General features: G+C 41.5%; 1 protein-coding gene across 1 annotated transcript; it reads left to right on the top strand.

Moving 5' to 3' along the window:
* The first annotated feature begins 47,618 nt into the window (after positions 1–47,618).
* dmxl1 (Dmx like 1) lies at positions 47,619–124,850 on the top strand. The gene is made up of 51 exons (XM_083784947.1): positions 47,619–47,919; positions 49,859–50,094; positions 53,126–53,251; positions 54,764–54,841; positions 55,512–55,590; positions 55,976–56,123; positions 56,561–56,627; positions 57,526–57,725; positions 62,432–62,636; positions 66,469–66,649; positions 67,089–67,262; positions 67,629–67,870; positions 73,106–73,835; positions 74,087–74,208; positions 74,712–74,801; positions 76,687–76,789; positions 77,705–77,824; positions 78,248–78,457; positions 78,798–80,065; positions 80,334–80,586; positions 80,916–81,028; positions 82,482–82,668; positions 83,373–83,483; positions 84,784–84,953; positions 86,398–86,495; positions 86,689–86,854; positions 88,061–88,189; positions 88,498–88,636; positions 90,192–90,982; positions 91,237–91,335; positions 91,985–92,152; positions 97,437–97,631; positions 99,878–99,954; positions 102,573–102,694; positions 105,109–105,366; positions 105,755–105,972; positions 106,323–106,468; positions 106,774–106,859; positions 107,246–107,447; positions 108,617–108,734; positions 109,376–109,438; positions 111,195–111,281; positions 113,008–113,129; positions 113,564–113,711; positions 115,443–115,503; positions 116,376–116,503; positions 117,334–117,411; positions 117,705–117,796; positions 118,602–118,654; positions 119,214–119,431; positions 121,452–124,850. The coding sequence occupies exons 2-51, from the start codon at positions 50,011–50,013 to the stop codon at positions 121,680–121,682; spliced, it is 9,354 nt and encodes a 3,117-aa protein (XP_083641073.1). The 5' UTR covers positions 47,619–47,919; positions 49,859–50,010; the 3' UTR covers positions 121,683–124,850.
* The last annotated feature ends 19,329 nt before the right edge of the window (positions 124,851–144,179 follow it).

Genomic DNA, 144,179 nt, shown 5'->3' with positions numbered 1-144,179 from the left:
ACCTAGATTTTGACCTTGAATTTTGGTATTTATTTGTATCTGGACAATATTCTCAGATAATGTTTTGGATTGACTCCGAGGTACGAGGCACGTCAAAGACAAATTATTCATAGCTTCCTCTTTATTGTTTCTCACTTAGGTTATAGCATGCTGTTTTAGCCACAGCTTTACGTTGAAAACAATTGAATGAACTACAAGCAGGGAAACGGTGTCATTGGAGAATTGGTGCCCTTATGATCAAGCCCTTCACGTTCCTTTGCAGACAGACCTTGGCTTTGAACTGTTAAATGATTGATGGGTAAGATGAGAGAGAATGTAGGTCACCGTGGGTGAGGGTCGACTGCAGCAGCATAAATCAGACAGGGATAATATCCAGATATCATGGAGGATAATGGACCAACCGGCCATATTACAGGTGTATTCTGCAGCTCTAACTCGACAATCTGTCTCCATAGTTGCTTAATGCTGGGGTCAGCATTTCACTGATCGTTTCTCACTAAGACACATTATAGGGAAATGTGCCTGGCTCTTCTTATACAGGTACTTATAGATGTGATTTATGGTTGTAGGTGAATCAGAGCATTGTTTACATCAATGTTTTTAACCCATTTAGACCGTATAGGACGTGTGGAAACATCATAACTAGTCGACGGATTGCTAGCGCATTTTCATTGATATCACACAAGAGAAAAATATTCTGATTCTCCTTCTGCATCATACTCCTTGCTCGAAGTATTCGCTCATGCGCGTTGTCGTTCACTTCCCTGTATACGGCTCAGAAAGAATGCCTCGTATCTCCTAATCTAAGGAGCTCTCCGTGGTTTTGACCAGATGGATATACTAAGCTCATCATTTCTGACTTCAACATGCCTCTCGTTCAAGATATGAAGTGAGGGATTATTCAGCGACTTTTTCGTAATGATAACGAGGTAAGCAAGCAAAAACATTTCTCCCGGTTTTTGTCCGGAACGGACAAATGGCTTACAGAGTAAAAGCTGCCATATCTGCGCGGCACCCCGAGCTGTTATTTTGAAAGAAATCCCGGCACTGATTGTGTTAAGGAGAGGGAAATGGAACAACAAAACTATCCTTATATTAAAATTGGCTACTGGGAGGGCTGGCCAGGAGACGAAGACCATGCATGTCACCCTGACTCAGACATAACCATAAACAAACCCGATATGCCCATATAATGATAAGATGATCAGGTGATTATATATTTAGCAGCTGGAATTTGTACAGAGGCCTTGTAGGTTGCAACCAGAAGGTGTATTTATTCACCATAGAATGTAGGGAAGGGACAGAACCTGTATATCTTCACCCTCAACACAGACTCTCAATCAATCAACTGGCAAGTGGCAGCGTTTTATGCTCAGCTGAGCTAATGAGCGATGAGCCATTATGGACCACTATACCACTGAAGGGGTGTATTCTAAATATGGATAGAGCATACAATAAATACATAAATAAACATATAATACATATACATAAATAAACACACAATAAATATTTAAATACCTGTAACCCCAACAAGTATATTAAAAGTATACAAATGTACTCTTTCCTCACTGCTAACAAACCATAAGCAACTCTAAAACATATCACAACCCCCTTTGCCATCCTGATGTGGTCCAGCCCAATTATACTGGGACAAAATAGCACAACTTGAACAGCAATTGAGACGAATAACCATATAAGTCCATAATTTATTCTGACTCCTCTCCGAAAAGGCCTATCTGCCCTGACCCCTTATACATGATTTATACATAAAGGATAATTATAGTATGGACTTTTATGGTTATTATTCGTCTCAACTGCTCTTCCAATCGTCACTCAACATTATCATACCAATTTCTTAAGCATATTACACGTGGTCTCTATTGCACTCATACACATTGCACTTGCCCATCATGCTTATATCATCACCAAACATTTCTGTGTCCAGAGGTGGAACCAGGCCTGGCACCATGGGGGTGCTAGAGGAGCCCTAGCACCTGGGTCAGCGACATTATTCCAACGGCGCATTATTCCGCATTGGTGCGACTCACCCCAAAACTAAAAATGTGATACAGCTCTGTGAAACCTGGCAATTAAGTTACTGATGAGAGAGTTTCCCTTTCATTTTTTAATTGGGGAACTTACAGTAAGACTATTCAACCAAGGTTTTCAAACAATATATTTTTTATATTTTTTGTTATAAAGATTTCAAATGTACACCTTTATTCCTAACTTAACCCAATACATATACAATACATTATTCTATCAGTACACTGGTGCGTATCATGAAATATGGATGATCACATTACATCTATTTTGCATTGCCACTTGCCCCAGATTTCAGCAGGGTCTTTGACACGTACATCACAGATAGAGTACGAATCTAATACTCACACTAATACAACACACTAAATGTTTTTAGTGTGTTGTAGTTGGTTTAATTCATCTCCCTGCATCCATGAAAGCCGCCTATATGTATGGTATCTCAATTGCAATCTGAAGATCAGCTGTAGTGCAGACTTAACGAAAGGCCTGAAAAAGAAACAGGGGCGCCTGAGTTCTTCTCTGTGTCTAAGTTTCCAGATAAGAGTGGGGGACGTGTGTATGGTTCAGGCAAATGAGCAAAAAGCGGCACAAATGAAAGCGAGCTAGCAGGAGAGACAGAGAATGGGGCGACAGATTTGACCAAAAAAATAAAACAGAGATACAGAGAGACAGAAGGGGAGAAAGCGAGGGAGGAGGTCACAAGAAGACTGTGGAGTGAAGGGTGAACGGAGAGAGAAGGGAAAGTTCTGTTGTCAGCACGGACGACAGGTGATGGAAGGATAATGACAGAGGGAGGGGCCAACTTGACCCCTGTTGACCTCTTCCTTGACGTGGCTGCTGGGAAGGCTTTGAGGAAGTGGGGCTGGGCGCAGCAGCAGCGGCGGCCATAATGTGATGGGATATCCTGCCGCCTGCCTGCTAACCCCTCTTCCTCATACTGTAATTGCTGTTCCCACAGTTCTACAGTCAGTCACCTCTGCAGGATGAGACTGCACGGTGAACACAAACACGCAGAGATGGATGGCACAGACGCATTGACGCATCAGACGACGATGACGCATGTGTGTGTGCACGCACGCACGCCGCAAGCACGCACGCACATACATACATACTGTACATACATACATACTGTACATACATACATACATACATACATACATACATACATACATACATACATACATACATACATACATACATACATACATACATACATACATACATACATACATACATACATACATACATACATACATACACAAACACACACACTTCTCCAGGTGACTCAACAATGTCCACAGCCAAGGACGCTTTCACTCAGGACAGTGCAGCCTACAGAAAGCAAGGACAGTGTTAAAATCACAGCAGAGGACAGAGAGCGGAGATGGATTACAAACATGAAGTCTGCCAGAGATCGCAAGAACAAAGCAATATTATCATACAAGTGCAGTGCAGCTGGTTTGGCTTCACTGAATACAAACAAATCCTGTTATCCCACTTAAGTGCAGTTTCACACTTTTATAGCAGGACAGTACAGTTCGATGAGTGTTTAAAGACATAATTATTCTGAGGTGAGATCATTCAACATCATTGTGCGATCACTGAAGCCAAATAGCAATTGGTATTTTCTCGTCAAAAAAGTTGTTTCGTCATTATGTGTCATTATGGTTTGGTATTCATCCCTGCATGTCTGTCAGAAGGAGGTCACTTCTTTGAGGGTGTTCTTGCTTGTGGAAAAGAGAGAACAACCCCCCAAAACATCAAAGAGCGGCCACACTGGAACTTCAAGACCATTTTGGCATTGCCTTTACCTCCAGACCCAGTAATTATAGCTCACACAAGACAGCAACATTATTACTACTCCTCAAGCCGCAGACAAATTTGGGGGAGGCAGGGACGGATTAACCCCCAAGAGGGCCCCTGGGCTGGCAATTCGTGCACATTTATTGTGTTTTTATCGTCCCAGGAGCGTCCCAGGAGCATTTTTCAGGGCCTCAAGCCCAGTGAATTGAAAATGGTGGGCCCGGCCCAGGCCGTAGCGTAACGGTCTGGGCACCGGACTGGTGATCCAGTCGCGGTGTGCCGCGGGTTCGACTCCCGGACCCGACACGGCCTTTACCGCATGTCATCCCCCCATCTCTCTCCCGTTTCCTGTCAGCCTACTTTCTATCCCTTAAAAAATCAATAAAGGCATAAGCCGCAAAAAAATATCTTAAAAAAAAAAAAAAATGGTGGGCCCTATTGTAAACAAGTGTAATGCTTTATGGTGTCGTCCACTCACAGCTAACAGTTATTGTATTGAGTTGTACTTGAAATGTACTGTAATTCTGCAAACTGTTAATAAATCAATCAATCAATCAAGTACTGCGAGGTCCAATTTCCCCGAAGGGTCCCTGAGAGCCAAGGGCCCCCATGGGCCCCACTGGCCCAATGGCTAATTTTGCCAGGGGAGGGGGGTGAGGGGGTGGGGGCTAAGAAGTCAACCTGCCAGGCTATTGGAGCTATGAAACAATCTATTTGGGATAGAGGTCCAAACTTGTAATGTAAATCAACATTTTATGTTTGTATTTATATGAATTTAAATTTATCTTTTCCCCCCAGTCCCCCCAATCAGTGGTTATATGACTTTGAATTTATCTTTTTTTTCCAGTCATCAATCAGTGGCCATTGAGTAAACTCTTGAATAGATTATCTTGAGCTGGCACTGGCAGTGTTGCAGGAGTAAGTCAGTGGTGTAGAATTGTAGTCTGAATACTTTTTTTCATGTGTCAATGCTGCCCTCTTGTGGTCTGTGTATATTGTGTGCACTGTATTGTGCTGTAAAGCCTCATTTTGTGTGTGGGGGTATAGCTCAGCGGTAGAGCATTTGACTGCAGATCAAGGGGTCCCCAGTTCAACTCTGGGTGCCCCCTGTCCAACTTGTTGTGAAATCCATGTTTATCTCTATAGTCTGTTTTAAATCTTAACACTAAAATTGAGTTCATGTAAAAGATAGTTTGTACTCTACAGGCTCAAGTTGTGTGGGGGTATAGCTCAGCGGTAGAGCATTTGACTGCAGATCAAGAGGTCCCCAGTTCAACTCTCGGTGCCCCCTGTCCAACATGTTGAGAAATCCATGTTTATCTCTATAGCCAATTTTAAAACTTAACACTAAAATCGAGTTCATGTAAAAGATAGTTTGTACTCTACAGGCTCAAGTTGTGTGGGGGTATAGCTCAGCGGTAGAGCATTTGACTGCAGATCAAGAGGTCCCCAGTTCAACTCTGGGTGCCCCCTGTCCAACATGTTGTGAAATCCATGTTTATCTCTATAGCCAGTTTTAAAACTTAACACTAAAATTAAGTTCATGTAAAAGATAGTTTGTTCTGTACAGGCTCAAGTTGTGTGGGGGTATAGCTCAGCGGTAGAGCATTTGACTGCAGATCAAGAGGTCCCCAGTTCAACTCTGGGTGCCCCCTGTCCAACATGTTGTGAAATCCATGTTTATCTCTATAGCCAGTTTTAAAACTTAACACTAAAATTGAGTTCATGTAAAAGATAGTTTGTACTGTACAGTCTCAAGTTGTGTGGAGGTATAGCTCAGCGGTAGAGCATTTGACTGCAGATCAAGAGGTCCCCAGTTCAACTCTGGGTGCCCCCTGTCCAACATGTTGTGAAATCCATGTTTATCTCTATAGCCAATTTTAAAACTTAACACTAAAATTGAGTTCATGTAAAAGATAGTTTGTACTCTACAGGTCCAAGTTGTGTGGGGGTATAGCTCAGCGGTAGAGCATTTGACTGCAGATCAAGAGGTCCCCAGTTCAACTCTGGGTGCCCCCTGTCCAACATGTTGTGAAATCCATGTTTATCTCTATAGTCTGTTTTAAATCTTAACACTAAAATTGAGTTCATGTAAAAGATAGTTTGTACTCTACAGGCTCAAGTTGTGTGGGGGTATAGCTCAGCGGTAGAGCATTTGACTGCAGATCAAGAGGTCCCCAGTTCAACTCTCGGTGCCCCCTGTCCAACATGTTGAGAAATCCATGTTTATCTCTATAGCCAATTTTAAAACTTAACACTAAAATCGAGTTCATGTAAAAGATAGTTTGTACTCTACAGGCTCAAGTTGTGTGGGGGTATAGCTCAGCGGTAGAGCATTTGACTGCAGATCAAGAGGTCCCCAGTTCAACTCTGGGTGCCCCCTGTCCAACATGTTGTGAAATCCATGTTTATCTCTATAGCCAGTTTTAAAACTTAACACTAAAATTAAGTTCATGTAAAAGATAGTTTGTACTGTACAGGCTCAAGTTGTGTGGGGGTATAGCTCAGCGGTAGAGCATTTGACTGCAGATCAAGAGGTCCCCAGTTCAACTCTGGGTGCCCCCTGTCCAACATGTTGTGAAATCCATGTTTATCTCTATAGCCAGTTTTAAAACTTAACACTAAAATTGAGTTCATGTAAAAGATTGTTTGTACTCTACAGGCTCAAGTTGTGTGGGGGTATAGCTCAGCGGTAGAGCATTTGACTGCAGATCAAGAGGTCCCCAGTTCAACTCTGGGTGCCCCCTGTCCAACATGTTGTGAAATCCATGTTTATCTCTATAGCCAGTTTTAAAACTTAACACTAAAATTAAGTTCATGTAAAAGATAGTTTGTACTGTACAGGCTCAAGTTGTGTGGGGGTATAGCTCAGCGGTAGAGCATTTGACTGCAGATCAAGAGGTCCCCAGTTCAACTCTGGGTGCCCCCTGTCCAACATGTTGTGAAATCCATGTTTATCTCTATAGCCAGTTTTAAAACTTAACACTAAAATTGAGTTCATGTAAAAGATAGTTTGTACTGTACAGTCTCAAGTTGTGTGGAGGTATAGCTCAGCGGTAGAGCATTTGACTGCAGATCAAGAGGTCCCCAGTTCAACTCTGGGTGCCCCCTGTCCAACATGTTGTGAAATCCATGTTTATCTCTATAGCCAATTTTAAAACTTAACACTAAAATTGAGTTCATGTAAAAGATAGTTTGTACTCTACAGGTCCAAGTTGTGTGGGGGTATAGCTCAGCGGTAGAGCATTTGACTGCAGATCAAGAGGTCCCCAGTTCAACTCTGGGTGCCCCCTGCCCAACATGTTGTGAAATCCATGTTTATCTCTATAGTCTGTTTTAAATCTTAACACTAAAATTGAGTTCATGTAAAAGATAGTTTGTACTCTACAGGCTCAAGTTGTGTGGGGGTATAGCTCAGCGGTAGAGCATTTGACTGCAGATCAAGAGGTCCCCAGTTCAACTCTCGGTGCCCCCTGTCCAACATGTTGAGAAATCCATGTTTATCTCTATAGCCAATTTTAAAACTTAACACTAAAATCGAGTTCATGTAAAAGATAGTTTGTACTCTACAGGCTCAAGTTGTGTGGGGGTATAGCTCAGCGGTAGAGCATTTGACTGCAGATCAAGAGGTCCCCAGTTCAACTCTGGGTGCCCCCTGTCCAACATGTTGTGAAATCCATGTTTATCTCTATAGCCAGTTTTAAAACTTAACACTAAAATTAAGTTCATGTAAAAGATAGTTTGTACTGTACAGGCTCAAGTTGTGTGGGGGTATAGCTCAGCGGTAGAGCATTTGACTGCAGATCAAGAGGTCCCCAGTTCAACTCTGGGTGCCCCCTGTCCAACATGTTGTGAAATCCATGTTTATCTCTATAGCCAGTTTTAAAACTTAACACTAAAATTGAGTTCATGTAAAAGATTGTTTGTACTCTACAGGCTCAAGTTGTGTGGGGGTATAGCTCAGCGGTAGAGCATTTGACTGCAGATCAAGAGGTCCCCAGTTCAACTCTGGGTGCCCCCTGTCCAACATGTTGTGAAATCCATGTTTATCTCTATAGCCAGTTTTAAAACTTAACACTAAAATTAAGTTCATGTAAAAGATAGTTTGTACTGTACAGGCTCAAGTTGTGTGGGGGTATAGCTCAGCGGTAGAGCATTTGACTGCAGATCAAGAGGTCCCCAGTTCAACTCTGGGTGCCCCCTGTCCAACATGTTGTGAAATCCATGTTTATCTCTATAGCCAGTTTTAAAACTTAACACTAAAATTGAGTTCATGTAAAAGATTGTTTGTACTCTACAGGCTCAAGTTGTGTGGGGGTATAGCTCAGCGGTAGAGCATTTGACTGCAGATCAAGAGGTCCCCAGTTCAACTCTGGGTGCCCCCTGTCCAACATGTTGTGAAATCCATGTTTATCTCTATAGCCAATTTTAAAACTTAACACTAAAATCGAGTTCATGTAAAAGATAGTTTGTACTCTACAGGCTCAAGTTGTGTGGGGGTATAGCTCAGCGGTAGAGCATTTGACTGCAGATCAAGAGGTCCCCAGTTCAACTCTGGGTGCCCCCTGTCCAACATGTTGTGAAATCCATGTTTATCTCTATAGCCAGTTTTAAAACTTAACACTAAAATTAAGTTCATGTAAAAGATAGTTTGTTCTGTACAGGCTCAAGTTGTGTGGGGGTATAGCTCAGCGGTAGAGCATTTGACTGCAGATCAAGAGGTCCCCAGTTCAACTCTGGGTGCCCCCTGTCCAACATGTTGTGAAATCCATGTTTATCTCTATAGCCAGTTTTAAAACTTAACACTAAAATTAAGTTCATGTAAAAGATAGTTTGTACTGTACAGGCTCAAGTTGTGTGGGGGTATAGCTCAGCGGTAGAGCATTTGACTGCAGATCAAGAGGTCCCCAGTTCAACTCTGGGTGCCCCCTGTCCAACATGTTGTGAAATCCATGTTTATCTCTATAGCCAGTTTTAAAACTTAACACTAAAATTGAGTTCATGTAAAAGATTGTTTGTACTCTACAGGCTCAAGTTGTGTGGGGGTATAGCTCAGCGGTAGAGCATTTGACTGCAGATCAAGAGGTCCCCAGTTCAACTCTGGGTGCCCCCTGTCCAACATGTTGTGAAATCCATGTTTATCTCTATAGCCAATTTTAAAACGTAACACTAAAATCGAGTTCATGTAAAAGATAGTTTGTACTCTACAGGCTCAAGTTGTGTGGGGGTATAGCTCAGCGGTAGAGCATTTGACTGCAGATCAAGAGGTCCCCAGTTCAACTCTGGGTGCCCCCTGTCCAACATGTTGTGAAATCCATGTTTATCTCTATAGCCAGTTTTAAAACTTAACACTAAAATTAAGTTCATGTAAAAGATAGTTTGTTCTGTACAGGCTCAAGTTGTGTGGGGGTATAGCTCAGCGGTAGAGCATTTGACTGCAGATCAAGAGGTCCCCAGTTCAACTCTGGGTGCCCCCTGTCCAACATGTTGTGAAATCCATGTTTATCTCTATAGCCAGTTTTAAAACTTAACACTAAAATTGAGTTCATGTAAAAGATAGTTTGTACTGTACAGTCTCAAGTTGTGTGGAGGTATAGCTCAGCGGTAGAGCATTTGACTGCAGATCAAGAGGTCCCCAGTTCAACTCTGGGTGCCCCCTGTCCAACATGTTGTGAAATCCATGTTTATCTCTATAGCCAATTTTAAAACTTAACACTAAAATTGAGTTCATGTAAAAGATAGTTTGTACTCTACAGGTTCAAGTTGTGTGGGGGTATAGCTCAGCGGTAGAGCATTTGACTGCAGATCAAGAGGTCCCCAGTTCAACTCTGGGTGCCCCCTGTCCAACATGTTGTGAAATCCATGTTTATCTCTATAGTCTGTTTTAAATCTTAACACTAAAATTGAGTTCATGTAAAAGATAGTTTGTACTGTACAGGCTCAAGTTGTGTGGGGGTATAGCTCAGCGGTAGAGCATTTGACTGCAGATCAAGAGGTCCCCAGTTCAACTCTCGGTGCCCCCTGTCCAACATGTTGAGAAATCCATGTTTATCTCTATAGCCAATTTTAAAACTTAACACTAAAATCGAGTTCATGTAAAAGATAGTTTGTACTCTACAGGCTCAAGTTGTGTGGGGGTATAGCTCAGCGGTAGAGCATTTGACTGCAGATCAAGAGGTCCCCAGTTCAACTCTGGGTGCCCCCTGTCCAACATGTTGTGAAATCCATGTTTATCTCTATAGCCAGTTTTAAAACTTAACACTAAAATTAAGTTCATGTAAAAGATAGTTTGTACTGTACAGGCTCAAGTTGTGTGGGGGTATAGCTCAGCGGTAGAGCATTTGACTGCAGATCAAGAGGTCCCCAGTTCAACTCTGGGTGCCCCCTGTCCAACATGTTGTGAAATCCATGTTTATCTCTATAGCCAGTTTTAAAACTTAACACTAAAATTGAGTTCATGTAAAAGATTGTTTGTACTCTACAGGCTCAAGTTGTGTGGGGGTATAGCTCAGCGGTAGAGCATTTGACTGCAGATCAAGAGGTCCCCAGTTCAACTCTGGGTGCCCCCTGTCCAACATGTTGTGAAATCCATGTTTATCTCTATAGCCAGTTTTAAAACTTAACACTAAAATTAAGTTCATGTAAAAGATAGTTTGTTCTGTGCAGGCTCAAGTTGTGTGGGGGTATAGCTCAGCGGTAGAGCATTTGACTGCAGATCAAGAGGTCCCCAGTTCAACTCTGGGTGCCCCCTGTCCAACATGTTGTGAAATCCATGTTTATCTCTATAGCCAGTTTTAAAACTTAACACTAAAATTGAGTTCATGTAAAAGATAGTTTGTACTGTACAGTCTCAAGTTGTGTGGAGGTATAGCTCAGCGGTAGAGCATTTGACTGCAGATCAAGAGGTCCCCAGTTCAACTCTGGGTGCCCCCTGTCCAACATGTTGTGAAATCCATGTTTATCTCTATAGCCAATTTTAAAACTTAACACTAAAATTGAGTTCATGTAAAAGATAGTTTGTACTCTACAGGTTCAAGTTGTGTGGGGGTATAGCTCAGCGGTAGAGCATTTGACTGCAGATCAAGAGGTCCCCAGTTCAACTCTAGGTGCCCCCTGTCCAACATGTTGTGAAATCCATGTTTATCTCTATAGTCTGTTTTAAATCTTAACACTAAAATTGAGTTCATGTAAAAGATAGTTTGTACTCTACAGGCTCAAGTTGTGTGGGGGTATAGCTCAGCGGTAGAGCATTTGACTGCAGATCAAGAGGTCCCCAGTTCAACTCTCGGTGCCCCCTGTCCAACATGTTGAGAAATCCATGTTTATCTCTATAGCCAATTTTAAAACTTAACACTAAAATCGAGTTCATGTAAAAGATAGTTTGTACTCTACAGGCTCAAGTTGTGTGGGGGTATAGCTCAGCGGTAGAGCATTTGACTGCAGATCAAGAGGTCCCCAGTTCAACTCTGGGTGCCCCCTGTCCAACATGTTGTGAAATCCATGTTTATCTCTATAGCCAGTTTTAAAACTTAACACTAAAATTAAGTTCATGTAAAAGATAGTTTGTACTGTACAGGCTCAAGTTGTGTGGGGGTATAGCTCAGCGGTAGAGCATTTGACTGCAGATCAAGAGGTCCCCAGTTCAACTCTGGGTGCCCCCTGTCCAACATGTTGTGAAATCCATGTTTATCTCTATAGCCAGTTTTAAAACTTAACACTAAAATTGAGTTCATGTAAAAGATTGTTTGTACTCTACAGGCTCAAGTTGTGTGGGGGTATAGCTCAGCGGTAGAGCATTTGACTGCAGATCAAGAGGTCCCCAGTTCAACTCTGGGTGCCCCCTGTCCAACATGTTGTGAAATCCATGTTTATCTCTATAGCCAGTTTTAAAACTTAACACTAAAATTAAGTTCATGTAAAAGATAGTTTGTTCTGTACAGGCTCAAGTTGTGTGGGGGTATAGCTCAGCGGTAGAGCATTTGACTGCAGATCAAGAGGTCCCCAGTTCAACTCTGGGTGCCCCCTGTCCAACATGTTGTGAAATCCATGTTTATCTCTATAGCCAGTTTTAAAACTTAACACTAAAATTGAGTTCATGTAAAAGATAGTTTGTACTGTACAGTCTCAAGTTGTGTGGAGGTATAGCTCAGCGGTAGAGCATTTGACTGCAGATCAAGAGGTCCCCAGTTCAACTCTGGGTGCCCCCTGTCCAACATGTTGTGAAATCCATGTTTATCTCTATAGCCAATTTTAAAACTTAACACTAAAATTGAGTTCATGTAAAAGATAGTTTGTACTCTACAGGTTCAAGTTGTGTGGGGGTATAGCTCAGCGGTAGAGCATTTGACTGCAGATCAAGAGGTCCCCAGTTCAACTCTGGGTGCCCCCTGTCCAACATGTTGTGAAATCCATGTTTATCTCTATAGTCTGTTTTAAATCTTAACACTAAAATTGAGTTTATGTAAAAGATAGTTTGTACTCTACAGGCTCAAGTTGTGTGGGGGTATAGCTCAGCGGTAGAGCATTTGACTGCAGATCAAGAGGTCCCCAGTTCAACTCTCGGTGCCCCCTGTCCAACATGTTGAGAAATCCATGTTTATCTCTATAGCCAATTTTAAAACTTAACACTAAAATCGAGTTCATGTAAAAGATAGTTTGTACTCTACAGGCTCAAGTTGTGTGGGGGTATAGCTCAGCGGTAGAGCATTTGACTGCAGATCAAGAGGTCCCCACTTCAACTCTGGGTGCCCCCTGTCCAACATGTTGTGAAATCCATGTTTATCTCTATAGCCAGTTTTAAAACTTAACACTAAAATTGAGTTCATGTAAAAGATAGTTTGTACTGTACAGTCTCAAGTTGTGTGGAGGTATAGCTCAGCGGTAGAGCATTTGACTGCAGATCAAGAGGTCCCCAGTTCAACTCTGGGTGCCCCCTGTCCAACATGTTGTGAAATCCATGTTTATCTCTATAGCCAATTTTAAAACTTAACACTAAAATTGAGTTCATGTAAAAGATAGTTTGTACTCTACAGGCTCAAGTTGTGTGGGGGTATAGCTCAGCGGTAGAGCATTTGACTGCAGATCAAGAGGTCCCCAGTTCAACTCTCGGTGCACCCTGTCCAACATGTTGTGAAATCCATGTTTATCTCTACAGTCTGTTTTAAATATTAACACTAAAATTGAGTTAATGTAAAATATATAGTTTGTAGTGTACAGGCTCAAGTTGTGTGGGGGTATAGCTCAGCGGTAGAGCATTTGACTGCAGATCAAGAGGTCCCCAGTTCAACTCTGGGTGCCCCCTGTCCAACATGTTGTGAAATCCATGTTTATCTCTATAGCCAGTTTTAAAACTTAACACTAAAATTGAGTTCATGTAAAAGATTGTTTGTACTCTACAGGCTCAAGTTGTGTGGGGGTATAGCTCAGCGGTAGAGCATTTGACTGCAGATCAAGAGGTCCCCAGTTCAACTCTGGGTGCCCCCTGTCCAACATGTTGTGAAATCCATGTTTATCTCTATAGCCAATTTTAAAACTTAACACTAAAATCGAGTTCATGTAAAAGATAGTTTGTACTCTACAGGCTCAAGTTGTGTGGGGGTATAGCTCAGCGGTAGAGCATTTGACTGCAGATCAAGAGGTCCCCAGTTCAACTCTGGATGCCCCCTGTCCAACATGTTGTGAAATCCATGTTTATCTCTATAGCCAGTTTTAAAACTTAACACTAAAATTAAGTTCATGTAAAAGATAGTTTGTACTGTACAGGCTCAAGTTGTGTGGGGGTATAGCTCAGCGGTAGAGCATTTGACTGCAGATCAAGAGGTCCCCACTTCAACTCTGGGTGCCCCCTGTCCAACATGTTGTGAAATCCATGTTTATCTCTATAGCCAGTTTTAAAACTTAACACTAAAATTGAGTTCATGTAAAAGATAGTTTGTACTGTACAGTCTCAAGTTGTGTGGAGGTATAGCTCAGCGGTAGAGCATTTGACTGCAGATCAAGAGGTCCCCAGTTCAACTCTGGGTGCCCCCTGTCCAACATGTTGTGAAATCCATGTTTATCTCTATAGCCAATTTTAAAACTTAACACTAAAATTGAGTTCATGTAAAAGATAGTTTGTACTCTACAGGCTCAAGTTGTGTGGGGGTATAGCTCAGCGGTAGAGCATTTGACTGCAGATCAAGAGGTCCCCAGTTCAACTCTGGGTGCCCCCTGTCCAACATGTTGTGAAATCCATGTTTATCTCTATAGCCAGTTTTAAAACTTAACACTAAAATTAAGTTCATGTAAAAGATAGTTTGTACTGTACAGGCTCAAGTTGTGTGGGGGTATAGCTCAGCGGTAGAGCATTTGACTGCAGATCAAGAGGTCCCCAGTTCAACTCTGGGTGCCCCCTGTCCAACATGTTGTGAAATCCATGTTTATCTCTATAGCCAGTTTTAAAACTTAACACTAAAATTAAGTTCATGTAAAAGATAGTTTGTACTGTACAGGCTCAAGTTGTGTGGGGGTATAGCTCAGCGGTAGAGCATTTGACTGCAGATCAAGAGGTCCCCAGTTCAACTCTGGGTGCCCCCTGTCCAACATGTTGTGAAATCCATGTTTATCTCTATAGCCAATTTTAAAACTTAACACTAAAATTGAGTTAATGTAAAAGATAGTTTGTACTCTACAGGCTCAAGTTGTGTGGGGGTATAGCTCAGCGGTAGAGCATTTGACTGCAGATCAAGAGGTCCCCAGTTCAACTCTGGGTGCCCCCTGTCCAACATGTTGTGAAATCCATGTTTATCTCTATAGTCTGTTTTAAATCTTAACACTAAAATTGAGTTCATGTAAAAGATTGTTTGTACTCTACAGGCTCAAGTTGTGTGGGGGTATAGCTCAGCGGTAGAGCATTTGACTGCAGATCAAGAGGTCCCCAGTTCAACTCTGGGTGCCCCCTGTCCAACATGTTGTGAAATCCATGTTTATCTCTATAGCCAATTTTAAAACTTAACACTAAAATCGAGTTCATGTAAAAGATAGTTTGTACTCTACAGGCTCAAGTTGTGTGGGGGTATAGCTCAGCGGTAGAGCATTTGACTGCAGATCAAGAGGTCCCCAGTTCAACTCTGGGTGCCCCCTGTCCAACATGTTGTGAAATCCATGTTTATCTCTATAGCCAGTTTTAAAACTTAACACTAAAATTAAGTTCATGTAAAAGATAGTTTGTACTGTACAGGCTCAAGTTGTGTGGGGGTATAGCTCAGCGGTAGAGCATTTGACTGCAGATCAAGAGGTCCCCAGTTCAACTCTGGGTGCCCCCTGTCCAACATGTTGTGAAATCCATGTTTATCTCTATAGCCAGTTTTAAAACTTAACACTAAAATTGAGTTCATGTAAAAGATAGTTTGTACTGTACAGTCTCAAGTTGTGTGGAGGTATAGCTCAGCGGTAGAGCATTTGACTGCAGATCAAGAGGTCCCCAGTTCAACTCTGGGTGCCCCCTGTCCAACATGTTGTGAAATCCATGTTTATCTCTATAGCCAATTTTAAAACTTAACACTAAAATTGAGTTCATGTAAAAGATAGTTTGTACTCTACAGGCTCAAGTTGTGTGGGGGTATAGCTCAGCGGTAGAGCATTTGACTGCAGATCAAGAGGTCCCCAGTTCAACTCTGGGTGCCCCCTGTCCAACATGTTGTGAAATCCATGTTTATCTCTATAGTCTGTTTTAAATCTTAACACTAAAATTTAGTTCATGTAAAAGATAGTTTGTACTCTACAGACTCAAGTTGTGTGGGGGTATAGCTCAGCGGTAGAGCATTTGACTGCAGATCAAGAGGTCCCCAGTTCAACTCTCGGTGCCCCCTGTCCAACATGTTGAGAAATCCATGTTTATCTCTATAGCCAATTTTAAAACTTAACACTAAAATCGAGTTCATGTAAAAGATAGTTTGTACTCAACAGGCTCAAGTTGTGTGGGGGTATAGCTCAGCGGTAGAGCATTTGACTGCAGATCAAGAGGTCCCCAGTTCAACTCTGGGTGCCCCCTGTCCAACATGTTGTGAAATCCATGTTTATCTCTATAGCCAGTTTTAAAACTTAACACTAAAATTGAGTTCATGTAAAAGATAGTTTGTACTCTACAGGCTCAAGTTGTGTGGGGGTATAGCTCAGCGGTAGAGCATTTGACTGCATATCAAGAGGTCCCCAGTTCAACTCTGGGTGCCCCCTGTCCAACATGTTGTGAAATCCATGTTTATCTCTATAGCTAGTTTTAAAACTTAACACTAAAATTAAGTTCATGTAAAAGATAGTTTGTACTGTACAGGCTCAAGTTGTGTGGGGGTATAGCTCAGCGGTAGAGCATTTGACTGCAGATCAAGAGGTCCCCAGTTCAACTCTGGGTGCCCCCTGTCCAACATGTTGTGAAATCCATGTTTATCTCTATAGCCAGTTTGAAAACTTAACACTAAAATTTAGTTCATGTAAAAGATAGTTTGTGCTCTAAAGGCTCAAGTTGTGTGGGGGTATAGCTCAGCGGTAGAGCATTTGACTGCAGATCAAGAGGTCCCCAGTTCAACTCTGGGTGCCCCCTTTCCAACATGTTGTGAAATCCATGTTTATCTCTATAGCCAGTTTTAAAACTTAACACTAAAATTGAGTTCATGTAAAAGAACGTTTGTACTGTACAGGCTCAAGTTGTGTGGGGGTATAGCTCAGCGGTAGAGCATTTGACTGCAGATCAAGAGGTCCCCAGTTCAACTCTGGGTGCCCCCTGTCCAACATGTTGTGAAATCCATGTTTATCTCTATAGCCAGTTTGAAAACTTAACACTAAAATTTAGTTCATGTAAAAGATAGTTTGTGCTCTAAAGGCTCAAGTTGTGTGGGGGTATAGCTCAGCGGTAGAGCATTTGACTGCAGATCAAGAGGTCCCCAGTTCAACTCTGGGTGCCCCCTGTCCAACATGTTGTGAAATCCATGTTTATCTCTATAGCCAATTTTAAAACTTAACACTAAAATTGAGTTCATGTAAAAGATAGTTTGTACTCTACAGGCTCAAGTTGTGTGGGGGTATAGCTCAGCGGTAGAGCATTTGACTGCAGATCAAGAGGTCCCCAGTTCAACTCTCGGTGCACCCTGTCCAACATGTTGTGAAATCCATGTTTATCTCTACAGTCTGTTTTAAATATTAACACTAAAATTGAGTTCATGTAAAATATATAGTTTGTAGTGTACAGGCTCAAGTTGTGTGGGGGTATAGCTCAGCGGTAGAGCATTTGACTGCAGATCAAGAGGTCCCCAGTTCAACTCTGGGTGCCCCCTGTCCAACATGTTGTGAAATCCATGTTTATCTCTATAGCCAGTTTTAAAACTTAACACTAAAATTGAGTTCATTTAAAAGATAGTTTGTACTCTACATGCTCAAGTTGTGTTGGGGTATAGCTCAGCGGTAGATATTTGACTGCAGATCAAGAGGTCCCCAGTTCAACTCTGGGTGCCCCCTGTCCAACATGTTGTGAAATCCATGTTTATCTCTACAGTCTGTTTTAAATATTAACACTAAAATTGAGTTAATGTAAAATATATAGTTTGTAGTGTACAGGCTCAAGTTGTGTGGTGGTATAGCTCAGCGGTAGAGCATTTGACTGCAGATCAAGAGGTCCCCAGTTCAACTCTGGGTGCCCCCTGTCCAACATGTTGTGAAATCCATGTTTATATCTATAGCCAGTTTTAAAACTTAACACTAAAATTGAGTTCATGTAAAAGATAGTTTGTACTGTACATGCTCAAGTTGTGTGGGGGTATAGCTCAGCGGTAGAGCATTTGACTGCAGATCAAGAGGTCCCCAGTTCAACCTTGGGTGCCCCCTGTCCAACATGTTGTGAAATCCATGTTTATCTCTAAAGTCTGTTTTAAATCTTAACACTAAAATTGAGTTCATGTAAAAGATAGTTTGTACTGTACAGGCTCAAGTTGTGTGGGGCTATAGCTCAGCGGTAGAGCATTTGACTGCAGCTCAAGAGGTCCCCAGTTCAACTCTGGGTGCCCCCTGTCCAACATGTTGTGAAATCCATGTTTATCTCTATAGCCAGTTTTAAAACTTAACACTAAAATTGAGTTCATGTAGAAGATAGTTTGTACTCTACAGGCTCAAGTTGTGTTGGGGTATAGCTCAGCGGTAGACATTTGACTGCAGATCAAGAGGTCCCCAGTTCAACTCTGGGTGCCCCCTTTCCAACATGTTGTGAAATCCATGTTTATCTCTATAGTCTGTTTTAAATCTTAACACTAAAGGTTCATGTAAAAGATATAGTTTGTACTGTACAGGCTCAAGTTGTGTGGGGGTATAGCTCAGCGGTAGAGCATTTGACTGCAGATCAAGAGGTCCCCAGTTCAACTCTGGGTGCCCCCTGTCCAACATGTTGTGAAATCCATGTTTATCTCTACAGTCTGTTTTAAATATTAACACTAAAATTGAGTTCATGTAAAATATATAGTTTGTAGTGTACAGGCTCAACTTGTGTGGGGGTATAGCTCAGCGGTAGAGCATTTGACTGCAGATCAAGAGGTCCCCAGTTCAACTCTGTGTGCCCCCTGTCCAACATGTTGTGAAATCCATGTTTATCTCTATAGTCTGTTTTAAATCTTAACACTAAAATTGAGTTCATGTAAAAGATAGTTTGTACTCTACAGGCTCAAGTTGTGTGGGGGTATAGCTCAGCGGTAGAGCATTTGACTGCAGATCAAGAGGTCCCCAGTTCAACTCTGGGTGCCCCCTGTCCAACATGTTGTGAAATCCATGTTTATCTTTATAGCCAATTTTAAAACTTAACACTAAAATTGAGTTCATGTAAAAGATAGTTTGTACTCTACAGGCTCAAGTTGTGTGGGGGTATAGCTCAGCGGTAGAGCATTTGACTGCAGATCAAGAGGTCCCTAGTTCAACTCTGGGTGCCCCCTGTCCAACATGTTGTGAAATCCATGTTTATCTCTATAGCCACTTTTAAAACTTAACACTAAAATTGAGTTCATGTAAAAGATAGTTTGTGCTCTATAGGCTCAAGTTGTGTGGGGGTATAGCTCAGCGGTAGAGCATTTGACTGCAGATCAAGAGGTCCCCAGTTCAACTCTGGGTGCCCCCTGTCCAACATGTTGTGAAACCCATGTTTATCTCTATAGCCAGTTTTAAAACTTAACACTAAAATTAAGTTCATGTAAAAGATAGTTTGTACTGTACAGGCTCAAGTTGTGTGGGGGTATAGCTCAGCGGTAGAGCATTTGACTGCAGATCAAGAGGTCCCCAGTTCAACTCTGGGTGCCCCCTGTCCAACATGTTGTGAAATCCATGTTTATCTCTATAGCCACTTTTAAAACTTAACACTAAAATTGAGTTCATGTAAAAGATAGTTTGTGCTCTAAAGGCTCAAGTTGTGTGGGGGTATAGCTCAGCGGTAGAGCATTTGACTGCAGATCAAGAGGTCCCCAGTTCAACTCTGTGTGCCCCCTGTCCAACATGTTGTGAAACCCATGTTTATCTCTATAGCCAGTTTTAAAACGTAACACTAAAATTTATTTCATGTAAAAGATAGTTTGTACTGTACAGGCTCAAGTTGTGTGGGGGTATAGCTCAGCGGTAGAGCATTTGACTGCAGATCAAGAGGTCCCCAGTTCAACTCTGGGTGCCCCCTGTCCAACATGTTGTGAAATCCATGTTTATCTCTATAGCCAGTTTTAAAACTTAACACTAAAATTAAGTTCACGTAAAATATTGTTTGTACTGTACAGGCTCAAGTTGTGTGGGGGTATAGCTCACCGGTAGAGCATTTGACTGCAGATCAAGAGGTCCCCAGTTCAACTCTGGGTGCCCCCTGTCCAACATGTTGTGAAATCCATGTTTATCTCTATAGCCAGTTTTAAAACTTAACACTAAAATTGAGTTCATGTAAAAGATAGTTTGTGCTCTAAAGGCTCAAGTTGTGTGGGGGTATAGCTCAGCGGTAGAGCATTTGACTGCAGATCAAGAGGTCCCCAGTTCAACTCTGGGTGCCCCCTGTCCAACATGTTGTGAAATCCATGTTTATCTCTATAGTCTGTTTTAAATCTTAACACTAAAATTGAGTTCATGTAAAAGATTGTTTGTACTGTACAGGCTCAAGTTGTGTGGGGGTATAGCTCAGCGGTAGAGCATTTGACTGCAGATCAAGAGGTCCCCAGTTCAACTCTGGGTGCCCCCTGTCCAACATGTTGTGAAATCCATGTTTATCTCTACAGTCTGTTTTAAATATTAACACTAAAATTGAGTTCATGTAAAATATATAGTTTGTAGTGTACAGGCTCAAGTTGTGTGGGGGTATAGCTCAGCGGTAGAGCATTTGACTTCAGATCAAGAGGTCCCCAGTTCAACTCTGGGTGCCCCCTGTCCAACATGTTGTGAAATCCATGTTTATCTCTATAGCCAATTTTAAAACTTAACACTAAAATTGAGTTAATGTAAAAGATAGTTTGTACTCTACAGGCTCAAGTTGTGTTGGGGTATAGCTCAGCGGTAGATATTTGACTGCAGATCAAGAGGTCCCCAGTTCAACTCTGGGTGCCCCCTGTCCAACATGTTGTGAAATCCATGTTTATCTCTATAGTCTGTTTTAAATCTTAACACTAAAAGTTCATGTAAAATATATAGTTTGTACTGTACAGGCTCAAGTTGTGTGGGGGTATAGCTCAGCAGTAGAGCATTTGACTGCAGATCAAGAGGTCCCCAGTACTACTCTGGGTGCCCCCTGTCCAACATGTTGTGAAATCCATGTTTATCTCTACAGTCTGTTTTAAATATTAACACTAAAATTGAGTTCATGTAAAATATATAGTTTGTAGTGTACAGGCTCAAGTTGTGTGGGGGTATAGCTCAGCGGTAGAGCATTTGACTGCAGATCAAGAGGTCCCCAGTTCAACTCTGGGTGCCCCCTGTCCAACATGTTGTGAAATCCATGTTTATCTCTATAGCCAATTTCAAAACTTAACACTAAAATTGAGTTCATGTAAAAGATAGTTTGTACTCTACAGGCTCAAGTTGTGTGGGGGTATAGCTCAGCGGTAGAGCATTTGACTGCAGATCAAGAGGTCCCCAGTTCAACTCTGGGTGCCCCCTGTCCAACATGTTGTGAAATCCATGTTTATCTCTATTCAGTATTTTAGCTGTGACGTGAGCGCCCCCTCCTGAGATACTTCCGGGTCCTACTTTTGTGTCGCTTTTGTGTCCCCATGGAGTTATACTGTGACGCTCCGTCAGACTAAATCTGAGACGAAAACAACCACGAAAGTCTCATTTTACCGCTTTCCTCGCAACAACAAAGCTGCGCTTCTCTCCAAAATCTGGCTGTGACAGGCCGTCTGCCCCACATGGAATACTATCGCCATTTTATTTGATTGTGTCAACTAAATCCTCATTAATGCAAATATAGATTCAACATACTCAAGCCTGCACACATTGTAAATATCCCCCGAAATATTTTACCGAGCAAATGGACTGTTGCCACCTTCAATAATAATGATAATAATAGTCTTTATTGTCTCCACATCATATATTTTTGTTGTCATGGACACTTGTACAAAACATTAATAATTCTACTCGAGTTGGAAGCATTAAGACCCATTTTAACCCTCTATGGCTTCCTTTCTGAAAAATAACGTCAATTTAAAAAGATTCACGCGTTTAGATATTCTATTTACAATGGGATGCGGACGGGAGCTGGTGCCACTTGGACCCGGACGTAACGTAGCACTACAAAATGACGTCGGACTTAAATACTGAATAGCCAGTTTTAAAACTTAACACTAAAATTAAGTTCATGTAAAAGATAGTTTGTACTGTACAGGCTCAAGTTGTTTGGGGGTATAGCTCAGTGGTAGAGCATTTGACTGCAGATCAAGAGGTCCCCAGTTCAACTCTGGGTGCCCCCTGTCCAACATGTTGTGAAATCCATGTTTATCTCTATAGCCAGTTTTAAAACTTAACACTAAAATTGAGTTCATGTAAAAGATAGTTTGTGCTCTAAAGGCTCAAGTTGTGTGGGGGTATAGCTCAGCGGTAGAGCATTTGACTTCAGATCAAGAGGTCCCCAGTTCAACTCTGGGTGCCCCCTGTCCAACATGTTGTGAAATCCATGTTTATCTCTATAGCCAATTTTAAAACTTAACACTAAAATTGAGTTAATGTAAAAGATAGTTTGTACTCTACAGGCTCAAGTTGTGTGGGGGTATAGCTCAGCGGTAGAGCATTTGACTGCAGATCAAGAGGTCCCCAGTTCAACTCTGGGTGCCCCCTGTCCAACATGTTGTGAAATCCATGTTTATCTCTATAGTCTGTTTTAAATCTTAACACTAAAATTGAGTTCATGTAAAAGATAGTTTGTACTCTACAGACTCAAGTTGTGTGGGGGTATAGCTCAGCGGTAGAGCATTTGACTGCAGATCAAGAGGTCCCCAGTTCAACTCTGGGTGCCCCCTGTCCAACATGTTGTGAAATCCATGTTTATCTCTATAGTCAGTTTTAAAACTTAACACTAAAATTGAGTTCATGTAAAAGATAGTTTGTACTCTACATGCTCAAGTTGTGTTGGGGTATAGCTCAGCGGTAGATATTTGACTGCAGATCAAGAGGTCCCCAGTTCAACTCTGGGTGCCCCCTGTCCAACATGTTGTGAAATCCATGTTTATCTCTATAGTCTGTTTTAAATCTTAACACTAAAAGTTCATGTAAAATATATAGTTTGTACTGTACAGGCTCAAGTTGTGTGGGGGTATAGCTCAGCGGTAGAGCATTTGACTGCAGATCAAGAGGTCCCCAGTTCAACTCTGGGTGCCCCCTGTCCAACATGTTGTGAAATCCATGTTTATCTCTATAGCCAATTTCAAAACTTAACACTAAAATTGAGTTCATGTAAAAGATAGTTTGTACTCTACAGGCTCAAGTTGTGTGGGGGTATAGCTCAGCGGTAGAGCATTTGACTGCAGATCAAGAGGTCCCCAGTTCAACTCTGGGTGCCCCCTGTCCAACATGTTGTGAAATCCATGTTTATCTCTATTCAGTATTTTAGCTGTGACGTGAGCGCCCCCTCCTGAGATACTTCCGGGTCCTACTTTTGTGTCGCTTTTGTGTCCCCATGGAGTTATACTGTGACGCTCCGTCAGACTAAATCTGAGACGAAAACAACCACGAAAGTCTCATTTTACCGCTTTCCTCGCAACAACAAAGCTGCGCTTCTCTCCAAAATCTGGCTGTGACAGGCCGTCTGCCCCACATGGAATACTATCGCCATTTTATTTGATTGTGTCAACTAAATCCTCATTAATGCAAATATAGATTCAACATACTCAAGCCTGCACACATTGTAAATATCCCCCGAAATATTTTACCGAGCAAATGGACTGTTGCCACCTTCAATAATAATGATAATAATAGTCTTTATTGTCTCCACATCATATATTTTTGTTGTCATGGACACTTGTACAAAACATTAATAATTCTACTCGAGTTGGAAGCATTAAGACCCATTTTAACCCTCTATGGCTTCCTTTCTGAAAAATAACGTCAATTTAAAAAGATTCACGCGTTTAGATATTCTATTTACAATGGGATGCGGACGGGAGCTGGTGCCACTTGGACCCGGACGTAACGTAGCACTACAAAATGACGTCGGACTTAAATACTGAATAGCCAGTTTTAAAACTTAACACTAAAATTAAGTTCGTGTAAAAGATAGTTTGTACTGTACAGGCTCAAGTTGTTTGGGGGTATAGCTCAGTGGTAGAGCATTTGACTGCAGATCAAGAGGTCCCCAGTTCAACTCTGGGTGCCCCCTGTCCAACATGTTGTGAAATCCATGTTTATCTCTATAGCCAGTTTTAAAACTTAACACTAAAATTGAGTTCATGTAAAAGATAGTTTGTGCTCTAAAGGCTCAAGTTGTGTGGGGGTATAGCTCAGCGGTAGAGCATTTGACTGCAGATCAAGAGGTCTCCAGTTCAACTCTGGGTGCCCCCTGTCCAACATGTTGTGAAATCCATGTTTATCTCTATTCAGTATTTTAGCTGTGACGTGAGCGCCCCCTCCTGAGATACTTCCGGGTCCTACTTTTGTGTCGCTTTTGTGTCCCCATGGAGTTATACTGTGACGCTCCGTCAGACTAAATCTGAGACGAAAACAACCACGAAAGTCTCATTTTACCGCTTTCCTCGCAACAACAAAGCTGCGCTTCTCTCCAAAATCTGGCTGTGACAGGCCGTCTGCCCCACATGGAATACTATCGCCATTTTATTTGATTGTGTCAACTAAATCCTCATTAATGCAAATATAGATTCAACATACTCAAGCCTGCACACATTGTAAATATCCCCCGAAATATTTTACCGAGCAAATGGACTGTTGCCACCTTCAATAATAATGATAATAATAGTCTTTATTGTCTCCACATCATATATTTTTGTTGTCATGGACACTTGTACAAAACATTAATAATTCTACTCGAGTTGGAAGCATTAAGACCCATTTTAACCCTCTATGGCTTCCTTTCTGAAAAATAACGTCAATTTAAAAAGATTCACGCGTTTAGATATTCTATTTACAATGGGATGCGTACGGGAGCTGGTGCCACTTGGACCCGGACGTAACGTAGCACTACAAAATGACGTCGGACTTAAATACTGAATAGCCAGTTTTAAAACTTAACACTAAAATTAAGTTCATGTAAAAGATAGTTTGTACTGTACAGGCTCAAGTTGTTTGGGGGTATAGCTCAGTGGTAGAGCATTTGACTGCAGATCAAGAGGTCCCCAGTTCAACTCTGGGTGCCCCCTGTCCAACATGTTGTGAAATCCATGTTTATCTCTATAGCCAGTTTTAAAACTTAACACTAAAATTGAGTTCATGTAAAAGATAGTTTGTGCTCTAAAGGCTCAAGTTGTGTGGGGGTATAGCTCAGCGGTAGAGCATTTGACTGCAGATCAAGAGGTCTCCAGTTCAACTCTGGGTGCCCCCTGTCCAACATGTTGTGAAATCCATGTTTATCTCTATAGCCAGTTTTAAAACTTAACACTAAAATTGAGTTCATGTAAAAGATAGTTTGTACTGTACAGTCTCAAGTTGTGTGGAGGTATAGCTCACGGGTAGAGCATTTGACAGCAGATCAAGAGGTCCCCAGTTCAACTCTGGGTGCCCCCTGTCCAACATGTTGTGAAATCCATGTTTATCTCTACAGTCTGTTTTAAATATTAACACTAAAATTGAGTTCATGTAAAATATATAGTTTGTAGTGTACAGGCTCAAGTTGTGTGGTGGTATAGCTCAGCGGTAGAGCATTTGACTGCAGATCAAGAGGTCCCCAGTTCAACTCTGGGTGCCCCCTGTCCAACATGTTGTGAAATCCATGTTTATCTCTATAGCCAGTTTTAAAACTTAACACTAAAATTGAGTTCATGTAAAAGATAGTTTGTACTGTACATGCTCAAGTTGTGTGGGGGTATAGCTCAGCGGTAGAGCATTTGACTGCTGATCAAGAGGTCCCCAGTTCAACTCTGGGTGCCCCCTGTCCAACATGTTGTGAAATCCATGTTTATCTCTACAGTCTGTTTTAAATATTAACACTAAAATTGAGTTCATGTAAAATATATAGTTTGTAGTGTACAGGCTCAACTTGTGTGGGGGTATAGCTCAGCGGTAGAGCATTTGACTGCAGATCAAGAGGTCCCCAGTTCAACTCTGGGTGCCCCCTGTCCAACATGTTGTGAAATCCATGTTTATCTCTATAGCCAATTTTAAAACTTAACACTAAAATTGAGTTAATGTAAAAGATAGTTTGTACTCTACAGGCTCAAGTTGTGTGGGGGTATAGCTCAGCGGTAGAGCATTTGACTGCAGATCAATAGGTCCCCAGTTCAACTCTGGGGGCCCCCTGTCCAACATGTTGTGAAATCCATGTTTATCTCTATAGCCAATTTAAAACTTAACACTAAAATTGAGTTAATGTAAAAGATAGTTTGTAGTGTACAGGCTCAAGTTGTGTGGTGGTATAGCTCAGCGGTAGAGCATTTGACTGCAGATCAAGAGGTCCCCAGTTCAACTCTGGGTGCCCCCTGTCCAACATGTTGTGAAATCCATGTTTATCTCTATAGCCAGTTTTAAAACTTAACACTAAAATTGAGTTCATGTAAAAGATAGTTTGTACTGTACATGCTCAAGTTGTGTGGGGGTATAGCTCAGCGGTAGAGCATTTGACTGCAGATCAAGAGGTCCCCAGTTCAACTCTGGGTGCCCCCTGTCCAACATGTTGTGAAATCCATGTTTATCTCTACAGTCTGTTTTAAATATTAACACTAAAATTGAGTTCATGTAAAATATATAGTTTGTAGTGTACAGGCTCAACTTGTGTGGGGTATAGCTCAGCGGTAGAGCATTTGACTGCAGATCAAGAGGTCCCCAGTTCAACTCTGGGTGCCCCCTGTCCAACATGTTGTGAAATCCATGTTTATCTCTATAGCCAATTTTAAAACTTAACACTAAAATTGAGTTAATGTAAAAGATAGTTTGTACTCTACAGGCTCAAGTTGTGTGGGGGTATAGCTCAGCGGTAGAGCATTTGACTGCAGATCAAGAGGTCCCCAGTTCAACTCTGGGTGCCCCCTGTCCAACATGTTGTGAAATCCATGTTTATCTCTACAGCCAATTTTAAAACTTAACACTAAAATTGAGTTAATGTAAAAGATAGTTTGTACTCTACAGGCTCAAGTTGTGTGGGGGTATAGCTCAGCGGTAGAGCATTTGACTGCAGATCAAGACGTCCCCAGTTCAACTCTGGGTGCCCCCTGTCCAACATGTTGTGAAATCCATGTTTATCTCTATAGTCTGTTTTAAATCTTAACACTAAAATTGAGTTCATGTAAAAGATAGTTTGTACTCTACAGGCTCAAGTTGTGTGGGGGTATAGCTCAGCGGTAGAGCATTTGACTGCAGATCAAGAGGTCCCCAGTTCAACTCTGGGTGCCCCCTGTCCAACATGTTGTGAAATCCATGTTTATCTCTATAGCCAGTTTTAAAACTTAACACTAAAATTGAGTTCATGTAAAAGATAGTTTGTGCTCTAAAGGCTCAAGTTGTGTGGGGGTATAGCTCAGCGGTAGAGCATTTGACTGCAGATCAAGAGGTCTCCAGTTCAACTCTGGGTGCCCCCTGTCCAACATGTTGTGAAATCCATGTTTACCTCTATAGCCAGTTTTAAAACTTAACACTAAAATTGAGTTCATGTAAAATATATAGTTTGTAGTGTACAGGCTCAAGTTGTGTGGTGGTATAGCTCAGCGGTAGAGCATTTGACTGCAGATCAAGAGGTCCCCAGTTCAACTCTGGGTGCCCCCTGTCCAACATGTTGTGAAATCCATGTTTATCTCTATAGCCAGTTTTAAAACTTAACACTAAAATTGAGTTCATGTAAAAGATAGTTTGTACTGTACATGCTCAAGTTGTCTGGGGGTATAGCTCAGCGGTAGAGCATTTGACTGCAGATCAAGAGGTCCCCAGTTCAACTCTGGGTGCCCCCTGTCCAACATGTTGTGAAATCCATGTTTATCTCTACAGTCTGTTTTAAATATTAACACTAAAATTGAGTTCATGTAAAATATATAGTTTGTAGTGTACAGGCTCAACTTGTGTGGGGGTATAGCTCAGCGGTAGAGCATTTGACTGCAGATCAAGAGGTCCCCAGTTCAACTCTGGGTGCCCCCTGTCCAACATGTTGTGAAATCCATGTTTATCTCTATAGCCAATTTTAAAACTTAACACTAAAATTGAGTTAATGTAAAAGATAGTTTGTACTCTACAGGCTCAAGTTGTGTGGGGGTATAGCTCAGCGGTAGAGCATTTGACTGCAGATCAATAGGTCCCCAGTTCAACTCTGGGGGCCCCCTGTCCAACATGTTGTGAAATCCATGTTTATCTCTATAGCCAATTTAAAACTTAACACTAAAATTGAGTTAATGTAAAAGATAGTTTGTAGTGTACAGGCTCAAGTTGTGTGGTGGTATAGCTCAGCGGTAGAGCATTTGACTGCAGATCAAGAGGTCCCCAGTTCAACTCTGGGTGCCCCCTGTCCAACATGTTGTGAAATCCATGTTTATCTCTATAGCCAGTTTTAAAACTTAACACTAAAATTGAGTTCATGTAAAAGATAGTTTGTACTGTACATGCTCAAGTTGTGTGGGGGTATAGCTCAGCGGTAGAGCATTTGACTGCAGATCAAGAGGTCCCCAGTTCAACTCTGGGTGCCCCCTGTCCAACATGTTGTGAAATCCATGTTTATCTCTACAGTCTGTTTTAAATATTAACACTAAAATTGAGTTCATGTAAAATATATAGTTTGTAGTGTACAGGCTCAACTTGTGTGGGGTATAGCTCAGCGGTAGAGCATTTGACTGCAGATCAAGAGGTCCCCAGTTCAACTCTGGGTGCCCCCTGTCCAACATGTTGTGAAATCCATGTTTATCTCTATAGCCAATTTTAAAACTTAACACTAAAATTGAGTTAATGTAAAAGATAGTTTGTACTCTACAGGCTCAAGTTGTGTGGGGGTATAGCTCAGCGGTAGAGCATTTGACTGCAGATCAAGAGGTCCCCAGTTCAACTCTGGGTGCCCCCTGTCCAACATGTTGTGAAATCCATGTTTATCTCTACAGCCAATTTTAAAACTTAACACTAAAATTGAGTTAATGTAAAAGATAGTTTGTACTCTACAGGCTCAAGTTGTGTGGGGGTATAGCTCAGCGGTAGAGCATTTGACTGCAGATCAAGACGTCCCCAGTTCAACTCTGGGTGCCCCCTGTCCAACATGTTGTGAAATCCATGTTTATCTCTATAGTCTGTTTTAAATCTTAACACTAAAATTGAGTTCATGTAAAAGATAGTTTGTACTCTACAGGCTCAAGTTGTGTGGGGGTATAGCTCAGCGGTAGAGCATTTGACTGCAGATCAAGAGGTCCCCAGTTCAACTCTGGGTGCCCCCTGTCCAACATGTTGTGAAATCCATGTTTATCTCTATAGCCAGTTTTAAAACTTAACACTAAAATTGAGTTCATGTAAAAGATAGTTTGTGCTCTAAAGGCTCAAGTTGTGTGGGGGTATAGCTCAGCGGTAGAGCATTTGACTGCAGATCAAGAGGTCTCCAGTTCAACTCTGGGTGCCCCCTGTCCAACATGTTGTGAAATCCATGTTTACCTCTATAGCCAGTTTTAAAACTTAACACTAAAATTGAGTTCATGTAAAATATATAGTTTGTAGTGTACAGGCTCAAGTTGTGTGGTGGTATAGCTCAGCGGTAGAGCATTTGACTGCAGATCAAGAGGTCCCCAGTTCAACTCTGGGTGCCCCCTGTCCAACATGTTGTGAAATCCATGTTTATCTCTATAGCCAGTTTTAAAACTTAACACTAAAATTGAGTTCATGTAAAAGATAGTTTGTACTGTACATGCTCAAGTTGTCTGGGGGTATAGCTCAGCGGTAGAGCATTTGACTGCAGATCAAGAGGTCCCCAGTTCAACTCTGGGTGCCCCCTGTCCAACATGTTGTGAAATCCATGTTTATCTCTACAGTCTGTTTTAAATATTAACACTAAAATTGAGTTCATGTAAAATATATAGTTTGTAGTGTACAGGCTCAACTTGTGTGGGGGTATAGCTCAGCGGTAGAGCATTTGACTGCAGATCAAGAGGTCCCCAGTTCAACTCTGGGTGCCCCCTGTCCAACATGTTGTGAAATCCATGTTTATCTCTATAGCCAATTTTAAAACTTAACACTAAAATTGAGTTAATGTAAAAGATAGTTTGTACTCTACAGGCTCAAGTTGTGTGGGGGTATAGCTCAGCGGTAGAGCATTTGACTGCAGATCAAGAGGTCCCCAGTTCAACTCTGGGTGCCCCCTGTCCAACATGTTGTGAAATCCATGTTTATCTCTATAGCCAGTTTTAAAACTTAACACTAAAATTGAGTTCATGTAAAAGATAGTTTGTGCTCTAAAGGCTCAAGTTGTGTGGGGGTATAGCTCAGCGGTAGAGCATTTGACTGCAGATCAAGAGGTCCCCAGTTCAACTCTGGGTGCCCCCTGTCCAACATGTTGTGAAATCCATGTTTATCTCTATAGCCAGTTTTAAAACTTAACACTAAAATTGAGTTCATGTAAAAGATAGTTTGTGCTCTAAAGGCTCAAGTTGTGTGGGGGTATAGCTCAGCGGTAGAGCATTTGACTGCAGATCAAGAGGTCTCCAGTTCAACTCTGGGTGCCCCCTGTCCAACATGTTGTGAAATCCATGTTTACCTCTATAGCCAGTTTTAAAACTTAACACTAAAATTGAGTTCATGTAAAATATATAGTTTGTAGTGTACAGGCTCAAGTTGTGTGGTGGTATAGCTCAGCGGTAGAGCATTTGACTGCAGATCAAGAGGTCCCCAGTTCAACTCTGGGTGCCCCCTGTCCAACATGTTGTGAAATCCATGTTTATCTCTATAGCCAGTTTTAAAACTTAACACTAAAATTGAGTTCATGTAAAAGATAGTTTGTACTGTACATGCTCAAGTTGTCTGGGGGTATAGCTCAGCGGTAGAGCATTTGACTGCAGATCAAGAGGTCCCCAGTTCAACTCTGGGTGCCCCCTGTCCAACATGTTGTGAAATCCATGTTTATCTCTACAGTCTGTTTTAAATATTAACACTAAAATTGAGTTCATGTAAAATATATAGTTTGTAGTGTACAGGCTCAACTTGTGTGGGGGTATAGCTCAGCGGTAGAGCATTTGACTGCAGATCAAGAGGTCCCCAGTTCAACTCTGGGTGCCCCCTGTCCAACATGTTGTGAAATCCATGTTTATCTCTATAGCCAATTTTAAAACTTAACACTAAAATTGAGTTAATGTAAAAGATAGTTTGTACTCTACAGGCTCAAGTTGTGTGGGGGTATAGCTCAGCGGTAGAGCATTTGACTGCAGATCAATAGGTCCCCAGTTCAACTCTGGGGGCCCCCTGTCCAACATGTTGTGAAATCCATGTTTATCTCTATAGCCAATTTAAAACTTAACACTAAAATTGAGTTAATGTAAAAGATAGTTTGTAGTGTACAGGCTCAAGTTGTGTGGTGGTATAGCTCAGCGGTAGAGCATTTGACTGCAGATCAAGAGGTCCCCAGTTCAACTCTGGGTGCCCCCTGTCCAACATGTTGTGAAATCCATGTTTATCTCTATAGCCAGTTTTAAAACTTAACACTAAAATTGAGTTCATGTAAAAGATAGTTTGTACTGTACATGCTCAAGTTGTGTGGGGGTATAGCTCAGCGGTAGAGCATTTGACTGCAGATCAAGAGGTCCCCAGTTCAACTCTGGGTGCCCCCTGTCCAACATGTTGTGAAATCCATGTTTATCTCTACAGTCTGTTTTAAATATTAACACTAAAATTGAGTTCATGTAAAATATATAGTTTGTAGTGTACAGGCTCAACTTGTGTGGGGTATAGCTCAGCGGTAGAGCATTTGACTGCAGATCAAGAGGTCCCCAGTTCAACTCTGGGTGCCCCCTGTCCAACATGTTGTGAAATCCATGTTTATCTCTATAGCCAATTTTAAAACTTAACACTAAAATTGAGTTAATGTAAAAGATAGTTTGTACTCTACAGGCTCAAGTTGTGTGGGGGTATAGCTCAGCGGTAGAGCATTTGACTGCAGATCAAGAGGTCCCCAGTTCAACTCTGGGTGCCCCCTGTCCAACATGTTGTGAAATCCATGTTTATCTCTACAGCCAATTTTAAAACTTAACACTAAAATTGAGTTAATGTAAAAGATAGTTTGTACTCTACAGGCTCAAGTTGTGTGGGGGTATAGCTCAGCGGTAGAGCATTTGACTGCAGATCAAGACGTCCCCAGTTCAACTCTGGGTGCCCCCTGTCCAACATGTTGTGAAATCCATGTTTATCTCTATAGTCTGTTTTAAATCTTAACACTAAAATTGAGTTCATGTAAAAGATAGTTTGTACTCTACAGGCTCAAGTTGTGTGGGGGTATAGCTCAGCGGTAGAGCATTTGACTGCAGATCAAGAGGTCCCCAGTTCAACTCTGGGTGCCCCCTGTCCAACATGTTGTGAAATCCATGTTTATCTCTATAGCCAGTTTTAAAACTTAACACTAAAATTGAGTTCATGTAAAAGATAGTTTGTGCTCTAAAGGCTCAAGTTGTGTGGGGGTATAGCTCAGCGGTAGAGCATTTGACTGCAGATCAAGAGGTCTCCAGTTCAACTCTGGGTGCCCCCTGTCCAACATGTTGTGAAATCCATGTTTACCTCTATAGCCAGTTTTAAAACTTAACACTAAAATTGAGTTCATGTAAAATATATAGTTTGTAGTGTACAGGCTCAAGTTGTGTGGTGGTATAGCTCAGCGGTAGAGCATTTGACTGCAGATCAAGAGGTCCCCAGTTCAACTCTGGGTGCCCCCTGTCCAACATGTTGTGAAATCCATGTTTATCTCTATAGCCAGTTTTAAAACTTAACACTAAAATTGAGTTCATGTAAAAGATAGTTTGTACTGTACATGCTCAAGTTGTCTGGGGGTATAGCTCAGCGGTAGAGCATTTGACTGCAGATCAAGAGGTCCCCAGTTCAACTCTGGGTGCCCCCTGTCCAACATGTTGTGAAATCCATGTTTATCTCTACAGTCTGTTTTAAATATTAACACTAAAATTGAGTTCATGTAAAATATATAGTTTGTAGTGTACAGGCTCAACTTGTGTGGGGGTATAGCTCAGCGGTAGAGCATTTGACTGCAGATCAAGAGGTCCCCAGTTCAACTCTGGGTGCCCCCTGTCCAACATGTTGTGAAATCCATGTTTATCTCTATAGCCAATTTTAAAACTTAACACTAAAATTGAGTTAATGTAAAAGATAGTTTGTACTCTACAGGCTCAAGTTGTGTGGGGGTATAGCTCAGCGGTAGAGCATTTGACTGCAGATCAAGAGGTCCCCAGTTCAACTCTGGGTGCCCCCTGTCCAACATGTTGTGAAATCCATGTTTATCTCTATAGCCAATTTTAAAACTTAACACTAAAATTGAGTTCATGTAAAAGATAGTTTGTACTCTACAGGCTCAAGTTGTGTGGGGGTATAGCTCAGCGGTAGAGCATTTGACTGCAGATCAAGAGGTCCCCAGTTCAACTCTGGGTGCCCCCTGTCCAACATGTTGTGAAATCCATGTTTATCTCTATAGTCTGTTTTAAATCTTAACACTAAAATTGAGTTCATGTAAAAGATAGTTTGTACTCTACAGGCTCAAGTTGTGTGGGGGTATAGCTCAGCGGTAGAGCATTTGACTGCAGATCAAGAGGTCCCCAGTTCAACTCTGGGTGCCCCCTGTCCAACATGTTGTGAAATCCATGTTTATCTCTATAGCCAATTTTAAAACTTAACACTAAAATTGAGTTCATGTAAAAGATAGTTTGTACTCTACAGGCTCAAGTTGTGTGGGGGTATAGCTCAGCGGTAGAGCATTTGACTGCAGATCAAGAGGTCCCCAGTTCAACTCTGGGTGCCCCCTGTCCAACATGTTGTGAAATCCATGTTTATCTCTATAGCCAGTTTTAAAACTTAACACTATAATTAAGTTCATGTAAAAGATAGTTTGTACTGTACAGGCTCAAGTTGTGTGGGGGTATAGCTCAGCGGTAGAGCATTTGACTGCAGATCCAGAGGTCCCTAGTTCAACTCTGGGTGCCCCCTGTCCAACATGTTGTGAAATCCATGTTTATCTCTATAGCCACTTTTAAAACTTAACACTAAAATTGAGTTCATGTAAAAGATAGTTTGTGCTCTAAAGGCTCAAGTTGTGTGGGGGTATAGCTCAGCGGTAGAGCATTTGACTGCAGATCAAGAGGTCCCCAGTTCAACTCTGGGTGCCCCCTGTCCAACATGTTGTGAAATCCATGTTTATCTCTATAGCCAGTTTTAAAACTTAACACTAAATTTGAGTTAATGTAAAAGATAGTTTGTACTCTACAGGCTCAAGTTGTGTTGGGGTATAGCTCAGCGGTAGAGCATTTGACTGCAGATCAAGAGGTCCCCAGTTCAACTCTGGGTGCCCCCTGTCCAACATGTTGTGAAATCCATGTTTATCTCTATAGCCAGTTTTAAAACTTAACACTAAAATTAAGTTCATGTAAAAGATAGTTTGTACTGTACAGGCTCAAGTTGTGTGGGGGTATAGCTCAGCGGTAGAGCATTTGACTGCAGATCAAGAGGTCCCCAGTTCAACTCTGGGTGCCCCCTGTCCAACATGTTGTGAAATCCATGTTTATCTCTATAGCCAGTTTTAAAACTTAACACTAAAATTAAGTTCACGTAAAATATTGTTTGTACTGTACAGGCTCAAGTTGTGTGGGGGTATAGCTCAGCGGTAGAGCATTTGACTGCAGATCAAGAGGTCCCAAGTTCAACTCTGGGTGCCCCCTGTCCAACATGTTGTGAAATCCATGTTTATCTCTATAGCCACTTTTAAAACTTAACACTAAAATTGAGTTCATGTAAAAGATAGTTTGTGCTCTAAAGGCTCAAGTTGTGTGGGGGTATAGCTCAGCGGTAGAGCATTTGACTGCAGATCAAGAGGTCCCCAGTTCAACTCTGGGTGCCCCCTGTCCAACATGTTGTGAAATCCATGTTTATCTCTATAGCCAGTTTTAAAACTTAACACTAAAATTGAGTTCATGTAAAAGATAGTTTGTACTCTACAGGCTCAAGTTGTGTTGGGGTATAGCTCAGCGGTAGACATTTGACTGCAGATCAAGAGGTCCCCAGTTCAACTCTGGGTGCCCCCTGTCCAACATGTTGTGAAATCCATGTTTATCTCTATAGCCAGTTTTAAAACTTAACACTAAAATTGATTTCATGTAAAAGATAGTTTGTACTTTACAGACTCAAGTTGTGTGGGGGTATAGCTCAGCGGTAGAGCATTTGACTGCAGATCAAGAGGTCCCCAGTTCAACTCTCGGTGCCCCCTGTCCAACATGTTGTGAAACCCATGTTTATCTCTATAGCCAATTTTAAAATTTAACACTAAAATTGAGTTCTTGTAAAAGATAGTTTGTACTCTACAGGCTCTAGTTGTGTGGGGGTATAGCTCATCGGTAGAGCATTTGACTGCAGATCAAGAGGTCCCCAGTTCAACTCTGCGTGCCCCCTGTCCAACATGTTGTGAAATCCATGTTTATCTCTATAGCCTGCATTTAATCTTTACACTCAAATTGAGTTAATGTAAAAGATAGTTTGTACTGTACAGTCTCAAGTTGTGTGGGGGTATAGCTCAGCGGTAGAGCATTTGACTGCAGATCAAGAGGTCCCCAGTTCAACTCTGTGTGCCCCCTGTCCAACATGTTGTGAAATCCATGTTTATCTCGCCAGTTTTAAAACGTAATACTAAAATTGAGTTCATGTAAAAGATAGTTTGTACTTTACAGGCTCAAGTTGTGTGGGGGTATAGCTCAGCGGTAGAGCAATTAACTGCAGATCAAGAGGTCCCCAGTTCAACTCTGGGTGCCCCCTGTCCAACATGTTGTGAAATCCATGTTTATCTCTATAGCCTGCATTGAATCTTTACACTCAAATTGAGTTAATGTAAAAGATAGTTTGTACTGTACAGGTTCAAATTGTGTGGGGGTATAGCTCAGTGGTAGAGCATTTGACTGCAGATCAAGAGGTCCCCAGTTCAACTCTGGGTGCCCCCTGTCCAACATGTGAAATCCATGTTTATCTCTATAGCCTGCATTGAATCTTTACACTCAAATTGAGTTTATGTAAAAGATAGTTTGTACTGTACAGGCTCAAGTTCTGTGGGGGTATAGCTCAGCGGTAGAGCACTTGACTGCAGATCAAGACGTCCCCAGTTCAACTCTGGGTGCCCCCTGTCCAACATGTTGTGAAATCCATGTTTATCTCTACAGCCAGTTTTAAAACTTAACACTAAAATTGAGTTCACATAAAAGATAGTTTGTACTCTACAGGCTCAACTTGTGTGGGGGTATAGCTCAGCGGTAGATCATTTGACTGCAGCTCAAGAGGTCCCCAGTTCAACTCTGGGTGCCCCCTATCCAACACGTTGTGAAATCCATGTTTATCTCTATAGCCTCCATTGAATCTTAATACTCAAATTGAGTGTATGTAAAAGATAGTTTGTACTGTACAGGCTCAAGTTGTGTGGGGGTATAGCTCAGCGGTAGAGCATTTGACTGCAGATCAAGAGGTTCCCAGTTCAACTCTGGGTGCCCCCTGTCCAACATGTTGTGAAATCCATGTTTATCTCTATAGCCTGGATTGAATCTTTACACTCAAATTTAGTTCATGTAAAAGATAGTTTGTACTGTACAGGCTCAAGTTGTGTGGGGGTATAGCTCAGCGGTAGAGCATTTGACCGCAGATCAAGATGTCCCCAGTTCAACTCTGGGTGCCCCCTGTCCAACATGTTGTGAAATACATGTTTATTGCGAATGCACTGAGCACTAACTATGAGACCCTGCAGATCATGTCTGTGTGTGTCTGTCCCGCTGTTACACCACCCGCCCGCCACCAGAGGGCGCAGCTGTATCACACAAAACACACACGCACGCACACACACACACACACAACTTAACTTAAAAAAAAACTTAACTTAAAATGAAAAAGAAAAAACTTAACTTAATTTTTTTTAAACACTTAACTTCAAAAAACTTAACTTAAAAATAAAATCTTAAAAAAACACAAAAAAGAGAACTTTAAATGAAAACCTTAAAAAAAGTATGTAATTTATTCTAATTGTTGTTATTGCCATTTACGAGCTGCGGTTGCTTCCCGCGTTTGCACGTCTTACTTGTCTCTATACATTGACATAACAACGCGTCATCAGAGCGGAGGGAGGGGCGTCAGCTGCGACTCCGCGGCTCCGCCCACCCCCCGGGGTAAGATTTGTGATTTGTGATTTGCTCTCGTTCACTGCAATGCAATTTGCGGCATTTTCAAAACAATATTGCGCAGAGTAGCGATTATCTAACGTATTTGCAATGCCATACGTTGAAAGATCTGTTGCCCGCGGACAAGGCACGTTACCTCCGCAAGTTAGATATTATCGGCATAGGTGTTTGCCGTATGTGATTAAGGATTGGAAAAAGTTGCATTGGCAGCCATAGAAAATTCTGCCCGGGGTAAAACACCGGATGTGATGTTTTTGGGCGTTCCTGTCTTGTTAAAAAACCGGCTGTGACGTTTTTGGGCGTTCCTGTCTTGTTTCGTGTCAGTGTATAGTCTGTTTTAAAACTTAACACTAAAATTGAGTTCATGTAAAAGATATAGTTTGTACTGTACAGGCTCAAGTTGTGTGGGGGTATAGCTCAGCGGTAGAGCATTTGACTGCAGATCAAGAGGTCCCCAGTTCAACTCTGGGTGCCCCCTGTCCAACATGTTGTGAAATCCATGTTTATCTCTATAGCCTGCATTGAATCTTTACACTCAAATTGAGTTCATGTAAAAGATAGTTTGTACTGTACAGTCTCAAGTTGTGTGAGGGTATAGCTCAGGGGTAGAGCATTTCACTGCAGATCAAGAGGTCCCCAGTTCAACTCTGGGTGCCCCCTGTCGAACATGTTGTGAAAACCTTGTTTATATAGCCTGCATTGAATCTTAACACTCAAATTGAGTTTATGTAAAAGATAGTTTGTACTGTACAGGCTCAAGCTGTTTGGTGGTATAGCTATATTTGATCCTATGTGTGGAAACAAGTCAATGGTGTCGGTATAGTCACACCATGAAACACAAACTCTTCTGTGGAGACTGACAAATGCAGAATAGCGTATTAATCTTTTCATTTGTAAATCTCGAGCAAATAACTGAGTACACTGTGCAGAGCATAAAACAGCACCACCTGCTGTTGTCTAGCAGGCAGTGCAACATGTCAACTTGTGACTGTGATATATAGTCACACCATGTGAAACAAACTCTTGCCATTGCAATCAATGAAAATATCCACAGGGAAATTGGAAATACAAGGACAAATCATGTCCATGTCCAAGTCATGTTTGTAATATGCCATTATCAAATGATATAGAGAGATGGTAGGGTAGTGCCCAAGCCCCGTTAGCCATGCAGCCTATATGATCTGTGGTGCGCTTGCTCGGCGTACACTCTCAATTAGGGATTTTCCCAGAGGTTAATTTCACTGATGTGTACAACCTTTATTCAAATTGTTTCATTTGTATTGGAGTGTGAAGCTTGAACAATAGGTTAATTGCGGACCGCTACAGATAAACTGTGGATATTAAACTACCAATAAGGACCCAGGCCAAATGCCATTGCACTGTAGCCCCAACAAGTCTATGCGTGGTGTGTGCATAGCCGCATGTGAAACTACATCCTTCTTAGTACTTCTTAGGCTTTTTATTTACCTTGAAAGTGCAGTGCGAGTCACAAATAAATAATACTGGCCAAAACAACATTCCAATAAAACAAAACAAACACGTGAAAAACTATATACAATCAAGAGACAAGCAGGAACTGGTACAGGCTTTTCCCTGGCTGGCAGTTCTCCCCTGTTGTCTCTTACCTAGCCTCAAGTGAGACTGAACTGCCTCCACCTGCAGCAATCCTGCTCTTAAACAGGTAAGGCAAACCATCCTCTAATTAAGTAAGTTGTCATTAGTTAACTCGCCACACAACTATATGAGTAATTCTTCCACATTACTATATACAGTACATTAAAGGAATACAAGATATACAAACACTCAACTATTTCAAAGGTCCAATTAATTTAGAGAACCTAACATAAACAAGACCAAATATAATACAGACAGGAACAAACACCCCTGACCCCTCCTTCTCTACGTGCCAGCACTGCAGAGGGGAGACAGGTGACAGACATACCAATGCGACTTCAGTGTCAATAAATACAAATAAACATTTAAAACTCTTTCAACCATTGTGTTCATTACAAAAAATGTCATGTGTACAATATATATAAAACCGTTACTTCCAGTCCATGCTGTTTGTCAATTGATCAAGTTGACTTAACTGTGTGGTCTATTTGCAAGGTCCTTGATATTGTCTAAGGGCACGGGATGCCCCGTGACAGATCCCATCTCTCACACGTTACAATTCTGGAAATTCCTGGAATAGTGGAATACAACAGGAAAAAAGGTTTCAGCACCACGGAGAGCGCTCTCCACACTGACAAGGTGCAGCTGTATAAAGCGGACAGATAGACTGATGATCCACAAAAAACAAAACAAAATGTTAGAACTCCTCTACAGTACGTGCCACCCTCCAATCTAATTTCAGTATGTTTAGTACAAGTGGGCTTATACTGTAGCTGTCATGAAGAGACACCATTATAACTCTTACACATACATACAATTGTGTGATATTTAACACAAATCTCCATTATACTGTATATATAAGTCCATGATGTGATTGGGTATAGCTCAGTGGTAGAGCATTTGACTGCAGATCAAGAGGTCCCCAGTTCAACTCTGGGTGCCCCCTTAAATACAGAGTGTAAATCCTGGGAATTATCTGAATTCAATCCTACTCTAATCAAAGACTTTACATGAAACATACAATTAGTACAAGCGTGGTTATAGCTGTCACGAAGAGACACCATTATAACTCTTACACGTACATACAAGTGTGTGATATTTAACACAAATCTCCATTTTACTGTATTATATAGGACCATGTTGTGTGGGGGTATAGCTCAGTGGTAGATCATTTGACAGCAGATCAAGAGGTCCCCAGTTCATTGAGGGTTGTTGCGGTGATGCCATAGATAGAGGATGCTATTATAGTCCAGTCGGGATGAAATGAAGGCATGAATGAGGGGTTCAGCACCTGAGGGTGTCAGGGAGGGGCTGAGACGAGCGATGTTACTGTACTGTAAGTATTCCAAGAAGGTATTTCTTGGTGTAGCGAAGATTTTCAAGATTTGAAGTTTGTTTGATTTTGTTACCTGAACTTTTTGAAATTGTCCTCCTGCTTCCTCCAGACGTGGTCCTAACACTATTCAATGATGTTTTCTGTGACACATACTATACAGTACACACACAAAAAATCCCGCCCAGAAATTCCAGAATGGGTTAAGGAATAGTGTGTGTGTGTGTGTGTGTGTGTGTGTGTGTGTGTGTGTGTGTGTGTGTGTGTGTGTGTGTGTGTGTGTGTGTGTGTGTGCGTGTGTGCGTGCGTGCGTGCGTGCATGCGTGCGTGCATGCGTGCGTGCGTGCGTGCGCGTGCGAGAGAGAGAGAGAATATATGTAATATTTAACAGTAGTTATATTGTGAAGCATGCTATGTGAACTGCATCTTTAATAACGTTGTGTGACCTACTTCTTCATGAGGGAAGTTCACCATAAGTACCACCACTCAAATGCCATGGATAAGAATGTCCCCAACCTTCCTTAATGTCAATGACATGTCAGGCGTTTTAATTATTCATGGGGAGACTGTCTGCCCCATTTTCTCTCTCAGCTCTTTAACACATAATTTGCTAAGTAAGTATCTATACGTCATTTGTCAGCCGTCGTTTGCGGATGACGCAAATATAACTTTTTTTTTTAATACTTTAGTTTATCTTTCTATGCGCCCGGACTATATAATAAAGTAGGAATATATAAAGTAGCCCCGATCACATCTTCAAAGATCCGGTTAGGTGATCCGGAAAAAAGAGGGGAAACCCCCCCCCCCCCTCCTGAAAAGAGGCGGCGGTCTATGGGCGGGCCGCTTCCTTTACATGTAGAGTGGGGGCATCTAAAATGGACGCGCCCATGATCTAGTGTGTGTGAATAGAAGAGTCACATTTCACCCAACACCACAACACTCGATTCCCCCCTCCCCTCCTGTTTCTACATGGTTTCTCCCGAGGAGGTGGACCTTGCGAGATGGGGGGGGGGGGGGGGGGGGGGTCTGTCTCTCTCTCGTTCTCGGAAAATTATGAATTGAACTGCCTAAGAAGTAAGCATCGACTTGCCCGCAGCCCGTATATGCCAACCGCCCTAAAACCCCACACTGCCCACAGTGAATAAGAATAATCTGCACCGGATCGGCATTGCATAACGTCTGCAACACAGATGGACAGATGCATGTGTCCTTCTTCATATTATGAACTAACAAACGAATCGCATTATCGAGGGACCGCCATGAAAACAGTAGCCGCTGGCTGGGTTACATGTCTTCCGTTGGGGAGCACGATCACGGATCACCATATAGCCGTCTTCACCAGCGATCACTATAGCTCGGTCGTGTGATTGTAACACTTTTTTATTCATTATAATTGCAGTGACTCCTACAGGGGAGAGATGAAAAGTTCTTCGAAGAGGGTGTCGAGATAGAGGCATGCCCAGACATGTATAGCTTGCAAACAACACACATTGCGCGTCTCCCTCACCGTAGCCTCGATACCCAGGCTTTCATTTTAACACCGTAACACTATAGTTCTGAACCGAACGGTTTTTATAGCCTTACGTATCAAGACTGGTACTGCGATCGAGACAATGAAAACAGAGATAGATTAGGCGAGGCGCGCATCATCCTCATGAAAGCAGAGTTATGAAGGTTTAAAGTCACAGACATTGACAGTCAGATATAAAAATGAACACAAATAAATACTACATACTATACACCGAATGAAAGCCCTGAATGTCTACTTTTAGGAGGAAAACAGTACACATTGATCCCATGTACAGTTTGTCAGTAATTGGTTATTGAATGCAGCTTGCGCCCACCAGAGAGAACTTTAGAGAAGGCATGGACCTGAACAACTAAATATTCACAAAATAAGGTTTCATAAGAAAAAAACTAATACAGTAATAATAATAAAAATCACACCCCTGTGAAGTGAGCAGTGCAACAGTTGCACCGCAACAATCTCAGAAATATATAGACATAAAGACAGTGTCCAATATGGTGCGTTGTCTGCTTCAAATAACTTTACTGACATTGTCATCCAACAGGTGTCCTACTGCACGGCTCAACATTTCTCAACACAAGAGGAGACCACCTTGAACCACCTTGAACTACTGCAGATGTGTTATAGTTATATTGTTTTAACATATACCGATCAGGTGTCTTAAAATGAATGTGGTTCTCTAAACTAAATTCAAAATTGTTATATAGTTTATATACTTATATATTAAAATCTATTGCACAATACACCTCTGACAGGGTGATGCAACATCACCTCACCATATTGTACAGAACATATGATATGACCCTGAAAGGTTTATTATTCCATATGGTTAGTTGGTTACATATACTTTACTAATGAAATAACTTAATTTGACACAAAATATAACAATGTAAAAATATTTGATTGACCGTGTATTATCTCAAGGCTATGATTACTGTAATAAGAAAAGCTGGTAACACTTGCAGATAAGATTCATGAAATAATGATTAACTAATGATTAACTAATACATTAGTTAATCATTATTTCAGAACCTTATCTGCAAGTGTTACCGAAAAGCTTGTTTGCGCACTCACATAGGCAGCACAATTATTCAGAAAGATAGTGACACACACACACGCACACGCACGCACGCACACACACACACACACACACACACACACACACACACACACACACACACACACACACACACACACACACACACACACACACACACACACACACACACACACACACACAGATGGTTTACCCGCGGTTTCCTATGGCCTGGCCCGGCTCAATGCAAACTGGACCTATAGGGACATCTTGTGGCCATTTCATCCATTCATTTTCCGTGAGTATGAGGATGCCGTCATACAACGAATGCTAAATGAGGAGAACAGCTGGGTTATGCTGAATAACCCAGCTGTGTGTGACGGAATGACGGCACCCTGGGACCCAGAGTTGAACTGGGGTGGGGACCTCTTGATCTGCAGTCAAATGCTCTACTGAAATCATGATTTTTCTTACACATTACATTAAAAAATACACATTAAAAATACAGATTTAGATCTTTATTTTGATAGTTTATTTTAGCCAATGACAGCTCGTTTTTCTGGGTGAAAATCCACCATCTCTATTTTCATGATTGGTTGTTGGTACAAAGGAAGGGTAACAAGACTACTCGCCCCTTTTCTGTTTTCCTCCCAGAATTTTCCCCAGTGAGGGGTGGGAGAGGCTGGACAGCAGACGGCTGGACTTTGAATTTCTCTAACTATAAACTTTCATGACAGCAGAACAGCCTAAGTACAAATATAATTTATGAAAAGCTACTACAGTGAAGTCTGTTCACAGAAGTTGTTGTAGGATATGGGGGACCATTTGAGGGGGCAAAACCTTACATATACCAAATAATACTAAATTGTTTATAGGTTCAATATAAGTCAAATAATATAGCCTTTCCACAGGAGTATCTTTTTATATTTTTCCAAAAAGAATACAAACAGCCAATAACATATTACAAAATTATCCCCCTCACTGGGGAAAATTCCGGGAGGAAAAACGGGCAAGCACCGGGGCGAGTAGTCCAGTATTCAAAGGAAGTGACCATATTTGGATCAGACCACAGTCAGCTGGAGGTCCAGACCTTTCCAATGATATATGCCATTATATGTTGTTGCCAAGGTTTGGATGAGATATTTGTCTCCAAATAGTGGCTTCAAATAAAACGTTTTGGAATTTTACAATACAAATCTTTAAAGGCCGTTTTCTCAAAATAAGTTTTCCTCATACCTGGGACAAAGAATCTCCACTTCAGTTGAACTCACATACACCAAACGTTCCAGTCTCATTCATAACTATATTCCGCAGACATTTACACATGGATTTGTTGATATATCATTCACAGCCTGATTTACATCACATTTTATACCTAAAAACATGCCGAAAATGGGTTTTTTATGCCTGTTGACACTATTTTCTGATTTGTGGAGTGATAATTAGAGATATCAAAAATCCCATGTGTAATTTTCTTTGTCTCTAATGTGTCAACAAAATGAAATGATAATTTTGAACCTGGTTTTATCCGATCTTCAGATTTATCGTCCCGAAATGTATGCAAATTAGCGCATATAATGCCTAATTTGCATATTTAAACATATAATTTCAGAAAATTTGTAATACAAAAAATCTTATTTTTTATATAAGTAATCAACTGGAGAAGTTTCATTGTGATAGCTATTATTTAACTTTCTTTCCCTATTCACCTGGGGTGTCTCGCCTTAACTGACCTCTATCAAAGTCCACCGTAACAGTTTGACGTTGTGAATTCGTTTGAAATGTACCCATATTTCTGTGATTCTGCAAACTGTTAATACAATTTTCAATTAATCAAACAAACAAACCAATACCCCCCTATTTCCCATAAACTAGAGTTTGCCTGCTGTATCTAGAATATTATCCGGTAACACTTACAAAAATTGTACTGCAGTTGTCAAGGTCAAGGTCAAGTGACTGTCCCAGGTAGACAAAAGAGGAAAGGGCGCACACCAGTAGGCTATTGGTGAGGTGCTGGCCTAAGGCAGTAAACGAGTAAAAATGAGAAAAAGGCTGCACACTCGTAGCCACGATGCTGTATATTTATTGACAAGAATCCAACCTAGGAGGTCTTCTTCAGGGAATAATAATATTGTCCCAAACATGTCAATTAATTCTACAGCAGATAATAACTCTAAAAACACAGTAAACAAGTGCAACTACAACCATTAGTGCAACCAAAGTGCAAATATTATACTTTGTATCATTTGGTTAAACATTTATTTTATTAAAGCTAAATCTCTACTTTTGTCTGAGAGTTTAGGACAGCTATCTGGAGTGTTTCAATCAGTTAGCAATTTGAGGATTAAAACAAATAAAATGTATTATTGCGACTGCAGGTCACAGTTAACTATGGAATCTATCATTTCCCGTCAGTGTGTGTGTTGGTTGGTTGGTCACCCCAGGTCATTGTGACATCACGTGACATCAGCCACCATATACGGTGCCCAGGTCATCGTGACATCACGTGACATCATTAATTTACAATTTACAATTTAGGCATTTAGCAGACGCTCTTAATCCAGAGCGACTTACATTAAGCAAGAACAAAAAGCATGGGAATACATCACAAAAAAGCATTTATCATGAAACATGCGTATTGCGTAAGCTAAGAAAGTAACAGTGGAATATCTATATTATGAGACTATACATATAAACTATATATCTATACTACTATGCTATACATATGTACTATGGCGTGCTATGACTATATACAATGCAATTATAGTGCTGTCTACATAACATGCTATAAGTCTGTATCAAATGCTATCTAAGTCTACAGAAATGCTATCTAAGGGGGTAGGATAAGTGCTATGGGCCATGATGGGCCATGATGGTGGGTTTTCCGACTACGGCGGAAGATTGGGAGTGATGCTGCAGTTCTGACTGCAATGGGAAGTGCATTCCACAGTTTTGGAGCCAGAAGGGAGAAGAGTTTGGGACGTGTGGAGCGTTGTCCCGGCGTTTTTAGTGAGGGTTCAATCATACTTGCAAGATAAGGGGGAGCCATACCTTTGGTTGCTTTGAATGCCAGCATCAGAGTTTTGTATTCTGTGCGGGCAGCGACCAGGAGCCAGTGGAGGGAGCGGAGCAGGGGGGAGACATGTGAGAATTTTGGCTGGTTGAAGACCAAGCGAGCTGCGGCATTTTGGATCAGCTGGAGAGGCTTAAGTGCACATGCTGGTAGGCCAGTAAGGAGGGAGTTACAATAGTCGAGTTTTGACAAGACTGTTGTCTGGATTAGGAGCTGGGCTGATTCCTGGGTGAGGAACGGTCTAATTCGTCGTATGTTATAGAGTGTGAACCTACTGGATCGAGTGACACCTGTGATGTGAGCTTTGAACGAGAGCTGACTGTCCAGGACAACACCGAGATTCCTGGCTGTTGGGACAGACGTTACCAGGGCGTTGTCTACGGAGATAGTTAGCTCCCGCATAGGGCAGGACTTAGCTGGGAAGAAGAGAAGCTCAGTCTTGTCTGGGTTCAGCTTGAGGAGATTGGAGGACATCCACTGTGAGATGTCAGCCAGGCATGCAGTGATGCACTCTTCCATCTGCGTGGCAGAGGGGGGGAAGGATAGAAACAGTTGTGTGTCATCGGCGTAGCAGTGATAGGATATATTGTGAGCAGAGATGATAGTGCCAAGGGATTTAGTGTACAGTGAGAAAAGGAGGGGACCAAGTACAGATCCCTGTGGGACCCCAGTTTGGAGGGTTCGGGGGGATGATAACAGACCTTTCCAGGAAACCTGGTAGGTCCGGTCGGTGAGGTAGGAGGAGAACCACTTTAGTGCCGTTCCACCGATGCCTAGATCCGCTAGGGTGTCTAGGAGCAGCTGGTGGTTCACTGTGTCAAATGCTGCCGATAGGTCTAGGAGAATCAGTACTGCAGAGTGGGAAGCAGCTTGGGCAGCATGTAGTGCTTCTGTGACTGCCAGCAGGGCAGTTTCTGTGGAGTGGGCCTTCTTGAATCCGGACTGGTTGGGATCCAGCAAATTGTTCTGTGAGAGATGGAGAGAGAGCTGGTTGGAGACAACACGTTCAATGGTTTTAGAAATAAATGAAAGGAGTGATACCGGTCTGTAGTTCTTGACATCTGAGGGGTCAAGGGTTGGATTCTTGAGGAGTGGTGTTACTCTGGTTACTCTGGCAGATGGGACGCAGCCTGAGGTTATTAAGGTGTTGATGATGGAGGTGATGAAGGGGAGCAGATCAGGTGCGATGGTCTGGAAGATTGGAGACGGGACAGGGTCAAGAGGACAAGTGGTAGGTCTAGAGGATGTTACTAGTTGTAGAACCTCGTCTGGGGAAAGAGGAGAGAACTTCAAGGATGGATATCCCTGATGTCATAGTAAATGCGACCTGCTGTCGCAGTTAAGCCCGTATATGGAGATCCCACCCTGATGTCATCAATATTGGCCATAGTAAATGCGACCTGCTGTCGCAATTAAGCCCATATGGAGATCCCTGTCATCAATATTGACCAGCAACTCTATATTTGACCTCAAACCCCTAGATCTCCATATATGGATATATGTCATAATAAGCCTATATATGGAGATTCCTGATGTCACCAATATTAATATATGGATATACAGTATGTCAGACACATAGTTGATCGTTTCCCATCCTTCCTCTTCAATGTCTTCCTTTTGACTGATACCTGGATACCTGTCCATTTAAACTCTAGACAAGCCTGCCCCAAAGTTATTTGGGCAGCCATGCCTGGCAGCCGGTGAAAATTAGAGTTCTCAACAGGCCCGGAAATTAAGGCCCGGCCCTACCTGGGCCCTCATCAAACCCTGTACATTCAAGACACTGCCCCTGCTGCCACCCTTAGATCTCCATATATGGAGCTGACCGGTTTTGACATTCCATATGTTGATGGATCACACCCTGTACACTCAAGACACGCTCCATATATGGCCAGTACACGCAACGTTGCCCTTCTTCTCGCCCTCAGGCGTCTTACTGGTTATTAATTATTACTATAATACAGTATCTACATGGTTTGTTTGTCTATATAGTAGTAATGTAATGCAAATATTAATAATGAAGCAACTTAAAATTGCATATAAAGTAGCAGAGATCATCCTAGCTCATCAGAGCCTGTTATGCAGCCAATCACCCAACAGTTCACCTCACCTGCTTTCATGTTGTTACTACAAGTACCACAATGCACTGCACCTAAACAGTCGTCATCGTGACACATCTCCAACGTAAGGAACAGATACCGTAGAGCAGGATATGGGCTCTTGTATTTGCTAACTTTGGTACTCCCTGTTGTGATTTGCATTCAGAACTGTAGCCGCTGTATATCAGCGTGGCGACATTGACAATTTGACACAATTAATGCTCTTAGCTTTTTCTAGCTGTTTTGTTTGTTCTTCTAAGCTAACGAGCTATAATAACTGAAGCTTCAAGCTATGTGTGCTATCGCTAGTTAGCTGGAAAGATTGCAAGTAACTAAAGAGCTATATTCGCCAGGCAACGCTACAAAAAGAGTAACGGGACATATTTAACAAGAGTACGAGGTAAGTTTATACCTGCGTATACTGGTCATCATATAGTAGCATGTGTTACATTTGTTATGGTTGTGGCCAGTGGCCACATCACCGTGGGCTAAATTCAACTTCACACTTGACAGTAGAAGTTAGCTTAACGATGTATTGACCTGAAAGCACTCAATATGCCTTTCGTTCAGATTGACAGTATAGTATCAGTATGTTTAAAGTCATGTACTGAGACAATTCATCTGACGTGCTGACATTACGTGATCCAGTTGTTGTAATTGACATTGACATTGTGGCACCGTGTTGCGGTATCACGTGAGTTGCCACACGGAACGACACGGAACAGAGCATCAATATTGTCCAGTTTACAATCGGACGGATACTGCAATGTGTAACTGAATGTAGGCCAAACTGTGACATTTAACGGGCCTGATTTCTGCGTTGCTGATATGATAAGTGAATGTGTGTAATTTGTCAGTATCATTGCTGACAGACACACTGCTCAAGCAGTGCTAACTGACAGCTAGCATATTCTGGTAGCTTGCCTTGCTCCACAATGATGCATTCAGAATCAGATGTGTCATAAGTTACAGATTGATTTAGTTTACTGTGACAGATGACATAATCGCCCCCTACCTGTGCTGGGACTGCACGGTTAAGCGATTTCAGAATAAAGCATAGCAGCAGTAACATTAAAGTGGATTAGCCGACTAAACCAGCAGCATTGGAGTTGAGTTAATAGCATTCTGCTGCGCTGACCCATTTGCATCACTGACTGACAGAACCTGTTCCCATTTCTATAATAATGGGCTATTGTAAACCCAGCTTAAGGACCCAAGAGATTCTGCTCACACCCTGAAATTGGAAAATTCCTATTGTTGCTTGTTCCTAATTTACATAGCCTTGAAATGTACACTGTCTTTTTACTGGTTGTATACTGGTGGTTGTATCTATCCTCAGTGCTGTAGTTGGCATGTAAGTCCACCCTGAGGCTAACAAATGATCACTATCATCATTATACAGTCAGTACTACTAATATTTTGGCTGCGTTCCAGGTTGGTTCAGAGTAAATCCACTCAGGCTGGAAACGTTCATGTACTGCAGTAGCCCCATATGTTCCCTCTCCCTACGCTCATTCTGTAGCTCCGAGATGAGGTCACACACTGGGCCCCTCCCACCGCGTTTCAGAAACGGCGCAAGTTTCCGCTATGTAAGTTTCTTACCCTGACGCCACGATTAATCCAAACGTGAAGGGGACGTGAAGGGTTTACACTAATTCAACCATAACAACGCCCAAGAAAATCCAACTAGAGATTTGAACCGAGCCTTTACGTCCCGTATTTTGTCAGTCGCTTCCATGTTTATCAAGGAAGTGTGCGCGTGCATGTCGAGTGAACTGAAGTCAGTTGGAAATTTCGACCAGGGGAGGCGCTAAAGCTTTTCAACTTCCTTGATAAACATGGAAGCGACTGACAAAATACGGGACGTAAAGGCTCGGTTCAAATCTCTAGTTGGATTTTCTTGGGCGGCGTTATGGTTGAATTAGTGTAACCCCTTCACGTCCCCTTCACGTTTGGATTAATCGTGGCGTTAGGGTAAGAAATTTACATAGCGGAAACTTGTGCCGTTTCTGAAACGCGGTGGGAGGGGCCCAGTGTGTGACCTCATCTCGGAGCTACAGAATGAGCGTAGGGAGAGGGAACATAATGGGGCTAGTACTGCAGGTGTAATATGTTGGGCAGCATAAATGTTGCATAGAGGTTATTATGGGTCAGTTGTCTGCTCTGCGGTTTCCTTTTCATGAGCTTACTACTAGTGTTGAGTGTTAAATACATTTTTAATTTATATATGAAATGCTATAAAGTCAATCCCAAGCTGTCTTGTGTCTTCATGTCTGTTTCTCTCCATCTTAATTGATCTTACATATCTTTCTGCTTGTCTCTCTGCATCTTCCCTTCAGAAAGCCTGCAGGGCTACTGTAGTGAAATCACAGCCTACATGTCACAATGACCGCATCAATGTTACACTGGTTTCCAAGCAAACTCACCTGGAGTAGGAGGAGGGTACTGTGAGGCAGGAGGGAAGGAGAATAACAGGCAAACAACAAGAGCCATGAATCTCCATCAGGTCCTCACCGGGGCCGTCAACCCAGGGGACAGCTTCTCTGTGGGGAGTGTCAACAATGTGCCATTCACGGTAAGTTATTCCATGATCTGGAAATACTTCCTCACTGTCTTTATACGGTAGGTGCATCATGTGTTGCTCATTGTCTGCTAGTCTGACCCCAAATAAAAACTTTGCTGATATTGGAGTGTATGATGCTGTTGCAGTGTGTTAATCAATTGAAGTAAGTATAGTCTACAAACACACTGGATCATGCTCCCAGAGTATATTAAATTTATTAGTGACATTTCGAGTGTCTCTCTTCCTCTTTGTAAGAGTGGAAATGCTCAAAATGTCACCCTAGTGGTAATTGAATAAATCCACTTTGGGAGTGTAAATGTGTTCTGTCCAGCACCTGGGAATTTATCATTTGCTTTGTAAACTTGTGTTGTCAATCAAGGCAGATAACAACATGTTAAAATAACCCAGTGTAACCCAGTGTCTTCTCTTATATTCTGTGGTCTGGTTTGACCTAAATTTCTCCCCCTGAGCAAGCAGGCTCTATTAGAGTAGTGGTGGAAAAAACAAAGCGCCCTTGCTTTTGGGACCCGGGTGTGAATTCTGGGTACGAATCCCAGGTAGGACAGGAAAGTTACAGACTGTAGCTTTAATTTACGGGTACATTTTCTACATTCAGCATAAAATTAATGCTGAGGATGTTGCTGTGTGGACAGAAGTGTCCAGGACAGAAGTGTTAGCCAATACTGTACTTGCCGGATTATATCAAATGTGAGGTAGACGTGGGAAAATACGTTAGGTTGGACAATGGACATACAGAAAGCGTTTGTCACTTTTAACCATTCTATCTTGGTGAATAAGGCTTTGGTTTTGAAGTTCTAACCGAGTTCTTACCTGGAGAGAAGGTAGTTGAGGTGAATGGTACCCTGTCCTCTTCCCTCCCAGTGGACTGTGGGGTCTCACAACGAAGCATTCTAGTGTGGATGTGACTATTCTTCATTTACTGTATGTTAACAACGTGGAATCGGCATGTAACTGCAAATTGTTCTTGTTCAGACAAGTTGCAGGTTGAAAGTAGTGTCCTTAGCACAGAGCTCAGCGATATTTGTCTTGATTCAATCAACCCTTTTGACCAATGCCTCAAGTGAATATTTTGTTCTGAACCAAAGTGTCAGCAGGTTTGTTGGTGACAAATTCAGGGCAGGCGGTCTGACTGTAATAACACTATTGTTGTCTTTGTCATGGTTCTGCTGTCCTGCTTGCATGTCTCTTATTATATACTGTATTTATAAAGTGACTGTAAGATACATCTTTTGGGGTGAGATGGGCTGAGTGAGAGGACATGCAAGGCTGAAGCCTTGAGGGAAATATGCTTGATATTCTTCAGAATAAACTTGGGTTTATGGGCTTATCTTATGCATGAACAATATATGATTATTTTCCACGACGTAAGTGATTTGAATAATCCCTTAGATTTAGAGCAACTGTGGAATATACAGTATGTTTTTTTGTTGTTGTTAATTTTCTTGTTACATATGTTTGTTATATATCATTGCTGTCGGGAGGAAACCTCATAACTCAATTTGAGGTTTTTGATTTTTTTTGTGCATAAATCAGTGCTATTGAACACCCTCTAGGTCTGTGTTTCGAAAAATATTGAACCAATAAAAAGTAGTAAAGTGGACAAAACCTCTTAAATTGGACCTTCAAACTGTCTGCTAAAGCAGCTAACTCCACCACCTCTCTCCCTCTCATGAAAGTAATTGACAATAAAGTCACAACACCAACTTTGAGCATACTTTTTAAAATACGGTTTTCTTAATTTCGTGAAAAATGCATATTTTTCATTTCCTGATAATTTTTTTTTAGTTAGGTGGTTTCCTCCCGACAGCAGAGATATGTTTGTTACTTGTTATTAATGCTGCTACAATGTTTTATTACAAAATCTTTTTTTGACTCTTATGTACATGTACTCAAAATAACAACAAACCTTGAACTAAACCTTGATGTGAAGTAACTGTGAGCGACGGACTGACTTTGCACATTGTGGTGGACAGAATCTGACACTGTTCCCAATGGGCCGTCATTCTCACTGACTGAATCAATAGCACAACTATTTCTGTCCCTCCATCCTCTAGTGAAGGAGGCAAAGGCTAGATCTCTGGATAGTCACAGTGAATTACAGCCCATTGATGATGGGTCACCCCTCCCCGCCCACCCACCTACCCTTCACACAGAACTACAGAAATTCAGAATGGAATGCATATCTTATCTTGCCGTACTAGCACTCCACAGCTATCATATGATGGTATGTGTGTGAGGATGTCGTGACACTGGACCCGGGGTCACTCATTAGTCCAAGGCTTGTCCAACTGACCGCTCTCACATGTCCATGTCATCCCTGTCCTCCAACCCAGGGCTTCCCAAACGTGTCCAGCTCGAGACCCAAAAGGGTCTATTCCCCATATACCCAAATGTACAAAAAAAAGGTATATGTAAAACAGAATTTGGGTCCTTTTATCATCTACTCAGGCTTTTGGGAGCACCCAGGACAGTTTTTAAGTTGCTTGATTCAGTATTTAATTTTAGCTGACACGCCCACTTCCTATACAAACCCATTGTAACTTCAAACTCTATTTTAAGATGGATTCATCAAAAACACAACTCGTACTGCCCTCCTAATACTTGAGGGGCTGTGTTTTTTTCATTTATTTTTCACACACACACACACACACACACACACACACACACCCCCCATCAACATCACCAGAACCAAGAGCAGGTGTTTTTTATCTATCATGGTTACAAATAAAATTAGAATACTGAATCGAGCAACTTAAAAACGGTCTGGGGTACTCACAAAAGCCTGAGTAGACGATAAAATGTTTCTTTTTTTTTAAGTCAAATATCCCTTTAAGCCCTGTCGAAAATAATGAATATAGCTGATCTACAAGACACAAGCTCGCAACGGCCCTCGTGATGCGGAGCGTTGTATGTTCCCAGATCAGCAGATCGCCACTTCTAAAAACGGGGATCTAAAATGCCACAGACCTGTGTTTGGTAGACACTGCTCCAACTGCTTGTCTTTTCTCCTGTCATGTGACAGGCCTACGCATCGGGCTGTGATGTTGTGATTTTGGACAGCGACTTTGAGCGTCTGCAGATCATCCCGGGGGCCAAGCATGGCAACATTCAGGTGGGCTGCGTGGACTGCCCCCTACAGGGAGCACAGGTAAGGACAATCACTTCCCAGGTACATTTTGTGTTGCCAATTAATTGATAATTAAAATATATATTGGTTAAATCATGTAATGTTGATGCTTGTTCACTTCAAAGTTAAACTCATGGCTGCCCCAGTCCTGTTATTTGTCTTATCGAAGTTGTCAGATGTTAGCCTGGCTTCAGCCCCTGAATCGCTATCCACGCCCATTCAAAAATATGTGTTGACGCTACCTATGGGGTAGGCACGTCAAACAACAGCTCCGGACCAAACATTTACCACTGCATTTCGCTGCAATCAATGCCCAGTGTCCTTTTCAAATCAGGCTGCATTATAAGCTATCTAAGCTAAATATGGGTCAGAGTCTACATGATTAGTTATTTTACGGCCTGGATCGCTGCACTGCTGTCAACAGGTCTGATAGAATCGACCATGAAACCCACACGTCAAGCTGTAATACAGATAAAGTGGAAAGAGACAAATGTGCCAAGGCGGGGAAAAGAGAGCGAATGCTTTCAGCTGCCAATGTATCACCCTCTACTTCTCCAAAATGGAAAACTATAAAAATCTTCTGAAGCCTGTAGTCAAGTCATCCTGTGTAGAAGAAACAATGTATTTTCCTAATGTATGTCACAATGCTCTGACTCTGAGTCATAGTCTGTCTGCACTAAGTCCTGTGCGTGCCTTTTTTGAGGGGCGCTAGCTCGTCCAATGCATGGCTTTTGAAGATTACATCATATGGCATCCAAGTCTATGGACTGTGAGGATCTTACAATGTTTTAGAGCACTTATGACGTAAAGTTTTGCCAGCCAAGTCTATGGACTTTGATGATATTTCAATGTTTGTTTAGAGGTGAGCACTTATGACGTAAATCATTTGCTATAGCTAAGTCTATGGACTTTAATGTTTGTTTACAATACTGAATGGCAGTCCATAAGATGTCATGTGGCCGATATAAATACAGTGGGTTCTCCTCACTTCACACGGGTGTGATATATTTTTCTTATCTGTGGTGCACATGTACGGTACACATGCATGTGTAAGTCAAAGTGTCTGTCATTCGTTCCTGGCATTCAGCATCCTTGACAGTTGGCATATTATTTACCTCATTACACACAACTTGTATTATCCAGCCAGGTCCCAGGCCTTTTTTAGAATCATTATTTCTATCCAGGCATTTTAGTCATCCAGTCTGTTTACCATAGTGACAGTGGCTACTGGCACTGGCCTTGCAGCACGGAGCCAATGTGTTAATGGGAGGAGTACAAGCTGCAATCACAGCAATGCTGACTCAACAAAGGATTAAACAAATGACAATCACATGATATTATTGGCTCCTTTTCAAGTAATTCAAGTTCAGTAGCCAGTCCTGAGTATGACCTTTCTGAAACAAGACATACTGTTTTGAGAAGTTTTTTCTGTTTTGTCTTAAATATGTAGAAGTAATCACAGAGACATGCTTTACAAATTGTAATGTTTAACTTCAAACCCCAGCTATAATGTATGTTTTGTTCTGCTGACAGATTGCAGCTTCCTATGGAAGCATTGTGTGTGTTTTTGAGCCCGTTCATCGCCAAGATGTGAAGGAGGGGCCGTCGACAGTGAGTAGCCAACTGTTAAGTCCACAATCAGTCATGCATGTCTTCACATTAGCCCAGAAAACGAGACCCTTTTTCTTCATTCAGCACTTTTCATTGACCTTTCAGTTGCAGCTCAACCTTGACCACCACAGTAAAGGCTCAAGTTTAAAGAATGTATTCATAATTTCCTATACGAGTAACAAAAAAAGAATCCGAAAAAAACAAACAGTGACATATGTTTTCAAATAGTTTAACATGGTAAAAGTCTTGTTTAAATGCGTTTATAAATTGTAATTGGAGGGGGGCATGTCTGATAAAATTCATATAATAGAGTATCTAAATATTTAACCAAACAACAAAAGCAATGGGTTTTCAAGTGAAATACCCCTTTTAACACCCCAATGGAATGATCTTATATCGATAGGTCTTTTCAGAAGTCTCATGTTTATGACATTGGTCCTGCAAGAGAAGTCAGGTCACGTGGAATGGAAAGATGATAGACATCTCAGACACAGCTTGAGGATCATGCATGATGTCATGTGATTCACATGAGAGCAGGAGGTTCACACAGACAATCGTCATACCTCCTGATATGAAATAAATTAGTTAGCTCTCGTACCATCTTATTTATGATGAAGGATGTTTATTTTATGTTGTCATTGAGACTTCTCTTTTTGTTTATTGTGAACAGAAGCTGAACTACCAGTGGCAGAAGACTGGGCAGTTTGCTTTGCAGTCTACAGTGCGGAACCTGGCCTGGCACCCCACAGGTACATTTGAACGAGGAGCACACCTTGTGTAGTACAACACAAAGCTACAACACAGTCATACTATACTGCAACGGTCCAGGTGCAAGACAAACAGAAATATCAAAAAGAAGAGTCTGCACACATGCTGAAAAAACCTCTAAGCTTTATGTGTGCCTTGGGAGTTTGTGACAACTACACATTATTACTGCTTCATATACAACTATATAGAAATGGTGCGCTCATTTACCAATACAGAAACATTCTATGCCCCTATATTTAAACAACTTTCAACCTGGTGTCCCTACTTTGGACTTGTCATTATATTTGTTTTGTACCACTTATATATGACAAATATGACCAAATGGCCAATCTCACGTGACTGTGGTTATGTGATTGGTTCTTCCAGGCAGCCATCTCTTAACAGGCTCTAGTAGCCTCCAGTTGTGGTGTAACGGTGGCGGGGCAGAGGAGGTGTGCGAGGAGGCTGAGCAGCAGACTGAGATGACCATTGGTGACTCCTCTCAGTCTGCCTGGAGGTGTATCTGGCACTGCAAGTAAGACCACACGCTTGAAAAATGTCCGCAAATCGCTGGCCGACGGGACTTCAATATAGCTGATCCCAAATTGTAAATTGGCTATTGTTTGGGCTTTTCGATTATTCGGTTAACCTACAGGAGCAATTTTAAGTCTGTTATTGGTTCTAAATATCGGTTTAAACTTTCTATATATTTTAGGTTAATTGCCGAGCCCTAATGTCTATGCTGGACAGTATGTGTGCTTGTGACTGGTTTCACAAGCCATTCATTGCCTTTTCAAAAATTGCAGATACCTAATATCCATCTACTGAATCAAATGTTGAAACCATTCTAATGTATTCTCATGTGACAATATCCACATTGCTTTTGTATATACCGTTCGAGTACCGTACATTCACTGCATTGCTATTTTTCTAAACGATTGTGTTCGTGTTCCATTTTCCTTCTGACTGTAGCACTGCCTCTCCCATCAATCTGATGAAGTTCTCTCCTGACGGGGATTTCTTTGCTACTGCTGGACAGGTCTGTTGGCTTTGCACCCAGAGAGCCATTCAAGACATTTATTCTCAGCCTGACAACAAGGCTCATAAAAACAGTATTACTGTGATCATACCAATGTAGAGATCCACCAACCCCTTGTTTAAGACCTGTTGTAGAATTCAATTTCAAGTCCAGATAGTTAATATGATATACTGTATAATATTAATTTGACTACCGGTAATGGCTCCGTAATAGTTTTTCTGCATTGATTCTAGCATTCATAATATATATCTTTTTAATTGTACAACTACATGCATTTTTGAGGGGCCCTAGCCCCTCCTATATACAGGTTTAATGTTTGTTTTTAGTTCAATGTTTTCTAAAAACACCATTGACAATGAAGGGAAAATTTACGTCACCTTGTTCCTAATGCAAACATTAAATGCCATTAAAAATGAAGAGAATTTAATGTTTGTTTTGACACCGTTTTACATCACCATTACATCACCTAATCATAGCAACACAAGTTAGAATTTAATATATTAGCGCCCCTCACTTCACACAGGTGTGATTTAACACTACAGTACACAGCTAAATCCATCTTTTTGCACTACGCCTGCTGTTGAATGAATTGGCTTCTCGCTATAGGCAATGCATGCATGCTGGATTCGCAGAAAGGAATGCGGATAGGGAATTCTGGTGATTGTCGAAACTCAACATTACTGCTATTGCTGCTATGGATTGGAACCCGAATTTCTCCCCAGGGATCAACGGCATCTCTGATCTTATATTCATCAACTCGTGCTGTTGAATTAGCACGTCACTGCCACACCTTTCTCTGTATATATCTCCAGGGAATATTCATTATTCACCTCACAAATCCTCTATTTGTATGTGTTCTTTATGTCCTCTGTTTGTCTGTCCACTGGTTTCCCCTTAGGACGACTGCCTCGTCAAGGTGTGGTACAGCACCAGTAAGTGGCAGTCTGGTATCTCCAGACTGTTCACACCTCCGGAGCCCAGCGGCAGCAGCTACAGCATTAACAACCAATGGGATCTGTCCTTCTCCTTTGTCTTTTTGGCCCATCCTCGCTCTGTCACCGGCTTCTCCTGGAGGAAGACTAGCAAGTACATGCCACGGTATGGCACATATTTTGAGCCTTCTGGTTTGTTACTTTCATGTATGAATTAGAATCTGATATGTTTAACTCTTAACACAGGGATGTGGCAATTCACCTATTCTAACCAATGCACCAGTTATGATATTTAACATAGAGATAAGACGGTGATGGCTCACAATGTCATATGTCCCCTGACCTGCACTCAAATAATAATACTCTAGGTTTTTTTCCCCCTGTATGTTCTTTTGTCATTGCCAAATTCAGGAATAAGGATAGTTTTAGGCATGGTTTTACTGAGGTTACGCTGGGAAAATACCTGGTGGCGACCGTTCCGAGGTCGCCGCATTTGACCCGGAGCGAGTGTGTTTTGGAGTGTTCTTGTATTCGTAGGACCAACATGCAATAGGTTAGTTATATTTCCTATGAGTTTCCTGACTCTCGTGGTCTTCAGTGCAGTGCCGGTAACCACCATAGTGGGTGGTTACCGGGTGGCTACGTCATTATTCAAGGTCTGGCAACATTGCCGGTACTGTAGTGGCAAGGTGAGAAGTAGAGCTGTCTAGAGGTAGACAGTAGTGTGACAAGAAATGGGGCGAGGGATGGGAGGTGACACTCAGCAAAGGTCGTTAGGATCGTGACTCGAACCCGTGACATGCTGTCAGGCTGGATTAACAGCCTTTGGCCCTTTTTTAAACCAGTCCCTTGACTTGAAGTGCTCTCGGGAGGTTCCCTCGTCAGGAAGTGCCCCTCCAGCTGAATCAAGTTCGCTTGATTAGGGTGCTGTGTATAAAAAACAGTTTGGAAATGCACTCGCCCTCCTGCCATTGTGTTCTGTTATTTTGGTTGTACAGTTATATTGCATTGCATCGTGTTTTGTGACATGTGGATTGCATTAATATGGACATAAAGGAATTACAGCGTGATTGTCAAAGGACATTTCATATACATCCATGGTGTTTATAAATCATTGTGTTAAAAGGTGTTTTGTTTGTGTGGTTTAATTTATAGTTTTTCACGGTGGGGTAAATAAAGAGCCCTTGTGAACATCAGTTGGAGCGTTGTCTATTCTGCATCAGATGAAGATTGTTTATTTGTTTTGGTACTTACATTTGTAGGTCGCGGTTTCCATGCGGACAGAGAGCAGGGCTGCACAAGGCAATCGAGTCTAGATCAGCATAGACTCGCTCTTGAGGGCTTTATAAGCCACTTCCACTCAAGGCTGCATGGTTTCGGACGGCACTTAATATGGTGCATAACACTGCATATCGAGGGCAAGTGTGTAGGGCAAGTGGCGAGGAGGCGGTTTCAAAAAGAGGGCTGGCCGGAAATTAAGTATTTTTGAGGGGCTCCTATACACAGGTTTAATGTTGTTTTTTTTTTTTACGTCATAATGTGTCATTTACATCATATTGTCTCTTTATTGTTAATGGCTTTTAATGTTTGTGTTTGCACAGTTTGTTTTACATCACCATTACCTCACCTTATCAACATGAGTTAGACTTTGATATATTAGCGCCCCTCACTTCACACGGGTGTGATTGTTTTTTTTAATGAGCTGAGTAGTAATTTCAAAGCTGGGTTATACACAAGAGAAACCTCAGTGTTGATGTAACTGAGGGTGTACAGTATATATATTTACACATTTGGGTCCATGTTTACACTCTCAAGGGATTCTGTGGCTTTTGTGCCTGCTAAACAGAAACGCGTGCAAATAGCATTGAGGCTCCTTTGCTATTTGCACATTCAAATGAGGTAATATGCATACATTTTGTGCAAAAAAAATCTGAACTTTTGTATGCAAATGGGCCTCATTGCGAATAAAGTTCAATTCACAAACACCACCGTTAAAGGTCACATTCAGTTCAGGGGGAAAATATTGGCATCTTCAGAGAGCTGGTTATGAAGTGCATTTGTAAGAGCTGTCACTTTCCAGTGATCATGGCAACAGTAATTGTAGCCAGATCAATAAATTGCCATGCCAGATATTTCTCACTAAATGGGAATTTCTATATGTTTTAATTGCATTTCATACATGGTTATCTGTTTACAGTGCAGAAGCTTTCAGCCTGGATTGTCCGAATATCCAATGCAGCCTTTCAGCATGCCTGTCTAATTGACTATAAGCGAATAAGTACTGCCGAAGCAGACAACCCGCAGCACTAGAACAAAATCCTTCACGGTGCAAGGCTCGAAGATACAGAATGAAATCAAGAAAATGCCAGCACTTATGTCCTTTTCACATGAATGTATTACCTCTGACGAGAGTGGACAACATACCCGTTTCGGCCTTGTTGTGACAAAACAACAGGAAGTGTGCTATTTGTATGAGATACAATCGCATGTAATTGAACACATGTGTCTACTGTTATCATCTTACACAGTATCAAAAAGACTATTTATGGTACCATAAAAATAATTTGAGCAGAAATAAATAAGTAAATAGTAAAATATGAATACATCACAATGAGCTATCGTACTGAATATATATAAATATATATATATATATACATAAAAGGGACTCCTGCACATCCAAAAAGACCCGTAGGAGGTGCAAGTCTAGTTAGCAGGCATAGACATCAAAAAAGAGAAAAACCTTCCAAGGAAGGGACTGCACACTCCAGGGAACAGAGACGGACAACTTACTGCATCAACTTATTTATTAGCACAACGCGTTTCGCCGTGAGCGTAGCACCTGACGAAGCTCACGGCAATTCTTTTTTACTAAAGTGCCTGGAAAGTTAATTGACCAAACAGACACACCTTGAGTCTTTGCATATTAAACTAATTAGAAATGTATAAAGACAATAGATAAATAGAAAACATTAAATATAGATAAAGGAGGGGGACCTTTGGAATCCAGATCACTCGTATCCGTTCTCATTTCAGAACTTTTAAACCGTACAATAATTAGAATTTGGAATTGCAATTGATGCATACTAAATGGTGCTATCAGCGGACACAAGTCTGAGTTAAATGAACACAGGGCAGTGTACTGTACTCTCAAAAGAGCGGCTTGCTATCAGCGCTGATCAGTTCCATTGTTAATGACCGTTCCTGACCTACAATCCTTCACGGACTCGCATGATACACCTATTTTGCAGATTAAAGCCCAACACACCGTCTGCGAACGCCGCGCGTCAAAGCAGCCGCCTCCGTTATTTTCAATGAACCTATCCCACAGCGGCGGCGTCCGACGCACGCTGGCGCGCGTTCACGCCTCGCCTGACGCTCCGATACGCCACTGTTCTATTTTCCAGGCGTTGCAGCGCTGCAACTTCTGTGCCGCGTTGCTGCGCACCCGCTTCACAGACGGTGTGTGTTGGGCTTTAGGCTGCAAGAAGACATCTAGTTGGGAATAGTGCTGCAATACATCCCTAACAAAATTAAGCAAAATCCTGTGATTGCAATGCATGCAGACAGCCATTTCAGGAACAAATTAGATTCCAATGCTTTAGATTCCATTTATTGTTTATGGCACAGGAACACTACTGCATGTGAGGATGTTATGTGAAAAACCTGTTTCATTACAAAGCATTAAAATCAGAGGTGATTTTTGTTGTTGCAATAAGCAATATTTAGACTACAGCAGAATATTACCTGCCGACATTAAATTGAAAGCTTCAAATTAGATGTCAGGAAGCATACTAGTTTGATTTAGCTGTCAGTTTTCAAATTATCTCTGCTGTGTACTACCAGTATGCAGAAGCTGTATGTTTGTGTTTATTATCTCTGCTGTGTACTACCAGTATATAGATCGCCTATTTAAATAAAATAAAATAAAAAGTATCTAAATATATGCTCATATTATCCTTAGGAAGTATTAAGAAATTTGTATAGAATATGCATATAGGGCTGGAATACACATGGACCTATACAGTAGCTGCAATTTGCAACTCTAGATTTTTTTTAATAATGGGATGAATCTAGAGTTGCAATACTCTCCATTGACTCCCCAGTCCCCACTTATCCAATAAATATCGTTTTGCTATAAGTTATTCATGCATCCCTCTTTTATCCATCCGGTGAGATGGGTCGCCGCATTTTAGGAGCACCAAGTAACTCCTCCAGGTGCTCCTCTGAGTACTAGACCAAAAAAAGTTGTGTGCAGCCCTGGACATAGCACTGTATAGTGTCGTTTCATTAGATAGATATACCGTGACTGAGAGGTCAACATAACGTTACACAGAACAAACAATGTTCAGGCTCTTAGGTGCCGATCACACCAGACACTGTTTGCAGGCTGAAAAACACAGGGCGTGTCGCCTTTTCCTGTGCAGTCTACAAAGCAGAACAGCTTGCAGCGCCTTTGTCTTGATCTTACCAGGCAACCAGATACTCACCTGTCACTCAATTTCAAGCCTCGCACTGAACTGATCACTCAAGAGATCTCCTAGCCCAGCCCTCTTAACTAAAATGGGAAAAATGCAGCGATGATGTTGAGTGCTTGTACTGCTTTTATTTTATTTTTTTGTTTTAACTTGAGGCACCCTGGGTGCTCTTCCAGAACAGTGAAAAAACAGTGGATGTCATCAGCACCATGTCCACTCCTTCTTTCACTTTTTAAAATATGTAAATGACTATATTTTTGCATCCTAAAAGCCTCAACATTTGTTGTTTATGCGTACGCCTGTAATGTTTTTTCTGCCCTATCAACACTCATCACTGATGCTGTGATTACTAATAACATCACTACCTTCCTGTAACCTTCTCCTCTCCTCCTAACAGGGGCACAGTGTGTAATGTTCTGCTAACCTGCTGCAAGGACAGTGTGTGTCGCCTCTGGGCAGAGACGCTGTTGCCGGGCGACAGCCTCCTGTCAGGTCTCCATAACAACCATAGCAACATTCCTCCCAATGATCCGGTCCGGTCCGCTGGCACCAGCAGGAAGAATGCCTCTAATGGGAAGACGCAGGGGGAACGACCTTCAGAGGTGAGTCTCGAAATGTTTTGTCAGTGTGCGGTTGAATGGCACAGGTTGGATTGAAAATAATCTGATTTGGCTACTAAAACAACAACTTCAAGTACACTTAATGCATTATAGAAGACGCAGAATCATTCTCCAATTAAGGGTCAGTGGCTGAGGTCATTATGCACAAAGGAACAATTCCATACACAAAAAAGCTCAAGAGCATATTTCCACTTGTCCTTGACACATTTGTTTTCTTGCCTTTTTTATTAACGCACTATTTCGGTGCCCATATTGTAACAGTACTTAAGCTATGACACTGACTGAAGTCTCGCAATTTAATTTGAAAGCACAACACAGGAAACGGCCTTAAGGTTGACATATAATCTAAGCTAGCCAAGGTCACGACAGCAACGCATTAAAAGGATTATGTTTTTACGATACTGTAGCACAGCAGTCATATATATCATCTCCGTTGAGTAATGCCATGCAAGAATAATCACACTGTAGCTTGTTGCTCATCCTGCACGGCCTTGCAGTGGACAGTCTTCTGCACAGCACTGCTAATGCAGCACATTGGCTATTATTGCAGAGATAGAGAGTAAGAGTGCAAGAACGGGGGAGGAAGGAGATAGAAAAAGCAGAGGAGAGAGGAGGCTTAGCAGAGTTGAAAGGGAAAATTAATTGGCTATCAGACATGAAGATAGTTTTCAAGGCTTAGTTAGTAGTGCTGAACACTTTGAGGGCTTTATATTAATATATGACATATATACCAAGGCTGCCGGGATTGTTTAATTACCTTTTGGAGCATACGCCAAAGTATTTGCATCTTTGATCCATGAAAATGTGTTTGAAAACAGTCCAATGATTTGTTATTGAGCCGACAAAAAAGCCACTTCCGTGATCCGGGTCATAGACAAAGAGCAAAGTGAGCTAAGATTGTCCCTACCCCCTCGTTCACTTTGCATTGGACTCAGTTTCCCAGAAGCCCTTGCACGCAGGCGGTTGGTTGATTTCCGGTTACGTCATCATAACGCGTCCACCTCGTCACCAGGTCCATGACCAATCGGCTATTTATTTTTAATTATTACAAAATGGTGAATTAAACACATAAAACAAATAGTGGGTTTAGCGTATTACGCAGGGGGAGACAGTGGGCCTCATGCGCCAATAAGTTCCTAACTTTTCCTCTTACATTTCTTAAGAGATTCAGATTCATGAAACGTTCTTAAGTAGGCAGAATTGTTCGTATGCATGTTCTTATGATGATGAATCCAAATCCTCGTAACTTGAAGGGGTGTGCCAGTTCATTCAAATTATCATAGGTAGACGCCCCACCTATCCTAATTAGCATCCTAATTAGCATAGGGAACCGCCCCACCAATCCCCATATAAGGCATTGGGAATTCACTTTCCTACCTGTGTTTTACCCGCGTATATCTTTTCTTCGTCCGAGCATAGACATGGTAACGCCCCGCCTTCCTCTGATTGGCCTACCGACACTGCCGGCCTTACCAGTTCCCTCCGAGGTGGAAGATACATGCTGGATAGTCTGCCGCGAGGTTACTCCGTGGTGGGGAATACAAGTACGATATAATACGCAATAATGACAGCTTGACACGCGCGATAGTAACTTTCATTTTTGTAGAAGAGGCAAACTAATATTGTTTATGCCGTTGGCCTGTTTATTTATTGTACTGTAAAAAGGTCTCTTTTCCCTTGATCTTTATATTTTTTTGTATAATAGTATTATTTTACTATAATTAGATTAATACATTGATCTTTATCTTTTTTATTATATTATTAGTTTACTATAATTAGATTAATACACTATAATCAACACTAACACTTTAATTTAGAACACAGCCAAATCAAATCATAGTACATACGTGTTCAATCAATTATTCAATCAAAGCAAACTGCACAAACAATATTAGTTTGCCTCTACTACAACAATTAAAGTTACAAGTTACTGTCGCGTGTTGCCATTCTCTTGTACTTCTCACCACGGAGTACCCTTGCATCTCGGAGGTCAGGCAAGACGGGCAGTGTCTGTAGGCCAGTCAGAGGCAGGCGGGCGTTACCATGTCTATGCTCGGACGTAGAATAGATATATACGCGTTTTACCCAGGTGGTTTTGCATGACTCCATGGCCTTGCCTGCAGTCACACCTGTGTGTGTGATGGCAGCACACAGAAATCACAGGACCTCACACACCGAAATAAAGTTGAGTGAATGAAGTCAAGAATACCTAAACTAAATGTCTAAATATGGTGGAACACCAGACTCCAAAGATTATACAAATCAATAGTACTGTGGAGGTCCTTCTGAAGTGAACAGCAAATAGTATTCATGAATGTATTTTATTATTTATCTCACATTAGTCAACTTATCACCACTAGACATCAATGTAAATTAGCTGAAATGAGCATATTGTCATGTTCATAAGTAGTGGATAATAGTCAGGGGTTGACACAAACGGTTGCCCGACTGCCCGTGGGCCGTGGCAAGTAAATAAATCGTTCGGGCAAGCGGAGTTTGCTTCCAGGTTTGCCCGAGGAACAAGTGCATTACGTCTTCATTAAATATTATTGGCTATTCATGAACGATTTATTTATATTTTTTACAAATGGCAGTTTGAAGTGACTGTGACTCGGCAGTTATTGGCTTGGCTTCAACTGCTTGGCTTCAACTCAACTGGTTGGGTTGGATTGTAACTTTCAGGCCAGTTGAACTCTAAAGCAGTGGTTCTCAAACATTTTCAAGGACCACCAAATTGACATGCATTCTGCAGACCCATCTGAAAATATTTTCAAAATGTTTAGAAAATAGCCGATCTACAAGCTCAAAATGGGCAGTAATGGGACGCTTTGTGAGCTTGTAGTATAAAATGGGATTAAAGTGGTAAAAATGTTCCATATTTTGTTGTGGACTGCCTGGAACTTCCTCAAGGACCCCTTGAGGTCTCCAGACCACACTTTGAGCATCTGGCAGAGGGCTTTGTTTTCAGATTGCACTTAAGAGGAGCATCAGTGGGGAAAATTAGCCCCATTTCTGTGATCTGTGTCGCACACACCTCACATTTATTATTACTCTGACATTGTTCCTGTTCCTTTGACAGTTAAATTAAATTAAATTAAATTATTTATTTATGATGCATTTGTTGGCTACACAACTCGGAGTATGTTTTAGTACGTTGAGCAACAGCTGACTTAGGTTTGTTGCTGAAGGCTTATTATGCTCCATCCATACACAATGCTTAAATCTGGTTTGCTATAATTTTGAATATGGCCATTTACGTGGTTATGGGACTTGCTGCCAATTATAGAGTTTGGGGACATGATAGATTACAGGGAGGAAAGAAAAATTGGTATGCAAATTCCTCCACTGTGCCCCTAGGACAGTCTGTGAGAGTACATGTGTGGAATTATTCATTAAAACATCACAGCCTGCGCAGGATGAACCATAATACTGTTTTTCCTCAAGACTGGCTTGATGGGCAACACGGAGAAAACGGCCTGTCGCCTGTCATGTGTGTAGACTAGAGTGAAAGATTTTCTGCAGAATAATTTAACTAATAATGATTCAGGGTTGTACAGTCATGGTGCTGTTGGACAGCATTTCAGTGCTGTTATAACTTAAGTACATTGCCGATTTGTTTACGCAGATATAAAACGGATTCAGAGTCTGTGTGTATGTGCACATGCCTGCCAATTGTGAAAAAAGAAAAAAATCTGCCATCATTTGGCATGTTGGCCACAAATCCATCTGATTTGGTACGGAATGCAAATATCGGAATACTTCTCATTGTTGATGAGTACATTGGTTTTAATCAATCTTTTTGTTTTCTGTCCAGTTGAATCTGCAGGAGTCGTGGCATTCGTCCTTTCTCCGAAGCGTGGTCCAGCCATCCGTGATGGGCAGCCTGCCTCATCAGCAGAGCCGGCACTACAGTCACAAGACTGGCAACAGCAGCATGCCTCACGCCAACGCCCTCTGCCACTTCCACATTGCTGCCAGCATCAACCCTGCTACAGGTTAGAAACGGAGGCACACCCAGCTCTATGTCCCCCAAAAAGTCATTGTGGATCTTGCAATGAAAATCCTTCCTTTCATGAATTCCAGCCCAGTGCTTTTTTGCCTGTGTTCGCCTGTCCGTTTATCTGTGTCAATCCAATCAATGTGAAACTTTGCATTCACATCCTCGCAACGCCAAGGAAGAACCTCTGCCTCAGATCTTTCCACATGGCTTGTTATTGTGCCACCAGGAGGCCGACTTTTGCAAAACACATTCTTTATATTACTCCTACACATTTGTGGAAAACCTTACACAAATCAGTTAGCATTATCTCTATAGTCATGTCTTCAAGAATGTTTCATATTCCGTCTTAATTGGCTTCCAAATTTAACAGGAGTGGCCCACACAAACGCATACCAGCAGCACAATTCTTTGTTCTTCATTTCTTTTCACTCCAGACATCCCGTTGCTTCCTTCCATCTCCTCTTTGTGCGGGCTGGATGACGGAGAACCAGGAGGCCTATTCACTGTCCACTGGCTCAACAACAAGGAGCTCCACCTCACGCTAGCCATGGAGGTCTTCCTCCAGCAGCTTCGGGGCAGTCTGGAACAGAACGAAAGCACCCAGGAAGGTACGCCAAAGACGAGATGATTATAGATGGTAAAAACACCCCAGTATACGTGGATGTTTTTTGTCTCATCGTTACTTTGACCCATTTTGGGCGGGAACCCCTTTTGGTATTTTAAACATTATGTTATAATTTAGCTATTGAAAAATAGCAGATCTACAAGCTCATAGCGCGCGCCACCGAGTGGCGCACTACGAGCTTGTAGGTCTGCTATTTTTTTTTAATCGTGAAAATATTTAATTCAGAAAACTGGAGGATATAGAAGAACTTTAAAAAAAAATTAGGTCGGGTCTAAATGGGTTAAAGAGGGATAAATGAAAACAATTTGTTGCATTTTGAGTACCACAATTATGCTTCATTTTTATTTAGAACACGAAGATGAGGATACATTCAACGAGGAGAATCCTGCTACCAAGCCAGTGTCCGAGGATCCCCAGGGACCCATGCAGCTGCATTTGGCGGCTGTGGAGCACCAGGTGGAGGTTCTGCTAGAAGACTGGAACAAAGCGGCGGACATGTTGTTTAGCATCCACCCCATGGATGGCTCCCTGTTGGTCTGGCATGTTGACTGGCTGGATGAATACCAGCCGGGCATGTTCAGACAAGCACAGGTAGGATCGTGGTACTGATGGATGCTGTATTCTCTCTTTTTCATCATCCAACTTTTCCCCAGTTTGAGTGGTGCAACGAATTTCAGAAACGGGTCTCATGGTTGCAGCTTACGTATTTCCTGTAGGCGGACTCGACATAGCTGCGGGTTTTAAACCCTCACCAGGCGCACCTCTTCTGATGGATATTTTTCCACCAAAATATATTTTTCCACCAAAAGACTATAATGCAAGGACTGTATAAGGACTGTATAAGGACTGTATTAAATAATAATAAACAATAGCTTAGGATCGATAGCTTGAGAGCTAGAGCTAGAAAGAACTCCGGAGCACCGGAACTGAATAAATACTTTAGAAAGTAATCTAAGTACCATAAATACTCTTTACCAGAATAGAAGCAGAGGGCTTGTAACTTTACAGAAATGGTTATAAAAACCTTTTAGGCTATAATGAGTAAAAGTCAGAGTATAACAGAGTTAACCAATATACCTTAGAATGAATTTGACAGACACAAGAAGAGAACTCAGACACGCAGAACTTAGAGGGAGGTTCGATCAGATATATTCACCATTGTTTCGGGAGAGAAGAAGACATGTCATCCGGACAGCGTTTCACAACGATCTCTGCCCATGTTCAAATTGAACAGGGTTGATATAGCATACCGTAATCAATACACCGAACAATGTGTTGAACAACAAGGTTAAAAAACATATTTGTTAACAAATGGACAGATAATGCAAGACGTCACGAATATTGCACACAGGAACTATCTCACGGGGCAGAGATAGTCCGAACCTGCAATATCAGTTTAGTGGAACCGGGGGAGACAGGGCAGTTTACCAGTCTGTCAGAGCGAATACTAACTTTCAAGGGCAAAAACACAGAGGCTGGGTGTTATGGCCAACGAAAACAAAACAATTCTTATCTACCAACGCTGGCTAGGGAAAAGGGGTACTATCTAGTCTCCGGCGGGGCCAGAAACATACTATTTTAACGTCAGTGGGACAGCCGGACATCAAATGTCAGTCCCAGGGCAATTAAAAAAGATTAAAAGGTCAAAAGGTCAAAGGGACCCTTCACCCATAAAATATATACAAATTATCTATCATCTTCTACTACAGTGAACGGTAGAGTGACTGATGTTAGTCTGCCTCTAATGTAACTTACTCTTTTACCTGCTTTTTACTAACATTGCAAAGATGCCCAGAACATCGAGATGAACCAGTTTAGTTTATGGCTGATGTTTGAACACAAGGCTGCTGTACTTTATACCTCATACTTTAAATGCTTAGTATGAGTTATAAAGTACAGCAGCCATGTGTTCATAAAACATAAAGATTGGGTATTTGGTAAGACTGACGTTATGTATTTTGGAATGTTGCCACTACTGTTGGAGCAGCCATAAACTAAACTGGTTCATCTCGATGTTCTGGGCATCTTTGTAATGTTAGTGTTAGTAAAAAGCAGGTAAAAGTAACGTTTGAGGCAGACTAACATCAGTCACTCTACCGTTCACTGTAGTAGAAGAGGTGCGCCTGGTGAGGGTTTAAACAAACTCTGCAGCTATGTCGAGTCCGCCTACAGGAAATACGTAAGCTGCGAATATGACACCTGTTTCTGAATTTGTCTATAGAAATCTATGTGTGTCCCTGGGTCCCTGGCTGGTTCTGTTCTAGCACGAAAATAGCGTGACACTTTTGTGCAGCCTAACACACACACACACGCACGCGCACACAGTCACACACACACACACACACACACACACACACACACGCACGCGCATTAACTGTATATTCGGTTGTGACAGTACAGGGACAGTACAGTACAGTGCAGTAGAGGGACCCCCACACGATAACTGTCATTTCTCAACCATTTCGGACGCAGGGTGGCTCGCCGGAACCGGGCCTGCCCCCTGGGTGCCTTCCAGGGGGTCTGGATGTTACGGGACCCCCCCCGGGACCCCCCTGTGTCATGTCATAACTCGTAACACAAACATTCGGCAATAATAAGTGAAATCTGCAAGCTCACAATACGTTGCATTGTGTGCTTGCAGATGGGCTATTTCCTGCAAAAGAGTAGAAAGGAGGAAAAAAGGAGCGGTCAAGTAGACTCCCAGTGGACCCCGATCAACAAAGTATAGGGTTTCAAAAGGACAGATGAAGAGTGCCTGTAGCTTGGTGTAAGTCTGTAAAGAAAAGTTCGTACTTGCATGTGTGATCTGGGTTCAGTCATGTGTTGCCAATCTTGTAGATTGGTAACACAGATCAGAAGTTTTTTCTTTTAAAATAGAGGAACAAAGGGGCATGAGTCCACCCATCAGGCTTCACTTCAGCCTATCAGTATTTCAGTGTTCCTCCCACGTAACTGGAGCAGGCTGCCATGTCCTCACTTTAGGCCAACCCGTTATATATTCCAAGACAAAATTTTGACACTCCCATTAGCGGCAGAAAACTGATATTTATGTAATCTGTGACGGTTGACACTGATTGCCCATAAATATTCCCATTCCCAACTTGCTGTATTTTTATGACCCTTCAAGTTCAAATATATTTAGCCCGTTGCATTGTACTTTAGTGTGCTTCTTTGGCAAAAAGCATTAGCCGCCATCTCGATGAGCCTCCTGAATCACTTTGACAGCTGTGATTGTCTGGCACCCCCGTTCTTATAGCTTCCCATCAAGACGGCGAGATAATTATGTTCTAATTAGTGTGACTTCATATGAAATTCGAAAGTCCCTTGATGCGTTTTAACCCATTTTGGGCGGGAACCCCTTTTGGTGTTTTAAAGCATTGTGTTATAATTTAGCTATTGAAAAATAGCAGATCTACAAGCTTGTAGGTCTGCTATTTTTGAAAAATCATGAACATGTGGTGCAAAGCGTTGAATATATATTCTTTCAGAGCGAACGTTTTTAACTTGAATCTTTGCTTCTGGGAGGTGGTCCCTGAAACGACACATTTTCAGATAGGGGTCGGCGGATAATTACATATATTTCTGGGGGTCCTTGACATGAAATATTGAGAACCACCGATATAGAAACATGAGGTTTTTCAGAAAAAAATACATTTAAAAAAATATTTCTTTTTAAATTTCGACGTCAGGCCTAAATGGGTTAATCAGCAGCCAAATGATGAGGTCTGTCATGATGCAGCCAGTCAGTCAGTCAGTCAGTCAGTGAAGTCAGGGGACCTGATAGAATCGCTGTCAGTGACATGCAGGTTGATTAGGCCTGGCTGGTTTCATTAGATAAAGGAAACTAGACTAGATGCATATTCCCGTGCTGATTAACATTTATTAGGATGGGGAATAGGGCTGCGACGGGTTTGCAACGATTGACGGGTACATTTGGATAGGATTTGGTGTGACGGGTGGGCTCTATGCCCTCTGGTCATTAATTGTTAATGTGCATTTTCTGAGTCTGAGCTGAAGAGACATTGAGCTTTTATTGTAATTATTACATACTATTCATAATATAAAGCCATTTAACAGTAACACACTGAATAATAATAATAATAATAACTAGATAAAGTGCCAATCGGCACAGGTCTCCACCAGGATTCTTCCTCAGCCTAGTGGGAATATGTGTGCACATTTTCATCGCAATTGGACGCTGCGTTGAGGAGTTGTGGCCATTTGCTACTCCTGAAAACTGTAGGAGGCAATCGTGGCCAATCAGGATGGAATATGAGAAATCAAACAAACCTGTCTTGATCACATGACTATGGAGATGATGTGTACCGATTTGCGTGAAATTTGGATAAAATGTGAAGGAGTAATAATAGAAAATGTGTTTTACATATGTCTGCCTCCTGGTGGCGCTATAAAGAGCAGATGTGAAAAATTCCAGGCAAAGGTTTTTCCTTGGCCTCTAGGGAGTTGGCATACAAAGTTATCCACAGATCCGTGCAGTTAGAGGTAAAAACACTTTTGGGCCAGTTATAGCGCCACCTTGAGGCTGAGTTGAAATTGTTCATGTGGCATTTCGTCCTCGGCCTAGTGGGAATGTGGGTGCACAATTTCACGGAAATCACGCGATGTGTTCATGATTTGCAGCATTTTGTTTGAAACTGAGCACTCCTGTGAATTTTGGAAGCCAATCTTAACCAATCAGGATGGAGTCTGAGAAATCTGAAAGACCGGTTTGGTTGAATGGCTCTAGAGAGACTGTGTACCAATTTGCGTGATGTTTGGACACAATCTGTAGGTGTACTGTGCAAAAACTTGTTTTGCACAAAGCGGCCTCCTGGTGGCGCTATAACAGGCCGTTCTGGAAAGTTTGGGGCAGAGGTTCATGGTTGGCATCCAGGGAGTGTGTGTGCAAAATTTGGCATCGACCGGGTTAACGGTGGCCGAGATTAGCTGCTCACGGACACACGGACGGACGGACACACGGACGGACACACGGACGGACGGAGTGCAAAACATACTCTCCCCACAGCCTTCGGCTGGTGGAGACAATAATAGGCAAATATATTTTATTTTGGCTTTTTTATTTTATTTTATGGTGGTCACTGGTCAGTCACAAACTCAGTCAGTCTCAACTTCTCACAACTGGCCAATAAAGAAAGATAGCGGTTCTGTTCAGAATCTCTCGTCCACAAAATAATAGAAAAAGCTCAATTGTGGTCTGGATCAATAAGCAGGATCGTTAAGGTGCTCATTATCAATAAAAAATTAACTAGCTCCATCCATTAAGTAAGTAAAGACCGGATAAGTACGACTGTGTCTTGACTGTGACGGTTTCTTTTTTCGGAGCTGATGACCATTTCATCCATTGCCTGAAATAGAGACACCCAAAAAGCATTTTGAGCTGTAACTGTTTTACTGTTAATGAGTGTCACTTTTATTCACTCTTCTAACTGCTACATTATATCAGTAAATTGTACTTTGTAATCTAGCAAGAGGAAGCTTGATCACTTCACCCTTAATCGTTTCATCTACATCATATTCACTCCCAAACTGAAACGGACAAACGTAATTGGTACAAACACAATTCAATTCTAACAGCGGCAAATGGTGGGTACGTTGTGGGGAGTAATACAGATGAGCCTGTCAAGTAACCAGTGATCCAAGAGGGTGTGCGCCAACCAGAACAAATAAGCCTCATTATTGACGTTAGGCTGCTGGGCACATGCTGCACCTCTGCCTGAATACTAGTCTAGCAATAGTGATGCTGCAGTTGATCCCCAACTTTGCTTCCCTTAATATAATTTTTTTCTTTCTCTCCCGTCTTATCAGGTGTCATTCGTGTCCCGCATCCCCGTAGCATTCCCCACGGGGGATGCCAACTCCCTGAGTCGCAGCGTGGTCATGTACGCCTGCATCAAGAACGTGGACCTGGCCATCCAACATGGCCGTCAGCGGCCGACCGGCGGGGGCATGTTGCCCCACTCCACGTCTGCGCTCATCAGCTACGGCGGCCAAGGAAAGCCTCCTCCCAGCAGCAGCCTCCGCCTCAGCATTTTCACACCCAACGTGCTCATGATCTCGGCGCACACCGACGGATCGCTCAACCAGTGGGGCGTGAGCTTCTCAGAGGATTCTTCCTTCTCCACGGTGCTCAGCGTGTCGCACAAGTCGCGCTACTGTGGCCACCGTTTCCACCTCAACGACCTTGCGTGTCACTCACTGCTGCCCCTCCTGCTCACCACGTCCCACCACAACGCCCTGCGCACACCGGATGTAGACAGCATCCTGGCCCCGCCCGGGGCACTGCGGTCTGCGGGTTTCTCAGGCCAGGCTCTTGCGCCTCGGCTGCACGGGTCGCGTCCCAGCCGGTTGTCCCTGGGCACCGTTTCGCAGGATCCCAATGCCATCTACAGTGAGCTGATCCTGTGGAGGGTGGACCCCGTGGGCCCACTGTCCTTCTCTGGGGGGGTCTCGGAACTGGCGAGGATCAATTCGCTCCATGCGTCCGCCTTCGCTAATGTTGCCTGGCTGCCCATGCTCATCCCCAGCAACTGTCTAGGTGACGTAGTATTTATATATCAATGATTTGGAAATGTCATAACTGCAGCTTGTTGTCATCTCTGGAACAACAAGCATGTACCACTGACCAACATTGCACTATTGTAATTATTTTGCCAACATAAGGTCAGTGGATTTATCTGGGAAAGTAGGAAAGACAACATTCTCTATTGTAAATGTCTAAATATTGCAAATCAGACCAACAAGGAGCAACAACACCATTTGTAGTAGTAGTTTTGTCTCTCTTTTCAGGTGTGTACTGTAACTCTCCCAGTGCATGCTTCGTAGCCAGCGATGGCCACTCCCTCAGGCTCTTCCAGGCTGTTATTGAAGCCAAGAAGCTCCTGAGCGAGCTCTCTAATCCTGATATATCAGTAAGTCAACAACCAGTACTCGACAAAAAACTAAAAGAGGCATACGTGAGCCATGCAGAGATGCAAACTTTAACCTGTGTGAAAGAGGAAATAAACTATTGAGTTTCGTTCCACATGCCAGAGATGGAAGAACATAATGCCACTCTTTTAAGAGTCTACACTGGATTACTTGCAGAGAAATTGCATAGATAAAACATGAAATATCATGGGTTTAATCAATGCTTGTTGGGGGGGGGGATCAGTTGATGGACAGTATTCATTGCAGCACAAGAAGATTTTTCGGAATATTCTTTTTGTGTCGCATGTTATCACAAGTTATATCATGTCTCTACAGCAAACAAATTTCAAACTCATGGTAATGATCACGTTATCGTTGCAATGTAAATGCACTCATTCTACCAGGAAACTGACATGCATAACATTTATACTATATGTTATGAATCCTGTCCCTTAAATATGCCCGAATATTTCTCATCTGTGTTTGTTTGCTTGTTTCCATGTAGAAACATGTGGGTGAGGTATTCAACATCATCAGTCAGCAGTCCACTGCAAAACCCGGGTGTATCATTGAGCTGGATGCCATCACTGACTTTGTGAGTATACTTTAGTTAGTACAAACGAGAGGCATGTTGAAGTCAGAAATGAAGAGCTTAGTATATCCATCTGGTCAAAACCACGGAGAGCTCCCTGGATTAGGAGATACGAGCCTTTCTTTCTGAGCCGTAAACAGGGAAGTGAACGGCAGCGCACATGCGTGAACAGCGAGGAGTATGGTGCAGAAGGAGAGGCCACCCCCCCCCCCCCATCTGAATATATTTATTTCGTTTGATATCAATGAAAATGCGCTAGGACGTCCTCGCAATCCATCGGTTGATTTAGCTAGGATGGCTCCCGTCCTACGGTCTAAATGGGTTAAAGGGGACACAAAAAGGTCTTTGAAGCCCATGTCTATAATGTACGATGAACATACTTTTTTGCATTGCATTATAATCTGGTTATCATCATCATCATTTTTCGACCGCGGTCGAGATTGTGGATTTCACAATAACACGCTAGACTTCCCGGTCCTTCATTGCCATCCCCAGTTCCTGCTTACTTACTTGCTTACAATTTACAATTTAGCAGACGCTCTTATACCAGAGCGATTTACTTTAAACAGTAACAAAAAGCATGGCATACATCACATATATAGTGTATAACGATTTGTGGGTCCTGGTGGCACTATAACAGGCCGTTCTGGAAAAAATGGGGCAGAGGTTCATTGTTGGCATTTAGGGAGTGTGTGCAAAATTTGGCACCGACCGGGTTAACGGTGCCGGAGATTAGCTGGTAACAGACGGACGGACGCACAAAACGGAGTGCAAAACATACTCTCTCCCCATGCCTTCGGCCTGGTGGAGACAATTATACCATAAATGCTCATGTGCTTCATAACGTATATAACACACAATATGTAATGTATTATAATGCGTTATTTATAATGCATTACAGACATGGCCTTCATTGAAACTTCCCTGTGACCCTCCCTGTGTGTGTGTGTGTGTGTTATATTATACAGTAAACATTTTGTGTGTCTGAACATGGATTAAGAGCAGTAGAGCACTGAGGTGAGGTAGGATATAACTATGACACCTGGGTGGTTTTAATAGGAGACGGTAAACTCAGCTTAGAGGTGTTCTAATGCAGTTGTTCCCAATCACTGGGTTCCCAAACACGTGTGTGTGTGTGTGTGTGTGTGTGTGTGTGTGTCCGCTGTCGCGGACACATTTTTTTGTGTCCCTTTATTTATTTTTCTAAACTAGAGATTGATGCCGATGAGACATATTGGCCGATATCCAATATAATTAATTGCTGTTATGGCGACATGATTCTGTAAAATTACAATTTTGTCCATTCTGAAAAATAGATATAACGGGGTGCCTGCACTGCAGGCTTAGGCAAATCATATTTAACTTTAATACCTTATATTTAATATTGTGAGCTTGTAGATCTGTTCCAGCAGTTACTTTGGGCTTGTTTATCTGTAAAGACAGAACGATTAATCGGACCAATTAATTCATCGGTCTGATTGATTGATCGAACCGATACCGATTAATCTAAAAACAACAAAAATCGGCCGATACCGATGTGTTTGCCGATTAAACTCCCATCACTATTTCTACACTATTTCAAACCATTTTATTTTTTTCCCAAAAAAGCAGGTTTTCATGAATTAAAAACAATGATTTGTTTTCTCAGTAATTTCATGAAGAAAATCGAAGAAATTCCATACATTTGAAAACAAATGTTGAAGTAGTGAAAATAGCCGATCTACAAGCTGACCTGCTATTTCCAGCGGTTTGGTTCCCAACCACTGCTCTAATGTTCTCTCTTGCCATGTACAGCAGGGGAAGGAGACACAGCTGCTCCATGTTTTTGTTCTCTAATGTTCTCTAATGTTCTCTAATGTTCTCTAATGTTCTCTCTTGCCATGTACAGCAGGGGAAGGAGACACAGCTGCTCCATGTTTTTGAGGAAGACCTGATCCTGGGCAGCAAGAAGGCAGACGGCACACAGGAGACCCAGGCTGCTGTTGACACTGGTACGTTAAAAGAACGTGCTGTGAAAGGAGGTATTTATATTTAGACTATTTATTAGATGGCTATATTTTATCTATATTAGATGGCTTCTGTCTGTTCTATCCTATGAAATATGTAGCTGAGGGACCAGATGTTGCAACGCCTATAGTTTGGACCCTTTGATTCCCTATGAACCAGAGAGCAGCCGCAGACCCTTAGATAAAGCACATACTGTATACATTGGATTGTTTTTCTCAGCCATAATATCCTATAATCTGAAATATGTAGCTGGGGGACCAGACCTTCCAATGTCTATACAGTTTGTAACCTTTGATTACTTATGGGCCACAGAGCAGCCACAGACCCATAGATAAAGCACATGACTTGTTCAAAAACTCCAGACTCGAGACAAAACGAAGGAAAGGAAAATCTGAGGAACTTTTATATTGGCTGGTTTTAAATCACTTCTTATACTATTTGATTTTCTTATTTAACTTTTATTGCTTCTTATTCTACTTTGGGATTGTATTGTTTACCGGTTTATATTTTTGTTCAGTTCCATCATGCTTTTTATATATGCCTTTACAGAATCCTGCTTTTCATGCTAATCCTGTCTATAACAATTTTTAACTGTTTTAACCCATTTTGGGCGGGAACCCCTTTTGGTGTTTTAAACATTGTTATAATTTAGCTATTGAAAAATAGCAGATCTGCTACGAGCTTGTAGGTCTGCTATTTTCTTTAAATCGTGAAAATATTTATTTCAGAAAACTCAGAAGATTTAGAAGATTTCTTTTTTATTTCGAGGTCAGGCCTAAATGGGTCAAACATTTCTGCACAATACGATTTAATTGTTTCATCACTATTTCCAACTGTGCAGTACTAGTATGTACTAGTACGACTACTACTACACTGCATCTCTGTACCTTCCCCTGCAGGGCCCAGCCAGACGGGCTTCTCAGCCCGCTTCTTCCTGGTGGTGGTAGAATTCACCCCGACAGGTCGCTCTCTACTCCACATGTGGCACCTCCACCTGGCTGCCCAGCCTGCCATCATGGGTGGGTACTTTGAACTTTAGGTGCAGGTTATACCCTATGATTAATGTATATACATTATATACATAATGTATATAATGGGGGGGGGAGAAAATCACAAATCAAAAACATGAAAAAGTTTAACAATGGAATGCGGAAGTGCTCATTCTATCTCAATGGTATAGTTTGGAACCATAGCCCACAGGCACCCGCTTTGCAGTGAGATCAAAGCGTGTCGCCACTCTCTTACTATTCCACTCGGGGTATAACACACCGATTGTATGTAACACAAGTGTATTATCTCTCAGCTAAGGAGTATGGAAAAATAATGTTCTATAGAAGACCCTTGTATTATATTGTACAACATGGGGAATTATTAAATAACATGCAGGTAATAGAACTTGCCCATGTTTTTTCTTACACTTGTTTTTTTTTATTACCTCGCAGAAGAACCCACAGCCCCGTGGGAGAAGGATATTGCCACAGCTTCTATGAACTACTCCCAGACGTTCAGTTCCCCATTGCCTCAAAAGAACAAACCCTGTACCTCCAACTTACAGAGCGCATGTCGCCTCAGCCTCACGACACACAGTGTGTACAGCCAAGAGATGGCTCTGCCTGCAGGCGTGGAGATCATCAGTGTTAGCCCATCGGCAGGTGGGGGAAATGAGAGAGACGGACACACACACACAGGGCTTAAAGTTCTCAGTCCTGGGGACGGATTTCATAGGGGTCATTTAATGGGGGTCATTTGCAAAAAATAAATTTCAGTCTTGGGATTTTGTTTGGCTTTAAGCCCTGCACACACACACACACACACACACACACACACACCCCCAAGGTGCATAGCCACAATAGTCATACAACAGTAACAACACTATTCAAGAAATTATTGGTTGAAGGTCTGTAAAATATATTGGCATTGGGTTAAATTGTAGGAATCCCTGCAGTACTTAAAGTATTTATTTAACCATTACTGCTCAACTCTTCCTCTCAGGTCACCCGAGCGCATCTTCTTTACAACCTGCTGGCCGGGCTCCCTACCTTCTCGCCACTTCCTGTTCAGACGGCAAGGTGCGCTTCTGGAAGTGCAGCGTGGCAGGTGCAGAACTCTCGCATACAGATGACGTGATTTATCAGTGGGACGAATGGCCTCTTCTTGTGGAGGAGGGACTGCCCAATAGCAGTGCTGTCACCGTGCCAGGGCGCCCCATAGAGGTCAGTTGCTGTCACTGCAGCCGGATGGCTGTGGCCTACCGACAGACACAGAACCGGCCTCTGAACTCCACCCCACACTTGAACTCCACCCCGGAGCTCAACTCCACCCCGCCTTTGACCCCCAACCCTGAACTGGCTTCCACCCCTCATGTGAACCCCAAGCACCACTTGACACCCACTTTAAATGAGCTCCACAGCCTGAACCTGGACCCGAACCACAGTTCCAGCCCCAACCCAACAATAACCCAACGAGAACCCCCGGTCCACATCGCTGTCTTCCAGTGCGAGTCCACGGGAGGTTCTCAGTGGCTTCTAGAGCAGACTGTTGTCTTGGACCTAACGAGCGACGTGAGCGGTAGCATGGCTACAAGTCCCATTTTACCCTGCACCGCCCTGGACTTCTCTACACCGAATGACTGTCTGGACTCAACTGGTAAGCACCTGGTTCATTTGGACTGGGTTTCCCAAGAGGACGGCTCACACATCCTAACCGTTGGCATCAGGACAAAACTCTACATGTATGGTCCACTTTCTGGCAAGCCTCCAGAACTGGGCGTGTCATCCGACGGTGCCAGGGACCGGAGCTTGTCCCGTCTGGTCCTGCTTCGAACGGTCGACTTGGTGTCCTCCATCGAAGGCTGCCCGCCCATCCCGGTGTCCCTCTCCTGGGTACGGGACGGCATTCTGGTGGTGGGCATGGACTGCGAGATGCACGTCTACTCCCAGTGGCAGCCCCCGGCGCCGCCCCGGCCCAGCGCCGCCATGACCCAGGACACTGACATGAGCAGCAGCGTCTCCTCCATCCTCTCTGCAGTGAGACAGAGTCAGGACGAGGGGCTGAGCCCCGGAGCCACCGCGGCCCCTCCCAAAAAGGCCATTACGAGGTCACTGACGAGCCTGGCCCAGAAGCTGAGTGGAAAGAGAACCGTCTATGACCTGCCGGCAGAGATGGAGGATTCTGGGCTGTTTGAGTCGGCCCACCAACTGTTCCCCACGCTGCCCCAGTACCACCCTGTACAGCTGCTGGAACTCATGGATCTGGGGAAGGTACCGTAATGGAATTGCTTACATTTTAAACGTTTTAAACCAAAAAATAATACAATTCTATTGAACATATGAAGTATCTATACATATAAATGCATTTTGGTGGGCACTTTTTTACTTCTCTTATTTTTTTTCTGACGGGAATTCCCGCGGGAGCCCGGGAAAAGGTCTGAAAATTCCCGGGAATTAAAATGAGCCAAATCCGGGAAAATATTTAACCCTACTGCCTACGGTATGCATAGATTTTAATTTTTCCTTGTTTTGTCATCAGGTCCATCGGGCCAAAGCCATCCTCTCCCACCTGGTGAAATGCATTGCTGGAGAGGTTGTGGACCTCAAAGACAATGCCACAAACCCGGAAAAGCGACTGCGGTCTCGAACCATCAGCGCCGGGGGCAGCACGGCCAGGGACAGCAAGATGTTCAGCAAGGGAGAGCGTTCCTCCACAGACTACACAGAGATCGACTCCATCCCTCCCCTACCTCTGTACGCCCTACTGGCAGCCGATGAGGACTCCAAACCTGGTTGGTATTAAACTATTTTCTATAGGCTATTTGCATAGTCAATATGAATCACTTGGAGTGGTAGAGCAATTACACTTTAAAAAAAATCTATTTTTTTAAATTTGGAATAAAAACTATTATAAAGAGTTTTAGTAATCTCATAAGAGTGTTTTATATAAAATAATCTAGTAAAACCAGCAGGCAGTGTGAGTGACACAGATTTACAGCAGAAAGAATTCCTGCACTCTAGTGTTCTAATTCAATAATTCTGCTGTCTCACTGTCATGCTCTTCAGTTCTCTTCTGAAATGGATGTCTTTTCCAATCATTCTGCCCTATGTGTCCTTGTAGAAAAAGTGAGCACCATGAGTGCGGATAGTGGACACTATGACGAGCTGTTCCAAACGCCCAACATGAGCGATATGGAACCCCTGGATTACGACCAAGAAGAATCAGAAAATGAGGTTTGTGTCTAGAAAACCCTCTTTCCACAGCCCTCATGTCCAAGTCATGTAAAGTCCAATATAACTAATAACGTCACACTCGGGTGGAATAAACCCAAAGACAGACTTTACCACTTTCACCCTAGCGATCCTTATTTTATGCACTTCATTATAGGCAAACATTTTCATAGATTTCCAAAATGTAAAGAAAAATTAAAAAAATAATAATGTGAGATTATTGCGATGTGCTGTGTTGCGAGCTTGTAGATATTATTTTTGCGACTTCTGCCAACACTGTCATATGACAGAGTAGGCTAAAAGATAGTGACAATATGAGATTCATCAGCACAGGATGAGACTCAACGAGAGTCATTGCACTATCGAGGCACACAATGGTCGCTCTGCCCTGTGAACTGTCAAATAACTAATTCATATACAATTCTGCACGGCAACTGACTGACATTCTAGCGCGGTGGCCACATCGTAATATAACCGGTGTTTCTTTCTTGGTATCGCAGTGTAGGGTGCGGTGTGGTTGTTGTACTGATTATACTGTTGACACTGTAGTGTAGTGCCATCAGGATTTTCTGTGGTGTCGTAATGTCTCTTTGCGTGTTCTTTGCTCCTGTTTTTTGACCAAGCTTGATTGGGGCGGGACACTGTTACGGACATTGGGGCGGGGCACTGTTACGGACAATGTGACTGTTTGTTTTGTTCTGCAGTGCAGACTGTAGTATTGGGGGTATATATTGTGTGTGTATATCCAATGCATACGGATTCGGATTTGATTGTGCTTTTTGGTCGGGATACTGTGATGGCATTATGACTTTGTTGAGCTGCATAGTGAAGACTATTGTACAGGTGTATACTTACTGTATACTGTAGCTTCTTTATTTCTGGTGCTTTTTGTGATGTTCCTGCTGTGCCTTACACCATCGGATTAATACATGGGCATATTGATTAGCCTATCTGATGTTGTTGTGCTCTCCACTCGCAGCAGGAGCTTATTAAAAGTTAACAAAATACACCATGACTGAAGATAGGAACTCTTGTAATGATTATACATATTATCCTTGTGCAGAATGTCTGTCTTTATTGACACAAAACTAAGCGTTTTTCTTTGTGACGCAATATCCCCGGTCCCTTCCCTGGTCCCTGCACACGCGTGAGTAGGGTGTATAATAATTTAAGAAAAAGTCAGCAATATATTTTTTTAACCTACACAACATGCACCTTTGTTGCATGCCACACCCCCTCCTGTATTATTTCTTTATCTATTACCCTATTGGCCTGAATATAAGACTATTTTCCAATGGAAATATTCATAAAACGGGGACTAGACTATTTGACATTCAATGTTCTTTTTCCACAAACTAATCTTGAAAAAATGGGTTGTGTTACAATCAGAGTCGTCTTACAGTATGTTAATGTCCTCCATTGTGTCTGTCTGTCAACATTGTGCCGGACCATGCAGGTGATTGACCTGTCCCAGTACGTCCCCACATTCTTCGGTCCTGATCACGCCAAGGTGCTGTCCAGCCACCTGCTGCACTCCAGTCTGCCAGGCCTGACCTCTCTGGAGCAGATGTCGCTGATGGCCCTGGCCGACACCATCGCCACCACTAGCACTGACATCAGGGACAGCCAGAGCAAGAGTGAAGGTACTGAAAGCCTCCTGGTTCTCAAAGTGGGGTCTGGGTGGTGGTGGTGGTGGGGGAGGAGGGGGCTTCAAAGTGGGGTCTGGGTGGTGGTGGTGGTGGGGGAGGAGGGGGCTTCAAAGTGGGGTCTGGGTGGTGGTGGTGGTGGGGGAGGAGGGGGCTTCAAAGGGGTCCCCAGCAAAAAATGAGGAACATGAAATAAAATGATGATAAATAAACCATGGATACACTTCTACACTGTGTTAGGCTGCTTAACAGGCCAATCTGAGCTACGTGTGCCAGTTTGGGGCAGCTGGCCAACCACTGGCGGAATACTGTCCCGTTTGGTTCACTTCAGTCCCAAATAAGCTTGTTTCGACAGTGTCACTTTTGTTAGACTGTATTATTGCCAATAAAATATAAGCCATACGGTATAGAATCATGTACTGTATGGTAATATCAGTTTGACTCATGTACTGTAGTGAAGAAATTAATTGTCTACATAACCATGTGCGCATCATTACCTATTATGTAGTTTTTTTTGGCAGTTAGTCAAATAAATGTTCTCACAGTTTGCAAAGCATTTCCTTTAAGCTTTGAATTCAAGTGCTCTCATTTCACGCCACCTGGTTACTGTTATGTTGTGTTGATGTGTACAGTAATAGCTACAGTATAACTGAGATCTGGAAAGGAAACTGACATGACGTTCTTCTTCATTGACTTTCCAGGTGGAGAGACACTGGACGACTGTGGTCTGAAGTTCCTGCTGGCTGTCAGACTGCACACCTTCCTCTCCACCTCTATGCCCCCCGCACACCGAGCACAGCTACTACGCCAAGGTACAGTGGGATACTGGCTACCGTTTGTTTTCTCCATGTACCATGCACAGGAATCGGCTATGGGCCATAGTTCCATGTTATTGTGAAAGATATACCAGTCAAAGATTATATATATATATATAATTCTTTTTTTGTATGGAGGTAGCGGTGTCTGACATCAATATACCTTTTTGTGCAAATCTCATGGATTTCATCATTAGCTTGCTGATGGTTGGGTAACCGACAACCTTCAGTGAGCAAACGGTGAAGGATGTGCATCACTTAGAGTTGTTCACCCTCTAAATGCCTTTTTTTAAATATCGATTCAGGCTTAAATTAAATTAATGGATATTGTGTTGTTTTTGTCGCATTCCTAAGCCAATAATTTGATGACCAGCAGCCGAGTGCCGCGCTACGAACTTGTAGATCTGCTATTTTTGAACAATCGTGAAAATGTGGCCTAAATCTTTGAATATATATTCTTTCAGGGCTTTTCAGAGTGTTTTTAACATCCTGAGCGGCATAAACGGAGTTCTCCGTCCTATCGAATAGTAACGCCCAGCGCTCAGGAAAGAGATTAATAAATGGACGGAGATTTATTGATATCAAAACCGATCGCATCGCTCCACAGGCTATTGCGCAACATTCAATGTAATTTCCGGTTGGGACGTCATCGAAAATGTTTAGTGGATGAGACCGAACATCGTAAAACGTGAATAACTCTTGATCTAAATCATTCCGTCCAATTCTAAGCAAAGTTTATGTTTTAGACGTCCCGTCGCTAGTCGCGTTGGAATTAATCATACCTCTCGTTGTTGTCGATCGCCTCAGGAGAGCGCCTGGCGCGTCACTAAATGTGCTCCATTGCTGTAAATCACTGGGCGCTCTGATTTAATGGTCCTAAATACCCCCGGGCTTCGTGGTGTTAACTCAAATCTTTGCTTCTGGGTGGTCCTTGGAACAACGTATTTTCAGATGGGGTTCCACGGCCAAATACAGATAGTTCTGGGGGTCCTTGACATGAAAAGGGTTGAGAACCAGTGACGTAGAAACATAGGTTCAACTGTCATGATTTAGAAGACATTTTGTAGAATCGGCTTCGGGTCTTAATGAATTAATCGCTCGCTCAGGTTTCCAGGTCCTCAGGTGCTGATATTATGCTCACTGGCCAGAGAGAAACAGTTAAAATGCAAAAGGAAAACATTCTTACACATTTAAACCATGTCAGCTGGTCTACGACGTAATGGTATGGTCGATTTCTAAAGGCGGAAGACAAAATCTTTCCCCTACCCCCCCCCCCCCCCCCTTACCCCTTCTGCAGGCCTGTCGACGTGTCACTACGCCTGGGCATTCCATTCTGAAGCGGAGGAGGAGCTGTTGAATATGCTGCCTGCCCTGCACAAGGCTGACCCCACTTGGCCTGAGCTACGCTCCATGGGTGTGGGCTGGTGGCTGCGGAGCCCCAACAAGCTACGCAGGTGCATTGAGAAGGTACGCACGTGAGCAAAGTGGGCTTTTTTTGTGTATATGTGCATGTATAAATAGCAGCACACCAAACCTTCATGCAAATACAATGTGTGTCAGCTTAGTATCCCTATTCTGGAAATACATTAATTTATCCTAATGTTCATGAAATGTGGTCCCCAGTTTAGGCTCTGAGTGCCCATTATAAAGAAAGAAATCATTTGTAATTCTATTATGCATGTCATCACCTGTACCCCATTTTAGAGGAATATTCAAAATTTGGAAGGGCTTTTTTTTTTTTTTTTTTTTATCAAGACGTCTTAACGCCCGTGGCATCCATTACAAAGACGGCAATAAGACCGGGATAACGTCCCTGGCACTTAAACAGTTCCCATTTTAAAATTGGCTAATGGGAGGGCAGGCCGGCAGGTCAGCCACATCAACTCTGACATAACCATAAACAAACCATGGCTGCACAATAGCACCCAGATACAAATATATTTTACACAAGAGGCACTTTAGTAGTTTAGTATCTGGGGAAGTTAAATAAAGCACTCGACAAACTATTTAAAATTTACATTTTGTTCAGTTTGTTTTGTTGGTTTCATTACCGTACATTTATTGGCTTTGTATGTGCTAAGGGAATGTTCGCATAGTGTCTTTTTGGTGGTTTTATTGAGAGCGGTGTCGCTGGAAGACACCATGCTGCATTAATTATCATCTACAACAGCGTAATCTGTCTGCTCTTAATCGACCGTTGACTTGCTCATCGTCCGTACATGATTGATCAGATTGATTGTGCTTGAAACTACCAAAGGAGGAAAGCTGTATTTTTTGCTGAGGCTGCATTAACGGTGCCACATTGCAAGATCCTGAGTGTTAAATTAACTCTCGAGAGTGTATAAATTGACCTGTAAGGGTCCACTTTTACCCTCTCAACAGTTAAATTAACACTCAGGAATTTAGCAGTGCATATTCTTCCTGTCTGGTGAAAACCTTGTATGTTCAGGAAAAAAGAACCTCTGTTCCAATTGATCCAAAGTAGTTATTATTTAGTCACAAGCTGTTAATACTTTAAATTGGTAAAGCATTTTAACCCACAGATAGACTTTCAACCTAACATTATAGGCAGAAATTCTGCACATTGTCAGAAATGGCAAAAATAGCTGATCTACCCGCTCACAATGAGCTTGTACATTGGCTATTTTTGCTACTTTTGTGTAATACTGTCATGTGACAAAGTATAAAATGGAGCATTCATTTGTGGGGAAAAAAAAACATTAAAAGATGAAACATGGAGATGCAAGTTTTCTGCCCGACAGCGATGATAATCTAGTATGTGCTTCTTTCCACAAAGCAACATTCACACTGTAGATAAAGCTGCTGTGGACTGCAGGGACGTGTACTGAAATTCTAAGCATTTGTCTTTTTGTTTTGTTGTTGGGGTTTTTTTCTCCACTCCGTTTGTCAGGTTGCCAAGGCTTCTTTTCAGAAGAACAATGATCCTCTGGACGCAGCTATTTTTTACCTCGCCATGAAGAAGAAAGCAGTGGTCTGGGGACTTTACAGGTAGGCACTATTCTGACAGGCTTTCTCTCTCTCACACACACACACACACACACACACACACACAGACAGAGACACACACACTCTCTCTCTCTCTCTCCCTTCGAAGCCAAGATCAATACTGTCAGATTATAAAGAGATTAATGACAGCAATGTTGTTGTTGTTTTGGAATCTATTCTCTTATTCCCCCTACAGGTCTCAAAAGAATGTCAAGATGACAGGCTTCTTCAGCAACAACTTCAGTGAGGAGCGGTGGAGGAGAGCGGCGTTGAAGAATGCCTTTTCTCTTCTGGGGAAACAGCGATTCCAGCACTCTGCAGCCTTCTTCCTTCTGGCGGGCTCCCTCAAGGATGCTGTCGAGGTAAATGAGGACCAGAAGGGATGCCAAACAAAAATGAGAGAGACCCTTTTTTCTTTATTATTATTTTTTTTTTCAACAGAAGCAAAATCAAGATAAAAAGTCACTTATTTTTTGCTACGTCTGATGAATCATGAATCATACCCACATTATTGGTGTCTTTGTTTATGGAATTCCTCAGCCTAGCTCTAGGATGATGTATGATCAGAATCCTAGCATATTGTAAGCAGTTCCCCAACAGGGACATAGTGGCTATGGTGATGCATGTCATTCTGCAACACCAGCACTTTTTATCAGCACGTACAGTATTTTCCCTTTTTATTTATTAAAACAGCCTGACATGTTCCAGAGGTGGTGTCTTTGTCAAAAGCTTTTAACAATATGCACTGAAGAATTATTGATGTTGGGCTGTTGACTCTTGGGTGTTGCCGTGTTCTACATACAATATTTCCCTTAAGCAATAACCTACTCGCAGCAAGGCCCTTTACAGAAGGGACAAGCAACATTGTCCCTTCATGTTACGAAAGAATGTACTTCCATAACTTTTTGCTTCATACTGCATGTTCCTGCTACTAAATATAGATTTGTGCCCTAAAATGCGTTCTTCCACATGCTTTCCCAGTTATGCTGTAGTTTGTAAAGGAATGCTAGTATCGCTTATTGTCTGACAAACTATGAAAAGATAATCTACACGGTTAAACTTTTGTTTTTTAACATTGTATTTCGCTCAGTTAAACCTGGCTGTGAAAGACCTGTTAGTGGGGAGTGGAAATCACATTATTTTCTCTACAGGAGAAATGACTACGTTCGCTGAGAATTATGCAAATGAGTGTCATCATGGTGAAGGGCAACGGTTGACTTTGTTTGGTCTCTCTAGCGTAGGTAGCCTAATTTAAATGCAGCTCACACCCTGAGAGCCTGAGATGAGTTGCACACCTCATCTACCTCCCTGCTGTGTGTACGGAGATGTACACTTGCATGTTTGATTTCCTTCTCTCCCTCATTAGGGATAAAAGGGAAAATCCTAACCCCAATTCATCTCCGAAAATAATTATGAGGTGTATCTGTGACAGAAGTTGGACGTGACCTCATTTCATTTTGAGACTATGTTTAGGAAATGGGAATATTTTCTCGAGGCTTGTTCTGTCCCATTCTGCCCTCATCCGAACCCTGAAATGTGAACCCTGACGATGATGACTTCTCTTCCAGGTGTGTATAGAGAAGTTGCAGGACATCCAGCTGGCACTGGTGATCTCTAGGCTGTATGAGTCTGAGTTTGAGACGGCTTCCACCTACAAAAAGATCCTTCAACGACACGTCCTCGGCATGGACAAACAGGTACTCAGTTCGTGTGTGTGTGTGTGTGTGTTGATGGTTTCAGTCTGGAAATTGCAAAATGTGAAAAGGAAAGGTAATTTCCATGACATCCTTAGCATAAATCTGTTAGCCACTAATGTCTGGATTATATGGCAAATGAAATGTTTCAATAAAAGATGAATATGGGTTAGATTATAACCGTTTTATAGGCCAATAAGTTGATGGAAATGTACCTAATTCACTTGAAATGTGCTTGTCATTTGTATGGAAAATGAACTCGGGAGTTACCTGAAGGTGCCTCCAGTCTGATAGTATGTTCTCCTGCTCAGATTGCAGCTCATCCAGACCCGTTCCTGCGCAGCGTGGCCCACTGGGTCCTGGAGGAGTACAGCAGAGCTCTGGACACTCTGCTGGAACAGCCTGCTAAGAGCACCACCTCTGGGCCCACTGGGGGCACATCTGACCCCGGTACATTTATAGTGCTAAACGATGTCTGTCTGGGATTTAGCTAGTACACAGTCAAATCCCAGTGCTGCTAACTTAGTGTGTAGGAATGTAACCAAATGGGCCCTTCCATGTGCATTTAGTTACATTTGGAGTTACAAATAAGACATAGTAAATTAATTACGGGATATAATAATAAATGAATACTGAGGATCCTATTTTGTATTTCCTATGTGTCTATAATATAGACATATAGGAAATACAAAATAAAAATAGTGTCTCTGGAATATTATTCCAGAGACATGCTGCTGAGAGGAAGTACAGACAATAGCAGACCGTCAGTGCTCCTCTCTTGCACTAATAGGTCTTTGGTATTAAAAGCAGGCTTGTTTATAACGGCTAAGATTAAACAAAAATGTTGCATGTGTGACTACTGTTATTCATAGATATTTTTGTGGGTGACAAGTTGAACCAGCAGTGAGTCCAGTGACTTAGTGCTGTATGTCTGATGTCATGGATCCCAGGTACAACCTTGTCTTCTGTCATAGGAGTAATTGGTCTAGTATATTATTTATGGATGCGTGCAAGTGAACACAAGTGTAGATCACATGAGAAAGATATACGCGTGTGTGTGTGTGTGTGTGTGTATAGGACTTGTCTGTAAAGCTTGCATCAAGAATGGAAGAAGCACTGAACTTAATGTGAACCTCACCATGACTTGAGAGAGAAAGCGCTCCCTGATGAGCACCCTCCTTGTGGAGATGATTTCTCTGTCTGGGAGTTTAGTTTGGAGACTTAGTTTACAACAATGTACCATGTGTTTAATCAAATCCTTTTTGATGAATTGATGAACAAATGCTTTGTATGGAAATATCTTGTAGAATGAGTGTTAATATAATGCCACCCCCCCGCTATAAGATGCGGGCGCATTCACTTGCATTCAATGGTCCGCATACAAATGCCTGTATCTCCAAATCGGCGCAATGAATGTCGTTTCTGGTGAAAACATGTTTTTTCAACGGCCGACAGCAGGCGCTGTGATACACGCAGTCGGGTTTTTTCTGCCCCGAGTGAGAGAACAACAACCGGTCAAGACACCACACACAGCATTTTGTCATTGTAACATGCTGTTACGGATATTTGGCTCTTCAAAATAAGTGTTACGCGCGATAAAACTTTGGCAATGCGCGATTTAATGCTGGTGGCAAGACGGTTAAATATAAAATGCAGCGAGAAATAAAACATATGGAAAGACCGTGGATGTAAAGGAGTCAATATTTAGGAACCACATTTAGCTAACTATCTCTTCTCAGTTAGCTGTCATAGGCTCCCTAGTTGTCCTTCTAGTCCCCCAATAACAGAACGCCAGGCATTTGGCCTAGATAAGAGCGCTCTGCACTACAAAATGTCGAATATAATTACTGATTCATTGTGCGTCCCTTCTCCGCATCTGATTCAATAACAATAACACAACATGGCAGGCACTAACTGTGATCAAAGCAGTAGGGGGACTGTTTTGCACACACTCTTCAGTTTAAATAGCCCAGTCTCGTCTCACTTGTATGTATTTCTATGGCAGGTCCCTCAACCACGTCCCCATTCAGCCCTGAGGTGTTCAACTTCTACACCTACCTCCGCACTCACCCTCTGATCCTCCGCCGGCATTTGGGCTCATCAGAAAAAGCCAAAGTTGGTCTGACTACCGAGGGCCGCAGAGCAGACTCAATCACCCTGGTGGAGAGAAGGCTGTTCTTCACTGCAGCGTATGCCCACCTCCAGGCAGGCTGCCCTATGCTGGCCCTGGAAGTTCTTTCCAAGATGCCCAAAGTCCACAAGCATTCCAAACTGGTTGTCAGCCGGGGGGATACGGGCATGAGCCCGGAACTCAGTGACGGAAGCCAGAAAGGCCAGGCGTCCGATTTTGACGGTTCATACCCGGTTCTGAACGGGTATGAGTCGGCCGGGGACAGCCTGTCCAACAGCCAATCGGACTCTATGTTGAGTTTCGACTGGAGTCAGCCATCGATGGCTGTCCTGGATGAGCCTATGGAGCTGAAGTGGGACAGTGACAAAGACGAGGACGAGGACGAGGATGATAATAAAATCAGCAAGAAAGGTGTGACAGGGGACAGCGTGTTTCATCATGACACCCAGGACACCATGTCTCTGTCTGAGACCGCCACGGAGGAGGACGGCAAGGACATCAACAGCGATGACTTCATAATGCCATCTGAGGACATCCTGGCAGCCCAGCTGAAGTTCAGCGCGTGCCTGAAGATCCTGACCAATGAGCTGAGGACCCTGTCGACGGGCTACGAGCTGGAGGGAGGGAAGCTGCGCTACCAGCTCTGCCAGTGGCTAGAGAGAGAGGTGAGAGAATACTTTTTCATGTAAGTCTCGATGGCCGAGACTGTAGTAACGTGTTTTTAAAACCACCTAAAGACAAGGCAAGTAAGACAAATGGCTTGTTTGTCTATGAAACAATTGCAGTGTCTTGTGAAAATGAAGCCTTTAATAACTTGATGAAATGCATTACATTATGCATTCCACAGATTATCTAGCCCATGGATGATATATTCCCTGTAGCAACATGAATGTAAAAACATTCCATTTTGTTTCCCCAGGTGGTGGCTCTCCAGCGCTGCTGCAGCTATAAGCCCTGTCTGCTGGAGCTGTCCGACCACACTATGGCTCCTGTCTCTGGGGCAGCAGAGGAGGGACTGGTGGGTGTTTGGTTGCTGCCATGGCAGCACATCTTTTTCACCAGATTCATTAGAAAAGTGTTGTTTTTTTGTTTTTTGTATTTTTATGTTGTACTGACAAAAATAAGTTGCTCAGTAGTCTCCCACCGGAAACTCTGCCAGTATAGAAACTAAGTAATGTTTTGGGTGAACTGCTCCATGACTCCCCTCTCTCCTCTTTCTTTGTGCCTCTGCTCCTATTTTCATAGCACAAAGATTCTGGGCGGCAAAAACACAGCTTTCAATTTGAGCTTGATTTGGTTGACTGGTTTGGTTGAATGGTTTTGTTTTACAAAACCATTATCCAGGCCTAACAACTTTGTCACAGCTTTAGCAGAATATATTGTCATGAAAGAGTTGCCAACCAGCGCTGCCCGCGTAAACAACATTATGCTTTTAAAGTGACGATACACACATTAACAGTCAACAGTTTCTTCAATATTAGTTTCCAAAAGTAAAAAGGTAAATTGCCTTCCGTCTGTTATAAAAGTACTGTATTTGAACATTTGAACAACTCGATAAGCCTGATCGATGAGGTGCTTGTTATCAATACAAATTAACGAGATCCATCCCTATGTGGTAGTAAAAACCAAGGAGGGGCTAATTGATTATAATGTTTTTCCTTCAACAGCCTGTAAGCCCGCCTTGTGAGAGCCAGAGGAGCCGGAGACACTGGCTCCAGAGTAACCAGCCTCTTCTGAGGATGTTCCTGAGTTACTGCAGCCTGCATGGCTCTCATGGTGGAGGACTGGCCTCTGTGCGCATGGAGCTCATTTTGCTGCTGCAGGAATCACACCAGGTATTTGAAACGGATGCACACCCACGGTCACCGTTAAAGGGACACTTCACCCTTTTAGCAAAAAAAAATATTTTAACGACGTTTAGAAGACTTGGGACACTTTCCTGGGGGGTTTTATGCGTGTAATATGTCCATCCATCCATCTTCAACCGCTTATCCGTAGTCGGGTCCTTAGCATCCTAAGCAGATGCCCGAACCATCTAAGCTGGCTCCTTTCTAGGCGAAGAAGCAGCGGCTCTACTCCGAGTGTAATATGTGGTTTTAGATATTTTAGATTTTACCAGTGTGCCCAGTGTCTCTGATGTCATCGACACTGGGCTCACTTCCTTCCTGGACTACAATTCTCATAATGCTTTGGTGCACTGGTCCTCCTTGTGGATAGGGGGAGGGCTGTCTTACTGAGACAACATGTAGTCCAGGAAGTCAGTGAGCCCAGTGTCCATTCACCCAGTCTGCCACCATCACCCCACAGTGTCATCACCCAGTCTGCCACCTTCACCCCACAGTGTCCATTCACCCAGTCTGCCACCATCACCCCACAGTGTCCATTCACCCAGTCTGCCACCATCACCCCACAGTGTCCATTCACCCAGTCTGCCACCATCACCCCACAGTGTCCATTCACCCAGTCTGCCACCATCACCCCACAGTGTCATCACCCAGTCTGCCACCATCACCCCACAGTGTCATCACCCAGTCTGCCACCTTCACCCCACAGTGTCCATTCACCAGTCTGTCCCATCACCCCACAGTGTCCATTCACCCAGTCTGCCACCATCACCCCACAGTGTCCATTCACCCAGTCTGCCACCATCACCCCACAGTGTCATCACCCAGTCTGCCACCATCACCCCACAGTGTCATCACCCAGTCTGCCACCTTCACCCCACAGTGTCCATTCACCCAGTCTGCCCCATCACCCCACAGTGTCCATTCACCCAGTCTGCCACCATCACCCCACAGTGTCCATTCACCCAGTCTGCCAACTTCACCCCACAGTGTCATCACCCAGTCTGCCACCATCACCCCACAGTATCATCACCCAGTCTGCCACCTTCACCCCACAGTGTCATCACCCAGTCTGCCACCATCACCCCACAGTGTAATCTGGTCCTACAGCAAACTATGCTGAATATATGGAATAAGGGAACTTATTATTATATGGGCCCTATATTTTTAACCAGTTACTTACACCACACATGGGCAACTGGCAGCCTAGGGGCCACATGCGGCCCACAGGTTAATATCCAAATACTGATATATTATTGATTTCAGCTGTTACAATTCCAAACATGCAAACATAACCTGCTTTAATTACTTCAGTCTAAGACGCCTGTGGGGCGAGAAGCGACCTCACCCTAAAGGGTGACAGCAGACTATGGGCGAGCGCTGGCGCTTTGGCATGGGGGGTCAGATCAACATATCCGCCTGGGTGACAGCAGACTGCTGGACGAGTGCTGGTGCTTTTGCATGGGGGGTCAGATCAACATATGGAATGAATTCTGTACTGGCCACATATGGAGCGTGTCTTGAGTGTACAGTGTTTGATGAAATCAGATCAACATATGGAATGTCAGAACAGGTCAGCTCCATATATGGAGATCTAAGGGGGGCACTGTCTTGACTCTTGAGTGTACAGACTTTGTTGTGTTTGTTGTGGTCCTTAATTTTCGCCGGGCCTGTTGAGAACGCCCCTCACTTCACACAGGTGTGATACTGTGATTTCTTTCTTTCTAAACCACATCTCTTCAACAAAATGAGCTGATCTAAGATGTTGCTGATTTCACAACAGTGTGAGCTTGTAGAGCTATTTTTGCTAAATTTTCATCCCAGAATACCGGTATGAACCCTAGTGTTGGACACACAGTATTGTGTGTGTGTGTGTGTGTGTGTGTGTGTGTGTGTGTGTGTGTGTGTGTGTGTGTGTGTGTGTGTGTGTGTGTGTGTGTGTGTGTGTGTGTGTGTGTGTGTGTGTGTGTGTGTGTGTGTGTGTGTGTGTGTGTGTGTGTGTGTGAGACGAGGTGTAAGGAAGGCATGAAATTGTCAAGGGTTGTGCGTGTGTACAGTGTATATATTGGGGGTGTGAATTATCGATTAATGCATTAATATTTAATTTATACGTTTTGATAAGCTTATCGATCGATTAACCGGTTAGTTAAGCTGAGTTTTTGTAAACAATCTGAGAATCTTAATTTCCCAGACAGCTCTACCTTCACAGAAAACCACCCAATGATAGAACCGCATAATCTTCGATTAATTACGTCTAATCGACTAATTTCTTAACAGCGATTAAACAATTAACTTAACATCCCTAGTATATATAGGGCCAGTGCATAGGGAGGAGTTGGAGGAGGGGGCTGCGTGGTTACTATAGACTCAGTTGGCATCTTAGCAGTTGTTGACCGATTATTTTTGTGAAGGATCCAAAAGGTACACACACAGTACTATAGGAAGGTCATGAATGAAAGATGAACCACAAAACCTTCTGAAAGCAACTGGATCAACCAGGGTTTGACATTCATTCTCTCATAGCTGTTTTGATTGATTGAAATATTTATTAACAGTTTGCAGAATTACAGTACATTTCAGGAACAAACTCAATACAAAGACTGTTAACTGTGAGTGGACGACCCAACAAAGCATTACACTTGTTTACAAGAGGGTCCACCATATTAAATTCATCAAAACACATTTAGAGACGTACAAATAGACACTTCTATATAGTTAAAGAACAGAACAGGAATTCATCATAAAGGGAAAAGAAACATACAGTGAGGGGAAAAAGGGGGGGGGGGGATTCAGATTTTCCGGGGGCCAGTTTTGAATTGCAGCCGTCCGTAGGTGCCCTTTGAGAGCGGTTTTGAAGGAGTCAAGGGATTCACATGTCTTAATGACTGTTGGTAGAGCGTTCCACATTCTGGTGGCATAGGAGCGAAAATAATTTAGTCCCTTGTTTGTGCCGAATCTGGGTTGTACATGGTTTGTTGCACTCCCTGTGTGTGCATGCAGCTTAATGCAACCATATTCAATACTTTATTGCAACTCACAAACACACACACTCACGCAGGCCTACTTCCAGATCTCATTGATTGATAACGCACCTTAGTGAGGTTCCGGAGGGACGTCTCGCTAGAAGTCAAATTGTAATCTTAAGAATTGTTAACTGCTCTCATAAGTTGTCATTGGAACAGTGCTTATTGGTGGCACAGTTGACGTTCAAAGTGAATTAATTCTGCTCTACTGCTTTTGATTTCTGAAGAAAAGCAGCAACTCGTCCCGTCAAACACACACTCACACATACACACACAACCTTTGGTCCCCTCCTGCTGTCATCCATATTCTTTCATATTTCTGCATTGTCAAGCCAGATGCTGTTGGCCTATTAATTAAATGTAGCGCCCAGGATTACATTAGATAATTGACACTGGGTGAAATAATGGGTTGAAAAATCGTGGGATAAAAATGTAAAGAGTTAAAAGTCAGTTTAAGCACTTTAACCCTAGTAGTACATTGGTTATTTGAAAATTGCCGATCTACAACACGTCACAATGCGTTGCGAGCTTGAAGTAACATACAGATGGTCTGTTGACGATTCATCAAGAACTAACGTTGTGAGCTTGTAGATTTTTTACAAAATACTTGCCTCAGAATGGGGACACTAGGGTTCCTATGATTACCGGTAATATGGCTATACTTTGCACATGCGAGCGCACACACACAGGTCCCACACCCCTCACTGCCTTTGGTCAGATTCTACGCATCTTATCTCATCTTGGGTTAGTTTGCACTGTGATACTTGTGTCATCATACCCAGTTATCCTCATCCCTTCTGATTATGATATGATACTTGTGTCATCATACCCAGTTATCCTCATCCCTTCTGATTATGTCTCAGCAGGAGGCCGGCTGTTGCCTCACAATTCACATCAAAGCAAACACACCCAGACTTCTCTTTTCTGCAGACCTGTGACTGAAAGAACTGATCAGCACTCTATTCATAATGTAACCTATTCTTAATCGTTGTATCCTATATAATATATATATTTATATACACATAACCACGTACATATACCATATATATACATATATATATATAAACATAATATACATACACATATATATATACATTAACCACGTTATATACTATATATATATCAACATAATCCCTGATTATGTAACATTCTATTCTCCACTCTGTTACCCTAATTCCCAGATACTGCACATAACACATTTAAATCCCTGGATGTGTCTGCCTCAGTGCATTGGAACTCATCCCACACGCAACATACTGTAGGCACTAGCCTCAGTGCATTGGAACTCATCCCACACGCAACATACTGTAGGCACTAGCCTGCAGGCAATTTTATTTGTATAGCACATTTCAACAAGTGCTTTACACAGAACATCAAGCAAAGGAAACAACATTCAAAGCTTTATAGACCCAACAGTGGTATTTTGTAAGGAAGGATTTAAGAACTGGGGTGATATGCTCCACTTTCTTGGTATTGGTAAGGACTTGAGCAGCAGTGTTATGAATCAACTAGTCGTTTTTTTTTTAGGGAGACCTGTAAGAGACAAGTCTAGTGAAGATTAATGTGTGGATAGGTTTTTCTAGATCTTGCTGAGACATACAGTAAGTCCTTTAACTTGTGTGATTGTGTTAATGTGGCTGTTTTAAATTCAAGTCTGAGTCCATGACTATGTCAAGGGTTTTCATTTGGCTAGCTTTCATTGGAGCTGGGCGTCTTCCTTAGCTCCAAAATCGATTACTTCAGTTTTCTTTAAAGGACCACTTTTCAACCTTCATATAATAGATCCTCACTAATAATCATGAAAAAATTGTGCAATTTTCTTCTACTCTGTCTGTGTGCAGTTCAGAAACCGTCTTTCAGTGACATCATCGATGGGGAATACATGCTAATAGAAACTGCAGGCTTTCTAGTCCTGAAAAGTTGCAATGCAAAAATGGAAGCCATCGTTCTCACGATAATGAAAATCGCAATATTTTTGTAAAAAGAAATCTTGTTTAAAAAAAGATCTGCCTAATGATGATGTCACTGGAATTTCTAAACTGCCCACAGCCGTCCTATGAGACACAGACTGAGAAGAAAAAAATCGTGCTATTTTTTCATGATTATTAGTGAGGACCTATTATATGAAGATAGGTTTAAAAGTGGTGAAGTGGTCCTTTAATTGAAGACAATAATATGGCACATCCAATTGTTGTTTTGTTCAATGCATTACTTTAATTTGAACTGTATTAACATCCACATCCTGCCTACAGGACGACTCTGCTAGCCCATCAACGGTGGCACTCTGCCCCCAGCATGCCTCCATCCCTCTTCTTTTGGCTTGCACGGCCAACGCCAAGACGGTGGTGGCCAATCCCATAGTCCACCTGACCAACTTGACCCATGACATCTTGCACACCATCAATGGCCTGGACTCTCCCCCGCACCCTGATGTGATCAACAGCGAGGTGAGACACACAGAATGACCCCTGGTCCTCACGGTCACCACTTATGATTACTTTTTCGATTCATCGAATAATGAAAAAGTGTGGTTTTTCTAATGAACTAAATCGATTAGTCTGGCTAGCCACTTAAGCTCTGTTTTTTCTTTGTTGAACAACAATGTTGTGCAATAAAAGTTGATACATTGCATACATTTGTCGCAAAGAGATTTGCAATCTTTTGGTGTTTTTCAGGAATCTCTTCATTCACACAAATGATTTTTTCTGCTTGACAAAACAGAGCTCTGAATTTAAGTTTCCATTGCAAGAGGACAAGGGCACTGGGAGATGTGGGAAATGACCCACAAAATTAAATGTATTCTTTTTTTGGTCCATGTAGCTCACAATCTGTGAAATTGATGTTAAGCCTACTGTATGTATTGTAGAGACATATTAGTAGGCAGGTTATGGGGAAGTAAATGGTTTCAATTTTTCAAGTGTGTCCCAATTCAACCTTAATTCCTGTTTGTGCCCACTCCTGGGGCCATATGCTCTGTATCAGAGGAAAGCTATTTCAAATGTGGTATTTGTGCTGTTTTACTCTCATTGATCTATTGGTCTGTTTTGGGGGTGCAACAGTTAATTATTTTAATAACCAAGTAAATCAATTGTATTTGTTGATAGTTGAAGTTTTCGATGCATCAACAAAGTCATTGTTAGAATAAATGCTACAGAAATAATCAATCGTTATAGCCCTAGTCTGTTTATGTTTTAGTCCCTTAAAAGTTAGGCAAATTGTGACAAACAATAACGCTGACATTAATGTGTATTTTCACTTGTGTATTCTGCTAAAGTTAGCAAGTTAATGAATCTTTCCTTGTGGGTGCAAACAATTATGAATTAATTTACAGTTTTTAGAATCATTTCTCAACAGATTAAATAGATCATTATATCAGCTCCCACTCATTATTACCTTGCCCCCAGCAATACTTTGCTGGGTTTTTGTAATTCCTCCTATCTGTGGGTCTGAACAGAATTTGGTGGGAGTAATCTGTATGTTGTCCCAGAGAGAACATGTGAGCTCCATATATGGATTTATAAGGGTTGCAGCAGGGGCAGTGTCTTGAGTGTAATGTGGTCTGGCCATATATGGAGCGTGTCTTGAGTTTACAGGGTTTGAGTGTACAGGGTTTGATGAGGTCAGATCAACATATGGAATGTCAAAACAGGAAGGACGGGTGGGGTGGGATCAACATATGGAATGTCAGAACAGGTCAGCTCCATATATGGAAATCTAAAGCCCTAACCACACCAAAGGGTCAAGACGGTTTTAGCGTTGTCCCTGCCATGTGATATGTCCTGTTGCACGTCCCTAGTGATTCAACGCATGGAATTCAATGGCCCAAACCACACCAAAGGGTCGAGATGGTTTTAGTTTAACTCCTTGCAACTGTTTGGACCCAAGGAGTTGCATGGTGACCCTTAAGTGTGGTTAGGGCTTAAGGGTTTGAGGTCAGTTGTAGAGTTCCCGGCCTGGCTCCATATATGCAGATCTAGGTGATGATCCAGTCTTCTCCATGTATGGTTATCCAGGGTTAGATATGGTCAGTGTCGTGATCTTCATATATGGAAATGGCCATATATGGTGCCGTGACGTGTTACAAGGCGTGATGTCACAAGGCTTGACCATATATGTAAGCGTGATGTCACGAGGTGTGACCATATATGGAGGTGTGACATTATGGAGGCGTGACTAATGGATGGGAGATGCAGGTATTCATAGTAAATGCGACTCCTAACGGCTAACTTATTTTCCCCAACGTCCTCAAAGACCTTTTCATGCACCTTTTTCTCATCCGTGGCCTAAAAGTAGAAGACTTTCGTTCAACTTTGACCCCTCCATCACATGGAACAATTTTTTGGGCGTAGTATTATGGACACAAAAAACAGTTCTGTGTGATAGAGTAAAAAAAGAACGGAAGTTGTACTAATTTTAGAAATAGGTCAACAATACAAATGACGTTAGTTTTGTGGATTAATTTACTTTTACTGCGTGGTCCCCAGTGCCCCCCACAAAATGACCGGAACTACTTGATATTTCACCAAAACCAGAGCAGAACTCCCACCACAGGAGTTACCCACCACAACTTAAGTTCAAAAAATCTGAACTATCCCTTTGAGTTGTCACACATCTGAGGAATGCAGAAATATATGCATCTCTTTAGTAGGGATTGTAAACAAACTTTCATACTGTATGACGCTTGTTCTTTCAGATCTACGTGATGCACAGCCTGGCTGCTTCTCTGTCTGCCTGTATCTACCAGTGTCTCTGCGAGGGGCACAACCACAGGTGGGTGTGTCACTGAGCATTTGTTAGATTTTTGCTTTGAGTGACCTGCTGACCTGTTCACACCTGAGAGACAGCTGTCTCTCAGGTGCTGTCTGTCTCCAGTCTCTTCTGTGTGTCGCACGGCTCGCTGCACATAAAGACCGCACGCGTGCGTGCGAGAGCGTGCACGCGAGGATTTCGTCGGGTTTTAGGTAGATTACATCGCCCGTTAGCCAAACAAGCTAAAGGTTGCTACATTTTGCTACATTAAGCCCCTGATTATAGGGAATAAAACATTTACGTCATTCACTTCAACGGTTATGATGGCTTTTTTGATTAATTACGTCAATGGCCATAAGGGGGTGAACTGCTTCACATACTTTTGCCACAAATATTGGATATTATATAATATATAATATTGGATTTCCCTCAATAAATAAATGACCATGTACAATATTTACATCACATTTGTACAATTAATTAGTGTCTCTTTATACGCGTCATGTTCATAATCATGCAAAAAGATATTGAGAAAATTCTAATGGGTTCCCAAACTTTCAAGCACCACTGTTGTCTACAGCTGTGCTGCTTGTGAGAATGCCTGTCACGGTTGTCTGTCAGAGTGCTTGTCGCGCTGCTACAGAATCCTTTTAACTCCAGCTCTGACCGGATCATGAACCTCAGAGCTATGGTGCTGTGACCCCAGAAATAGAATTGCTTGTGACAGTGAAAAATGTCACGCAGGGAAAGGAGAAATGTTATTTTTTTAGGGCATGAGACTAGGGAAAAGACTTATTTATTATTCTAGCTTAAAGATCTTAAAGTTGCACTTTCATCACTCTTAACTGACTGGGGAACAGGTTGGCTGTATCCAGGGCTTACTCTTGGCCAGAGATTTGTACACACAACTTGAAGAGCAGTGATGAATGAGTACTGCAGTTTACCATAACACAGAGTGAAATTCACCTTTAGCAAAGCCCCTCCCTCTCCCACTTAGACACTCCCACTTGGACACTTTCCAGCCAGGCTCATTCATTCCAATGTAAATATCATGGATTTTACACATTCAATACTGGTTCATTTTTGGAACCAGACCTTCAAAATCTCTTCCAAATCCATCATCAAGGCCTGCCATACTGTATGCACTGGAAAAATATGTGCGTGACATTTCTTTTATAAAACAATGTTTTATCATATAAAAAACTATAGGTTTGTCTAACCCATGTTATCCTTAGCTGTGATTGGACCATAGCAGTTTGGAGAGGGGCTTAGCTATAGGTCAATTAGAAATAACCTCTGTAATTTTTGTTCAAGTCAAAAGTTCAAAATATGTATGGGTTAACATGATTATTGCCATGACAGTGATGTGGTCAGGAACGAGACGAAGTAGAGTTCCACAAGCATCACTGAAGTGGCAATAATCACGTTAAACCACACCCTCAAGTGTAATATTCTAATTCTACAACAACTTAAAACTAAGAAAATCACTGAAAAAAAATATTTCTTTAATGACAGATGTAGTCACTACGACCACAAATGACCCAAGAAACTAGCTAGCCTAGCCCCCGAGTTTGCTAGCGCTCTGGGAGAACAGAGCAGCTGAATTCTTTGTTTTGATTAGGTGGTGAATGGTGCTTGTTTAGCCCACGGCTAGAAGCCGTTTCAACCAATCAGATTGCTTCCTCGAAACGACCTGTTGTAGAATTGGCAATCACATCTGGTGCAAACGATGAAGGCATCACATCCCCGTACCGCGTCTCCCCTCTCAGTGATGTTCCTCTCGGCTGACATGTTCCTCTCTCATGTGGAGGCAATTGGTTCTTTGAAAGGAGCTTACAGAAAGACTTACTGGATCTCAAAAAGCAAACTAATAGGCCCCCTATCGGGTTGAGCCCATACCCATTGTTCTCAGCCCCTAACTACTCAAATTCATTTATAATAACCCCCTTTGATGTGAGAAATATGGCTCATATCATAGGAACGTTTGTTGAATTCCTTATGTAGTACATTGGTAGCCTGTTAGTATTTTTTGTCATTGCTGGAACCGATCTCAACTGGTGATTTGGCGAACCTGCAGATTCTTTTTTATCAGTTGGGGAGACCTCTTATCTATAAATGCACCACGTCTCTATCTGTCTGTACGTGTGTACGGCTGTAATCACAGAGACAGAGATACAGAAATCTCTATATATGGGCAGAAAAGGGACAGACGAAATGGGTGGAACGGGTACTCTGACACGGGTACAACGGGTACTCTGACACGGGTACAACGGGTACTCTGACACGGGTACAACGGGTACTCTGACACGGGTACTCTGACACGGGTACAACGGGTACTCTGACACGGGTACAACGGGTATTGCATAGCCGGGTCGGGTATGGATCGCCAACTTCCATCGTTACCGACTCAGTGCTCTACAACCGGGGACCGGTCTAGTTTCCTAATTTAGCAACAAAGTTAAAACATTAACTGTGTTTGACATTATATATTTACACTACCTTCTGTAAGCCCTTTACTTTCCCCACTTTTTCCAAGTACTGTACTTCATGTTTTATGCAGATGTTTTCGTTTTGCTCTCATGCTGATTTTGAGTGTATTGCTTATGCGTGTTTGTGTGCCTGCATTCGTTCCGCCACAGCCACGTGAATGAGTTGACTGGGATTGTGTACCAGAGTGTGTTGCTGGCTCAGAAGCAGCCGATGAGAGCAATCAGCATGGAGGAGACTGTCCAACCGAACACCTCTCCTGCACAGTGGCCAGGTAAACCAGCATTTATACTACGGTCTGTCACTTGCTGAAAATAAATGCGTAAAATGTGTTTAATCATACAGTCACACACAAATATCAGAGGTCTGCTCCCCAACTGTATGAGGTGAGGTGTATATCAAAAGTTCTTGTTTCTGGGTCTCTCTGAAATACTCGCTGATAACAAACTCTCTTTACACATGGGAAAAACTGAATCCATTCTCTTTGGATCTAATAGTAATCTCTAGGCAGATGGCTTCTTGGTTAGAGTGGGTGACAATATTATCACATGTAAAGATGAAATTACCTACCTAGGTTCCATCCTGGAGGATAATCTTTCCGGTGATAAAATAGCCACCAAAGTAATCAAAACAGTCAACCAAAGAACAAGATTCCTTTACAGGATCTCCTCACTGTTCAACAAAAACACCTTGAAGACCCTAACAGGAGCCCTCGTACAAGGTTTCTTTGACTATGCATGCACCTCCTGGTACGACAGCACCTCAAAGGCCCTTAAAGGAGAATTACATGCTAGAATGCTTTCTTACCTTTCTTTGTAGTCGTTACGTCCCCACCAAAGGGGTCCAGGTGTTTTTTTTGTGCAAAAACTCCTTATTGGCTATTTCCCCTACCATAAGCGCTCAATGAATTGCATTGAATTGAATGGGAATTGAATGGGGCTATGGGGTGTTGTGCTAATTTGCTTATTTCCATCGAAATAAGTAGTAAACTGTGCCGTTTGGGATATTATTTACATTATGAAGAGAGGATATATACAAAAAACATATAATTTTGAGTGATGGAAATAAGTGAATTAGCACAACACCCCATAGCCCCATTAAATTCCCATTCAATGCAATTCATTTAAGGCTTATGGTAGGGGAAATAGCCAATAAGGAGCTTTTTCACAAAATAACACCTGGACCTCTTTGTTGGGGACGTAACAACTACAAATAAAGGGAAGAAAGCCTTTTAGCATGGAATTCTCCTTTAAAACAAGGCTCCAGACTTCCCAAAACAAACTGGTCAGGCTCCTACTTGGCCTCACCCCCCGAACCCACTCACCCCTGCCCACTTCGACAGGCTGGAATGGCTTAGGGTCAACGACAGAGTACAGCATCTTGCAATGCGTCTGGTCCACAAAATTCGATACACCATCAAGATAACCATGTACCTGTCTAGATACTTCCTTAATGTTAACGAAGTCCACACCCACAACACCAGAGGGAGTGCAACAAACCATGTACAACCCAGATTCGGCACAAACAAGGGACTAAATTATTTTCGCTCCTATGCCACCAAAATGTGGAACGCCCTACCAACAGTCATTAAGACATGCAAATCCCTTCAAAACCGCTCTCAAAGGCCACCTACGGACGGCTGCAATTCAAAACTGGCCTCCGTAAAATCTGAATCAGCCCACCACCCACCCCTTTTCCCCTCACTTTATGTTTCTTTTCCCGTTTTACCTCCTGTATGATGAATTCCTGTTCTGTTCTTTGGCTATATAGAAGTGTCTATTTGTACGTCTCTAAATGTTTTGAAAAATAGAGACCACACACTGGATCTAAAGGTTTACAATGTATTAACCATGGTATGTGACGTATCCCTAACACACGCTTCCTCACAATGGAAATGCCAAAATACACCTACTACTCAACTGTACATACACAGTACACGCTTTGCTGACTCAGCTGACCAGCGACCAGGCTGACACCGATGACACCATCAATGAGCTAATTTGTACAGCAAAATGCCCATATTGGATTTGACAATATTCTATACATACTTAACAGTATACAACACAACCAGTAGGGTCAAAAGACTCTGACCCCTCCTATTACTGCCGTTAGAGAAGGCTTTCCCAAACTGTGGTGCGCGGACATTCTCTAGGGAGTGCGCGACATGAAACGGGTAATGGCGGACAGTTTATGGTGTTATTTAACACAAATGGCAAAATCGGTAAAACACCGTTTTTTACAGAGATGTATAGAGCCGCTCCGTGTCTCATACTCTCCGTGTCAGAGAGAGTGCAGTCTGACATTCCATCCCCCGCTCCTCCCCCTCCCCTCACACATGCACAGCAACACAGATTCTTTAGTTTTAACTCGAGACAAGAGACCACTCACTTTGTCCATGCTTTGCTGTTGTATCTTTAGTTAGCCTTCTGACATGAGTGGATTATTAGATTTTAGTTTGGTTATGTTAACCAGGAACACTGCGCAGTGCAAGCTACGTAATTAGCCAGCTGGAAATGCGTGTGTTTGTGTGTGGGCCATTTCTGTAATACTCTTAACAGTTCGTGTTACAGAAATGCCTTTTTAGATATAGTTTGCATAAGCTGTTCATATTATAACAACATAGACAATTGCCTTATTGTGGGCATTTAACCATTGTTCACATCATTCACCCCCTCGGTTGTACTCTAGGTATCGCCTCGTTGATCCGCCTGTTGAACTCGGCAGGTGAGGAGAGCCAGCCGGGTCTGGCTGTTCTACTCTGCGAGATCCTGACCGCCGTCTTCCTCAGCCTGTTTGTCCACGGCCTGGCCACCCACTCCAGCAACGAGCTGTTCCACATCGTCGCCCACCCACTCAACAGCAAGCTGTGGGTGGCCGTGTTCGGAGGAGGGGCTCGCGCGCCCGCCGTACAGAAACACGGCAGTCCTTCAAAATCATCACAGCCAGGTTGGTGTGATGTGTGGTTGTGTGCTTATACTGCTGGGGAAGGGGGGGTACTTGCGGCCGAGTAACTTGAAGGTCAGGTTGTCAGGTGTGTGTGTCTGTCTTCCTTTCACAGGAAAAAAACATGTTGTCTCTCACTCTTTCTGTCTCATGTTGAACAGAGGGAGAGTGATGCAAGCTTGCCGTAACTTCTCTAAAGTTAGCATTAACGAAACTTTGATGTTAACTTTATCACTAGTGAGTGTTAGAAGGTGCTGAGGACCTCTAGTCGCGCCTGGATGGTACTGGCTTTTGGACCGTCCATAAATCAGCACTGTATGTCAGGAAATGATGCTCGTGTCGATTAAAGTCACAGAGAAAACGGCTGCTTTGTTTTGTGTGACTGCTCCAGTCTCACCAGCCAATGAGACGTCAGAGCGCAGGTCCAGACGTTTCAGGATGCGTGCTTCGCGCAGCAGCTCCAGGGAGGAGGCGAGGCCAGACGGGGAGGGGGCGACCAGCCCCACCTGCCCCAGGCCTGAGGCGGTGGTGGAGCATGACGCGCCCTCCATCTTCAAGGAAAGCTTCGTCCCTCCAGAACTTAGCATTTGGGACTATTTCATCGCCAAGGTATGCCGAGTGGATATGTGTTCTATTGAGACGGGGTGGAAAAAGTCTTGACAAACACCCTAGGTTATGATGACAATATTCAATAATCTTATTTCAGAATATAATTACAACATTTATTATTGTTATTATTTAGATACTTTTTTCTTTTTTCATGGTCTGATATAGTATGATCTGTCTGGAGCATTCCTTGTATTGAATTTCACAAATGTAATCGAAAATGTGTTAATTGCCCTGCGTGATACTGTTGTATCATCGTAGTTTCTAAGGGAAATTTCAGCCCAAAACAGAAATGGCACCTCAATTATATTTCTGAATATAAATAAATAACTCAATGTTGTCGTGGCGCATAGCCTTGCCTTCCACCATCCGAGAACAGAGAGGAGTACGACTCAGAGGAGAGCCAGGCCAGCCAGGACGAGGAGAATGATGAGGAGTACGAAGACGTCTTTGACCCCAACTCCCCACTAAGGGAACATTCCAACCATAACTCCTACAGGTACACACTACACAGGCTGCGGCAGAAAAAAACTAAATTGCCATTTTGTCATTTCAAATGTTACATTTGTTCAAATAAATAAATAAAGATATTTAGGAGATAATTCTAACAATCACAGCAAATGGCAGGCTTGTCTCTTGAACTTTGTGTTCCAGAGACAGGCTTGTCTCTGGAACACAAAGTCAGCAGCAGTGGCCTGGTTGTCAGAATGGTGGCTGAGGAGGATGCTTTCCATTCAAATCCAAGTCACCTGTTCTGACTTTCATGAAATGATTTACTGTGTGCTGTTCTCTCTGTTGTTCTAGTTGGTGTCTGATGCGCCTAGCGATGGTTCAGTTGGTCCTGTGCAATCTCAAGTCCTTCTACCCTATGGCAGGACATGACCTTTTAGGTATGCACACACTGTCAAGCTGTTGGTCCATTGTAGCATCATTCAGGCCCTAACTGTTGCCAAAGGAGTTTTAATGGTGAACTCAACCCTCCAACTGAATCTTTCAAGCCACTGTACCACTGTAAGGTCACTGGAGCACTTGGATCTTTTACAGGCTTCTAACTTTTGTTCCCTGAGCAAAATGCACTTTACTTAATGTCAGGGGTTTGAGTTCCCTTTAACACATGCAAAGGTCAGGTATTCACACTCCTAAGCATACCACGCTCACTTAACTTTCCATATAAAGTGTGTGTGTGTGTGTGTGTGTGTGTGTGTGTGTGTGTGTGTGTGTGTGTGTGTGTGTGTGTGTGTGTGTGTACTTGCTTTACATTTGTACGTGTGTCCAGATCTGCCTGTGGGCTCTCCTCTGTGCCATGCGGTGCTGAAGACCTTACAGCGCTGGGAACAGGTGCTTCAGAAGAGGCTGGAGATCTTTGGAGGACCGCCCTCCAAGTACATCTCCACACACCCCCAGGATGACACGCTCGCCCCCGGCCCTGCCCTCCTCAGACACAAGGCCCTGTTTGAACCATCCAACACGCCATTCAGGTATACACCATTAGTGTGTGGTCTGTTGATTCACGGTGTTCCTTTTCAGTGGTTCCCAAACTTCTAGGGGTTGCGGGACATGAAAAGGCTTTATTGGTTTTATTTTAAATATATTATGCCAATAGCAATGGCAAGTATATGCAGAATATAGCCTATGCTATATATATATACCGTATATATATTCAGGTTCATATATGTGGATAAATAGGAAATATATGTCTCTATAGTTTATGCAATTTATATTTTCATGTGGGGGGGGGGGGGGTGCGTCAGCTATGTCGGGAGGTAACGGAGTGCATGGCCAAAAGGGTTTGGGAACCGCTGCTTTATAAAATACTGTATCGCTGGTTATTGCGAACGCAGTGAGCCACTTACTATGAGACCCTGCTGCTCATGTCTGTGTATGTGTGTGTGTGTGTGTGTGTGTGTGTCTGTCCCGCTGTGACACCACCCGCCCGCCACCAGAGGGCGCAGCTGTAGCACACACACACACACACAGGGCGCAGCTGTAGCACACACACACACACACAACCACACACACACGAGCTGCGTTCGCTTCCCGCGTTTGCGCGTCTTACTTGTAATATATATCCTTACTAAATGAATCAGAGGTTTTAAATTGCTTTAGAGTGGTTTCAATTGAGAATAGTGTTCCACATTAATGAAACTCTTTTATTATCAACCGTGTATGTCTTCTGTTCTCTCTCATGGACCCTGGAGAGAGACAAAATTTGATTAGCACGACAAATAGATGAGAGCCATGTTTTATTTGGGGGATTATTTTTATTTATTTTTATTACCTCATACATACGCTTGAGCGGTCAAACATGGGGACACGTGAGAGCTATTCAGTTTGATTTTGAACTTGCCTTCAGCAGCAGACGTGTGGAGCGTGCACGTCATACACTTACCAGTGTAATGGGGTGAAGAAGTGCCTCTCAGGGTCTCTGTACATTCACAGGTCTAAATCTATCCTTAAGTGCAATCACAAGTGGCCTGGCCACTCTTCACTTTCAACATATCTCTTTGGTCGTCTCTTTGGATGAAACATTTGATGTAACTTGCCCTAAGCACCAAATACATATACACTAAATCCTTATTGAATAAGACTTATTGAATGGACTAAGAAAGCGTTGGTATTGGTATAAGGAGAGTGTCAAACCTTCCAGGTCGATCCACCACAATGCGCTGCCAGTGAAACGCCTGTGGCAGTACCTGGTCAAACAGGAGCAGATCCAGGAAACCTTCATCAGAAATATCTTCACCAAGAGACGGGACCAACATGAGGTAATGAGGTTTTTGTCTTTTTTGAGGGGCGCTAGCCCCTCCTATAAACAGTTATAGTGTTTAATATGCCATTGACAATGAATAGAGAATCTACGTCATATGTGTCTTAGCAAATGGGACCACCAGGGACGACTGGTGTAAATGATTAAAGCACCCCTCACTTAACACGGGTGTGACTTTTTTAATTTAATCTTTTTACTGCATGGACTGTCTGTAGTACTGTCTGGAGCATGCTGTACTTTTAACAACACATTTTTCCATTTAGTAAGATTACAATTTAAAACACATCCTAATATTCACCCCTATATGCAAATGGTGTGATTACTGTCTCATTACTTGTCTCCTAATTCCCGTCTGTGGTTTTAATGTTGTTGGTGTTGTGTGCCCCTACTGACTGCACAAATAATGCTTTTTATTTGTATTCAGATGGTGTCACTATTAATTAATTCAACCTTTTTGATTAACAGCCCAGTAATTGTGTGTGTGTGTGTGTGTGTGTGTGTGTGTGTGTGTGTGTGTGTGTGTGTGTGTGTGTGTGTGTGTGTGTGTGTGTGTGTGTGTGTGTGTGTGTGTGTGTCTCTGCATGGTTCATCACTATTGTATTTTTTGTGTGTGTGTCTGGTTTCCCTTTACAATTAAAGTCAGTCGAGGACCAGACTGACAGTATGAAATGTTCAGGGATGGACGAGACTGGGAACCATCAGGTATTTTTGCTTTGGGTTTGGCTACTGGTGATGATTAGATGGTGGTGGTAAATATGGAATTTGGAGTAGGAATAATGGCAATTGAATTAGTACTTTTATACGTTCAATCAATGAATTGCATATAATCTCCTTCAAGGCCTAGTCTTTAACTGCACATGGCATGCTTGCTTTCATTCGGGGCGTTCTTGGTGTGTTCACAAAGAAATGTGTAAATGGCCATTTGAACTCTTTGAAACCATTTCAGAAACATATTTCACTATGCCTTAAAGGACCACTTCACCACTTTTCAACATCTCTTCATATAATTGGTCCTCACTAATGTTCATGATAAAACACCACAATTTTTCCCTACTCAGTCTCTGTCTCATAGGAGGGCTTTGGGCAGTTCGGACACCCGTACACCTGTGACATCATTAGGCAGAATTGTTCTAAACAAGATTTGTTTTTAAATATATTTACCGGTAGATGTTTATCGTGAGAACGATGGCTTCAACTTCTGCATTGCGACTTTTTAGAAAAGAAAGCCTGCCATTTCTATTAGCTTGGATTCACCATCGATGATGTCACTGGTGGACGGGTTTCTGAACTGCCCACAGCCTTCCTATGAGACACAGACTGAGTAGAAAAAAATTGTGGTATTTTATCATGAACATTAGTTAGGACCAATTATAGGAAGAGAAGTTGTAGAAGTGGTGAAGTGGTCCTTTAATGCAACGTGTGCAGCATGTACGGTAGGCTACAGATGAGAGCACCCACTTCACCTCGTTGAATAACTGATACGGTCTGACTCACATAATGTAAGAGATATGAAAAATGTCTATCGGTGCTAACGGGGGGCCATGAGCTATGTATGTTCATGTCATATTCTGATATAAGCCTCATGTTGAGCTGTATGAATATTCATGTGAGGCCCCAGTTGCAGATATTTCATTTCCCTGCGTGATGATGCTATGTGGAGCTTTCAGCTTCCTCTGTCTAAGCTGCTACATTGTAGCTCGTCCGTTTGGCCCAATGTTAATTATCCTAGCCTCTCAGAGGACATGCTATGAAGCTGAATAGCTTCTGATTAATGGGCCCAAACGCTGTCGCAGTGAATATGCATAGTACCACAGGGATGTGCTCTGCAAAAATGGCAAACTACCTTATTTGGATTTCCATGAGTCGAGTTTGACTGCATTCTTTCTGACAGACAAAGGTCTTTTTCCCCCATTGTATAATCCCAATAAAGACTGTAATTAAATCTTGCGCTGAAACTGTGTGTGCGCGCCTCATTTCAAATAGTTGCTGCTTCAGAATGCAACAAACATCTACATAATGCATTAATGTTGCCTATTGTACTATTCCATATATCCCCTTTGGATTTCTATGGCACAACCTGTACTACATGTGCTGACTGTTGAGGGGTTGTTTTTGTCGTCATGATAACTAACAACACTAACCATGCTATGGTATGTTGGCTGCTGTAGCCTGATGATGCACCACTCCCTGCATGTAACCTAACCTCCAAGGCATCACACACACACACACGCATACACACACACACTGTTCAACTTGGAGTACATCTCCTGTGTCCTTTATCATTATGCACCGGTCTTTAGATCTTTAAGGTGAGAGTAGGGTGTTGTGTTTTATCAGTGGTTGCGTCCCCCATGTGCCCCCAGGAAATCTTAGGTGTTTGAGCTATATAGATTGGTGACGAAGATTTGGCCTGTTTGATAATATGTATCGGTGCATGCATGTACATTTGCCCCTGCAGATTGAAGCAGACCTGGGCTACCCTGGAGGAAAGGCACGCATCATCCACAAAGAATCAGACATCATCACAGCCTTTGCCATCAACAAGGTATATTTCTCTAGGCACATTTCTTTGGCAAAGCAAATGCAACAAACGGTGACATGTGTAGCATTTGTGGTGTCCCCTATGGTGTGCAAGTTAAATCTTGCTTGGCTTTACGCTGTTTAGAGGCCATCAATTTATGTTGATTCACACACACACACACACACACGCAGGCAAATATGGACAGGGTCAAAAGACATCGGTTGTTTGTCCACCATAGTGTTTCTTCCAAGGTGAAAATATAATTTCAACATCATTTAAGAAGCCACTGTGTGCTAGCACTAGCAGCACGTGATGCAGCAGAGACACTTTATAACTTGAGCTTAGTGTAACCGTAAACAGATAATTGGTTTTAAAATTTACAATTTAGTTATTTAGCAGACGCTCTTAATCCAGAGCGACTTACATTAAGCAAGAACAAAAAGCACATACATAAAAAGTAGATATCATGAAACATGCGTAAGCTAAGAACGTAATGGTGGAATATCTATATAATTAAATTATACATATAAACTATACAACCACCAAAAAATAAAAAAGTATTTCGGTCTATTGTGAAGTTTCATTAGAGCCGACTTGTGGTTGAAAATACTGGGAGGGGTCACATATATACTATAAAGTGCTATGACTACATAAAATGCAATTGATAGGTCTAGAAAAATCAGGACTGCAGAGTGGGAAGCAGCCTGGGCAGCATGTAGTGCTTCTGTGACTGTGAGGAGTGTAGTTAACGTGAAGTGGGCCTTTTTGAATCCTGACTGGTTGGGATCCAGCAGGTTGTTCTGTGAGAGATGTAGAGAGAGCTGGTTAGAGACAACACGTTCAAGAGTTTTGGAAAGAAAGGAAAGGAGTGATACCGGTCTGTAGTTTTTTACACCTGAGGTATCAAGAGTTGGTTTCGTGAGGCGTGGCGTTACCCTGGCTGACTTGAAGGCAGATGGGACCCAGTCTGAGGTTATTGAGGTGTTGATGATTGAGGTGATGAAGGGGAGGAGATCAGGTGCGATGGTCTGGAAGATTGGAGACGGGACGGGGTCGAGACTAGGACAGGTGGTAGGTCTAGTGGATATGACTAGTTTTAGGACCTCGTCATGGGATAGAGGAGAGAAGGAGGACATGCATGGTATGTTGTGGTTAGTTTTGGTTGAGTCAAGCGCTTCTCTAAGGGGGAGGGGAGGAAAGGAGCTACTGATATCATCAACCTTTTTTTCAAAGTAGGTGGCAAAGGCCTCCGCAGTGAGGGATGAGAGTTGAGTGTGGGGAGGGGGTTTAAGGAGGGAGGAGAAAGTGGAGAAGAGTTTCCTTGGGTTAGAAGTGCAGGATTGGATTTTGGTGTGGTAGAAGGAGGTAGTTTTGTCTTGTGTCACTTCCATTCAGGAAGTGGTTTTCTACAAGAATTCATCTGCAGAGAACAGCTGTTTAGTTTTTTTTAGATCCGCACTGAATAACTTTGCGATATAGTTGGGCCCTCTTTGATGCCGTGTTGCCCAACCCGAGTCGTCTTTGTTTGAATATACAGAGAGTTTTGCTGCTCTTGCACTGCCAACGAAAGTTTTAGCTCCCCCACCGTTGATGGAGGCACACCTCGGGTCATCATTAAACTGCAGAGAGCTGGATGAGTCGATGGCCATGGGCTGTTTCCCTTCATCTCTTCTGTTTTGTGTTTCCCCTCGATTCTCAAAATCGTCCCCCTTTCTCTGTCCACAATGTCTCTTCCTTCTAATATTCCCAGGCAAATCGCAATTGTTTAGTCATGGCGTCCACCCACGACATTCAGGAGCTGGACGTGTCGTCCATCTTGGCCACGCAGATCCTGACGTGGATCGATGACGACATGGAGGCCGAAGCCAAGAGGTATGGGTGTTACCACTGGCAAGAGATGAAAGTGCGGCCATGTTCAGATTCAAGTTTATATACAACTTTATGACAGTTAGGTGTGTGTGTGTGTGTCGCTTTTATCTCAGCGTTGTGTGCAATCTGTATGGATTTATATTGTTTACTGATGAGACTGATGTCTGGAGGCAGCATCACACGCACTGACCATATATCACCTGCCCACACAAGGTCCCATCCTTTTTTTTAAATGTAATGGTGTCTTACCAATTGGCAAATTCACAAACTCTGCTCTATTAACTTGGTCTTGGCAGCCTCAATGAAATGTCTGTTTGAGAGAAGATAAGTGTTTGATATATCTCTCTTCCAAAGTGATGGCGATTAAACTAGTATCCTGACTGTGAAATCAGCCTTTATAAAGCGTTTCCAACTGCTGGTTTTTGGCCCTTTCACAGCACCGGGAGCGATGATTTCCTCGTGATTCACTCGCGCGAGGACTTTACAACCCTCCACGGCACCACACCGTACACCCACAGCAGTCCTGGCACGCCCATCAACATGCCCTGGCTCGGGGGTCTGCAGACTGGCAGGGGAGCCGCTGTGGTGAGCCTCTCAATTTACTCTTGCTTAGAATTAGATGTCACTTTACTCATAAAAGGTTTATTTGTATAGCACATCTTATACATGAAGGCAATTCAAAGGGCTTTACAAATAAAGGGATAACAAAAAATAATTTAAACTCCTACAGAGAACAATGATGTTCCGAACACAAATAATACTCTAATCCACATAGTTATGGCACTTGAACCCACACAATATTATGGGACTGAAACCACACCAACAGGGAAATACAACGCCCAAGAGAAATCCTTCTTATTTACCATGACTGGTCATTCTCCCACCACCATGCACCACACATTTCTTGCAATGTCCTGTTCGCATCCGTGTTTTTCTGGGATTACAGTAGCATAGACGCAACACTGTCAAGATGCTTATATACGCCATGGCTTCTCTCTGCCACTGGAGTATCTCTAAAAAGTCTCATACTCGGCCTTGTCTTTGCAAGCAAAGATGGTCAACGTTTAGTCAAGGTCAAGTGTTAAAAATGTATTGATGTCTGTCTGGCAGGGATGGACAAAAGGGATCATGGGTCTAACATTATACTGTCTACTAGGGCTGTCCCCGACTAAGGATTTGTATAGTCGACTGATAGATTAATACATTTGCTGTTAGTCGACTAATAGTCGACTGAGCAAAAAAACATTGCCCCAAAACATTGTATATTTTATATATTGTATATTTTTGTAAATATTGTATTTTTATATACAATTTTTTGGGGCAATTTTTTTTGCTCAGTCGACTAAGAGGTGGTCAGTCGACTGAGACCCGTTCCGATCGATTAGTCGACTATTCGACTAATCGAGGTCAGCCCTACTGTCTACCCATCGATTTATAAAGGAACAGAGATGGGTTTTTTTTATTGCTAAGATGCCTGTCAAGAAAGCGGAACATCAAAAGCACTTTGATGTAGCCGACACGTGAGTGTCAGAAAGTGGAGATTTTATCTTGTGCAATTGGAAGTGTTGCCTTTTTGACTCCAAATACTGTGAGTCATGACTCAATGCCTTATGAGTCACGTTTGTGCAGATCACCCACTTATGTCACTGCCCTTGACCAGTGGAGTAGTACTGGACTGAGAACGTTTGGACTATTGGACTATTCAACACTAATAAATTAATCCCTCTTTTATACACACAGCAGTTCAAAATATGCCTACTGTACGTAGGATTCTGTTTTGACTTTGATGTACAGTAAGCACAACGAGCAATGACCCTGCTATTAAAAAACAAAACATGAATGATTTGATTGTATGGTCATAACAATACAGCATGGAATACTCTTCATACATACTGTAGATAATATCTATGTCCCATATTATGTCCCAGCTCAAAATTAAGCATTTACTGTAAGGGCACCAGGCCCCCCTATACACAGGTTTAATGTTTGCCTTTAGTTCAATGTTTGTTTTTTAAATCCATTGAAGGGAAAATGTACGTCATAATGTGCCTCATTACGTCATATTGTCTCTTTATTGTTAATGGCGTCTAATGTTTGTGTTGGCACCGTTTGTTTTACATCACCAATACATCACCTAATCTACATGAGCTAGACTTTGATATATTAGCGCCCCTCACTTCACACGGGTGTGATCTTTTTTTAAATTTGTAATTCAGTTGCTTGGTGTAAGTTTCCAAGGTTCCACGTTCACCCGAATGGAATCCTACACACTTTTCTTCAGAATGATCTTCACATAGCACTCTGTTTTCCCTATAGCTGATCAAGAGGAACCTCAACAATGTGAGGAGGATGACATCTCATCCCACACTGCCTTACTGTGAGTACCCGTGTGACCACCTCCTAGAACCACTTTGATCTTATTGTGATCTTGTAGTATATATACATTAAGTCAGGGGTGGCAACCTTTTCGGGGATGTGATCTACTTTGCCTTTTCCAAGACTCGAGTAATCTACCATTGCCTGACGACGGTGAACATATTCACCACATTTATTGCGACCACAGGTCGCATTTACTATGAAAACGTCCATTTCCCATCAGTTAGTTACTTATTATCCCCATAGATGGTCTTGTGACATCACGTGACATCATCAGGGATGGAGATCCCTGATGTCATAGTAAATGTGACCTGCTGTGGCAATTAAGCCCATATATGGAGATCCCTGATGTCATCGATATTGGCCAGCAACATCTGACCTTAAACCCTTAGATAGATCTCCATACGGTATATGGATATGTCAGAACCTGTTCTGACATTCCATATGTTGATCCTATCCTTGATCCCATCCATCCTTTCTCTTCGATTTCTCCCTTTTGACTGATACCTCTCCATTCAAAATGTAGACTGGCCTGCCCCAAAGTTATTAGTGCAGCCGGCGAAAACTAGAGTTCTCAACAGGCCCGAAAATTAAGGCCCTACCTGGGCCCTCATCAAACCCTGTACACTCAAGGCATGCTCCTTATATGGCCAGTACAGAATTAATTCCATGTTGATCTGACCCCCCTGCCAAAGCGCCAGCGCTCGCCCAGCAGTCTGCCGGCAACGAGGTGGATACGTACACTCGACAAAGGGGCGAGGACGCTTCTCGCCCTTAGGCGTCTTACTGGTGCATTAATATAGAAGTACAGTACAATAGAGTAATAATGAAGTCAATATAAATTTAATGTTTTGTTTTCCTGTCCATTTGCAGACCTAACGGGGGCTCAGGACGGCAGTGTCAGGATGTTTGAGTGGGGTCATTCTCAGCAGATCATCTGTTTTAGAAGCCCGGGAAATTCCAGAGTCACCAGGATACGATTCAACCATCAGGGAAACAAGGTATGTTATGTACAGTAAGATATAATACACTCATGCATACAAAGCCAACAGAGGCAAACGGTGGCAGAGCAGTAGCCTTCCTCCTGTGTCACGTCTGGAAGCATTTAATTTGTGCTGGATATGAATGGAGTTGTTGTGAATGACCATTTCAGAGGCTCTTAAACATCATCTGGGGAAAAAGATGTGATGCATGTACCTGGAATGGGCAACAGCTGAACCATGCTATCACATTAAGCAACGTTTTCAGCCGTTCTCTCTGCAACCAACACCATTAGGCATGAAGCTCAGCGAGGACTTCTGTTTCTCCACATTCGCCCGCAGCCCAGTGATTCACCCACTTTTTTATGTAATTTTTTAAAATAACTCAGCCTCCAGCATTATCATTTTCTGAGTCTGTGCTGCCTGCACGCCGCTAATGTCTTATCTTGCCAGTCAGTGTGCAAGAGAGTCCAAAATGTAATAATGATTCAAATATTGGGAGGGGGGTGTTGGATCCATGTGGAGCACTCAATTTCTAGTTACATATTAAAGCGTTGCCTTAACTTCTGAGACAATATATCAAGCACACAAGTGGCTCAAAGCGAATAGCTTTACACCGCGGGTGCTCGCTCTGTGCTAACAATTTCTTATCTGTCAGTCTGTAGCAAAAATATTCAAATGCCTTAGCAAACATATTCAAATGCCTTAGCAAACATATTCAAATGCCTTTACTGTTGTGAATATTTAACACGTCTGTGTTTGCCTAACCACCTGCTGAAATCATTCCCAAGTGTTTTCATTCCTGTTTCCACCCATGGCTTATGTCTGACAAATGTACAATATTGTCTCAGTTTGGTATTGTAGATGCTGACGGCGGATTGAGTCTCTGGCAGACCAGCACTAGTGGGAATCCACCCAAACCCTACCTGGTACGTTATGTTTTTGTTACATTTCCATATTTCAGCTGTTTTCATCCTCACTTTTTGTCGCTGTTGGGTTTTCATAAAGTGGAAACAGAAACTGTTCCAATGGATCCAATGTAGTTATTGTTGTTGTAGTTACTTACTATAATTGTGACACGTTGTGAGCTTGTACATCGACTATTTCTGATGCTTTTAGAGAAAGGGGGGGGGGGGAAACGTAATAGTTAAGTAAATATGCAGATACAAGGTTTCTGCCCGTTTTGCTCTGTTAATCAGTATGACTTGTGCCTTTGTGTCAGACGCTGCATTGCCACAGCAAGACGGCTCACGACTTCATGTTCGTGGGCTCGTCCTCACTGATCGCCACTGCAGGCCTCTCCATAGACAACAGGTAAGCTAAAGCAAGAACCCAAGTGTAACGACAGGATTTCACTCCTAAAAAGGTTCACTCTCGCAGAGTCCCCTTCATCCACAAACTGAAATTAAACGCTGAACACACCCTCGACAACGTGCGGGCAGACTGACGAGGTTCATTCACTTTATTTGAACCCTAGCATGCCTGTAAGTAATTCGGATAGGCTTATTGTCTGTATCAGGCCAGAAGGCGGGAGTCTATCCGTGTTTCAGTGTGCTGAGGTGGAGCACAGCACCTGCCATCGCAATGTGAGCATATCAATTGGACATTTTCTGAGAAGAGATTTGGTGTAGAAAGGGGGGGGGGGTTACAGAGCCAAATGGGGTCAAGTTTATTAACCCATTCTGGATGGGAACCCCTTTTGGTGTTTAAAGCTTTAAAGCTTTAACTATTGGAAAATAGCAAATCTACAAGCTCATATTGCGGCACTCTTGTAGATCTGCTATTTTTGAAATATCTTGAAAATGTGGTGCAAATCTTTGAATATATTTTCTTTCAGAGCGTACGTTTTTAACTCAAATCTTTGCTTCTGGAGGGTCCCTGGAACAACATATTTTCAGATGGGGGTCGGCGGCCAATTACATATACTTTTGGTGGTCCTTGACATGAAAATGTTTGAAAACGACTGACATAGAAGCATACGTTTTTCAGAAAACTGATTTAGAAGGCATTTGTAGAATCGTCCTCAGGTCTACAGTAAATGGGTTAAGTATAGATGGAAGTGACTATTTTGTACCTAAGGAGGTTTGAATGGATAGTAATATTCTCCCGTTTTCCACAGGAACGTGTGCTTGTGGGATACTCTGGTGACCCCTATGAACAGCCTAGTACATGGTGAGTCACAGCATTAGCCACAGCACAGGCTAATAAGCACTCTGTTTTGATACATGCTGCATATTGTTATAGGATTTGACTGGAGGCCTTTTCGCTGTCTCTGGCAAATCAATCGATATGCACAATCCAACCTCATCTCACCTCTTTCTGGCTCATCTCCTCTCTTCCCACACTTGATATTCCATCTCTCACCCTCCCTCTCTCCTTCCACCTCCCCCACCCCATGTCACCTTCCTCTCTCTGTTCCCTTCACCACATCACTAAATCTGGTTATTTACGCCGAACTGACATACGCTATTGGTAGTATGTATACATCTTTATTTGTCTCATTTAACCCGTTTTCTATCTCTTTCCTCGGAATACTACTAGATGGAGCGTATGCAAGAAAAAAAGATTTCACCCACTGCTTTACACCTGTGAACCTGTGAACAAATAAATCAGATTGTCATTCTCAATTTCCCTGCCGTTCTCTCCCTGTCCCTGCACACATTCCCCGTCTCACCCACCACTATCGTCCCCCTCCCCACACCCCTACTCTCCTCTTCCTCTCTGTCCACAGCCTTCTGCTGCCACGATACGGGTGCTACCGTGCTCTCCATGGCCCCCAGGCAGCAATTGCTGATCACAGGTGGCAGGAAGGGCTGGATCAGTGTCCTGGAACTGGCTCACAGGCACCAGCGCCAGAGCTTCCAGGCCCACGACTCGCCGGTCAAAGCCCTGGCGGTCGATCCCACCGAAGGGTGCTTCATCAGCGGCTCTGCCGAGGGCAACATCAAGGTACGTCGCCCGCTACCCCGACGCCAACGGGCAAGTCAGAATCTCAAAGCACACGTGTAGTCACACTGCGAGCTTGTAGATCAGCTATTTTGCTGTTTTTGAATAATTTTGAGAACAAATAATAGCAAATTCATACATTTAAATATTAAACATATTCACCTAAATAATGCCAGGTTGAAAGTGGTTAAAGTACGGTATATATTTTGTAGGGTATAGAATTTGCCTCAATATTGGAAATAATGGTGCACAAAGTACTGATATACTCAGTGGTGGAAAGTAACTAAGTACATTTACTGTACTGTACTTAAAGGACAACTTTAGTTTTTTTCAACCAAGGTTCATGTTTTAGGATGTAGGCTCAATGTCAGTTTGACACATTCAGTAGATCTCGTGATGTTTTGTGGGGGTTTATTAGGACTATAGTAAATATTTTAAAAATAAATAGCTATAAAATATTTAGCCCCATGCTCGAATGCCCTAACCTGACGCTGCCAGATCCAAGAAGCTTGCTACACAAATTTGTTTCACAGCTTATTGGGATCTGGGATCGCGGAAGCAAATTCGATGACGGGGCTGTTCCTTTTTTTCAAGATACTTGGTAGATGATTGGATGGGACCGTCTATCACCGTGTGGGCGTGCAAACACAACCAATCATATTGACGTGTCTATATAGCTTCACATCCGGTTTCGCACATATCCCGCCCTTAGCTCACGCTGATTGGTCCGGTACGGAACGGATTTTTGTCAGCTCAACTCCCTGAGAGATCCCAGATGAAGGCTGTGTTGGGGAACATGGTTACCCAATACCGCCCTCATCTGGCAGCGTCAGGTTACGAATGCCCCCGCCCCCTGTCAAAAACAGCTAAAATCCCTAAAACGAAAGAAAGCAGCAAATGAAAAAGAAATAACACTCATCTTTTAGTTTCTCTAATAACAACCTAAAACATGAACCTTGGTTGAAAAAAACTAAAAAAAAACTAAAACTAAAGTCCTTTAAGTACAATTCTTTTCTGGGGTTTTTTTTTGCGGCTTTCGCCTTTATTTTATATGTTTTCTAGAGGGACAGACAGTAGGCTGCCAGGAAATGGGGGAGTCACACTGCCAGACTCGGGCTACTGGACCGCTGAACCACGGCCCAGGCCCTTAAGTACAATTCTAGGATATTTGTACTTGAGCATTTCCAATTTCTAATACTTTTACTTCTTCACCACTACATCTTAGATCCGAATATGTACCTACTCCACTACTTTTATTTGACAAATTTAGTTTAGTAGATGTTGATTATTATTATTACAAAACATACCGTACATTAACCACTTCAGCCCTGTATACATTTCGGCCATTTGAAAATGGCCAATCTACAAGCTCGTAGCTTGTAGATCTGCTATTTTCAAAAGATTTTTAAACATTTGAAAACTTGAAATGGGACATTTTGCATAATGACTACTTTTACTTTTGTTACTTTAAGTACATTTTTATGTAAATACTTTTGTACTTTTATTTTACTTGTAACAGAATACTTCTATATTGCAGTATTGGTACTTTACTTAAGTAAAACATTTTTCTTCTGGAAATGAAACGTATAATTTTTTCAGGAAAACCATATATTTTTAAAACATAGCTATACTGCCTCAGCAAAGTTGGTATTGTGACTTTATATATTGTCAATTACTTGCATGAGAGGGGGAGAGATGGTGGAGTTATCTGCTTTAGCAGACAGTTTGAGGGTCCAATGGAGTTGAGAGGTTTTGTCCAAAGCACTTTTTAAAGATTTCATGGGTTCAATATTTTTTTAACCAACACACAGACATAAAGAATGTTCAATAGCACTGATTTATTTAAATAATAAAAAACCTCAAATGTAGTTGGGTGGTTTCCTCCCGACAGCAACGATATATTTCTCGTACTAATAAATAACAGTGTACAAGTTTGCAGAATATTATAAGATATGTAGATCTTGTAGAAGTTTGTAAAATATGAAGACATGAAGTGGCTGTAAAAGAGTGTCCTCCTACTCAGGTCTGGAGTCTGTCCACCCAGTGTCTGCTGCACACCTTCCCCAACGAGCACGCCCGCCAGTCCATCTTCAGGAACCTGGGCACGGGCGTCATGCAGATCGAGGTGGGCCCGGCCAATCATATCTTCTCCTGCGGTGCCGATGGAACCATGAAGATGAGGATCCTCCCTGACCGCTACAGCATCGCCAACCACAACAATAACCTAAAGAATGACGTCAAGTTCATCATATAGACATGGATGGAATGTTGAAACGCTGCACCAGTGACCCTTATTCAAACTAATACAGCGACGTGCATGCGTCGTGTTGGCAGAGCACGGGCCACTGAGCCAAACTTCATCACTGAGGAACCATTGGATGTTGATCAGTTATATATATATGGACAGACATGGTTTGGATGGGAGGAGGGGAGGGGGCTTCATGACGTAGCAATGACGCCTCAAGATCACCCGGTGTTACGGAAGGATGGTTTTAAAATGACACATCTGTCATTGGACAAAATGGGAGGAAGTTCCTAAAAATTCATGAATCTTTGATTGAACAAACAAGTGAGAGGATGTAATCTAAAAACATGGTGTACTGTAGTACAAGAGTGTCACAGAGCTATGGTACTATGGTGGTCTCTGTGGGAGCTGAAGCCACAGTCTTGGGTCAGCCTGTACCGAAGGCACCACTGCACACAGGAGTGAAGAAACCAAAAGATGCAGTCAAACTGAGCACAGGTTACGGACCAAGGCCATGTGCAGGGTACGGACCAAGGGCATGGTCAGTCAGAGAAAACCGTTTAGACAGGCACCCTGTCAAACATTGTTTTGTTGTTTCAAAATGAACAGCTGTTCCAGTGTAAGCCCAAGAAGACCAATTATTTTTCCCCCCACACAAAAGAGGCAATCGTGAGAGGAATATCTAATAAGACTACAGCATCATTAACATGTATTATCAGCATATTCTTTGTGTGATTTAGTAGTACAGCAATCATAATAGTTGGTTTCTATACTCTTCTGTGGAATGGACTGGAAGCTCTTCTGGATTAATTGGAAATCCCATTGGAATGTTCAGGTGATCATAGGGTAGAGATTTAAGTATTAACTTAGGATAAAGTATTTGTTATACATATATAGATTGATACAGTGTATTTTGCCGGGGTGCCAAGTAATGTACAGGGGCTTGTAGCTTGTTTATTATAAGACTGCACAACACTGTTGTCCTTTATTAAGGCCAGTTGACCTTGTACGAAGCACATTATAAACCAATCGTAAGAACTCCTGGTGCATTCCGGTGTTCCACGTGAACTAGCAAATGTAATGATATGAACAATTGCATGGTCTCTTGGATGGAAGTGTGTCTTGCTATTGGTGTTTTACACAGAAACATAATGCTTTGTGACTGTAAAGCTGGGTAAAGGCTTTTACGGATTACAATTCTAGAAGACTGACCGTGGACATTACCAATTTCTCAATTTGCATGGGCCACCTGAATGCACCATTTTACTCTTTCTCTATTTGCACATACAGTATAAGTGAAGAATTAACATTAGTGTAGTACATAATATAACATTGATAACCAGGCTAGATGTCAGAGCGCACAAAGCCTTACATAATAAGAGTAATAAGTACATGATTGTTATGGTGGTGGCCTAGATTTAACCAGTGGTGGTATTATTATTATTATAATTAAGTGTCCTTAATCTCTGCATACTACTTCTGCCATACTGGCACTGCACCGTACTGTTGGTGGTGACAATATTATTACTAGTAGTATTAAGTTGCACAAAGTAGCTTTAATTTAATGGCAAGACCCTTATTAGTATGTGACATAATGAAGTAAACCTTTTTTTCCTTTAAAGATGCTTGATGTTAAAGGGACACTTCATCCTGTCTCTGATGTCATCGACACTGGGCTCACCTACTTCCTGGACAGAAGTGAGCCTAGTGTCCATGACATCAGAGACACTGGGCTCACTGCTAAAATATCTAAAACCACATATTACACATAAAGACCCCCCAGGAAAGTGTTCTAAATCTTCTAAATGTCATATCTTTTTTTTGCAAAAAGGTTGAAGTGTCCCTTTAATCTTAACGACATGTAGCATAAATGAAACGTTGTTGACATTGGGTAGGGGTAGGGGTAGGGGGTAGGGGGTAGGCGTGTGGGCAATGACAATAATTTTAAAGAAAATCATAATTTGGTGTATACACTGTTTTATTCCAACAACAATGCACCTTGACCCCAAACTCAATATGGACCACTCATTGAAAGCTGTCTTGAGAACTTTTTAATTCACCACACAAGAATGGTTGTTTTATTTGGCACAGTCGCTTGTTCTGGTTTACTGCACAATAATGGTCATTTTATTTTGCACTGTGCTTGTTCTGGTTTGCTGTTTAGCTTTTTTTTGATACTTTGAGAGATTCTATTAATCACATTTATTGCATTTGTTCACTTTTTTTTAACCATTCGAAAGTGTTTTATACATGCCGTGTTGTCCAGATGGACAACATTGCCTTCAGGACATGCTTGGAAATGTAATCAAGGTCATGTGATGTGTTCCACATAATAAAGGAAGGGGTTTAAGTGAGCACACATTGTCACATAGCCATTTTGTCACAAGGAGAATACTGCATAATGGCTACCACCCAGAGAACCTTGCAGCACAGCTGTAGGGGAAGTATTTGCTTTGACTTAAAAGGAGGTGGGGTGGGTGGTGGTGTCGCTTTTAGAAAAGCTTTGTAGATGTTGTTTATTGCATTTTTGTATACATGTAGAGCCATAAACTAAGCTTCACCATAATAACTTTGACTAGTGGTAACCATCTCTAAGCTTTATTATGAAAATAATTGTGTAAAAAAAAAAAAAGAGAGAAAAATAGTAAACTGTATATTTATTAATATTGTGTTCATATAGGAATACCGTATAAACAATTGCCGATGTGATCTTCATTCTTTTGACACTAGTGGTTGCCTTTTTTCTTTATTTTCATTATTCCTGATATCTGTTTGTGCCAGGACACCTCCAAGCACAGTGTGAAGTCCAAATATTTGGATTTGGAAGATAGGAATATATATATATATATTTTTTAAAGCCATTTTATGTTGTAGCTTTCCATGAGATTGAGCAAGAACATGTCTTTCACCGATTGCTTTTACCCCACCATTTAATTGATGGGTGTAATCTAGATATACTTGGATCAACATGCCTGCGTGTTGAGATTTTGCACATTTGATGGATATGCCTGTTTTGGCATCAACTCAACTAGTAGATTCTAATCAGCCCTTCTGCCCCCTCCCCACCCGCCCTACAATCTCACAAAATGTGAATATGAGCTGCAGATAATTCTAATTTTATAATAAGACATTATGTAAATCTCATTGTATTATACACATAAAATGTTAAGGATGTAATAAAAAAAGATGAACTGAAATGAACACGTGGCAAAGTGTCTGTCATTGTGAATGTGAACACAGCGTGGGCTGTCTTGTCCTCGGCTCAACTGCATTCGTCAAGTGCACATTTCTATTTCAACAGACGGCAAACAATGCAGCGGGGGATGAGGTGAGGAAGATGAACAGTGGTAAGACCTACACACAGAATGACGATGGAAATGTACACAAGTGCTGTACTTAAGTACAAATTTTGTCTCCGCCAGGCAAAAGTCATGGGGAGAGACTGTTTTGCAACCTACCCGTCCGTCTGTGATTAGCTAATCTCCGGCACGGTTGCCTTGATCGCAATGGAACTGTACACACACTCTGCCTGGATTAGTCTACTTACCAGCCCATAGAGCCCGATTGTGAACCCGGACATTTTGAGTACCCTAAAGTTTTATGTTAGAAATGTTGAGTATGCGGTCCCGACTCCTCAGCATTTAGAAACTGCTGGATGTTATCTCGCATATGTTGGGCAATTATATAATTCGCATAATAAGCTGAGGTACCATTAACCAATTTAAGGCAACATTTTCTAAATGTCATCATGCTTTAAGTAGCATGTTACGGGTCAAACTAAGGGGTTTTCATGATTCTGAATCCATTGCAAGCATTAATTTTGCTTTTGCACGAAAAACACACCAAGAACTATATAGTATACATACATACATACACTATACATATAAACTATACATATTTACTAATATGTATAGCATAGTAGTAAATATGTATAGTTTATATGTTTAGTTTATATGTATATGTTTATATGTATAGTATAGTATATTATATGTATAGTATATAGTTTATATGTATAGTGTATGTATAGTTTCATTATATAGATATTCCACTGTTACTTTCTTAGCTTACGCATGTTTCATGATAAATGCTTTTATGTGATGTATTCCCATGCTTTTGTTCTTGCTTAAATGTAAGTCGCTCTGGATTAAGAGCGTCTGCTAAATGCCTAAATTGTAAATTGTAAATTGTAGTATGTTGTTTTTTCTTGATTTTCATCATTTAAATCCTCCAAAATCATAAAAAATGACATACTCAATTCACACTTTTTATAATTCGGCTTAATGTGCCTGAAAATTAATCTTTGAAATGTTTCAAAGTTTTAGAAGTAGCCTATAGTGCTTTAAAATTTGAGAAATTCAGAACGGGGGAATGGCAAATTTTGGCACTATAGAAATCACTTTCACCAAGAAACTCCATTCACACTTTTTATTATTCAGTCAAACTGTAATGGGAATATTAGAATGCCAAATAGATCGCCACATATATATACATTATTGTGTGACATGTGTTTCTCATCCTTCCATTCAGTCTATTCTCATCATTGAGCTCATTCTAACTGAAGGGCAGCTGTCAATCTGACAGCTGAGCTAGTCTCCACACTGTCAGCAAAGGTGTAACTATTTGTGTGTCGCTCTCATCTTAGAACAGAAATTAGAATAGCATGTATGTCTTCCTCTGACAAACTCCAACCATGAAAGGAGGTGATGAATGACCACATGTTACTGACTGTCTATTTTGTTGTTGCAAATGGGGATTTGCCTGTCAATAAAAGTCTGTGTATGTCATTGATGGAGAGGGAGAACTGGAAAGAAGTCATGCTACCATTTTGCTGTACTGAGGACCGACTGAAAACTCAAAATAAAGAATGATGCCTTGATGCCTGATGCCTGAGTCCTGCTTCTCATTGCTTTCCTTTACTTACTACTAGTGAGATCAAAAACTTCCAGAACACACTTTTTATAATTCAGCTTACTGTGGAGACACATGCTGGAACTTTTACTTTGAAATGTTTTGTAGTTTCTGAGTTATTTAACTTAAACGCCCAATGCATTCTCTATGGAAATAGCACAAACTTTGGTATCCATCCTACTAGTCCTACATACTTAAAGCTACCAACCCCATTCTAGCCTACTTAGGTTCATCTTACGGTGGACATGTTTGCCTGAAGAGGAATCTTTGAAATGTTTCATAGTTTTAGAAATATAGTGCTTTCAAATTTGAGACATTTAACATGGGGCTCAATGGCAGCTCTATAGGCACGTCAAAAGTCACTTTCACCTAGAAACTCCATTCACACTTTTTATTATTCAGCTTACTGTGGAGACACATGCTGGAACTTTTTTTTATTTTTATGTTTTGTAGTTTATGAGTTATTTAACTTAAACGCCCAATGCATTCTCTATGGCAATAGCACAAAATTTGGCATGCTACTAGTCCTACATACTTACACCTAGCAACCCCATTCTAGCCTACTTAGGTTCATCTTACGGTGGACATGTTTGCCTGAAAAGGAATCTTTGAAATGTTTCATAGTTTTAGAAATATAGTGCTTTCAAATTTGAGACATTTAACATGGGGCTCAATGGCAGCTCTATAGGCACGTCAAAAGTCACTTTCACCTAGAAACTCCATTCACACTTTTTATTATTCAGCTTACTGTGGAGACACATGCTGGAACTTTTTTTTATTTTTATGTTTTGTAGTTTATGAGTTATTTAACTTAAACGCCCAATGCATTCTCTATGGCAATAGCACAAAATTTGGCATGCTACTAGTCCTACATACTTACACCTAGCAACCCCATTCTAGCCTACTTAGGTTCATCTTACGGTGGACATGTTTGCCTGAAAAGGAATCTTTGAAATGTTTCATAGTTTTAGAAATATAGTGCTTTCAAATTTGAGACATTTAACATAGGGCTCAATGGCAGCTCTATAGGCACGTAAAAAGTCACTTTCACCTAGAAACTCCATTCACACTTTTTATTATTCAGCTTACTGTGGAGACACATGCTGGAACTTTTTTTTATTTTTATGTTTTGTAGTTTATGAGTTATTTAACTTAAACGCCCAATGCATTCTCTATGGCAATAGCACAAAATTTGGCATGCTACTAGTCCTACATACTTACACCTAGCAACCCCATTCTAGCCTACTTAGGTTCATCTTACGGTGGACATGTTTGCCTGAAAAGGAATCTTTGAAATGTTTCATAGTTTTAGAAATATAGTGCTTTCAAATTTGAGACATTTAACATGGGGCTCAATGGCAGCTCTATAGGCACGTCAAAAGTCACTTTCACCTAGAAACTCCATTCACACTTTTTATTATTCAGCTTACTGTGGAGACACATGCTGGAACTTTTTTTTATTTTTATGTTTTGTAGTTTATGAGTTATTTAACTTAAACGCCCAATGCATTCTCTATGGCAATAGCACAACATTTGGCATGCTACTAGTCCTACATACTTACACCTAGCAACCCCATTCTAGCCTACTTAGGTTCATCTTACGGTGGACATGTTTGCCTGAAAAGGAATCTTTGAAATGTTTTATAGTTTTAGAAATATAGTGCTTTCAAATTTACAATGGGGCTCAATGGCAAAAATGATGAAAAACGGCGTGCTATAGTATGCTGTACGATATGGTCGAAAATGATGAAAAACGAGGTTAATTTTTTTTTCAAAAATTCAAAAACCATGGGCTATAACCCATCGTTTTTTTCATTTTTTTCAAATCCTCAAAAATGATGAAAAACGGCGTGCTATAGTATGCCGTACGATATGGGCTATAGCCCATGGTCCAAAATGATGAAAAACGAGGATTAAAAAAGAAATTCAAAATTCAAAAAACGATGGGCTATAACCCATCGTTTTTTTTTCATTTTTTCATTTTTTTCAAATCCTCAAAAATGATGAAAAACGGCGTGCTATAGTATGCCGTACGATATAGGCTATAGCCCATGGTCCAAAATGATGAAAAACCAGGATATTATTTTTTTCAAAAAAAAAAAAAAACAATGGGCTATAACCCATCGTTTTTTAATTTTTTTTTTTTTTTCCAATTCCTCAAAAATGATGAAAAACGGCGTGCTACAGTATAGTATGCCGTACGATATGGGCTATAGCCCATATCCTCGCGGTGTATAGCGGTGTATGAGAATGGGTGTTGCGGAGGATGAGAGCATTCCTCTCATCCTCCGCAACACAATGCATTCTCTATGGCAATAGCACAAACTTTGGCATGCTACTAGTCCTACATACTTACACCTAGCAACCCCATTCTAGCCTACTTAGGTTCATCTTACTGTGGACATGTTTGCCTGAAAAGGAATCTTTGAAATGTTTCATAGTTTTAGAAATATAGTGCTTTCAAATTTGAGACATTTAACATGGGGCTCAATGGCAGCTCTATAGGCACGTCAAAAGTCACTTTCACCTAGAAACTCCATTCACACTTTTTATTATTCAGCTTACTGTGGAGACACATGCTGGAACTTTTTTTTATTTTTATGTTTTGTAGTTTATGAGTTATTTAACTTAAACGCCCAATGCATTCTCTATGGCAATAGCACAAAATTTGGAATGCTACTAGTCCTACATACTTACACCTAGCAACCCCATTCTAGCCTACTTAGGTTCATCTTACGGTGGACATGTTTGCCTGAAAAGGAATCTTTGAAATGTTTCATAGTTTTAGAAATAGAGTGCTTTCAAATTTGAGACATTTAACATAGGGCTCAATGGCAGCTCTATAGGCACGTCAAAAGTCACTTTCACCTAGAAACTCCATTCACACTTTTTATTATTCAGCTTACTGTGGAGACACATGCTGGAACTTTTTTTTATTTTTATGTTTTGTAGTTTATGAGTTATTTAACTTAAACGCCCAATGCATTCTCTATGGCAATAGCACAAAATTTGGCATGCTACTAGTCCTACATACTTACACCTAGCAACCCCATTCTAGCCTACTTAGGTTCATCTTACGGTGGACATGTTTGCCTGAAAAGGAATCTTTGAAATGTTTCATAGTTTTAGAAATATAGTGCTTTCAAATTTGAGACATTTAACATGGGGCTCAATGGCAGCTCTATAGGCACGTCAAAAGTCACTTTCACCTAGAAACTCCATTCACACTTTTTATTATTCAGCTTACTGTGGAGACACATGCTGGAACTCTTTTTTATTTTTATGTTTTGTAGTTTATGAGTTATTTCACTTAAACGCCCAATGCATTCTCTATGGCAATAGCACAACATTTGGCATGCTACTAGTCCTACATACTTACACCTAGCAACCCCATTCTAGCCTACTTAGGTTCATCTTACGGTGGACATGTTTGCCTGAAAAGGAATCTTTGAAATGTTTTATAGTTTTAGAAATATAGTGCTTTCAAATTTACAATGGGGCTCAATGGCAAAAATGATGAAAAACGGCGTGCTATAGTATGCTGTACGATATGGTCGAAAATGATGAAAAACTAGGTTAAAAAAAATTCAAAAATTCAAAAACCATGGGCTATAACCCATCGTTTTTTTCATTTTTTCATTTTTTTCAAATCCTCAAAAATGATGAAAAACGGCGTGCTATAGTATGCCGTACGATATGGGCTATAGCCCATGGTCCAAAATGATGAAAAACGAGGATTAAAAAAGAAATTCAAAATTCAAAAAACGATGGGCTATAACCCATCGTTTTTTTTTCATTTTTTCATTTTTTTCAAATCCTCAAAAATGATGAAAAACGGCGTGCTATAGTATGCCGTACGATATAGGCTATAGCCCATGGTCCAAAATGATGAAAAACCAGGATATTATTTTTTTCAAAAAAAAAACAAAACAATGGGCTATAACCCATCATTTTTTATTATTATTTTTTTTTTCCAAATCCTCAAAAATGATGAAAAACGGCGTGCTACAGTATAGTATGCCGTACGATATGGGCTATAGCCCATATCCTCGCGGTGTATAGCGGTGTATGAGAATGGGTGTTGCGGAGGATGAGAGCATTCCTCTCATCCTCCGCAACACAATGCATTCTCTATGGCAATAGCACAAACTTTGGCATGCTACTAGTCCTACATACTTACACCTAGCAACCCCATTCTAGCCTACTTAGGTTCATCTTACTGTGGACATGTTTGCCTGAAAAGGAATCTTTGAAATGTTTCATAGTTTTAGAAATATAGTGCTTTCAAATTTGAGACATTTAACATGGGGCTCAATGGCAGCTCTATAGGCACGTCAAAAGTCACTTTCACCTAGAAACTCCATTCACACTTTTTATTATTCAGCTTACTGTGGAGACACATGCTGGAACTTTTTTTTATTTTTATGTTTTGTAGTTTATGAGTTATTTAACTTAAACGCCCAATGCATTCTCTATGGCAATAGCACAACATTTGGCATGCTACTAGTCCTACATACTTACACCTAGCAACCCCATTCTAGCCTACTTAGGTTCATCTTACGGTGGACATGTTTGCCTGAAAAGGAATCTTTGAAATGTTTCATAGTTTTAGAAATATAGTGCTTTCAAATTTGAGACATTTAACATGGGGCTCAATGGCTGCTCTATAGGCACGTCAAAAGTCACTTTCACCTAGAAACTCCATTCACACTTTTTATTATTCAGCTTACTGTGGAGACACATGCTGGAACTTTTTTTTATTTTTATGTTTTGTAGTTTATGAGTTATTTAACTTAAACGCCCAATGCATTCTCTATGGCAATAGCACAAAATTTGGCATGCTACTAGTCCTACATACTTACACCTAGCAACCCCATTCTAGCCTACTTAGGTTCATCTTACGGTGGACATGTTTGCCTGAAAAGGAATCTTTGAAATGTTTCATAGTTTTAGAAATATAGTGCTTTCAAATTTGAGACATTTAACATGGGGCTCAATGGCAGCTCTATAGGCACGTCAAAAGTCACTTTCACCTAGAAACTCCATTCACACTTTTTATTATTCAGCTTACTGTGGAGACACATGCTGGAACTTTTTTTTATTTTTATGTTTTGTAGTTTATGAGTTATTTCACTTAAACGCCCAATGCATTCTCTATGGCAATAGCACAACATTTGGCATGCTACTAGTCCTACATACTTACACCTAGCAACCCCATTCTAGCCTACTTAGGTTCATCTTACGGTGGACATGTTTGCCTGAAAAGGAATCTTTGAAATGTTTTATAGTTTTAGAAATATAGTGCTTTCAAATTTACAATGGGGCTCAATGGCAAAAATGATGAAAAACGGCGTGCTATAGTATGCTGTACGATATGGTCGAAAATGATGAAAAACTAGGTTAAAAAAAATTCAAAAATTCAAAAACCATGGGCTATAACCCATCGTTTTTTTCATTTTTTCATTTTTTTCAAATCCTCAAAAATGATGAAAAACGGCGTGCTATAGTATGCCGTACGATATGGGCTATAGCCCATGGTCCAAAATGATGAAAAACGAGGATTAAAAAAGAAATTCAAAATTCAAAAAACGATGGGCTATAACCCATCGTTTTTTTTTCATTTTTTCATTTTTTTCAAATCCTCAAAAATGATGAAAAACGGCGTGCTATAGTATGCCGTACGATATAGGCTATAGCCCATGGTCCAAAATGATGAAAAACCAGGATATTATTTTTTTCAAAAAAAAAACAAAACAATGGGCTATAACCCATCGTTTTTTATTATATTTTTTTTTTTCCAAATCCTCAAAAATGATGAAAAACGGCGTGCTACAGTATAGTATGCCGTACGATATGGGCTATAGCCCATATCCTCGCGGTGTATAGCGGTGTATGAGAATGGGTGTTGCGGAGGATGAGAGCATTCCTCTCATCCTCCGCAACACAATGCATTCTCTATGGCAATAGCACAAACTTTGGCATGCTACTAGTCCTACATACTTACACCTAGCAACCCCATTCTAGCCTACTTAGGTTCATCTTACTGTGGACATGTTTGCCTGAAAAGGAATCTTTGAAATGTTTCATAGTTTTAGAAATATAGTGCTTTCAAATTTGAGACATTTAACATGGGGCTCAATGGCAGCTCTATAGGCACGTCAAAAGTCACTTTCACCTAGAAACTCCATTCACACTTTTTATTATTCAGCTTACTGTGGAGACACATGCTGGAACTTTTTTTTATTTTTATGTTTTGTAGTTTATGAGTTATTTAACTTAAACGCCCAATGCATTCTCTATGGCAATAGCACAAAATTTGGAATGCTACTAGTCCTACATACTTACACCTAGCAACCCCATTCTAGCCTACTTAGGTTCATCTTACGGTGGACATGTTTGCCTGAAAAGGAATCTTTGAAATGTTTCATAGTTTTAGAAATATAGTGCTTTCAAATTTGAGACATTTAACATAGGGCTCAATGGCAGCTCTATAGGCACGTCAAAAGTCACTTTCACCTAGAAACTCCATTCACACTTTTTATTATTCAGCTTACTGTGGAGACACATGCTGGAACTTTTTTTTATTTTTATGTTTTGTAGTTTATGAGTTATTTAACTTAAACGCCCAATGCATTCTCTATGGCAATAGCACAAAATTTGGCATGCTACTAGTCCTACATACTTACACCTAGCAACCCCATTCTAGCCTACTTAGGTTCATCTTACGGTGGACATGTTTGCCTGAAAAGGAATCTTTGAAATGTTTCATAGTTTTAGAAATATAGTGCTTTCAAATTTGAGACATTTAACATGGGGCTCAATGGCAGCTCTATAGGCACGTCAAAAGTCACTTTCACCTAGAAACTCCATTCACACTTTTTATTATTCAGCTTACTGTGGAGACACATGCTGGAACTTTTTTTTATTTTTATGTTTTGTAGTTTATGAGTTATTTCACTTAAACGCCCAATGCATTCTCTATGGCAATAGCACAACATTTGGCATGCTACTAGTCCTACATACTTACACCTAGCAACCCCATTCTAGCCTACTTAGGTTCATCTTACGGTGGACATGTTTGCCTGAAAAGGAATCTTTGAAATGTTTTATAGTTTTAGAAATATAGTGCTTTCAAATTTACAATGGGGCTCAATGGCAAAAATGATGAAAAACGGCGTGCTATAGTATGCTGTACGATATGGTCGAAAATGATGAAAAACTAGGTTAAAAAAAATTCAAAAATTCAAAAACCATGGGCTATAACCCATCGTTTTTTTCATTTTTTCATTTTTTTCAAATCCTCAAAAATGATGAAAAACAGCGTGCTATAGTATGCCGTACGATATGGGCTATAGCCCATGGTCCAAAATGATGAAAAACGAGGATTAAAAAAGAAATTCAAAATTCAAAAAACGATGGGCTATAACCCATCGTTTTTTTTTCATTTTTTCATTTTTTTCAAATCCTCAAAAATGATGAAAAACGGCGTGCTATAGTATGCCGTACGATATAGGCTATAGCCCATGGTCCAAAATGATGAAAAACCAGGATATTATTTTTTTCAAAAAAAAAACAAAACAATGGGCTATAACCCATCGTTTTTTATTATTATTTTTTTTTTCCAAATCCTCAAAAATGATGAAAAACGGCGTGCTACAGTATAGTATGCCGTACGATATGGGCTATAGCCCATATCCTCGCGGTGTATAGCGGTGTATGAGAATGGGTGTTGCGGAGGATGAGAGCATTCCTCTCATCCTCCGCAACACAATGCATTCTCTATGGCAATAGCACAAACTTTGGCATGCTACTAGTCCTACATACTTACACCTAGCAACCCCATTCTAGCCTACTTAGGTTCATCTTACTGTGGACATGTTTGCCTGAAAAGGAATCTTTGAAATGTTTCATAGTTTTAGAAATATAGTGCTTTCAAATTTGAGACATTTAACATGGGGCTCAATGGCAGCTCTATAGGCACGTCAAAAGTCACTTTCACCTAGAAACTCCATTCACACTTTTTATTATTCAGCTTACTGTGGAGACACATGCTGGAACTTTTTTTTATTTTTATGTTTTGTAGTTTATGAGTTATTTAACTTAAACGCCCAATGCATTCTCTATGGCAATAGCACAACATTTGGCATGCTACTAGTCCTACATACTTACACCTAGCAACCCCATTCTAGCCTACTTAGGTTCATCTTACGGTGGACATGTTTGCCTGAAAAGGAATCTTTGAAATGTTTCATAGTTTTAGAAATATAGTGCTTTCAAATTTGAGACATTTAACATGGGGCTCAATGGCTGCTCTATAGGCACGTCAAAAGTCACTTTCACCTAGAAACTCCATTCACACTTTTTATTATTCAGCTTACTGTGGAGACACATGCTGGAACTTTTTTTTATTTTTATGTTTTGTAGTTTATGAGTTATTTAACCCATTATATACGGGAACCCATTTTGGTGTTAGAATTACGTTATGCTTTAGCTATTTAAAAATAGCAGATCTACAAGCTCATATAGGTCTGCTATTTTTGAAAAATCGAAGAACGACTGACATTTTTAGAATCTGATCTCAGGTCAGAATGGGTCAATCAGACCCAGTGTGTGTCGAGTGGAAACCTCGTATGAATCTGATCTCAGGTCAGAATGGGTTAACTTAAACGCCCAATGCATTCTCTATGGCAATAGCACAAAATTTGGCATGCTACTAGTCCTACATACTTACACCTAGCAACCCCATTCTAGCCTACTTAGGTTCATCTTACGGTGGACATGTTTGCCTGAAAAGGAATCTTTGAAATGTTTCATAGTTTTAGAAATATAGTGCTTTCAAATTTGAGACATTTAACATGGGGCTCAATGGCAGCTCTATAGGCACGTCAAAAGTCACTTTCACCTAGAAACTCCATTCACACTTTTTATTATTCAGCTTACTGTGGAGACACATGCTGGAACTTTTTTTTATTTTTATGTTTTGTAGTTTATGAGTTATTTCACTTAAACGCCCAATGCATTCTCTATGGCAATAGCACAACATTTGGCATGCTACTAGTCCTACATACTTACACCTAGCAACCCCATTCTAGCCTACTTAGGTTCATCTTACGGTGGACATGTTTGCCTGAAAAGGAATCTTTGAAATGTTTTATAGTTTTAGAAATATAGTGCTTTCAAATTTACAATGGGGCTCAATGGCAAAAATGATGAAAAACGGCGTGCTATAGTATGCTGTACGATATGGTCGAAAATGATGAAAAACTAGGTTAAAAAAAATTCAAAAATTCAAAAACCATGGGCTATAACCCATCGTTTTTTTCATTTTTTCATTTTTTTCAAATCCTCAAAAATGATGAAAAACGGCGTGCTATAGTATGCCGTACGATATGGGCTATAGCCCATGGTCCAAAATGATGAAAAACGAGGATTAAAAAAGAAATTCAAAATTCAAAAAACGATGGGCTATAACCCATCGTTTTTTTTTCATTTTTTCATTTTTTTCAAATCCTCAAAAATGATGAAAAACGGCGTGCTATAGTATGCCGTACGATATAGGCTATAGCCCATGGTCCAAAATGATGAAAAACCAGGATATTATTTTTTTCAAAAAAAAAACAAAACAATGGGCTATAACCCATCATTTTTTATTATTATTTTTTTTTTCCAAATCCTCAAAAATGATGAAAAACGGCGTGCTACAGTATAGTATGCCGTACGATATGGGCTATAGCCCATATCCTCGCGGTGTATAGCGGTGTATGAGAATGGGTGTTGCGGAGGATGAGAGCATTCCTCTCATCCTCCGCAACACAATGCATTCTCTATGGCAATAGCACAAACTTTGGCATGCTACTAGTCCTACATACTTACACCTAGCAACCCCATTCTAGCCTACTTAGGTTCATCTTACTGTGGACATGTTTGCCTGAAAAGGAATCTTTGAAATGTTTCATAGTTTTAGAAATATAGTGCTTTCAAATTTGAGACATTTAACATGGGGCTCAATGGCAGCTCTATAGGCACGTCAAAAGTCACTTTCACCTAGAAACTCCATTCACACTTTTTATTATTCAGCTTACTGTGGAGACACATGCTGGAACTTTTTTTTATTTTTATGTTTTGTAGTTTATGAGTTATTTAACTTAAACGCCCAATGCATTCTCTATGGCAATAGCACAACATTTGGCATGCTACTAGTCCTACATACTTACACCTAGCAACCCCATTCTAGCCTACTTAGGTTCATCTTACGGTGGACATGTTTGCCTGAAAAGGAATCTTTGAAATGTTTCATAGTTTTAGAAATATAGTGCTTTCAAATTTGAGACATTTAACATGGGGCTCAATGGCTGCTCTATAGGCACGTCAAAAGTCACTTTCACCTAGAAACTCCATTCACACTTTTTATTATTCAGCTTACTGTGGAGACACATGCTGGAACTTTTTTTTATTTTTATGTTTTGTAGTTTATGAGTTATTTAACTTAAACGCCCAATGCATTCTCTATGGCAATAGCACAAAATTTGGCATGCTACTAGTCCTACATACTTACACCTAGCAACCCCATTCTAGCCTACTTAGGTTCATCTTACGGTGGACATGTTTGCCTGAAAAGGAATCTTTGAAATGTTTCATAGTTTTAGAAATATAGTGCTTTCAAATTTGAGACATTTAACATGGGGCTCAATGGCAGCTCTATAGGCACGTCAAAAGTCACTTTCACCTAGAAACTCCATTCACACTTTTTATTATTCAGCTTACTGTGGAGACACATGCTGGAACTTTTTTTTATTTTTATGTTTTGTAGTTTATGAGTTATTTCACTTAAACGCCCAATGCATTCTCTATGGCAATAGCACAACATTTGGCATGCTACTAGTCCTACATACTTACACCTAGCAACCCCATTCTAGCCTACTTAGGTTCATCTTACGGTGGACATGTTTGCCTGAAAAGGAATCTTTGAAATGTTTTATAGTTTTAGAAATATAGTGCTTTCAAATTTACAATGGGGCTCAATGGCAAAAATGATGAAAAACGGCGTGCTATAGTATGCTGTACGATATGGTCGAAAATGATGAAAAACTAGGTTAAAAAAAATTCAAAAATTCAAAAACCATGGGCTATAACCCATCGTTTTTTTCATTTTTTCATTTTTTTCAAATCCTCAAAAATGATGAAAAACGGCGTGCTATAGTATGCCGTACGATATGGGCTATAGCCCATGGTCCAAAATGATGAAAAACGAGGATTAAAAAAGAAATTCAAAATTCAAAAAACGATGGGCTATAACCCATCGTTTTTTTTTCATTTTTTCATTTTTTTCAAATCCTCAAAAATGATGAAAAACGGCGTGCTATAGTATGCCGTACGATATAGGCTATAGCCCATGGTCCAAAATGATGAAAAACCAGGATATTATTTTTTTCAAAAAAAAAACAAAACAATGGGCTATAACCCATCGTTTTTTATTATATTTTTTTTTTTCCAAATCCTCAAAAATGATGAAAAACGGCGTGCTACAGTATAGTATGCCGTACGATATGGGCTATAGCCCATATCCTCGCGGTGTATAGCGGTGTATGAGAATGGGTGTTGCGGAGGATGAGAGCATTCCTCTCATCCTCCGCAACACAATGCATTCTCTATGGCAATAGCACAAACTTTGGCATGCTACTAGTCCTACATACTTACACCTAGCAACCCCATTCTAGCCTACTTAGGTTCATCTTACTGTGGACATGTTTGCCTGAAAAGGAATCTTTGAAATGTTTCATAGTTTTAGAAATATAGTGCTTTCAAATTTGAGACATTTAACATGGGGCTCAATGGCAGCTCTATAGGCACGTCAAAAGTCACTTTCACCTAGAAACTCCATTCACACTTTTTATTATTCAGCTTACTGTGGAGACACATGCTGGAACTTTTTTTTATTTTTATGTTTTGTAGTTTATGAGTTATTTAACTTAAACGCCCAATGCATTCTCTATGGCAATAGCACAAAATTTGGAATGCTACTAGTCCTACATACTTACACCTAGCAACCCCATTCTAGCCTACTTAGGTTCATCTTACGGTGGACATGTTTGCCTGAAAAGGAATCTTTGAAATGTTTCATAGTTTTAGAAATATAGTGCTTTCAAATTTGAGACATTTAACATAGGGCTCAATGGCAGCTCTATAGGCACGTCAAAAGTCACTTTCACCTAGAAACTCCATTCACACTTTTTATTATTCAGCTTACTGTGGAGACACATGCTGGAACTTTTTTTTATTTTTATGTTTTGTAGTTTATGAGTTATTTAACTTAAACGCCCAATGCATTCTCTATGGCAATAGCACAAAATTTGGCATGCTACTAGTCCTACATACTTACACCTAGCAACCCCATTCTAGCCTACTTAGGTTCATCTTACGGTGGACATGTTTGCCTGAAAAGGAATCTTTGAAATGTTTCATAGTTTTAGAAATATAGTGCTTTCAAATTTGAGACATTTAACATGGGGCTCAATGGCAGCTCTATAGGCACGTCAAAAGTCACTTTCACCTAGAAACTCCATTCACACTTTTTATTATTCAGCTTACTGTGGAGACACATGCTGGAACTTTTTTTTATTTTTATGTTTTGTAGTTTATGAGTTATTTCACTTAAACGCCCAATGCATTCTCTATGGCAATAGCACAACATTTGGCATGCTACTAGTCCTACATACTTACACCTAGCAACCCCATTCTAGCCTACTTAGGTTCATCTTACGGTGGACATGTTTGCCTGAAAAGGAATCTTTGAAATGTTTTATAGTTTTAGAAATATAGTGCTTTCAAATTTACAATGGGGCTCAATGGCAAAAATGATGAAAAACGGCGTGCTATAGTATGCTGTACGATATGGTCGAAAATGATGAAAAACTAGGTTAAAAAAAATTCAAAAATTCAAAAACCATGGGCTATAACCCATCGTTTTTTTCATTTTTTCATTTTTTTCAAATCCTCAAAAATGATGAAAAACAGCGTGCTATAGTATGCCGTACGATATGGGCTATAGCCCATGGTCCAAAATGATGAAAAACGAGGATTAAAAAAGAAATTCAAAATTCAAAAAACGATGGGCTATAACCCATCGTTTTTTTTTCATTTTTTCATTTTTTTCAAATCCTCAAAAATGATGAAAAACGGCGTGCTATAGTATGCCGTACGATATAGGCTATAGCCCATGGTCCAAAATGATGAAAAACCAGGATATTATTTTTTTCAAAAAAAAAACAAAACAATGGGCTATAACCCATCGTTTTTTATTATTATTTTTTTTTTCCAAATCCTCAAAAATGATGAAAAACGGCGTGCTACAGTATAGTATGCCGTACGATATGGGCTATAGCCCATATCCTCGCGGTGTATAGCGGTGTATGAGAATGGGTGTTGCGGAGGATGAGAGCATTCCTCTCATCCTCCGCAACACAATGCATTCTCTATGGCAATAGCACAAACTTTGGCATGCTACTAGTCCTACATACTTACACCTAGCAACCCCATTCTAGCCTACTTAGGTTCATCTTACTGTGGACATGTTTGCCTGAAAAGGAATCTTTGAAATGTTTCATAGTTTTAGAAATATAGTGCTTTCAAATTTGAGACATTTAACATGGGGCTCAATGGCAGCTCTATAGGCACGTCAAAAGTCACTTTCACCTAGAAACTCCATTCACACTTTTTATTATTCAGCTTACTGTGGAGACACATGCTGGAACTTTTTTTTATTTTTATGTTTTGTAGTTTATGAGTTATTTAACTTAAACGCCCAATGCATTCTCTATGGCAATAGCACAACATTTGGCATGCTACTAGTCCTACATACTTACACCTAGCAACCCCATTCTAGCCTACTTAGGTTCATCTTACGGTGGACATGTTTGCCTGAAAAGGAATCTTTGAAATGTTTCATAGTTTTAGAAATATAGTGCTTTCAAATTTGAGACATTTAACATGGGGCTCAATGGCTGCTCTATAGGCACGTCAAAAGTCACTTTCACCTAGAAACTCCATTCACACTTTTTATTATTCAGCTTACTGTGGAGACACATGCTGGAACTTTTTTTTATTTTTATGTTTTGTAGTTTATGAGTTATTTAACCCATTATATACGGGAACCCATTTTGGTGTTAGAATTACGTTATGCTTTAGCTATTTAAAAATAGCAGATCTACAAGCTCATATAGGTCTGCTATTTTTGAAAAATCGAAGAACGACTGACATTTTTAGAATCTGATCTCAGGTCAGAATGGGTCAATCAGACCCAGTGTGTGTCGAGTGGAAACCTCGTATGAATCTGATCTCAGGTCAGAATGGGTTAACTTAAACGCCCAATGCATTCTCTATGGCAATAGCACAAAATTTGGCATGCTACTAGTCCTACATACTTACACCTAGCAACCCCATTCTAGCCTACTTAGGTTCATCTTACGGTGGACATGTTTGCCTGAAAAGGAATCTTTGAAATGTTTCATAGTTTTAGAAATATAGTGCTTTCAAATTTGAGACATTTAACATGGGGCTCAATGGCAGCTCTATAGGCACGTCAAAAGTCACTTTCACCTAGAAACTCCATTCACACTTTTTATTATTCAGCTTACTGTGGAGACACATGCTGGAACTTTTTTTTATTTTTATGTTTTGTAGTTTATGAGTTATTTCACTTAAACGCCCAATGCATTCTCTATGGCAATAGCACAACATTTGGCATGCTACTAGTCCTACATACTTACACCTAGCAACCCCATTCTAGCCTACTTAGGTTCATCTTACGGTGGACATGTTTGCCTGAAAAGGAATCTTTGAAATGTTTTATAGTTTTAGAAATATAGTGCTTTCAAATTTACAATGGGGCTCAATGGCAAAAATGATGAAAAACGGCGTGCTATAGTATGCTGTACGATATGGTCGAAAATGATGAAAAACTAGGTTAAAAAAAATTCAAAAATTCAAAAACCATGGGCTATAACCCATCGTTTTTTTCATTTTTTCATTTTTTTCAAATCCTCAAAAATGATGAAAAACGGCGTGCTATAGTATGCCGTACGATATGGGCTATAGCCCATGGTCCAAAATGATGAAAAACGAGGATTAAAAAAGAAATTCAAAATTCAAAAAACGATGGGCTATAACCCATCGTTTTTTTTTCATTTTTTCATTTTTTTCAAATCCTCAAAAATGATGAAAAACGGCGTGCTATAGTATGCCGTACGATATAGGCTATAGCCCATGGTCCAAAATGATGAAAAACCAGGATATTATTTTTTTCAAAAAAAAAACAAAACAATGGGCTATAACCCATCGTTTTTTATTATATTTTTTTTTTTCCAAATCCTCAAAAATGATGAAAAACGGCGTGCTACAGTATAGTATGCCGTACGATATGGGCTATAGCCCATATCCTCGCGGTGTATAGCGGTGTATGAGAATGGGTGTTGCGGAGGATGAGAGCATTCCTCTCATCCTCCGCAACACAATGCATTCTCTATGGCAATAGCACAAACTTTGGCATGCTACTAGTCCTACATACTTACACCTAGCAACCCCATTCTAGCCTACTTAGGTTCATCTTACTGTGGACATGTTTGCCTGAAAAGGAATCTTTGAAATGTTTCATAGTTTTAGAAATATAGTGCTTTCAAATTTGAGACATTTAACATGGGGCTCAATGGCAGCTCTATAGGCACGTCAAAAGTCACTTTCACCTAGAAACTCCATTCACACTTTTTATTATTCAGCTTACTGTGGAGACACATGCTGGAACTTTTTTTTATTTTTATGTTTTGTAGTTTATGAGTTATTTAACTTAAACGCCCAATGCATTCTCTATGGCAATAGCACAAAATTTGGAATGCTACTAGTCCTACATACTTACACCTAGCAACCCCATTCTAGCCTACTTAGGTTCATCTTACGGTGGACATGTTTGCCTGAAAAGGAATCTTTGAAATGTTTCATAGTTTTAGAAATATAGTGCTTTCAAATTTGAGACATTTAACATAGGGCTCAATGGCAGCTCTATAGGCACGTCAAAAGTCACGTTCACCTAGAAACTCCATTCACACTTTTTATTATTCAGCTTACTGTGGAGACACATGCTGGAACTTTTTTTTATTTTTATGTTTTGTAGTTTATGAGTTATTTAACTTAAACGCCCAATGCATTCTCTATGGCAATAGCACAAAATTTGGCATGCTACTAGTCCTACATACTTACACCTAGCAACCCCATTCTAGCCTACTTAGGTTCATCTTACGGTGGACATGTTTGCCTGAAAAGGAATCTTTGAAATGTTTTATAGTTTTAGAAATATAGTGCTTTCAAATTTACAATGGGGCTCAATGGCAAAAATGATGAAAAACGGCGTGCTATAGTATGCTGTACGATATGGTCGAAAATGATGAAAAACGAGGTTAAAAAAAAATTCAAAAATTCAAAAACCATGGGCTATAACCCATCGTTTTTTTCATTTTTTCATTTTTTTCAAATCCTCAAAAATGATGAAAAACGGCGTGCTATAGTATGCCGTACGATATGGGCTATAGCCCATGGTCCAAAATGATGAAAAACGAGGATTAAAAAAGAAATTCAAAATTCAAAAAACGATGGGCTATAACCCATCGTTTTTTTTTTCATTTTTTCATTTTTTTCAAATCCTCAAAAATGATGAAAAACGGCGTGCTATAGTATGCCGTACGATATAGGCTATAGCCCATGGTCCAAAATGATGAAAAACGAGGATTAAAAAAGAAATTCAAAATTCAAAAAACGATGGGCTATAACCCATCGTTTTTTTTTTCATTTTTTCATTTTTTTCAAATCCTCAAAAATGATGAAAAACGGCGTGCTATAGTATGCCGTACGATATAGGCTATAGCCCATGGTCCAAAATGATGAAAAACCAGGATATTATTTTTTTCAAAAAAAAAAAAAAAAATGGGCTATAACCCATCGTTTTTTCTTTTTTTCTTTTTTTTTCCAAATCCTCAAAAATGATGAAAAACGGCGTGCTACAGTATAGTATGCCGTACGATATGGGCTATAGCCCATATCCTCGCGGTGTATAGCGGTGTATGAGAATGGGTGTTGCGGAGGATGAGAGCATTCCTCTCATCCTCCGCAACACAATGCATTCTCTATGGCAATAGCACAAACTTTGGCATGCTACTAGTCCTACATACTTACACCTAGCAACCCCATTCTAGCCTACTTAGGTTCATCTTACGGTGGACATGTTTGCCTGAAAAGGAATCTTTGAAATGTTTCATAGTTTTAGAAATATAGTGCTTTCAAATTTGAGACATTTAACATGGGGCTCAATGGCAGCTCTATAGGCACGTCAAAAGTCACTTTCACCTAGAAACTCCATTCACACTTTTTATTATTCAGCTTACTGTGGAGACACATGCTGGAACTTTTTTTTATTTTTATGTTTTGTAGTTTATGAGTTATTTAACTTAAACGCCCAATGCATTCTCTATGGCAATAGCACAAAATTTGGAATGCTACTAGTCCTACATACTTACACCTAGCAACCCCATTCTAGCCTACTTAGGTTCATCTTAC

Source organism: Protomyctophum parallelum (assembly GCF_964188405.1).
Source record: "Protomyctophum parallelum genome assembly, chromosome: 15".
NCBI lineage: Eukaryota > Metazoa > Chordata > Actinopteri > Myctophiformes > Myctophidae > Protomyctophum > Protomyctophum parallelum.
This window is presented reverse-complemented; position numbering and strand designations above follow the sequence as displayed.

Excerpts from the sequence above, each read along its gene's own strand:
- dmxl1 (XM_083784947.1), top strand. The coding sequence starts at position 50,011 with ATGAATCTCCATCAGGTCCTCACCGGGGCCGTCAACCCAGGGGACAGC. Across the intron at positions 78,458-78,797 it reads CAGTGTTAGCCCATCGGCAG|GTCACCCGAGCGCATCTTCT; the intron begins GTGGGGGAAATG and ends TCTTCCTCTCAG. Across the intron at positions 105,973-106,322 it reads GGGACTATTTCATCGCCAAG|CCTTGCCTTCCACCATCCGA; the intron begins GTATGCCGAGTG and ends CGTGGCGCATAG.